This window comes from Pezoporus occidentalis, unplaced genomic scaffold, assembly GCF_034315485.1.
Source record: "Pezoporus occidentalis ecotype Australia unplaced genomic scaffold, CSIRO_AGI_Poc_V1 ctg135, whole genome shotgun sequence".
Taxonomy (NCBI): domain Eukaryota; kingdom Metazoa; phylum Chordata; class Aves; order Psittaciformes; family Psittacidae; genus Pezoporus; species Pezoporus occidentalis.
Genome location: NW_026913157.1, coordinates 2,929,566 through 3,042,514, shown reverse-complemented (window position 1 = coordinate 3,042,514; position 112,949 = coordinate 2,929,566). Strand labels below are relative to the sequence as shown.

The following is a 112,949-nucleotide window of genomic DNA, read 5'->3' as shown; positions in this document are numbered from 1 at the left end:
GAAAGAATGACAGAATAAGTTCTGTGCAGCTCTTGTACTTCAACTAGCATTGGTTCATATCATCTGTGCTAGCTGTAGAATAGCAGGTGAGTGAAGAATACAGACCTACTTAGAAGCATTTAACCTGAAACCTAGTAGGCCAGCAGCCATAGGGAATAAACATCACACAGAACAGCAGGCATGCTGCCCAGGCATCCATTCCAATTGAGGAGACTGGGGTCAGCTCACCGACAGAGTGCTTTCTTTCTGTTCTTTAAATATACTTGTTAAACCTCAGACTTGTAAAGCAAGATTCAAGACAGAGATGTCTCAGTCTCCCTTCACTGCGATTTTCTATAATCAGGAAGTTGCTTGCTCCAGCTTTGACTTAAGGGGATGTTTGCTGCTCACTTCATTAAGTATGGCAACACTCTGACTGCTGTTTTGGAGTAAAAGCTGAGTGACCCTGACAGTGTAACTGTCAAAGGGCAGTGTTTGCATGTCTAAATCAGGAATCTCCAAAATCTGGTGACTTCCCGGTGGATAAATAAAACCTTATGTGCAGGGCTTGTTCTCTATCCCATCTTCTTCCTCTTCTTATCCCCAGCCCAAGCACTAGAAACAAAGTTGTGCAGAACTTAGTCAAGAAACAAAATGTTGTATTCATTGCAATTCTACGTGTTTCTTAAACTACTTGTTCAAGAGAAACTAAAATGGAAGTGAAAACTTCTGCACAAATCTTTGACAGCATTGTATTCTCAGCCCAAATTATGAACTATTCCTTTCTACAAGCAATGGCACAATTCAACTGTTTTCCCAGATTTTGCATTGAGTTTGACCTGCAATACATGAAAGTACATGATTTTATCACTCATGCTTAGAGTGCAGTGACAGTTTTCTTCTGTTTACTCTTGAGCATAGCAGAGAACTTAATATAAATGCTTAAAATCTATAGTTAAAGATTCACAAATTAGGAGCTATACCTTCAAAAATTACTGAGAATATTACTCACCACTTGGAGCGAGTGACCAGAATTGCTCTTTTTAAGTTAGCAGGCCCTCTCTTGTACGAGGAAGCCATTCAGCAACCGCTTATTGCATTGTGTATTTAAATATATTCTTGGAAGGGTAGATTTTGGAGTATCATACTAACAATTTAAGGACATTTAGGGGGATAAGTTATATTTAATGCTAAGCATTGCTAGAATTCAAGCACTATACAATACATAAAATTATTCTTTCTCTTTTTAGAATTGTAGAAAATGCATGGGTCATGTCAACCACAATCCACAAACCACACGGTACAGAACATCATATTAGAAGAATTTTTTGGTAATACAGGGTACTTTGGTTCTTCTTCATAAATGTTTATGTCTTGTCACTCTCCCTTATATAGATAGCAGTAAAAAAGCACTAATCTCTGCTTTTCAATAGCATATCGATTTTTAACTGCAGCATTTTTGTACAGACTGTGTTTATAAGGATTTTTTTTAATCTTTAAAATAATAATAATAATAAAAAAAAATCCTTGGTGCATTGCTATGTAGTGGGATCATAACAGTGGCTCTTATGCTAAAAATATTTCCAGGTCAGTGGTTTTTGTGCAAGTCTTTTCAAAAAGTAGTCTCAAGTGTAACAGAAACATTTCCATGACTTCAGCAATTTACTACATAAGTTAAAATAAACATTTTCACTAAGAGATTGCAACTTGAGATTTACTGTGCTGAATGCATTATAACTGGACAGGGAAAGTTGTCATGGATCCTACATCAGGAAAATATTGATTGTTTATTGCTGGAGCTGACACGTAAGCAGTTAACATAAATGTTCTATTTGCAATAGCCTTTAGCATAAACAATGTCAGGGTAACAGGAGTGTCCTATTAAAAATAGTTTGGGAAGACCAGATTGCTGGCTCTATTAAAAGCATACCACACTAGCTTCATTTGCACAAAGCAGCTTTGTCTTTGTCCTAACTGACCAGGTGAAAATATGAATGTGGTAGCAGGCACTAAGCCCCAGTTTATGAATTATGGCAGTGCAGGGGTGTGGTCAGAGCTTAGCTTTTCTGGTATTTTAGTGGCTTCTCAAGGGCTTTTGCAGGCAGCAGCAACTGAAGATATACAACTGAAATGTTTACAGTGCCCTTCTGGTATTAAGCTTTTTCATTCCTACCCAAAAATGAGAACCTGTTTAAGGCTTAAGTGTCCTTTTAAATGAGATACAAACTGGTACTGTGAGAGATTCAGGCTGGGTTAGGCAGTGTATGCTATGGTTACCATCACTAAACAGAGCTAGATCAAAATGATTGACTTGTCACTCTATAGTAATTGTTCCCTGGGGAAAAGATTCAATAACATAGCTTAAATCACACATAGCTGATCACGTGCTCGAAGGCTTCTATGGTGCCGAGACTAAAAGGCAGAGAGGTAAGGAGGAGCTCTGTCAAGAAGTCTTTAATTCTACTGGCAGGGGGGGAAGCTTGCCTTGCATGCAGCCATGCACAAATTGATTTTAATTTTACAGTAATGTGCTATTAACTCAGTTCCTAAAAGGCTACTTTTGAGGGTCCAACGTTATGCCCGTGTGTCCAAGGTACCCATCGGAAGGAGAGTTTTTGGATGTGCAATGACTGTGGCATGGTACCCAACCTGTTCAACTTTTTTATTACAGTAAAGCACAAAAACTGTTAAACTGTAGCCTATATAAGATAAATGTAATATATGTTATCTTCATAATGAATTGCATACATAACTATTAAAATTATTAGATGGGAAAAAAAAAAAGTCTAATCAATGAAACATGAGCAATACTAAGCTTTTATCCAGACTGGAGAAGCTTTAATAACATGGGAACTGATTAACTTGCTTTTAAATACCTGCCTTACCTATTTCAGCAATTGCCTTCTGGCTCTCTTCCTGCTTTAATACATGATATAGCAATGTGAGGAGTGGGGGATGTCTTATACACAATGAAATTATTTCTTGATACAGGGCAAAAGTGTTACAACTCTGCTAAATTGACTGCATTTGGTTTTCTTAAGGAATTTTTTAATCTTAGTTTGTTTCTTCAGTTTCTTGTCAAAGAAATAATCCACATAGAAGCTCTGCAAGTTACTGGTCTGGCTGCAGGCAGTCTCCTAGGCTAAACTTTTCTATCTACACCCAAGAGGAGTGCTGAATTTGTTTTGCCAGCCTCCCACTTCCTATGCCACTCTGAGAAATTGTAAGTCAACCTGTATTACCAATAAAGAAAAAAAAAATATAGCTGCAGCCTACTCTAGGGTAAAGCATAGTCTTTTGACAGCTAAGAAATCTTTGACAACAGAAGCTACCACACATAGAAGCATTTAATAACACTTGCTGCTTGATTATGCATGTTTAATACGCTTGCTCAATTCCCTGTTCATCACCCAGCACTGAAGGGGAAGCCTGAAGCATCAGGTACAGCAGTGCAATTCTGGGCTGTAAATGAGTTCATGTAGGATAGAACTTGTAATTTGGCCTTAAACATAGTGGAATTTTGTCCTCTCTTCTGTGACACCTATTCACAGGAACACTATGCCTGCTAGTCTCTCTCTGCTGATTGTCTTGGCTCTTGGGGGTTGCAGGGTAGTAATCCATGCAAAAATAAGAAATTACTGCTGTGCAAATCTATACAAGCACTACAGCTAAGGAGGGTACTCGAGGAAACCATTTTGCAGTCTTGACTAGAGCACTCCCATACCTGTATGACAAACACTGCCTTATCTCTTCCACTGCTAAACCACGAGAATGGAACAATATTCCAAGACCAAATTAATATATTTAGATGTCCGGGTTTTTTTTCCTGTATATAACTAAGCACAGCTATTTGCAGTTAACCAGTCATCGTTCTATTCTCTTCCCTTCCCCATCCCCCGGAAATTAAAATAACGAAACTACTTAAAGAGCCTGTGCGCTGCACCGCTTTGTTCCTCGCGGTCCACCTCACAGTGCTCGCTCCCTGCCAGACAGCTCGCATCTCTATCAGTCTCCGGCTCTGGGTGCCAAAAATCCCCTCGAACCGAACCCCGCCGGCAGCTAGGGGCCGAGGTGCTGGCGGGGGTGCAATGCGGATGGGAGGGGAGAGGGAAGCTTTACCTTCCGTGTTCTCCCGCGGAGCCAGGGACGCCTGGATTTGCTGCATCCACGCCTGGGGGCGGCCGCTCAGAGCGCCTGGCGGAGGCGGCTGCTCGCCACGGCCATCGCCGCTCCGGGAAGCAGCGGGAAGGCAGCGCTGCCGGAGTCTCCGACAGCCGCGGGGAGACTCAGCACCTGGGCGCTGAACAGCTCCACAGAGCGCCACAGGCAGGGCTGGCGCCGCGCTCCCCGCCCCTGGGCGCGGTACGGCCGCGCCACCGCCCGCCTCCCAGCGCGGCTCTGCCGCCGCCCCGCCCCGCTCCAGCGGCAGGCGGGCACGCGGCCCGCAGGCGGCGGCCGCCGAGCAGAAAGGGCGGGAATGACCACAGTTCCCAGCCGGCCCCGCGGCGGGAGCAGCCGGCTGTGTTCCCGGGGCAGCCGGGAGCTGTAGTCCTGTCGCTTGTGCAAGTGGCGTCGGTGTCTTGGTTGGGCGGTACCGTGAGCGGGGCGAACTGCCGGCCCGGCCGGGAGCAGGTGGCCTGGATCTTCCGCCCCGGTGTGGGCCCTGGCGCGGACGAGCTAATTGTGTTCAGCTCTCTGACCGCAGCGGGGCTCCTGGCGCTTGGACCTGGCGCTCGGAGCCCGGCAGTGCCAAGGCTACCTCGCACGGGTACGTTGTCAGGAGATCGCTGCGCTCTTTTTGGAGACTTTCAACATGTTCACCTACAGTTCTTCCGCAGTGTTAAGGGAGAAAAACAAAGCGATATTACAGCTTCTGTGGTCCTTGAGAAAGTCCTGAAAGCTGTGCTCCCTCCCACCAAGATTTGCAAGCTAGAAGACACAAGCAGCTAAACAAAGTGAGGGTTCTGCCTTGCTAATCAAAAGAGCTACAAAAAAATGTAGCAAAAAATGCTGTAGCACAATTGCAGCTTGCTTTCAGAAAGGCATCTGTAATACCAATGTTTATACAGGGCTCTTCAGATAGTTACTAAGCATTTTACGAAGCAGGGTGTGTTACTTGTTAACTTACACATGAACTGATAACGTTCTTTCCAAACGTTTTCTATTTACTTGCTCATCAAATGAAAAAATCATTATTCAGTGTGGTTTGATTTAGAAGTTAATTTGCACTTTTGGTAAGAAGCACATAGAAGAACGTTTAAAGAGCTGTTTGAAGAAAAGAGAGAAAGTTAACGAGTCAATTTAGACGTCTGAGCACTAGCCTGTCTCTCACCCTGAACTAGGAGCTGTTGAAAGGCACTGAAAGCTTGCAGATACAATCCTGGATGTTAGGATTGCGTGCGTGGCCCTGTTAACTGCTCCTTGCAACCCTCATGTCCAACCCTCACCCTCATCTAGGAGAAGATTCTTAGCAACTGTTCTGCAAGCTCGCAAACACATGACAGAAAGCTAGTGCAACCACATTAAACTAAGCAGCATGTTTTATTTACACTAGGTTAGCAAAACCTTCCTTTGGGTTGTCTTGATCCCTGCGTGGTTTATGCTAAACTAGTGATGCAAGCAAACTTAGGTTTTAATTGTTCATTTTTTCAACGGGTAGATATTGTAATGATTTCACATCCCCTTTCTGGTGCTTTCTTGGATAATTTTTAAATATAACAGGTGCCCTTGAGAGCAACTGGATCATATAATTACACGCACTGCGCAAGTTCACTTATGCTGCTATCCTGAAGAGGTAAGAAGTTGGCACTGACCCTGATATTACACATTGTGTAGTGATTATCAGATGTGGTCAGATTTGTATTGTAACAGATACCTAGTCAGATACTGCATTATATGCCACCAGCATACTAACTTGATCACAGTGTAAGTAAAATCTGTGGAATACATAGAGCTGTTTCATAATTATTCTCATCTTTGCTGCATGATTACTGAATTACTTCCTAAAGTACCTTCCCCAGTGTTTTCACTGGGATCAGAATTTTGTATTCTCAGTTCCCTACCTGAACTTTTCAGCATTATGCAGTTGTAGTATAGTAGATAAGTTTAAAACAATATTGAATTTATTACAACTTTTATTTGACCAAAGCAAATTGTAGGCATGGAAAGTATCAATGGAACTATAAAGGCAAATGCTTCACTTTGAATAGTGACTCCTCAGATTATTAAAAGTGAGTTCTTGGTATAGTAAAGAACAAATAATGAAAAACAATTTCTTCCTTTTGTGATTTCCTCCACATTCAAGCTGGAGCTTTGGTGTGTTGTTTGAGCTCCCTCTCCAGGAGGCGTATGTTGTATCTGAGACCGTAGGAAACTTGCACTGATAAAGAGCCTCAGTTGAAGAAAACTTGCAATAGTGTATGTAGCTTTAGGGCACACCTAAATTACAAGACCACAGATAAGCAAACCTTTTGGTGCTATGTGGAGGAGAGTTACTACAATTCCCTGCTTTTGTTGCTCCCCACCCCATTTATCTTAATGAAGGTATTTTTTTTCTTTGTTAGCTGAAGGGGTCCTACTAAAGCAGTAACCATTTTCTGCTTTGCAAAGCAGAAAAAATGAAATAGAGACACAAATAATTTCAAAATAGTTGTGAATAGTCTAAATATATTCATTCAAACAGTAGCACACTTCAGATTATCTTCAACTAAAGGATTTAGTGATTAATGCAATTTTGTACGAGTTGCAGGTATATTGGTTAATCCAAACCTCAGATCTCACATATTTCCTACCGTCTTCTCTTTTGTACCTTCAGCTCTGAACTATAACTTTTTGGGGCACCAAAATAGAAAAAAAAAAAAAACAACAAAACCTATCCTTTTGCTTCCAAACTCATAGAAATTCCTGAGACGTACCTTTGAAACTGGAGTTAGGTCTGCCTAGGTTAAGTTTGTTACCTTTACATATGTTTACAACAGAAGGAAAAGTGGAATATCTCTTTCAAATCACATACAAAAGGTTTGCTAAGATTTTACACAAGCAGTTGTCAGCCATTCAAGTGCAGCTAAATAACTGGATTCATGGATATTGGTTACTGTTAACTGCAGCTGTAGTGTGCTGTTGTCAGCAACAGCTAGCCTGCTTACCCTGCAGACACTGACTCCCATTTTCCTGCACACATAAAACAGATCCAGGGAAACTCAGATAGAAGATTAAATTTCTTCCCAATTTCAGTGGAATTCCTGCAATTTTCTCGGTAGCTTATCTATCTTGTGAAAGAAAGCAAGAAAAGATTACTAATGCTATTTTCTATAGATATCTCAAGTGTTGCTTCTTTTCAGTTTGTTGGACATCCAAGTTCTTATTGATGGGCTTAGTAAACATTTAATTAGACGTACTGAAGGATCACTGATCATTCTGTCTAAGGATTGCCCAATTATGCTTCTAAAGGTTTTCTCTTATTAAATGAAATTACAGCAGATGTCATGATTCATCCTCACTACTTCCATTTTCTCATCCTCTGTAAATTATAACCCTAAAGGGGTGAGCATTTGTTTTTGCCTTGCAAAGAAATAAACTGACAAATTAATACAAAGGGACAAGAATTTCTGTCTAGTTGATACCAGAATAGAAAACCAGATTATTATGCCAAAAGGTGTAGCTAAAATAAATGAGAGAGACATATACTGTGAGAGCCTCATACCATTGAAAGGATATATGGAAGAATAAATTCAAAGTATGTACTAAAAAAAATGCAGAAGCATTATAAAAAATCCTTCCTAGAGACAACCTCGATCTGACCTTAAGTTGTCACTATCTAAATATGGTTTTTTTAATTATTTTTAGGGTTTCCACTTTGCAGAGAGAGTACTGAAAACTGATTTGAGATGTCCTGCATAACTCTTTAATGATTCTGCTATTTGAAGCTAAATGTTTTATCAGTAAGAGATGCCATGTTACAGTATTCTGCACAGGTAATGGTTTGTTTATTACTGTTCAAGTGTGGTACCAAATACACAGAAAAAAGCACTTGGTTTTAGAGTATCAGTTAACAAACCAGGGGCAAAAAAAACGTTAAATAATAGTAGGTGTGCAAGATTTCAGTTATGAAAGGTCAAATGCCAGACAGTAATGCTAAAAGGTGTTAATTAGAAAGACCAGCCTTTTCTGGTAATTCTCAAAGATTTGGGAAATCCAAGGAGGTGGTCAGGTTGGCTTTACAGAAGGTGACTACAGCTGTTGTTGTGTTAGCAGAAATGAAATGGAGCATTATGCAGTACATCTAATTGTGCTGTGTTGTTGAAATGCAGTCAGGTCAGGGAATTAGAGAGTGTAAGAAGCCAAGAGAGAAAGGTATAGTGAAGACTAAGGCAATGGGATAGGTTTTGGAATTATTGCCTGCAAGTTCTGTTCTGTTGCTGCTATGGAAATACTTTTTTTAGTTATTGTATGATTTTTCTGTATACTTTCATTTATTAGTATCCACAGTGGGAAATAATTTTTTTTAGTCTAACTTTATGCTGTGGTTTCTCACACCTTCTTTGTAGAGCCTACGTGAGGACTGAAAAGCTTGAGTCAGTAATTTTTTATAAGTGAGAAAAATCTCTGCCTTGCTCATCATAAGGTGGCTGTCCTTTAAGTAAAGAGAGTTCATTAGTCTAACTGTCCTACTGTCAGCAAGGAAGGACAAAGAGTCTCCTAATGACTGAACTATATCTGAAGCTAGTAGGAGGTAAAAGTTGAATAAAGAGAATAAAGTTGGATTGGTTTTCCATTAATAGCATCGTGTTGATAAAGAAAAGTCTTTTACTGGCAAAGTAAAAAGCAAGTTTGCTTAATCTTCTGCTACACATGTAGTTTAACTTCTTTAGTGGAGTGGCATTTCAAGTCTCTGAAAGAGAGGCAAACATGGCGTGGCCCCATAATTAAGTTTATTAAAAGGTTATGTGTTAATTAAACACCAAATCATTAAAAATATTATTTAATTCATCTTCCTAAATACACAGTCAAAACAATGCCTGTAAACTCTGGATTTCAATATTGCTTGGATTTGCGTAACAAGAGAGTAGCAATTGCTTCTAAATTCAGCTTACCACCAAGAACTGAAAGCCTGTAGTGTTCAAAACCACTATTGCAGCCTTATAAAATTGATTTTAGATCACTTATTGGACCATACAACTGGAAGGCAAGTTACCATAGATTAAGACATGAAGACATCTAGTACTTGACAGTTAATATTCTCATTTGCTATGAAGTCCATGAAGTTATCTTGAGACTGCCCCTAATTTATTTTTTATTGGTATGGATGAGAATTAGCTTTCTTTAGCAGGGAAAAGGAAAAAAGCAATACTTATAATATGAGGACATTTTTGATTGTGACAGGTTGTTTCTATTGCAGGGGAAAAAAGATAAACCTCACTGTTGTTATTGGGTGCAGCTCAACAAAGCTTTCTTGAGGCCATAACCAGAAACTCCATTTTAATCACTTTTATGCTCTTAGTTATTTATGTTTTTTTTAATCAAAAAGCAGTAAGGAAGAAGTTCTTTACTGTAAGGGTGGTGAGGCCCTGGAATGGGTTGCCAAGGGAAGTTGTGAATGCTCCGTCCCTGGCAGTGTTCAAGGCCAAGTTGGACAGAGCTTGGGTGAGATGGTTTAGTGTGAGGTGTCCCTGCCCATGGCAGGGGGGTTGGAACTTGATGATCTTAAGGTCCTTTCCAACCCTAACTATTCTATGATTCTATGTTGTTGAAATGATTCATTAATACAAATTGCAGTTAAATTAGCTGTATAGAGCAGATTGTATTTAGAAAATTTTGAAAATTAAAATTAGCATCATTAAAGCAACTTATACTTTTTTCTTTTGATATTTCAACACTCAGAGTAGATATTCAAGACAGCACTACCACACTTAATTTAGTTAGCTGTGAGCAAATACCTAGTGCTAAAAGTTTTACTAAGTTCAAAATCATAAGAGGTTTTATTACCTCTTAAGAGGTGACTGGGGTGGGTGGAGTGATTTATCCATTATGCAGATGGTATCTTTAGGGAACAAGATGTTTTGAGGTTTATAGGTAAGCTGGTTTTTACCTCATCAGTGCTGGAAAGCAGTCTGATTTTTTTTTTTCTTTTTCTTTCTCTCTTAAACTTTGTCTTATGTGTTCATTAGAAACCTAAGCAATCTCGTTTTAAAGCCCAACCAGCAAATGTCATAGAACTTTCTAGATTGTAGTGAAAAAAAAAGTAAAAATGAAGGATTAAAATTAGAGAGTAACAATAGGAAAACACATAAGCATAGGTTGAGGATGCACAGTCCATTCTTGTGTTCCATGTTAAAGTGTACAAAAGACAGTGAAGCCGAAGTCAAATGTTTATTTTCAGCTTCAGATATTTTTACTGCTCAGCAAGTAATTGAAAAAAATATGGTTGAATCTGTCAATTTTCAAGCAGTGTACTTATCCAGACTAGTAGACTATGCTTCAGATTACTGAAAGAATGGGTATCCTTTTTCAGGTTCTATTGGGCTGGATAATTGCTGGATCCAAGTGAGCAAAAGGAGATGAAGACAGCTATTAGCCTTATCCCAATAATCAGAAACAGAAGGGCACCTCATGTTCTTGTCCTGTGAACAGTTTTAATGAAGTGTAATAGGTATTAACCTGGTTTCACTGGATAAATAAAAATGGCTCCAATTTTTGATCTTCCTGTTCAGAGCTGTACACCTGTATTCCTTTCTGTTCACTGTCCGTCCGTAAAAGTGCAGACAGATTCCTTCATTATTGGATTTATATAACATATACATGTCCCCAGTAAAGGGGACCATTCCCCTTTGTTTAAGGAAAAAAAAAAAAAAAGGAAGAAAAAAGAAAAATCCAAGCAAACCAGAATTAATGTAGTGTATGAAACTCTTACATCTCAGTAACTAAATTTAAGGATTTTTCTGATTAGCCCTTTGTACTTTTGAGTGATTACTAGTTTATGCAGAAGTTTTTTAAAATTCTTGTCAATTCTTGATTTTTGGTCTTGCAATTTAATAAAAATTTGAATTAGTAATAAAGTAGTAGATGTAGCCTCCTAACTTGATTTTTGGCAGTCCTCTCCTCTTGTAAGTATTGCTGAGTTTTGAGGATTATATCTGTTTCAAGATAATGGGCTACCTGCTTCTTGGCTCAAATTTTATTATTTCCCTCACTTTTAGTATATGAGTTTCCTTTGCAGAGAGAATGGCAAAAATTACTACATTCAATCAATAATTTGTCAGTAAATCTAAGAATTTTTCCATGTGTTTGGATTTAAAGCTCTCCAAATCATGCTTAACATTTTTTTTCTGGATAGCCCAGTAGTGAGGGAATGTACGTGTGTCTACAGATCTATCACTTGGCAGTTAGGATATATACTTTGATAATTTGGAAATTTAAGTGACTGAAAGTGGAAAATTCAGGTATAAAACAAAGATGTGATGATTTTTATTTTTTTTTTTAATAAATGTAAGTGTATTGACAGGTCAGGAACTTTAATGTGAGGTAGGAGCTCTGTGGCTTTTTAAACCTGCTGAGAAATTGTTCTGAATTCTTTGAACATGGTGGATTTCTGAGTTGGATTGTTACTTTCAATGTTTTGAAAAAGTTTATTTTTATAGATGTTGAAATAGGAATCAAGGTACACAATTTACTGACAGCTATTAGTAAAAAGCTTCTTGTTTTGGAACGCATTACCAGCTCTGTCTGTGAGATGTTTAAAATACTCTTCTGATTAATCATATAAATGCTTGTTTGCCGCAGAAATAGTGAGTGTTGTTTCTGAGACTGTTTTCTCAAGTGGTTCAGCAAAATCTCCATTAAAAACCTTCATGAAAGGTTACTCACTTCCAAGAAGCTAGAGATTTAATTCAGAAAATCATAAGAAAAATTTTTATGTCTGGCCAAATGTTTTACTTAAGAAGACATCGTAGAGGTAACATGTTTTAAACGTCCCAATGTTCAATATAGTTGATGTGCCGTAACATGAGTAACTGGATGGGAAGTTTTCCAGTTAAATTGGATTAATGACTAATTTTATAAAGAGGTTTTGATAGTGCCAGTATCCAAAAACATTATGAAAGACATTTGGACTCCAAAAGAGAATTTTGACTTTTCCTCAGAGAAATTAAAAATGATAAGATTTAGTTTGTGACTTGTCACTGAAACCATTCCAAGTGAGTAGGCCTTCCCTGTAAACTGAGGTTATAAGCAGATACGTGTTGCAGCAGTACTGCTTTTGAGAGAAAGAGAAAAGGAGGTCACATAGGCAGGTAGGAGATGAAAGACAAACTATTCTGTATTTGATACACAGTTCTGTCCACGCTGGATAGAACGTAATTCATGATTTGGGACACAGAGGAGGAAAAAAATTATTGCAACAATTTAGCATAAATTAGGCAAAAGGGCCATGAATGCGGAAATACTTTAAAGGGAAAAAATGGTTCCTAAATAAAACCTTAATGATAGTATCAAAGTGATTTGTCTGTCAGAGAACAAACAGTCTGAACATGCTATGCAAATACTACGTAAGTAAACATGAGATCCAAAGAGAATATCCTAAGGTTTAAATGCAACTTTTAAAAGTACCAAGGAGAAGGTTTAATCTGTCACTAGCCTTTAGAAGGGCAAATATCTAATACCGTTGAACTAAAGTAATCCATAGAAAAACAGGGAAGTAATTATCACTGAAACGCAGCTTTTCCATCAGATGTCAACAGTGCTTAATGCTAACAGGCTGAAAATTCAGTGTGAATACTTATTTTCAGGTTTTGCCTATTTTCACCTCTGAAAACTGCTTTTATTTGAATGCCTAGATCAGTTTTATTAGTGTACCTAAAAATGGAACTAGAACTAAATTCCCAGTTGTAGTTTCAAGGTTTTGCATGTTTCCATTCTTGGGGGTGCCTGATGCAACTTTTTTATGGTCTTAAATGTTATCTTTTTAATGAGTCCAGCTCAATCACTTCTAGAAGAGTGGCTTTCTGGGCTTGACTTCAAAAACACAGACTGGAAAATATTAGATGAACTCTATAGCATTTCAGAGGAGCAGTTAAATTGCTTTACACGGTTGGGTGTTTCTCATATTGTCAAAGAACATCGCTTGTTACATGTGCAGCGTCTTGTATATTTGGATCTTCTTGTTCCTGATTCTTGCTGTTTCTGGGAAAAACGCATGTACCTTTTATCAGATGTGATCTTTTATGGGAATTCTGCTTTCTAACACAACCAGGTATTTTTTTCCCTGCGGACAGAATTACTCAGCCTTCTTCTGGGCCCAAGACATGTTTGATAGCAGTAAATACTGATAAGGTGAACTTGCCCTCTGTGTTATAACAAACATTTCACAGAAATCATAAGCTCCAAAAGGTTTTGCTGCTTTTTCTCTAATTTTAAGTAGTGTTAAGACGATCCAGCCAGTCAAACAAAGCTTTAGAGGATTTGAGCATCATCCTTCACAAGGTTGAGGGTTGCTGGGAAATGTTTATATTGCTTCTCCTTAAAACAAACAGGCAAACAAACAAACCAGCTTCCAAAAACCCAAATGAATTTAATTTCTGGTGGAGTACATTTGCCAATGACTTCTATGTCTCACACTAAGCTTGTAGGAGGATTATTGATTGTGTATGGTAGCAGCTTCCAGTTTCCACATTAACCCTAGGAGGAAATCGGATCACAGAATCACAGAATCCTAAGGGTTGGAAGGGACCTCAAAAGATCATCTAGTCCAACCCTCCTGCAAGAGCTGGGTAACCTAGGGTACATCACACAGGAACTTGTCCAGGCAGGCCTTGAATATCTCCAACGTAGGAGACTCCACAGCCCCCCTGGGCAACCTGTTCCAGTGATCTGTCACTATCACAGTAAATAAATTTTTCCTGATGTTCACATGGAACCTCCTATGCTCCAGTTTACACCCATTGCCCCTTGTCCTATCACTGGACATCACTGAAAAAAACCTAGCTCCATCATCCTGACACTCACCCTTTACATATTTGTAAACATTGATGAGGTCACCCCTCAGTCTCCTCTTCTCCAAGCTAAAGAGTCCCAGCTCTCTCAGCCTCTCCTCATAAGAGAGATGTTCCATTCCCTTAATCATCTTTGTGGCTCTGTGCTGGACTCTCTCCAGCAGGTCCCTGTCCTTCTTGAACTGTGGGGCCCAGAACTGGACACAATATTCCAGATGCGGCCTCACCAAGGCAGAGTAGAGGGGGAGGAGAACCTCTCTTGACCTACTAACCACACCCTTTCTAATGCACCCTAGGATGCCATTGGCCTTCTTGGCCACAAGGGCACATTGCTGGCTCATGGTCATCCTCCTATCCACCAGGACCCCCAGGTCCCTTTCCCCTTCACCGCTGTCCAGCAGGTCAGCCCCCAACCTGTACTGGTAGATGGGGTTATTCTTCCCCAGATGCAAGACTCTATACTTGCCCTTGTTGAATTTCATCAAGTTCCTCTCCGCCCAACTCTCCAGCCTGTCCAGGTCTCGCTGAATGGCAACACAGCCCTCTGGTGTGTCAGCCACTCCTCCCAGTTTAGTATCATCAGCAAACTTGCTGAGGGTACATTCAGTTTCCTCATCCAGGTCGTTGATGAAAATATTAAACAGCACTGGTCCCAGCACCGACCCCTGAAGGACTCCACTAGTCACAGACCTCCAGCTAGATTCTGCCCCATTGACCACAACTCTCTGCCTTCTTCCTTCCAACCAGTTCTTGATCCACCTCACTACCTGATCACCAAGCCCACACTTCCTTAGCTTATCTATGAGGATGCTGTGGGAGACAGTATCAAGTGCCTTACTGAAATCAACAAAAAACACATCTACCGCTCTACCATCATCCATCCACCTAGTTACTTCCTCATAGGAGGCTATAAGGTTGGTCAAACATGACTTCCCCTTGGTAAAGCCATGTTGGCTGCTCTTAATGACCCCCTCATCCTTGATATGTCTAGAGATGGTGTCAAGAATAAGTTGTTCCATCACCTTTCCAGGGATGGAGGTAAGGCTGACCGGTCTATAATTACCCGGGTCCTCCTTCTTGCCCTTCTTATAGACCTGCGTGACATTTGCCATCCTCCAATCCTCAGGCACCTCACCTGTTTCCCACGACTTACCAAAGATGATGGGAAGTGGCCCAGCAATGACCTCTGCCAGCTCCCTCAGCACCTGCGGGTGTATTCCATCCAGACCCATTGATTTATAGATGTCCAGATTACTTAACTGATCCCTAACCCAATCCTCATCTACCAGAGCAAACTCCTCCTTTATCCTGATTCCTTCCGGGGCTGTAGGAATCTGGGTCCCCCAGAGAGAGTCTGCAGGAGTAAAGACGGAGGCAAAGAAAGCATTCAACACCTCTGCCTTCTTTACGTCCTCTGTCTCCAGGGCACCCACCTCATTCAGCAGTGGGCCTATACTGCTTCTTGTGTTAGTTATATTTGCTATGTATTTGAAGAAGACCTTTCTATTGTCCTTGACCCAACTTGCCAGATTAAGTTCCAAGGAGGCCTTAGCTGTCCTAATTGCTTCCCTACATCCTCTAACAGCTGTCCTATATTCCTCCCAAGTGGCCAGCCCCTCCTTCCATAATCCATAGATTCTCTTTTTCCATATGAGTTTGCCTAGCAGTTCCTTGTTTAACCATGCTAGTCTCCTGGCTCCCCTACTTGACTTCCTACTCATTGGGACACTCTGATCCTGAGCTTTGAAGAAGTGGTCCTTGAATGCTGACCAACTATCTTGAGCCCCTTTACCACCTAGTACCCTTTGCCATGATACTTCCCTTAGCAATTGATTGAAGAGGCCAAAGTTTGCCCTTCGGAAATCCAGAAATGTGGCCTTGCTAGGTATTCTATTCCTCCCACACAAGATCCTGAACTCCACCATCTCATGGTCACTGCAGCCCAGGCTGCCATTGACCGTCACTACTTCAACCAGATTCTCCTTGTTGGTGCGTACCAGATCCAGCAGCGCTCCTCTCCTAGTTGGTTCGTCCACCATTTGCATTAGGAAGTTATCATCAATGCACTGGAGGAACCTCCTAGACTGTGAATGACTGGCTGTGTAAGTCTTCCAGCAAATATCGGGGTAGTCAAAATCCCCCATAAGGACCACGGCATGTGGTCGTGAGGCTGCTTTCAATTGCCTGTAGAAAGCCTCAACTCCCTCGTCCTGATGAGGAGGTCTATAATAGACCCCCACAGCTGTGCCACCCGTACCAGCCTGTCCCTTAATTCACACCCACAGACTTTCCACTTGGTCCTCATCTCCCCCTGGACAGTCTAGTCGCTCTTTCACATAAAGAGCAGCTCCACCACCTTGCTTTGCTGATCTACCTTTCCTAAAAAGGACATAGCCATCCATAACCACATTCCAGTCATGTGAGCTGTCCCACCATGTCTCTGTAATTGCCACCAGATCATAACCTTTAGACCGCACACGGACTTCTAACTTGTCCTGTTTATTCTCCATGCTGCATGCATTGGTGTACAGGCATTTCAGGGAGAGAGCTGAGCACGCTAGTGGCACCCTTGGAAGGCGGGAGGCCTTCTGGTCTTCATTCATACTAGAACATTGCCCCACTAGTTCAAATCCAGCTACAACCCCCTTGCACATCAAATCTAACCTAATGCTCTGTGAGTGAGCTCTACTAACTCTTGCCCAGGCACCCTTTTTCCCCTGCAGGACAGGGTTTAAACAACTACCCTTTCCCTCAAATGAAACAATAGATCGAGAGTTCTGCCATTCTTCAAGCCCTAGCATGTTGATCTATGAATAAATATTGTAAGCATAAAAACTATGCTGAAGCCTTCCATTATTCATTTAAATTTGATGTTTTGGTTTTTAAAAGACAAATTCATTGATATTATGGGTGGTTTTACTGTTTTGTTTAATTTTTTATTTATGTTGGCCAATAACTCACTTCCGTTACTTTTTAGTACAAGAACATTAAAATATAATTCTATTGTAAGCTATTTGGGAAATTAAACCAAATATTTTCCACTTTCATAACCCTTCAAAAATATTAAGTTTGTGCAAGATTTAATTAATTAAGCATGATTAAGCGGTAAAATAATTTTACTTGGCATATTTGAAAAGCCAGGCCATTAATTTAGGTACCTAAGCATGGATCAAGCTGCCTATATTTGGGTATCCAAGTTGGAAAATCTCAGAATCCTTTGTAATTCAGATCAGTTTAATATTGAACCATTGCCATAAGCGATTTGCCTTATTAGGTTCTAGTAGAAAATTAACTGTGATTCTCAGATTAATTTTGAATATCAGATTATGTTAAGAAAATATGATCTGAGCATAGATTGCTAACTAGTACAGGGAGGGGGGGAAATTTAAACCAGGATTCATTAAGTATTAACCATACTGAAGCTGTATGCTGCCTATCTAGTTTAAAATATGCTGTAATCAAAAGTTAGAAAAAAGTTTAACTAGATTCACAAAACAGGCTTCATTATCTGCAAAACTGGAAACCTGTGAAAAAAATAATATTAGATAGATGAGATGCAGTTAACACATTGCATGAGCAAATGAAAAGATGAGACCAAAATCTAGAATTGAGCAGCTTCTCTCTTTCCTTCCAATTTTCTTGAACCACCCCCCCCCCCCCAAAAAAAAAACAACCACACAAAAAAAACCAAACACCCAGACAATTTGAAGATACTTGAGGTTACTTTTCTTTATTTTGGCTGGTCTTGCTGGTTGGGTTTCTTGGCAGATTTGTTTGTTTATTGAAGATCAAAAAAAGTTTAGTTAAAACTACACACTGTCCTCTACCACCCAAATGCTCTCTGTTATATGATTCTTCCCTTTTTGGAAGAAAGATTTCAGCCTTTAAATCTGTATGTTCTATAAGTTTTTTATTTAAGATGTTCCCATGATGTGATTATTTAAATACTAATTTCTCGGGACATAATTCAAGAAGATAATCAAGGAGGAACAGTGAATGTGAACGTCTACATTTGGTTGAAATCTCAGGGACTTGCTGACACAGAATTTCAGAGAAACTATTTTTATTTTCTGATATGACATAATATTATCTTCCAGTGAAGCATTTTTCATTTGTACTCTCCAAGAGAGATTTGGTTTTCAAATGATAAACTGCCAAGCTCCTGCAGACACTTGCAGACCTTTTTTTGAAGCTGTTAGCTGTGATAGTTGCAAAACTACCTCCAGCTGTACAGTAGGTGCAAGATCATCTCAACTGCGGAATATTGTTCAAGTTAAATTCTAATTGAAGACTAAAAACTTGTACCAGACTGGACTTCCATGCTAAATGCTTCCTTTTACCAGTGATATGAAAATTATATTGAATGCCCTAAATTTTTTTTTTTTTTTCAGAATTATTCTTCTGTGTGACATCCTCCTTGAATTTCCAGTTTGGGTATTTTAGCAGTATCACACCCTGTGACATCAGAAATGGATTGTATCAACAAAACAGTGTAATTTGTTTCTTGTGATTTTATGATGCTTTCCAAAATGTATCTTCAGTTAACCAAAATATAAAATGGATTTGAACAGCAGGCAAATTGCTGTTAAAAGGATTATGAACTTTTATCTATGCTGAGCATTTGACACAAGCCATTTAGTTGTGAAATTGAGAATGAACAGAAATGTGTTTTCGTTTACAGCTGTGTAGATAACTCCTTATTTCTTCGAAACACCACTTCCTATTTTAAAATTGTATCTTTACTGAATCGCGAATCAAAAATTGCACTGGGAAGGGGGCAGGTTATTACCGCAAGGAAAATTTTCCCCACTATATCGCTAATGGCTTTCATAAAGGCATACACTCTAGAAAAGTAACAAGTCAGCAGTTCAAAGCAATATGACAGCGGAAGTGCCAGAAATTGAATTCTATTTAATCAGCATTGTTATCGGAATACTTCTTGCTAAAACCAAGCTTTCCAATACTCAAGTTGTCTATTTAAAATCCAGAAGTTCTTTTGATACAGATCTACAATCTTAGAAGAAATGGTTACTTACCCTCTGCTTTAACAGGCAGAGAAGCTTGTCAACCTTTAATGATTACTTTAGTAAGAACTGAGCCCTTTACTAATTGCTTTCAGAAATGTGCCTATGTCAACCAAATACAAACATGTGATGTTTATATGTATACACTCGAAGTGTTTTAACAGATGTTTTAAAAGTTTATGTTCTGCACTAATTTTTCAGTTACATTTTAGGTAGGCTACTGTTTAATTGGGTGACTGTTTCCTAGATATAACAGTAGTCTTGAAGCTGTAGAGTTTTCTAGCATGAAGACCCATGATTTTAATCCCCAAAGAACTACAGTATTAAGTTGCTTATTCATGACCAGCTTTGTACATTCTACTTTTTTCCAACTTAAACTTTGAAGGCTTAGTAGGTTGTTACCGTTTAGTCTGGAAAAGAGACAACTAGAGGAAGTGGAATTAAGGTCTAAGGCATTATATTAATTTGGAAAGAGTGGCAATTTTCTCATTGAGTACAAAGTAGGGGTAGTCACTCAAGCAGCAAGAAGTATATTTAAGAAATTGGAATTGGGCCTGCCTAATTTATATTATGTACTTCCCTAGATCATTGATGTCAAAAGTTCTGTCACCTATTTGGGCAGGTGGGTGAATCTTTCATTTTCAATGCTTAAGTGATTGAGGGAATTATGCATCTTGTGCAGAACTAAAATAGAGTCTTTTGATCATCTTTATGTGGATTTATTGAACACAATATGAAGTTAATTTATCCAGATTTTTATAAAGGATAGTGAGTGAGAACTGGAAAAAAAAATCAGTTCATCTAAGATAACTTTAAAATTTTTAGTGTAGAGTTTGCTTTAAAGGTTTGTTCTTTACTGGAGCAGGCCAAAAACGATGGACTGACTGTTGGGATTTTTCATTATCTACTTTTGTACATTGTGTCTAGAAGATACTGTCAAGATACATGTATGATTTCCTCATTAAGTTTATTTACTGCTTACTATGTGCTTTGCATCATAAAAAACTTACTTCCCATATCTTGCAAGTTCACTTTTTTCCAGGTCACTTTCTCAGGGTTGAACAAAGCATAGGGTTTGAGCAAAGCAAGACAGCACAAAACCTTCCCATTCTACAAGCGCCTCTTTGTACAAACACCGGACACACTCAAAGACTTTGGTCTAGAAGGTCACTTCACATTCATGCACAGTACTTAACCCAGGAAGAGAAGAGTCTGGGCCCTCAAGAGCTAGTCTAAACAAAAGGTTACAGTGGGATACTCCAACTGGATTAAGTCATACTCTCTTAAGAGCTGGTTTCAGTCTCCTCTGCATCCCAGCAAAGTTCAGCAAACAGAAGACATAATATGGTCTTACGTTTTATGAGTTCACAGCTGGGTTTTAAAGCAGAAGTTGCTCATCTGTTCACTATGAAATTCTTGCAAGCAGGCACTTTCCAGTCTTGCAATCAAGATGGGGAAATGCAATTTCTAATTACAGAAATCATAACATAGAATTACCTGACTTTCATTTCACACCTAAACTAGCTTAACTTTATGTTAATTCTGCTTTATATATCTACTTCCTCAGCTAACAAAAATTTTCTTTGTACCTGATTCTGTCTTCTTTCTGATATGAAAGGTGCTCTTCTGACATAAGTTACCCTACAACAGGGTGACAGTGGTTCTGCTAAGCTGGATGGGAAACTGAACATAGTATCTAAACCATTACCTTATTTTCTGAGCCTAGTGAGGTGGATATGGGTATTTTTTGTATTCTTTTTTTTACTGTGCTTGTGTATTATGCAATAATAATTGCCATTACCAACAGCTGTATGCTGTGGCACTGGTAAACTGCATAGTAGGTTAAGACTTGCTGGAATTATTTATGCATCATCCAGCTGTCACGTGTTATTAAAACTTAAGAGGAAATATATTTTCTTACTATTTAGTCTAAATATTTCCTAACTGTTTAATCTATTCTGAAATACAGAAGAGGTGTAGAACTAATCACAGGTTATGATATGAAGTAAGACAGCTGTTCTTTATGTTATTAAATGTCAGGGGTTTTATGTTTGCTTAGCATCAGAATGTTGTCATTAGGCATCATCTGCCAAGGCAGATATCACAGGGCCAAGAGAAATGAAATTTTCAGGCAGGAGACTGAAATAAAAAGTGATAGAAAATACTTGTAATCTTCTTTAAATGCTTTTTGGACATAGATGCTGAACAGCATGAAGTTTGGTGGGGTTTCTTTTCTTTCTTTTGACTCTACATTCCATGCCTAGTTACCTTAAAATATTTAAGAATGAGCTAGCAAGTACAAAGACTTGATATTCTGTACATTTTCTCAGACAGAAAATTTGAAATACAGGTGTGTTCTCATATGCCCTCTACTCACTGGAAGGCAACCCTGCACAGCTGTCAAGTCTCTTTGTGTTTATTAAGAGAATGTGAAGTGAACACATAATTTCTCCTGCAACTGAGAGAGATACTTTCTGCCAAATGTATTTCTTTTCATTCCTTCTTAGTCTGTGTATCTTGCCAACAGTGTATTTTGCATGACTTCTCATTGCAAAGCCGTGGTGGGACACGGCACAATTCTTATTTCCTGAAAACTACTGTCTGTGAGCCAAAAAATAGAGTCGCACATTGAGAAATATGATCTCTTTTCTGAACTTTGCCATTTTACATTTGAGCTCTGATCTGTAAGTGATTTGGTTTCAGGGTGAATCTTCTAGTATTCATTGCTTCATGAGTATTTGGTTGTTAATGCATGAAATCGTATCAGCAAGGAAGTACTGAGGCTGGCATGCAGTCTGGATTGCCAGTAGTTTAGATGTTAGGAGCTAGGTTTGAATTAACTAAACTGAGGATTTGCATCTGAATTGGTGTCTGAATACCTTGGCTTTGGACCATGGGTTTCTGGGACAAGAGTTCCCTCTTCCTTACACTTCTGTGAGTACCTCTAGAGTGCTTGATTTCATTGTGATCTGCAGTGAATTCGGGTTTTATGTCAGAACATTGAAGAATATGAAAAACATTTCTCTGTCAGCTTTACTTTTAACAGTAACTCCTACTGACTAATATAGCATTCCTTCTTTCAGTAGGTTTTTGAGATTGTTTTTTGGTGAAGCATATGCTTCATCAAATAACAGTTAATTTGATATTTGAAATATGCTAGTTGTCTTGCTCATTTCAGAAATTCTCACTTGCAGGTACAGTTTCTATTAAAAGGCATAACATTGAAACTAATCTTCCAGTAAAATAATTAAATTCATTAATGCCATGAGCACTACTGAAGTTTTAATCAAAACCCCCATAATCTCTGTGCAAAATGTTCCCATCTCCTTTTACTAGGACAAGCTATGCCTGGTTTTATTTACTTTTTGTACCATTTTGCGTGACCTGCAGCAGGGCGTTTCCTGGCTGCCACAAGGACTTTTGAGAAACGCCTTACTTTAAATGTGTAGGTGGTTACATTATTATGGTGAATTAGCATCTTTTTCAAATAATTAATACATTCGCCTTTGTTAAGTTTTGCCTTAACATCCTTTTTTCTCATGTGCACTCTGAATTCACCTGGTAGATCAAACCAATACATTTTTTCCAGTTGTTGTGGTTTAAACCCAGTCAGGTAACTCGTTCACTCACTCCCCCCCTTCTTTCCCTCCCCCTACTCCCGGAGGGATGGAGAGGAGAATCGAAAAGAATGCAACTCCCACAGGTTGAGATAAGAACAGTTTAGTAACTAAGGTATAACACACATCACTACTGCTACCACAATAATAACAATGATAAAGGAAATAACAAGGGAAGAGAATACAACACCTCACCACCAGCCGCCTGACAACTTGCCCCCCAGCCCAACCAAGCACCGACCCATACCTCCTCCAACCCTGCAGACTCCCAGCCCTTCTAGCTAACCCCCGTTACATCCTGGGCATGATGTGCTGTGGTATGGAATACCTCTTTGGTCAGTTTGGGTCAGGTGTCCTGTCTCTGCTTCCTCCCGGCTTCCCCTCCTCCCTGGCAGAGCATGAGGCTCACAAAGTCCTTGGCCAAACCAAAACATCCTTGTTATCAGCTCTGTTCCTGAGCCGAAAGTCAAAACACTGCACTACACCAGCTACCAAGAAGGAGAAAAATGACTGCTACTGCTGAACCCAGGACACCAATTCTATGGTATTCTGTCTGTTTTGTCAAGCTGAAATCCTGAGTTACACAGCATGGTAAGTATATCCAGATACAGTATGATACAATGTCTCATGAAATCAAGTGTAGCTCATAACTATACCACAGTTGGTCTGGTGTCTTAAAAAGGGGCTATACCTTTGCAGGCAATTCATGTGTAGGAGCAACCTACACATGGGGAACAGCCTACATGTGGGAGCAACCTACAAGCCCCATGGAAAAGGAGGACTAAAGTCTTCACAGTACAGTGGCTTTTACAGAAAGTAGCACTTAAAGCACTTTCGGAAAAAGTTCATTATTTGAGCTCCTAGTGTTGACTTCACCAAGACAATAATGTAGGTATCTTTCTCTTAACTTGGGTCTGAGAGCTTGTTAGTTGTGTGTAACTGTGGTTATAGCCTACAGGATGCTCCAAAATATGCACAAGACTGTCATACAGCTCCACATTATAGTTTAGAAAGGACTGCTTTTTCTAACACACATAATTCCTACGAACAGTCTTCTCTGGAGCCTTCCTCAGTTCTTTTAAGCCTTCTTGTTGGCAGACTGGGTGTCTCTCCTCTTCTACCATTTTACTTTCTCTCTTCAGTAGGCTCCTACTTCATCTTCTCATCTGTAAAATATAGCTCCTAGTACCTGATATCTAATATCTAAATTCTTTTATTTCTAGGTTCTTTCTCAATATAGTAAAAATATCATCAGAAAGGCATGATTTTGAGGTCTTTGCTCAAGTAGACAACTTAATCCTCTGTGCATAAAATATCAGTTGAACAACATTTAAGTCCTAAGAAATGTAAATTAAAATTAAAGTTGCGAAAACATCAGTCACCCTGAATAAAGCAAGATAGCATAAGGAGAGAGAACAGGCAAGTAGTCTTTAAAAGCTACTATGCATCATCCTCTTTCTCTTTTCAGTTCTGAAGTGTATATGCAAATGTATTAGACATAAGTGATATGTATTTGTATGACATTGAAATAACTTTCTTTGCATCACTTGGCCTAATTCTGATCTCTGCAATCATATAATGGAAATGAGAAAACAACATAGAAGATAATAATTTGATTTCTTCAGTTTTACCACCTAGAGCTCACAAATGTTCACATGTGAGAATGCAAAATTGTTCCAGTTCTTAAGTTTGATTAATTTATGGGTGAAAGACAAATGTATATTCCATACAGTATCTGACAACAGATTAAATATAGTAGTAAAGCTACAGACCTAAGGATGAAGTCTTCCTTGATAAGCAGCCAAAAAGCTTTGACAGGAGGCTGAAAATAAGGCAGAAATGAAATTCTTACTTTTTTCATTCATATGAATGCTTTTAATCTTTATATGCTGGCTTTTTTGAGAGGACGCTAAACAATTCAGAATCGAGTTTTGGCTTTTGTTTGCTTTTTGTCAGCCAGAGTAATTTCCAGAAGAAGTTTTATAGTGGCTACATATAGTAGTATGGGATTTCTTGAATGTGTAGACAAGCAGCTGTAGTAGGCAAGAATTCTGCCTGAGAGAACTGCAGTGACTGTTTTCTTGAAGTTAATGTTGAAGGATTTTTGTAAACTGTTTTAAGCATTCACTAGCCAGAGAAAGCTTAGTTAGGTTTTGTAGTAACAATTTGTGTTGTATGTCCACTTAGCAAATTAGGAACTTTTCACATGTACTAAACATGACCTATTAAAAATATTTAGTGATCTTTGACCAGAGAATCTGTGGGATTCACTAATGCATTTTAAAACCATGGAGAACACTACACAGAAATGGATTTTAGTTTTACTGAAGTACAAGTAGACTATAAAACACACAAACCAGTAAGAATGCAAGCTACACTTCGTACGAAGCTGAAGGCAAAACCCAGGTATCTGTGATCAGAAGTTTCCAACCTGCTGCTGGTCTGACACAGATGAATATGTAGTACTATGATTGTGCTTTTCAGAAAACTGGGTTCATTTGGTGAAGTTTTCCACTCTTAAATTACTTGACTACGTGCCTGTGGTGATGGAAGGGGCTGAAATAAATCTCCATTACAAAAGAGAGAGAGCAAGAATGCAGAAGCCCATACTTAGCTCACTTTGAGGGTGCATTTCCATGTTACTTTAGGGATTATGCATTTGTATTCTGTTTGACTTGTCATAAGTGGGTGCCTTCCTTGGGTACAAGTGCCTGGGCTGTTCCAACTGGCTTGGATACTGACAGCTGTTGATCTGCATTAGCATGGCATTTTCCTTCAGCTAATACATCCCTAACTTGAAGTAACTGAGGTAGATGAGATATTTTGGTATGATATTGCATTGATTTATGTAGATATAATGTTCTTTAAATCCTAGAGAATATCAGAAATCAGTCAAGTGGCATGGATGAGAGTTACACTTTCTTGCTGAGCTACTCTGTTCAGCTCAAATAGATTTCTTACTCTAGATCTTGCAAAGATGCCAAGTGTTTCTTTCTGGAAGAGGTTTATTATGTTCTTGTTTGCTGTGGCAGTATCTCAGGGCTGGCTGCTACAGGTTGCCAACCTTGCTCATTCACAGGATATTGCTAACTGTTCTGGTAACAGCTGTAATATGACAATGTCTTCTCGCTGTATGTGGTCCAGTAATGATTAAAAGTAGAAGGGCCAAAGTTCTGCTTAGGTTACGACATTGAGTATTTCCAGCTTTTAAAATCATATTTACATTGAAATTAAATGGAGTTTGAGCAGCAAGTGCAGTGGCTATGTTGCACTCAAGGCACCAAAATCTAGTTTGAAATAAACTAGTAATTAACCTGTGGTTAACTACTGCTGAGGACAACACTTCTACACCTCTGTGAAATTTTACTTTAGTATGCAAAAGTGGTTTTACTGCTCTGCTTTCTTGTGCTCATGGTAATCGTCACCATCTTTGCGATTATGTTGAGTGTTGTCACATAGAAGCAAGTTTAAAAGTTTTCCCAAGCCATGGAAATTAAAGGCGAGTGACCATGATGTACTAGCTTAAGCCAGTGATATTTTTTGGGTTGTGACATCTGTGCAGCCAGCAGCTAGCAAGACTGTTTTAAATCCGTAGTTTCTTGCAATTGCTTAAACTTTATTTTTCAAACTCTGCATTTACTGCCTGTTTGTGTAATAACAGCTGGTGCTTCTCATAATAAAACACTAGAATTACTGTGATTTTTTTATTTATGTATTTTTTAAGCAAAAATGTTTACTCTTAATTTATCAAATTAAGGGAGTAATTTCAGAGATGAATGTTGTTCAAAACATCTTTGCTAACTCATAGATTTTGATCTTCTAATTTAAGCAATAAAGAGTGAAATTGAGACCGCTGAGGAGTCTACCATTAGTTTAAGGAGAAACAAGCCTTGCAGTTCAAGCCTTCTGCTATAGATAGACCTGTCATTCAGATCCATTATGAGATCTTTAATTTGGACTCTGCAGTGACTTTTATATAATTATGTTCTCTTTGAACTGCACTGATGCGGGTCACTAGCAAGCACTGAAAAAAAATATCTGAAATCTGAGATGCCCTGGTCACAAAGAAAACATTGAGAGCTGTGGTCATGACAGTGTAATTTCTGTCTTCCTACATCTCCTGGGAAATCATAACAAATAAACAGAGAACTTTTGGCTTGTGAAACAAGAAGAAAGACGAGTCATCATCCTGTGGTGAGCAATGAGAAATGAGGAAACTGCACTCTGTTTTACACCATTAAGCTTTCAGTTAATACTCCATCAACTTCTAGGTTTATGTGTTTTGAAACAGTTACAGCAGAAGACTGTCAATATTGAGACAAGCAGATGAAAGCTTACTAATATATCTCTTATGCTAATGTTGCAGAAACAATGTCCTTCTCAGATTTATGTGCTGTTTGTTTTGTCTTTCCAATGGTATTCATTTATCGGTGAGCTTCTAATTGCTGTCTTTCTCAGAAGAAAGTCTCAAGAAGGTGCTTATTTATAGATAGTAATTCCAATTAACTTCGAAGAAAATACAACTGTTTAATATACTGTTAACTCTCAGATCAGTTCCTTTGATGTGATAATTTTAGATTTGGTTCCACGTGAATTAATTGTTTCTTTTTTAGCCAGTTTCAACATTGGTGACGACACCAATGTCAGTATGTTTAAGGTTCTATGCTTTGCTTTTCTAACAACCAAAAGATTCATTATCAAAACTCAAGGCTTTTTCTGCTGGGACTGCTTCAGCAGTGTAAGAAAATGGAGGTACTCTAATGGCACGTAGGACGAGTTTCTGGAAAGTTACTATATAACACTGAAATGCCTGCATTCTGTCTGTCTCCCTAAGCAACACAGAAAGTTCATCTGGGATGTGATGCTCTAACGTTCCCTGGAAAAAAAAACATGGCTCCTTTAGTTTTCTGTATTCAGTGTCCAGGTTTGTGCCAGTAAGCACTCCTAGGATGTCAGGAAGCACTCCTAGAAATCCCTTTTGCCTACAGTAAAGGATGTAGCTCATCTAGGATTTAGCATTTGCATATTTTTGTCTCTGTCTAAATGATGCATAGCCAACTTAGGTGTCTTATGGTTCTTCTATTCTCTAAGATACACCCAGGCCAATGGCAGGGAGATGATGATCTTTGTGCAGATACTGAAAAAATGAAAATGGAGGAGTTCTTGTGACAGAGCAGGTATCTGAAACAGATTCTAAAATACCTTAAGGAATTTAAACCATCTCTAACTCTGAATAAAGTATCTGAGCATAGGTCACAGCAAAGGATTGTGCTCTTTATTCTTTTCTTGCAATAAAGGATGGAGGAGATAGAGATTATTTACCTGCCACCACAGGTTAGCAAAAATCGTTCTTGAGTACACAGGAGACTGGAGTCGAGGTTGTCATTTTAGAGACATTGCACACACACTTTTGCAAGGGTTTTTTTTTAAACTGTTTTAAAGCATATGAGGATTAGTTCAGCAATTTGGTAAGTGTTGAGGAGATGAATCATTTGAGATGCAGAGATTTCTATGCAGTGGGAAGTGCCTTAATTGGTAAGAATGAGAAATTACATGGTTTTCCAGTATGAAATGACAGCTTATATTAAGGAAATAATTTTCTAATACTTGTTCACTTGTTCTAAGGACAGTATTTTTATAAAACTTAAACCTTTCCAGCTTCAATTCTTTTCTCACCTAGCTGAAAACAAAGTCCTGATGAGTAAGGAACAACTTACATTCCTTTGTCATGGTCCTTTTTTAGTGTTGGAGTTATATATATTAAAATTATTTGTGGTATTATTACTGATCTCTAGGGTGAACCGTTCCTTACCACAGAGACTGACCAACTCCCTTATCACAGATCCTCTAGCAGAAACCAACTGTAGTCTGAAGATAAAGTACAGTGAGTCTTTCTTCAGATAAAAAACCCACTTCACAAAAATGCTACAGGTTTAGGAACTACGCAAGTTACAACTTAAGTGATGATTTTCATACTAAAAGAAAATTCTCATAATTCCAGGTGTTGCACTGCTAAAAACTTAGGTGGGATTTTAAAGGTTTAGGCTTTTGCCTCAGAATACAGCAGAATAATGGAGACATTTTCTAGCTCATGCTGGTCACAGTAAAGTTATTTTTCCACAGCAATTTTATGCTTTATCAGCTCTTTAATTGGTGTGGAATTTCTGCTATACCTTTTAAATATTGCTGGGCTCTGGAAGACTGGTCAAGTACCCAAAGGAATGGAATGAGTAGCATGTGTTGTATTCATGGATTAAAGGACACATTTTCTTTAAGACAGATGTATGCAGTGGTGGAATAAAATTACAAAAATATGTTTACAAACACTTCAGTCACCTAAATTGGAGCAAATTGTAAGTTCTGATTAGGTAAAATGGAATTATCTTGGAGCAACATTTGGCTCACTGATAACAAGCCTGCTTCTAAGCTAGGGCGGAATTTTTATTTCTTCCTGTTACTATTTACCTGATCCTCATTTTCTGTGATGGGTACTTGAGATAGAAAAAAGGTTGTCCTCAATATTAGCTTGTATCTCCTTCTCCTCCCTGCCACTCCCAAGCTTGTAAAGACCTGCAGTTTTATGGTATATCTTAAATAGCACTTTTAGTGCTTTCTCTTCATTATACTTCCATGAAGTATGAGTGATTCAGGTAGAATTCAGGGAAACAAGTAATAAAATGATCATTCCAGTGTTCCGAAACTTTGCTGTGGAATATCATATTTTCAAAAATGGATTACTAGACTATTAAGATTTGAATGTTCTGATTAAGTTTCGGGATGCAGCAGCAAAAGCATGTCTGTCTTTGTATTAAGTAGTAACCTATCTAATAAATTTACCAAATAGTAAATGAAGTTGCTACCAAACCCTCAATTTGGATTCTAAACCATATACAGATTCAACATAATAACTTTTCTATGCTATACTTAGGGGGGTTATTTTGTTATGAGAAATACCACCTTACTCTATGACTGGTCTCACTGCCTTGAATAGAGCTACTCATAATGCCAAATGTTAGATTATTTATATACACTCTTGAGGAAAGATTTCAGTCTTCTCTGTGGGAAAAAAAAAAAAAATTGTTGAAGGTTATGATAGTGAATACCTGTCAGTTGTAAAAAATCACTTGAGAAAACCCAAGGAAGGCATGCTAACTTCCCAAAAGATGTTAGCATTTTTTTTTCAGTGGCTGACTTGATCTCACATTCAGTAGATGGCATTTAAAGGCAGCAGTGATCATGAAGAGAAGTACATTTTTTTGAAACTGTGCTGAGTAATGTGTGTCATCTGAGTAACAAAGCCTTTCTGGTACATGACTTGTACCTGGCTTAAAAGCCTGTGTTTTGTAATACCCTTGGGGCCTGTGTTTTCTCCAGGAATATTTTCATTTTACTGTGGTAATGGAAATGACACCTAGGAGGTCAGCAGCATGAATCCTCCAGGGCTGCTGATAGATAAAACTCAGAAATTTTGCTAGACTATAAATTCCATAAGCATTCTTAGTTTACATTTGGTTTCTTTGTGAACAGGTGATAGTTCATATCAGATATGTATGAATACACATTAAGAGTTCTTTCAAAAAACTTAAATCACTTTCCTGCATTGAATAACACCCCTACCAACCCCAACTCATGTTGTTGATAAAATAATACTTTGTATATAAAATAATACTTTGTATATTTAACTATGACCTTTTCCTCCCTATTTCTGTATGTGATCAAAATCTGTTAAAAATTGTATGGCTTGTTTCACATCTATTTATGATATCAAAATAATCAGGTGTCTGTATATCACCTTTAGACAGATGTTTTCTTCATCACCTATTTTTTGTGTGTTTCTACTTACTCCTTTGTCTCTTCTTAATCTTCCAAAATTGTCATTAGCTGCTTTGTAGTTCAGAAAGATAAATCTGTAAACATTTTTCATTAATGGCACATTTAAAATGTGTTGAGTTTTAAGAGGAGTATTTTGTATTTACAAAAATACTTACAAAATAATAAAATACTACCAAAACTTCAAAAGTATTCCAAAACCAATTTAGGGTTGGCTTAATAGGTGGTTCTTTTTTCTTTTTCTTTTTTTTTTTTGGTTGTTTCTTTTTTTAATTTAACAGACATTTAATACTTTATAAATGAAAATAATTTCTACTAGTTATAAAACAATCTTTCAAAATAAAATTCCTGGTACAGGGTGCTTATGAATAACTCTTTAGGATCAGGTTAATGAAGACTTTGTAAAATCTTGCTTTATTGCAGTGCATACAGGCTTTAGAATCTGGTTTGTTCTTGAGAGATTTGAGGGAAGAAGGGGGAGAATAAAAAAAAATAAAAAAATCTGTAGTTATTCTAGAACCTGTAAAAGCAGGTAATGATAAACTTGCCTACAGTGCACTGATGAGCATATAGCATTGCATCACTGTGCTAATTGTCCATCTTGTTAAATAATACTGAATTTAATGTTAGCATAAATAGCTTTTGTAATCTAATTAATATTCTTTTTTAACAGATTGGAATTTACAAATTTTTTTCATATCTGCATAGTGGTTATGGGTAAAGCAGACATGTAATCCCAGGAGTACTCTGTTGCTGTAGGTTCTGACAGCTGTGCTCACTAGATCAAGGTTGGGGGAAGGCAGGGAATGTCTAAGTGTATCTCTCTATGCCTTCCAATGCGTTGATTACTTGTGTTTGGAATATTGAGAACATTAGGTTATTAGAAGTCCCTATGTCAGTAACATGTTGTACAAGTAATCAATTTCCTGTGTAGGAAAAAAAAAACACATTTAGTGCCTAAAACAAAACAAAAATAAAAAAAAAAGTTGTGGGTTGTTTTGTTTTGTTGTCATTTTTGTTGTTGTTGTTGGTTTGTTGGGTTTGTTTTTTTTTTTTAATGTTTTTGCATCCTACCCTAAAGCGTTTGCAATGAAAAGCTGTGGATTCAGCTTCAGTACTTGAAAGCTTTATTCTAGCTGAAAACTGAGCTGGATGCTCAGAATTAATTTATGCTGGAATCTCACTGCTTCCCAAGTAAAATTATTCAGAAGTGGAGATTTCATTACTTTGCTGTTTTCTTCACAGACTGCTGCTGATTAACGCGAGCTTTAAGATTTTCTTTCTGTATCTGATGAAGCTATTTTTACTTCTTCAAAGTAAAACCTGCTGAGATGGAGTGCCAAAGGCACTGATGATATAAATGGCACAATGTGTCAGCTCTTACCTCAATGAGCTTTAAATAAACATTTGTTGCAAATGGTGAAACAATTAATGTAAACACAAAGTACCAAATTCAGTTCTGGAATGAGCCAGTGCCTGTTTACTAACTCCAGCTGATTTATACCAGTGTTGAATATGGACACAATTACGTCTCTCACAACTGGTAGGGTTTTAAAATGAACCTCCCTTCAGGCAGACATTGGTAGCAGATGATCTAACAATATGAGAAGGGATAAAATAGCAGTATTTGGAAAACAAATGAAGAGGTCAGAGTTAGGCAGGGACCATTGGATACAAATAATTTTGCTACGCTGAGACCTGTTTGTTAGGAAGAGTGGTGAATCAAGGATGATTCTTCCAACATGCTTCTTTAGCTCATATGAAGTCTTAATAGAAGACATTTTGAGGGAGGAATTCTGCAAAGGCAGCTAAGTATAAGAGGTGAAGGACTATGCTTATATTCTGTATACTATATTGAAAGTTTCCACAAGTTTAAAGAGTTTTTTTTAGGGGAATGCATAGCACTTGATCAAACACAGGCCATTCTGACCCTCTGTAATCAAATGGGCTTTATATGTTTATCTTCAAAATTTAGCCATCTCTCATCTACATAGACAGTTATTTAAAGGCTGGCTTCAGTTTCCTCTTTCAGCTATGAACAATCTCAAAATTTCAAGCAGGAAAAAGAAGTATCCAGAAATAGAACTGAGTTAAAAGTGTTTTGAACACTGTGGTGCTAGTGACTTCAGTAATAGATGCTTCAGTACTGCTTAACAATCTTTACTTTACAGAAATGAATATTCCACTTTAATACAGTTTCAACCTCAATAGCCCTTTTTCATCTGTTTTCCATTTCTGTGCAACAGACAGAGCCAGAGTTCTGTGTTGATTTTGGAGCAGAGCCCTTAAATTCAGTCATTGCTAAGTGTTAGTGTTTATTCTGCAGAACACTCTGGCCAGAGCTCTGTCCACTAAGAACTTTTCCAGTCTCCCTGTTGAGCTGAGTTTCAGATGTCTGCCGTGTCATTTGGGAAAAGAGCTTTTTCTGTGAAAAAAAAACCACAAAATAAGATTCTTTTGAAAGAAATCAAAGAATGCTTTGTTTTAAAAAAAAAAAAAGTGGTACTTTTACCATCCCACTGACTGTCTAGTTAAGTACCTTGTTATTAGTGTGGCGTTGGAAGTAAAAGCAATAGTTCTTCTTTCCTGTAACAGATGACTGATATATGTAGACCAGATCAGAAGAATGTGGGCAAGGGGTTGGGACTTGATTTGTGGTTTTTCTTTTTCTTTGTCTCTGCCCTTGGGTTTTAATATATGTCATTAAGATATACCAAAAAAAAAGTTTTAGGTTTATCAATGAAAGAAAGCTTCCAGATTAGCTCAGTAAATTTGGACTCTGGACTAGTCAAAGAAGCATTTTCACAAGAAAGGCTTGATACTTGTGTTGAAAGTAACATGAATCTTGTGAACCATTTTTTGGAACACGTTCATTTTCCTCAGTCCATCCTGTGTACAGTCTGCTCCAGGCAGAAATATTTGGCTAAATGAATCTTGGAATAAATGGGATGAATCAGAGGTAATATTTTAAAATGCAGGATTTAATGTTTTGAGTTTATTTTTTTTCTCTTTGTCTGTTGCTGAAGTATTTAGTGTGTAGTTGAACAATTTTCACAGTAGTTCTTCCCAGCAATCACTTGTTCACTACAACTGAACACTTCATTTTCACTTAACTCACAGCATATGACTGACCAACTATGCCACAGTGAAGACTGAATTGTTTGCATCTAGCAAACAATCTAGTATGTAGTCCCATACTAAACGTAAGTGCGCTTCAAGAAAATATAAATCTTATCAATAACAAAGGAAGGTATCCTGATGCCTCAATACAAAGCCAAATAAACTTATTTGAAAGTGTGACAGGAAGATTCTAATTTGCTGACTGTGCTAGTACAGTGGAAACCTGATTGGAAGATCAGCTTGTCATACTATTTATAATAATAAGCTGTATTTTGAATCCCCTACCAAAATAGTACTGTTTCATGTTGCAGGGTTAGCCAACGAAACTGAAGTATTGCATAGTCAGTACAAACATCACTGAGTTTTTAAAATGTTTTTAAATGCAAAAGTGTTCCATATTCTCTATATCCCAAAACATACCTATAAAAATGGGGGTTGCAGGTTTCAAATCTCACTTTGTATAGAGGACTTTTACAAAGTCCTTGTGTAAATTCAAGGATGGTTCAATTACAGAATTAGAGTAAGCATGTATTTATAGATTAATAATATTGTTATGTATACCAGAAATACTGTCTTAATACTTAACACTGTTCTGCTTTATATGATGAATTTACAATTAGCTTTATATTATCTGTAGTACATGATATACCTTCATTGCCACACTTCTTTCTTATTCAGTGACATTTTTTCTTCTTTCATTCAGTTTTATCTCTAGTCATAAAATGTTATCTATTTTTAATATGGCTGTATCCAGCCAGGGGATTAAAAAATCTAAAAATATTTTTACTCCAGCATGTGCCTGCAGGCTTGTATTTCATTGCATTCACTGTCAGAGCAGAGAAGGATGCGGTCAGAAGGAAATTGGCTGGTCTTCTGATCAGACAGAATATTACCTGAATTATTTTAAGAGCTGATGGGGAAGGGTTTCTTTCCAAATGAAATCTGCTTTGCTGAACAAGGCAGCCTACATTAAAATGTTGTTAATAAGTAATATCCTGTCTCTCAAACCCCTCTCTAATAGCTGTATGTATACCCTAAGGGAGAGTGGCTTGGAAGTATTCCATGTTAGTGTCTAAAAAGTTCTATTAAGTGTACTGTGAGCTCTAGAAATTTACTTACAGAATAGAAATGAGTGAAGGATGTATAGACTATTTATCTCCCATTGAAATGTGTGTTGAGAAATTAATGATTACAGAGTGCCTATACTCAGCACTAGTGAGGCCGTGCCAGGTGTACTGTGTCCAGTTCTGGGCTGCCCACTGCAAATAAGAGAGTAAGCTACTGGAGGGAGTCCAACAAACAGCCCCAAAGATGGTTAAGAGACTGGGGCATCTCTCCTCTGAGGAAAGACTCTTAACTGTGCAAGTAACTGAGCACTGGAACAAGTTGGCCAGAGGTGGAGTCTCTATTTATGGAGATGCTCAAAAGCTATCTAAACATGATCCTGAGCAGCAAGCTATAGGTTGACCCTGTATGAGAAGGAGGGTCGAACAAGATGATCTCCAGAGGTCTCTTCCAACCTCCGCCATTCACTAATTCTGTGAGCAAAAGATTTCTCTCTACAGCCTCTGTAAGGATTGTGGCAGATAATATTGCATGCTCAGGCTGATTGATACACTGTCAGCTCCAGTCCATCAGGCATCCTTGTTTCATTATTTGGTAACTTCTGCATGTTGTCTGTCCTAGTGGCAACATGTCTCACTGGGCTTTAGGAAGCACACAGGGCAGAAATTTGGGGTAGGAACTCTACAAACATGCCTAATGCAGGAATACTGTAATTCTGTGCTGTAATTAAGTTCTTTGTGAATTCTGATAGTAAAGGTTTTATTGTAAAAATAATAATTTTTTTTTTTCAATTACAGGTGTACTTGAGGCTGAAATTCTACATCTCTTTGGCCATATTCCACGTAGCAGGAAGGAGCCAACAGCCTATGTCAGGATGATCACTCCGAGGTTGCATATTTAGTTAACCCTCTGTAAGGGGAAGGTTCTCTCACCTACTTTCCCTGCAATTAATGAGCTGTAACCCCATATAAGTAGTTAAAAAATGGGAAGTGTTTTGTAGTGCATTGTTTTCCAAATGATCTGTCTTGGAGTTTATTCAGCCTGGTATGGTTTATAGTTCACAAAAAAAAAAAAAACAAACAAAAAAAACAAACCAAACCAAACAACCCTGTAATTGCATAGATTATTTGTCTTGAAATGTTACAGATGGTTTTTACATGTTTCAGTTTTGCTCCTTTTTGGAGGAAGGGCACTTTACCTGCTGTTCTTACATTGATAGTTGTAAATCATATGTGCTTGCCTGGTTACTGATGCAGCTACAGTCCTAGTGAAGCACAAGGTACTGATCTCACTACTTGATATTTGCAATGAAAAAGAATGGCATTTCTGATGTACTGTTGCTGTCCAAACTCTTAATTGTACTGTTGTACTTTGATTGCTGTGTGTTATCTGTTCCTGCTTAGTTTTCATGTCTTTTTGCCACACAGTGCATTCTGATTAAGCTCAGCTTCTAAAACAGTATAGTGTGATATGCTGCAGAATTAATAAAGAAGGTGAAGTATTTAACATTTATCCATAGATAAGTATTATGGGAGTCAAGTTGATTGCTGAAATATGCCTAAATTACTCTTTTCCTATTATGGTCTATTTATTTTAGCTATGCATGTCCAAAAGCAAACACTTACTAAAAAAACAAACCAAAAAACAAACAAAAAAAAGATCACCAGCCAATGCACTTCACTGATCATACCTTGTCTCTGTTCCAAGTGACAGCTCAGTGCCTGGACTGAGCAAATGAGCCAGGTTGTAAGCAAATGTGCCAGGGCCTGAAGAACAGGAATTGTAGTCACGACCTTTCCAACTGTATGCAGCAAGCCACATGTGCAGAGAACACTGTTGGTTTTCTTTCCACTGGGTTCTTTTCAAATGGGTGAGAATTAGAACCTTGTTTTTCCTCTCACATAGTGTTAAATGTACTTGCCTGGGAGCAAGTTACTACTAAATATGGTTTATAGGGCTGCAGCAGAATCTTTCCAGTCTCCCCCCTCAAAAAAAAAAAAAAAAAGAAAATGTTTCAGAAAATATAGGGCTGTCATATTTTCCTGAGATTTACTAGGAAGTTGTATGTGTGTGTGTGCACTGTGGAGCACACATAAGCCTTATATTTCCCCAAAAGACTGTGCTTATCGTGTTGCTAATATCTTGTTAAAATTTTAACTGTAATTTCTGTATTTCTGAACAAATGTAAATGCTTATTGTAGTACAAATACATTTCAGAATGTACATGTATGACAAAAGTGGAATTTTTTGACATATGGTGACCTGTTTGGTGCTGCTGTGTGTGCATAACTGATGCGACCTAAATACAAAATTAAGTAGGGTGCATATGTACATATATATAAATAACAGAGTGAGGAATCCCAGAGGAGTTGGGAAAACCTTCGTAGTCAGAGAGATGTAGGGATATGCTATGTACATCCTCTTGACTAAGAATCTGTATGTTACAGCTCTTGGGATCTGAGGAGAAGTAATTAATGAACTGTACAGGAGTTATGTGAGTCAGTGACTATGTATTATCTATCCAGAAACAGCTAATGCCATAACTGGTATTCAGAAATTATACCGCCATCAACATTTTTTTCGGTTATAATTTGCTGTGCTCACAGATGGGACCTCTAAACAAGCATTTTCAAGTGTAATTCTAGTCACATTTCATTTTTCATAGTACTTTGCATAAATGTCTATTACTGATGATACACTGATCTATTTCATTACAGCATTTTTGTCAGTTCTAGATTGGGCAAACTGGCAAGAAAAGCCAGTTGCTTTTCATATAATATTATTAATTTCTGGGAGATTTTTGGAACCAAATTGCACAGACGTATCTTAGAGGGAAATGTGATCCCTTGTACACTTTATGTACGTGGTGTTAAGCCAGGAAGGCTAAATACAGAAAATAGTGCTTTATTTAACCTGTAAACCTATTGATGTGAAGCAGTTTAATTTTAAGAAAAACAACTGTCTGTTTGGCTTATCTACATTAAGCATTGCAGTAATCCTTGTAAAGAATAAACTCATTAATATTTAAACTACACATTAGCTGCATCTCTTACAAGGAGATAATATTCCCCATAACTTCCATAATTAATAACTAAATTAATATCAACTGAGAATAACTGATTGGGAGTAGATCTTTCATGGCTCAAGACAAATCTTAGTGAAAGTATAACAATACTTTTAATATAAGCAACAGTTATGATAGTTATTCATTATTAAACGTACACTACAAAAAACCACTCCACTCATGTTGCGCAGCTCAGCAAATTGTAGAACATATCTGAAGTAAAAGTAAATCAGTACAATGCCAACACCTGTATAATACCCACTCACATGTGATTTGCTGTTCTTCAAATAATCCTGAAAAGAACCATTTTAGAGAATTAACAGGAAGTTATTAAGAAAACAACATTCTGTCATCCTGTCAGAGAGCAGATTACAGTAGATTTTGGTTTGCTGTTGTTTCACATGATACTTAGAACTTTTGGGGGCAAAACATCAGTGTCTTACGTGAGACTTAGTGTTCAAGCGTCCTCTGTTAGAAAAGTTAAACATGCATAGTTATACATAGTTAAAGCTTTCTTAGGCTGTATTTGTTCTGGCAAATCCTTACTGGGTCAATCTGAATTTATGGTACACCTGTCAATCCAAAATTGTACAGATTGTCAGAGAATCATAGGATGGTTTAGATTGGAAGAGATTGCTGGAAATCATCTTGTGCAAACCCTCTAGATCATATCCAGAAGACTCCTAATTATCTCCACAGGTGAACATTGCACAGCTTTACTGGGCAACTGTTCCAGTATTCTGTCACGTTCTCAGGAAAAAAAAAAAAAAATTGTTCTATTTTTTTGCACCCTTTAGCGAAAAAAAAAAAAATGTATTTTGATCTGGCTGAAACTTTTCATGTTCCAAGCTGAGTCTGTTGCCCCTTGTCCTCCAAGAAAAGTCTGGCTGCTTTTTCTTCATTCCTTGCCACTGAGTATCTGAAGCATCCCCTTAGCCTTCTCTTCTCAATGGTGGCTAAATTACATACTCCCAGCTTCTCCTTCTATGTCATGTTCTTCAGTCCCTTGATCATCCTGGTAGTCCCCATTGAGCTTCCTAAAGCCTGTCATGTCTTTCAATACGGAGTAGCCAAAACCAGGACACAGTGCTCCAGCAATGATCTCAAAAGTGACGATCAAAGTGAAGTAATCACTTTCCTCAACCTGCTTTTGCATAGCACACAATCGTCATTCTTCACTGCAAGAACACACTGCTAACTCTTGTTCAGCTTACTGTCCTCTCTTTACTGCAAAGCATCTTCTAGTGCAATCATTCCACACTCTCTACCATTGTACTTGCATTTGTTAAACTTCATGAGGTCCTTGGAAGCCCATTTCCTCAGCCTGATGAGGTATGTCTGTATAGTGGCCGTTACCTCCAGCCTATCAGCCATTCACCCTGGTTATATATTGTCCAAGTTACATTCTGTCTTACTTATCCAGATCACTAATAAAGACCTTAAACAGTATTGGCCCTGGTATTTGTTTGAAGGACTTTTGTAGCTGACCACTAGTTGAACTTAGTACTGTTGATCGCAACCTTTTAAGCCAAATGGTCAAGCTGGTTTTCTGCTTTTCAGCTTTCCTCATAGTTTACTAGTCCGTATCTTGCTATTTTGTCTCTAAGGCTTTAGTGAGATATTACGCCAAAGGTCCTAATCAAGAATTTGCATTTACTTAGTACTTGTTGATCTGTTTATAATATCAAGGTTAAAATATGCAGTTGTACAGAGACAGATGTTAATTGTAAACTGTATATCTAGCTGTACTTTCCAGTTGATTCTATGATTCTATGGATAGGATGTCAGCTGAACCTTTTCTTAATACAATGCAAATTTTGTAAACTGCCAGGTAGAAACCAATTTTTCTGCAATGACCTGACCTGATAAGCTGAAGAAGCACTCTGTACTGTGCCTTATTTATTTGTATTTCATATGAAAATATAATTCCTACAGGGAATTGTATTTCAGCCACAGAATGAAGGCTGGTGAACAGTTCTTCTTTCTGCCTGAATGTTCCCATTTGTATTGCTGATGGTCAGGAAAGCTCACAGTGATAGAACAGGAGACAGCAGCTTTGTTCTGAGATGACAATAGTCTGTCTGTGCCAACAGCAGCTGGCACCGTTAACTACCTGTGCCTAGAATGAAAGAAAAACAATGCTGCATGCATTAGAATGATAAAATCCACTCTGTTTCTATAGTAACAGGAATGTCAATTTAAATGATGACCTTAAGAAAGTAGAATGTGACCATTTCTTTTTTTTTTTATTTTTTGAAGTTTTATGAGGGGTGGCAATTTGCCAAGAAAATTGTTTAAGATGATGCACATAATTGAAAATAATAAAGGCAATATATCCTTTAGCAGTAACAAAAAGATGCACAACATACATTCAAGTGGAAATCTTGATTTTGACTTTTAAGTATTCTGTTATGTAGAAACATACCCAATTCACTGCTGGTTGAAGAAGGTTCTTCTTCTGTTTATTATAGGTAATCTTAGGTGGAATCTTTACAAAAAATCATGAGTAAGAAAGTGAGGGCTTTAGTATGTCAAGATTTTCAAGCTGTTTTACCATCTGGTCTGACTCTAAGTATCATATGAAAAAAACAGGTTTACATTCTGAGCTTTTGTCTTCAAAAGTACATTGAGGTATCAAAACTCTATAAGAGAATACTTTATGGTTTATTATGTGGCTGTATTTTTAAGCTTCTCCAAGCTAACATGAATCTAGTTAGTTTGTTTATTAGTAGCAGGAAAGCTGTGGTGAAATGTTGAACAATCCTTGCTAAGATTTGGAGGATGTATCTTTATTAATACTAGTGAAGTAGAATACTGTAGTGTGGACCTATCAACAGAGTACAGCTCATAAGCTCTTTAGACTGATTTCAGCATTCTGTTTGAATATTGCTTTGTTTCAGAATCACCTCCCTTTACAAAAGGTATAGCAAGTTTAACTGTGCAGTCATTTAGTAGCAGGCATAATGCTTGAAGCTTTCAAGAATTTACAATTTTCCACCTCCTTACTTACTTGTCTTGTCCAAAACTTCTTTCCTTATTTTGTACAGAGTGCTTCTGTGAGCAACTCCGGAGTTAGGATGATCTCTGCTATTGATACAGGGTTAACCAATGTACAGGGGGGGTTGTACAGGGGGGTTGTACAGGGGGGTTAGAGGAACTTGCTTGCTTAAACAAAAGTATTGCCTGTACCTATCATGCCTACTAAGCAGAACAAAGGCACTATCCATTGATAAGGAAAAGCAGACACCTGGTTCTATTGACTAGGAAAAGCAGAGGCCTGATTCTACTGATAAGCAGCTATTGATAAGGAAAAGCAGATGCCTGAAGGGGGAGAAGCAGATGGTTTATGGCTGGGACGCCCGACCAAACCCTAAGGCCATACGTGAAGACTAAAAGGTGAAAAGTTCAAGAAGAGGAAGACTCATTTACTTCATCTTGAAGACCCCTACCTACAGGAGGAAGACTCAGCTACTTCATCTTGAGACCCCTGCCCATGACCAGAGGGGGCACTGCGCAGGCGCAAAGGACCTTCTAACTCATTATAATACGAAGCGGGGATAGGACATGAATATGTATAGGCGTGTTGTGCAACCTTATGAATATATATAACTTTAGAGAATAAATGTAGAGGGAAACAGCACTGAGGTACGCATGACTTTGAGGAATTATCCCCGTGTGTCTCAGCGCTGAATAAAAAGCATACCTACTTTACAACTTTAATGAGTTGTGGAGTCTATCTGCGTATCACTATGAGTAAAGGATTATGGAATATCTCTTCAAGCTACCTAAAGCTTCAGGAGCATGACAGTAATCCACATCTGTTGGTCTTTCCTTGCACATAGCAGATATGATCAGATAGAGAAAGAACTTAACTCTAATTTTGTGCTAAAATATCCTGTCCAATCACTTGGTATTCTTCCTTTAGATGTAGTATTTAATCATTACCTTGAATTTATAGGATTTATTTTAATGAAGTTTAATGATTATTGTTAATTGTAATTCTAGAGGCCTCTATAACCTTGTGTTTTAGAGAAGTTTTTAACCTCCATCCTAGTTTTTAAATTCATTTCACTTCTGTAGAGCATAATATGTGACATCATGCTGTATCTTAACAAGCCTTTCTAAGCCCAGGCTTAGAGTACTGATTCAGCTGCATTTTTAAAGTGTATGGGTGTTTAAATTTGTTTATGTTATGCATCGTAAACTTAAAAATAGGTTTTTCTGTACCTGCAGTTATAGTAATAAACACATTCTTCTTCAAAAACTGCAAATAATTTAAAGGAAATATTTTTTCAAAATGTGAAATATTCAAGTAATATTATCTCAATTTCTAAGAAGATTCAACTGATGTTATCAGAAAAGTTAAGTGTAAAAATGCTGAATATTTTTAGCATCTAGATTTACATATTAAATATAGTCAGTTATATGAAAATAAATCTTGTCGTTCATGAGCCAGATCATACATCAGATGTGAGCTAGGAGATTATGTTATTGTTGTCAGAGCAAGAAAGGTAACTACTTAAATAGAACAGGAAGAATGAAGAAGACTGCTTTTGTTCATATAAAAAGAGCAACACTTTAAATCAACCCAACACATCTGAAATACAAATGGAATAAAGAACTCTGTTTCAGGCAGATAATAGCACTTTAGTTTCTAACTTGGTGAGATCAAGTGTGGTCTGAAAAATGGAGAAGTCTTGTTACTCTGAACTTCTTCATTCTGATTTTGATGAATCTGACATTTGTATGTTCTGTATTCCTGTGACAGTTCATGTGTAGATGGAAATATCATGGAAGATTAGCAAGAGAATTTGTGTGGAATGGAGAAAAAAATAATGTATGTTCCTTATGCTGTTTTTGGAATTCCAGTGATAGGATTAAGTTTGCATAGTTACATAGTTATTTCTTTTTTTTTTAGGCTGTTTGTTTATAGAAAATGTGTAGAAATGTTCATTTGTACTTTCCTGCATTACACACTTTCCTGTGTAATCACAAAAACGGGTATATGCTACTCAAACCATGTTATATTTCCCACTTACTTTGGTGTTTAACTTCCTGAGCTGACTGCCTAAAAAAAGCATTTTGGGGCAAAAGGTCATTTTGTGAATGAAGAGTTCAGGTTACAATTAGCATGCAAGGGCTATATTAATCTTCCAAATTCCAATTAAATTTAGAACTTAGAAAATCAAAGTCCAGTTATAGTAAGATCTTCAGAAGAATATATGAAATTAAATAGTTAAGCTGTGAACACTTGTGAGTACACATTGCTTTTTAAGCCAAATATTTCCTACCATAAAAAGCTGAAAGATCATGATGGTGGTGTTCCCACACGCAGCTATGCATCAATAAAATATTATTGTAGAGTGATTTATTACTTTACATTTACATTACTTTATGAACCGTGTATTGTAATAAGCAGTAAAAGGAAGATCTACAGTAAGGATAGGTAATCACTCCATTTTATCAAGGCAAAACTAATAGCAAGATGTCTGAGTTAGGTAGCGCTTTAGTTAGCATGTACCAGATTGACTTGGTATTTTAGTGACAGTTTTCCATTTGCTGACCATCTTCTTGTTCATTCAGTTTTTAGTCTGTAAAATCATTCTGTCTTAATCCCTACGTCATCACAGCTATAATACCATCATTAATAAATATTTCAGGTTTCTTCCCCATGTTGCTGGATATGCAAATACATGTCATTGTTTACTCACTGATGCTTCAAAAACAAGCACCACTGAAAAAAAATTAAACTACACTTCTCCTTATGAAAACACCTCAGAGAAGACTTCTAGGATTAAAAAATCATAGAGAGGATCAGGAAAGAAGATCCTCTTCAAACTAGGTGTCTGTTTGGAAATTAAAAAAACAAAAACAAAAACAAAACAGAAAGGAATGAATCGCGGCTCATTTTATTCTGCTGGGTATGATCATCTAGGATTAACATATACAATATTTGCAGTTCATTCGCAGATCCTGACTGTTAACATACGCTTTGAATTCCTGTTAGTATCCCTGTTTAATCTCCGCTGCTACAAAGGTTTATAAATAGTTCTGCCTTTTGGCATGCAACCATGAGGAGGGAGAGCCTATAATGATAGCCTTCAATGATGAATAAGTACAGAGAAAATTCAGTAAATAAAGTGCAAGACTGTGGTTCCAGTTTCCAAAATTGTAGGAGAGACAGGCTATATCCACAACAGCTGTGCCAGCTTCTGAAAAGTACATGGAAGAGCAGAAATTTACAGTCTCCTTTCAGTACCAGTAGCCATTGGATTGCCTGGCTTTCAATGTGTCTGGAATTTTCCAGTCTGTGGTTTTAAACATAGGAATTTCAAATGAAGTCTAAGGTGGCTTTGATCTGGTAGGATTTTATTAACATATTTCTAAATATTTCTGATACATTTGTCTTCTATTTATAAGGATTATATTATACAGACCTATAAAAAAGGAAAATATTTTTAGATTTAAGTAATAAGAATGCCAAATGCTAGTTAATTAGTAATATGATTTTTACCCTTGTTCCATCATTTCTGCAACATCCTTTCAAATATTAATTTGATATAAAAACAAAATGTCACTCTACTTGCATATGCATATTAATGCAAGTCATGTCTACATGACATATGGTGTTCAGTTAAGCCTGGCATAGTTGACATATGTCTAAGTAAATCTCTTTTTGGTATTCAATATGTATATTTATTCATTTGCATTTTTCTGTGGATAAGGTAGCATTGAGCATTTTTGGCCCTTACAAAGATATAAACCTTATGAGAGAGTTACTTGAAAATTTTTGCTATGCAGAATAAAGACCCCAGATCTCCACTGCTGCTAATAAATTCAACTTGTAATAAACTGGTGGTCAATCTGACTTACTCTGCTGATCTTCACTGGTCTTGTAGTTTTGTAGGTTCTGGTCCATAAATTTGTGGCATCTAAAGAACAACAGACTTTACAGTGTCTCCTTCTTCTCCTGACATTACATGCTGTTCTGTACTGGGGGAGTTCACTGACATTCTTTTGAAAAAAGATATTAGTAATCTGCTCATTCTAGTCTTAAATGGTTTACCTTTGATTTTGAGTTTCTTTGTAGCCAGTATTCAATGTGTGAACATCTGCAGTGTCCAGCAGAGTGCCTCACGTAGTTCTTTTAATCCCTCATTCTTGATTGTGTTAAGCAACACTGGGACCCAGAATTGAATTGCTAACTTGTCATACTGCAAAAAGTCTGGATAACAAAGCTTTCCAAAAATTCAACTCCCTTCTCTAATGTTGCCATAGCAATATCTTTCTGCAAATTCCTATGCGAAAGTTTTTAATTTAACTTGAATAACTTAATTAAGGAAAGAGTACTTAAAAGTTCTAGTTCTATGTGCTCTAATTTCCTAGACATCCATAGTAATGAATCTATTTTAGGAAAAGGAATGAGAACAAATAATTCTTTAGTGGGGGAGTATAATGTGTTTTAAATATATAGTCTGCAATGTATGCAAAAAATGGAGAACACCTTTTGTGAAGTGAAATTGAAATACACTGGAAGTATTTGGTAATTTCATAACTACATGAACTGCACTCTTGAGTGATAGCAGGCTTAGCTTTATTTCCTCAGAAGAGTAAGATAAATTCAGACAGGGTAGAGGAGATCTGTTCAAATTAAAACTGCATTGTTTAGCATAGGATTAGTAAGAAGTTTGAACTAACACTACGAGTTTGAGACGTTTTCATCTAGGCAAAATCTCTGGGACCTCAGCATCCCTAGAATGTGATATAGCAAAAGGCTTTTCAGGTATTCATTTTGTGAAGCTTCAGGTTGTACTTCAAGTGGTTTTATTCTTTGGTAAGTCCTATCTTTTGGGGGTTAATTTGTTTGCAGTATATATAGTGCTTTATAACTGAGTAGGGGGAAGATCGTTTTCCTCTAAAAGGTAAAGAATTTATACAATTTATCAAAATACTTATTATTCATCTGATGGTCATGCATATACCTTCTGAAAATATATTCACCTAAGATCTGCTTTTTGGCTCCACTGCATTTTGCAATGAAGGTTCATTTGAGTTTCTTTTGCAAAGAATGGGTGATGTATAAGAAGCAGTTTTGGGTGTGAGGCTTATTCATTGAACAATATTCTTTCTACTACTGTGAACAGATTTCTAATCCAAGCATGGACATTTTCATTTTCCTCCTTAACCACACTTTTATTTCCTCCTTAACCAGTGTTGTGCCATGGTCAATATTCCAGCTGTTGCTTTTTGCTGAGTTATACACTTGGGATGTTAAAAAGAAATATTCCCTTTACAATGAAAGACAGAAATCAGTATTGTCAGGATAAATCCACCTGCTCTTTAACTACCTAGTGCTTATTAAGGATGCAAAGCTAATGACTGCACCTAACTGGCATGCCACAAATCTCTACTTTTACGCTGGCAAATCTGTAGGGCTTTTGTTACTGCAAACAAGATAGTACTGCAGTACAGCCATTGCAATATGGTTGTAGTAAAAGACTAGATGACAGCTTGCTCCGAGGGGTTCTAGGTTCTAGGGTTTTTTTACAAATATATATTAGAGGAAAATTTTTTTCAAGTAGCTATTCTCCATACCGCCCCAAGGATCAGATTTTATAAGAGCTTAATTCATATTAAAACCTGAAATTAAACAGTGATATTTAAAAAATATATAAACTGATTGGAACCTGCTGGTTGATTATTGTAGCTACTTCCTTTTCTATCCTGAATGGGAACTGCTGACTTCTTTAAAAATCTCTGTGTATAATATTATACTTTGATTGCTAACAGAAGGCTGAAAATCTCATCTTGAAATTGTAAAATACAAAGCACACAGTTCCAGTGAATTTTTAAAGAGTGGCTTTCTAATCTGTTTGTTGGGTTTCATGTTCTTTGTTCTTCTCACTATTTAAAGTTTGCACGTATGGTTGTGCTACTGTATGATACTACAGTGACCCTAGAATAGTTACTAGTAGTTATGCTCAAAGCCTGCTTGTCCTTATAATCCAGGAGTATATCATTAGTCCAGGGCTATGTTATTATCTTTTGACTCTTTCCATCTTTAGATTTTCTGCTTTTAATGCAATCACTAACTAGAATAACACAAGTAAAATGAAGTCTTCCCACACCAACTGGTAATTATCGCCATATGTAGCCAAATGTATCTGGATGCTGACTAAGATTAGAGATATATCTCCCTAATGCTTATTATTTGATTTGTCCAATCCTAGGGCATAATGCTGCAATTAAAGCATAATTTCTACAGGAAATTTATTAAAAGCACACTAACATTGTGACAACACAACAGTGGACGTGGCTCTTTCGTTAATAGGTGTTAGCATCCATTACTTGTAAAGAAGCTGACCATTTTTACAACTTCCATTTTGCTCCTTAGGTTACAGGGAAGCAATGACATACACTAAACTGTCTGAATAAAAGTTTAATTCTGTTGGAAACTGAATCCCATTGATGTGTAGTACAGCCCAGCACCTTTCTTTAAAAATAGTGGAGCTCAAGAGATTATGCTGGTTACAGCCACAGCACTGTGATGAGAGAGGTCATCATTAGACAACATGATCCCAGCTAGTTTTGTCATTTCAGACTCCTAACACATTTTACTTAAGGATTGCTTTATTTTAAAGATGGAGGAAACTTACTTTCTTCTACCAAAAGGACGATATAAATTTGCATGTGTGTATTGGGAAGGGGGAAAAAAAGCCTGCAATTTTGGTTTACCACAAAGTTATTTGCAATGCAAAACTGCCTGTAATTTCAACATACAAATAAAAGCCTGATTACTTTGTTTGAAGGAAAGCTATTTTTGACAATTTGACCTCCTTGAGTGATACAGTTTGAACCACGCTATCTTTGTGGAGCCCACATCTTTGTAAGATGATGTAATCAAAATAACTATGGTTAGTATGTTGGTTGCTTAACTGTACTTAGAGCACCGTGGGCTTTTTTTCTTACATTAGTGGAGAAAATAATGTTGCACAGCTAGAGAGTCTTATTCTAGGTGGGGTATCTACCCAGAAAGAAGAAAAATCATGTTAAGAAAATCTGTAAGTCTGTAACTGTTTAACCACAGTTATTTTTGCATAGTGAAGTAACTAGATGTTGAAGTACTTTTTCCCAGTCTTGTTTTTAACATGTAAAATGTTGAATTGAAATGTTCAACAGTGAGATATTTTTATCCCAAGGTTGCCTGGCTTTACCAGTTTAAGAGATTAAGCAGAAGATTAGACTATTTTAAGAAAAACACCTGATATGGCAGTAACGAGGTGAAGAAAGGGAAGCATATCGAGGTATTTGAAGGCAGCCATGGCAACCATGCAACTTCTCCATCTTGAAATTAGCTTGCCATTTAAAATATTTTAGGTTTTGGTCTCAGTTAAGATGAAATTGAGTTGTAAAATTATTTCTTTTCCAGAAAAAATTATGTTTTGTCTTGTGTCCTAACTCGTATTTTCTTGCCTTTACATGGAGGCATCCTTTACATGAAGGAAAAGAATAATAATTCTTTTCCACTGACTGAATTATTTCTCTGCAAGATCTTGATTTATCTCCCACTTTGAAAGGAGAGCCTCTCTTTTTTTATTCTTAGGGGTAGAGTTTAAAATAAGTGTGTGCTTATTCTTATTCAAAGATTGTTTTATGTTTTATTACAGGATTCATACCTCAGAAATCAGTGTATCTTAAAATTATTCTGCCAGCTAGATTCCTACTTAAATGCTTTCAAGCTGTTACAAGGCATATGAAATGCAGGTCTAATTTGAAGTTTTTGTGCAGACTTTCATCACAAATATACACCTAGATGAATCATAGATATTTATTTACAGATCTAAAAACACACTTAGTAATTGCCTTGTGAATAAAAATTACTGGTTGCCTAGAAAGCTCCAAACCTTGAGCAGTAAAGTTTTCACTAAGGTTACTGTTAAAAATCATGCTTGCAGTGTCCAGTCGTGACATGGGTTGTACAGCTGCACAAATCAGTTTGCATTTTTGGGAGTAGAATCTTGGCTCTTCAATGAAGAAGGTAAAAGAGAGATTATGTAAATATACAGTAAATTATGCAATTGACGTTACTTATTAACTGCACAGAAGGACTTACTGTATGTTTATTACTGTCCATGTCTGGCGCATTTAAGTGATATGACTGATCATAGCATTTGCTTATGCAGATAAATATTTAAATATCTGAATTTTGTCCCTCACTGCAGATTGGGAAGTACAGTCTACAGAAGTATGAACTCTGTGAGGGACAAAATGCGTGTAAAGCGTCTCAGTGTTCAAGGTAGATGTTAGTGGGCTCCATGATTGTCCATGATTGGTCCATGATTGCTGAGCTTTCAAAGGATATCGCTCTCATGTTTGTTGGGCCAGTGTTACCATTCTGTATAATACTAGTTCAGCAGTACCCTTGTGTCTCTTCCTTATCTGCATTGTTCAATCACAGTAGTTGTGTCTGGAGAACGAGATAAGCTTGAAAATGATAAAGGACTACTCATGCAAAAGTAAAACCAATTATTAACACATCCTTAATCCCAAATTTCCCCTTTATAGTCATTTTTTTTGCCATAATCATGAAATCTAACTGTGCTACAAAGGACTGTGAGGAAGCTGGGAAGTGAAAACTGCATGAGAGGGTGAAGGTTTAGTTTTACTTTTGTGTAAATTCTTCCTTTGACAACTGGATATCTCACACAAAAATATATAGGAATTCTACCAGCAGTTGGATTTAAAAGAAAATAAAATCTTTTAGAATCATAAAATTAAGATCAGGACATGATGTAAATAGCTCCAGTGTAATAAAATCTCTCTTAGATAAGAAACACATCTTTAGAAATAGCTTTCTGTATTTCTGTTATTTGATTGAAGCATGAGTTGAAAATAATGCTTGCTTAGCTTCCAAGCTATGTGGTTTATTTTTTTAGTAAGTGATCTGATATTACTTATAAAAAAAAAATGAGGTCTGGATAACTGCAGCTCAACTTTATAGTCTTCCTAATATTTTATGTGAAAAATCACTGTATTGCTATCACTTACAAGTTCCAAATCTGGTAATTCCATTTGATGCTATGAATGATGAAGTAAAATAATTTTTTATACAGGGATGCCTCAGTAATGAAACTAAAACAAGGTGGTATTATTTTGCAAAAATTTGTGAAAGAAAAGCGTAACTTAATCTTATGACTCTCCTGTGGATATTGAACTATATTTTAGCATCAACTAATGTTGTAGATTAATTCAGTAATAATTTAAAGAGAAACTAATATGAATACTGTATGAAATCTATTCTTCAAGGGCCCTTTTCAGAAGATGACTTAGTACATTAAATGCTGTTGCAGCACCTCTGTGTCCTTCAGCCACCTATGAAAAACAGATATGAAGCATATCTTACAAAAATAAGAGAAGGAGCTGATATGGAAGTGTTGATTTATTGATTTGAGGAGCTTTTTAAATGACTAGGGTGGTCTAGTGCCAGCAGTGCTTGCCTATGCTTCAGAACAAGTTTCAGGTGTAATATGCCATCTAGTGTTTAATTCCCAAAAGGAGCAGAACACTGCAAAATCCTGATTCTGGCTTTGTCAGCAGTTCACCTTGGGAGTTCGTGTATTTCCTGAAATGTTAGGTTTTCAGGAATATACTGTGTGTAAACAGTAGATTGAAGAAACAGTATTTACTCTGCTTTTACTGATTTTATTTTACTGTTTACTATCTAGTACTCTCTTGAATAACCTTTGTTGCCTGTGGATGTGTATCTGTTGAAAAACTCTCTTCCCATCTATAGCCATGCAGTTTGATGTTTATGCCTGAGGTAATGTTGATACCTGCAGTGTCCTTTGTAAGAGTGCTTGCTTTATGTTATATTTACAAAGAAGTTATATCACAAAGAGAAACAGTTTTCTGAGGGCTTCTAAATGCATCTAGCTGGGTATGGAAAAAATTGAATATCCCTAGAGGTTTTGTAAGGAATACTCACAGAATACGTTTTGTAATGTAATGGAATATCCTTATAAGCTGAATATGACAACATTGACTTACTCTGCTTCTATCATACAAACAGAGGTAGGATTCCATTCACTCAAGTAAAAGTGTGTTTTTATAAGGAAAAAAAGGCTTCCGTATCTGAGGAGGGGAAGAGGGGGTAAAAAACATTTGAAAACCTAAAGCTAACAGTGCCACAGTGGGCAATTTTCTTTCCTTCCCTTAGTTGAAATGTTCAAAACTCATGAGCAAATGGTGCAGATGGGTTAATATTCTCTCAATAAAGCAACAAAAACTGGGGGGCATGGTTCTGTCTCTGAGTTGAGATTTGAGCAAAAATAAAATTCAAAAATATTTCTGAAGTCCTAATTCAGTAAGGGTTTTAAACATGTTTATTTGCTTTGCTGAATCAGAGCCATAAAGTGTCTTTTTCTCTTGAAGCTATGTTATGTATCCTTAAAGTGTTAAATGAATAGAGCACTGTAAGTTTATTTTAAATGTACAGATTTTGTCACCAGTCCACATAATAGATTCAACTAAAAAATTGTAATTTTGTGAGCACCCATTTCAAATTACGTAAGAATTACAGTTTTTACAAACAAGGATAATGTGTTGAAGAGACTAAATGTTGATATAGTCAAGAGAGATGGATTGAAATAGAGCCCCATAGTGATATTCTGACTGAAACTGGAAAAGAACTCACTTAACATCCACCTTAAAATCATTCTTGCTTTGAAAAAAACTGACCCTTCCTTCTAAAAGCCAACATTTTTGTCTAAGAGCAGCGCCAGTGTGTAAGCAATGGTAAACTAGAACTTTTAGGTTGAAAACTTCTGAACTCATATGAGCTTCTGAAATAATACTGTTAAAATGCATGAAAGTACTCAAAAAACAGTATTTTTAGAAAATGTAATAGGGCCTTGATATTTTAAAAGTACCATCTTTTTGCTTAGTAAGCCTGATCTTCAAAACAACAACAGGAAATTAATTTTAACACTTCTCAAGAAGTGTTACAGGAATGGACATTGATAGGTAGTTGGGTATGTTAGGCTGTTGTTGGCATCTCAAAACACACTTCAGAGCTATTTTGGTGTTCAAGTCCTTTTACAAAGTTGGTTTAATTAATACCTGGTACTTTTTTTTCCATCATCGCACAGTAATTCAAATAAAGATATGTCTTTTTTTTTAAGTCAGAGCAAGAAAGAGCAATGAAGGAACTCACCATATCCAAGCTCTTTGTGCTTCCAATTTTTATTTTCTGTGTTGTGTAGATTTTCTAAATTAGCCTCATTTTTTAACAGGTTCAGGCAGAGCAGTGTAGAAGCAGCTTGTTTTATGGCCTGGCAGGCAGCTAAGCTGAAACGGGAACTATTTAAAACACTTGTCAGACAAATATAACTTTCCCTTGATTCTAGTTGAAGAGTAATGCTTTTGTAGTGAGTAATCTTACTATGACGGCAAACTTTAGAACCACTGTATTTACAACTAGCAGCAGTTGAAGTAATAGGGTGTAAATAGAAAAGATTAAGTGGTATCTCATAGAAAAATGCAATACATTATTTTATTTGAAAATTAATGTCAGTTGAAATGCTGTGGAAAACTGCAGATCTTGTTTTTTTAGTTAATTGGTTGCATTAAATGTAAACAGAATAATTCAGAAATATTTTCTGTTTGTGTATAAGCCAATTGTAACATTATTCTTGTTGCATGTTAAATTTTGTAAAAACTTGAGCTGTGAGTACTCTGTGTTTCTCTAAACTATGCTATACCCCTAGTAGACCTTGGCCCACAGCAGGATGTGAATCAGTGGGCATCAGTTTTCATCAATCCAGCTTAGGCCTTTTACAATTACAGGCGAAAGGCAGACCTGACCAACCTCACTGGAAGTTGTAAACTTAACTTCCTCACAAAAAAAAAAGAGTATGACTCTTCCCTTAAGAGGAAGGTAGTGTTCAACTTGTACAGCACACCAGCCCAGATAGGCACTGAGAACTGAGTGCCTGTAAGTCTTGGGAAAGTGAATTTTACTATCACATAAAAAGCTATGATTTGCTTCTTAGAGCAAAGTTGGAAAGTGATCAATACAATTCACTATCACTCAACCAGATGGATGCTATACACCTGTTCAGTGGATACTCATATATACATGCCATTCATACTCACAGTTTTTAAATACTAAGTATGCACATGAATTTACAGTTATCTGACTAAAATTCTGATTCATGGGAGTTTAAAAATGTTACCTTACAAAATTAGTTTTTATAGGAATTTTAATTAGAGTGTGAAAGAGCAAATTAGGAAAATCTGTCTGCAGAATTCTAATTTCACAATACTGGTAGTGACGGTGTAAGTATTGTGTGTAGCAGAAGGAGCTCAGCTTGCCTGTTCAGATCCCAGATGGAACTTGAGCTGCTGGAAGTTTAAAAATTCTATACTTAACTTACAAGTTCCTGCAACTGTTGATGCAGAGAAAAAATAATGAAACAAGAAGAAATTAGATAACTGGAAAAGTAGAACTGATGTGAATATATTACCTTCCATTTCAGATAATATTTTCTTGATGTTGCCAATGTCTAACAGTCTGAAATGGCAGATAGAGTACAATATGGCTTCTATACCTAAAGACAGAATGCTATTCATGCAAGTTCTGAGTTTATAGAGTTCTTCAATGTGTAGGAAGTCTTATTAAGACATGAAATACCATTTTTGTGTTAAGAACTACAAAAATCTTTAACAAAATTTTCAAGGGCATATAAAAAGAAGGAATTGACAATACAGGTTTCATCTGTAGTAGTCTTTTTTTGCTGCTACACTGGCACCGTCCTTAGCTATTCTTAACCTGGCTGCTTGTGTACCTTTTGGTTTCAAAGCTGTCAGGGGTGTAAGCTTTCGAAACACTGTACTAGGATGTAGAGGTTATATTGTAACAGTTTACAGAAAACATCCTGTCTGCTACTATGCACAGTAGGAAAAAAATGTGAAAAAAATGGATGTGTTGAGGGATTTTGAAAGAAACATAGTTCTCTGAGTCCACTTGACATGCACATTAAACCGACAAAACTAGCTTACAAGTCTTATAAATGTTTCCCAACCAAACTTGGATTAGGTTATCATCTTTGAATACGTAATTTTACTTTCTCTGTAGATCACCTCAAATTATTTTGGTATAGTTTTATGTGCTACCTGCATTATTGATAAACGTAATGTGGTCTCCTGGGCAGTAACCATCCCCTGTCAGCCATGCAGAAGCTGAACCAGGAAGAGAAGAATTGACTCTTAAGGGCGCATTTTGCTTGAGGATTCCCAAAGGCCTCTTTTCATGAGAGAAGTGACTTCATTCTCATATACTGCCTTTTGAGGAAATGGAAGAAATACGCATTCAGCTTTGTTGAATGTTAAATTGAAAATACCACTCCACGTATTGTTACAGTGGCTCTGTATGTATGTAGGTCTCCCTGCTGGAGGAAATGTGTATAGCGCTCACAGGGTAAAGAGAAGGCAAAATGCAAAATACATTGAAGAGTATTGTGAAAAGTCCTGAAAAAATTTTACACAGTAAGGGAGAAGTATCCAATAGACAGGAAGAATATTCGAATGTGCATTATGGATATACATTTAGGGGGAAAAAAAACAAAAGGGAAAGATGTGATAACAGCATAGAAAATTACAAGTGAAAGCTAAAGAACATAAAAGTGAGGGGAAAGAGTTCTTGTGCACCTGGAAGGAAGTAGTGCTTTGCAGATTTTCCTTCTTTTTTTTTTTTTTTTTTTTTTAAGTGTCATGCAAAATTATCAATGAAACCTCATTATAGCTTAGGAAACAAAAGACTTTAGGTTAGCCTTGCTTTGGCATGTTTGCTATCCACCCTGACATAACATGTACAAAACCCACCCAGAACTGTGCTGCCTGTTATGTGTGATCTCCTACTTCCTACTTTTGTTGAGAATATGTTCCCATGGCAACATACTATTGCATTATAGCTTAGGTATGTAACTATAGCAAATTAAATTCACATTTGCATGTATGCAGATACCTTTTTTTTTCCTGAATAAACACACACATATAATGCAGATATCCAGATGGCATACTGTATGTATCTTTTGGAGCCCAGGATGCTTGGTTAGGAAATAAAGGTGTACTTCATGAAGAGATGCATTTAAATAATACCACAGACCCCAGAGCTGGAAGGCCTAAAACCATAGATTAATTTCATAATTAGCTATATATTTTGGAAGGTTTAAAAATGTATTTTTGAAAAGGAGGAATATTCTATGCAAGTCAGTTATGTATTGCAAACCTGAAATTCTGTCTGTTTTAAAGATTGACATTTAACTTGTGTGTGTGTTACATCCTGAGTTACAAATGTGATAACCCAGTTTCAGCTTCATGCAGTTCTACATATTGGATTCCTTTAATGGAGGACTCCAGTGTTCCGTAACCACACCTTGTAAACATCGATATTGTGCTTTTTTTCTGAATAATCAGGGTTCCTTCTAGGGAAGGTATAGAAACCATTGTCATTTAACTTAGCTGAGAGAGTTAAATTGGGTATTTTAAAAGGTAATTACAGTGACTGGGTTGTGGAGCTAGAATTCTAATGAGAGGTTTTCTTGTTACTGAGAATGCAAAGTATGTTTAACAATTCCTGGTCCAAATACCAGCATGCAAAACCAGAAAGTGAGAAAATAATGAAGTAAAACCACACTAAGCTTAGAAGGAAGAATAAATTTTACACCAGCTTGCTTTCTTCATGTATTAGTGGGAAATATAACGGTAGCATGCAGTAGTAGGAAAGAAGATGTTGCAGTCATCTTATACTTGAATCCAGTTGAACACACTGCAGCTGAAGTTCCACATCTTTTTCCAGCTCCTCCAAAAAGCTACCAAGTGTTTTCATGTAAGTATAGCAGTCGCCCAGGTACTAAGTCTCAGTTGTACCAGGCAGCTGTTTTTCAGCAGCTGCAGCAAAACGAGTGCTTTATTTTCTCACAGGTGAATTGAGTGGAGTAATAAACTAATCATTAATGTGCCTTTATGTGATCTTACATAACAGCTTTGGACACTTTACATGTTCCATACTTCATACAGTACTTCGAAGTTTACTGTTGTGTTATATTTGTAGAAGAATATGATAATATTATAAAATCACAGTACATATGTGTGAATTTATTAGATCTTAAGCCTTTCTGCATCTGATCGGTGCTGACTGTTATGACTGATAGCAGTCGTGCTAATATACATTTAGCAGATTAAGAGGCTCCCTGACTGGTAATCCTCTGACTCTTTTTCCCCATCACCACTATCCTTTAAGGAATTACACTGTCATAAAGAAAACTATCAATAATAGGGAATAATTGTCCTTGGCTTTAGAAGACGTGCTCACATTGTTTTGGTATGTGCAAGGCAATAGTAATAGGTTGGGTTTATGTATCTGCTGAAGAGTAGGCAACTTCTGTATCTTTTTGTAGTGGTATGGGTGGTTATAAGGTATAAACATTCTAACAGACTCTTAAAAGAACTGGAACCTTTATTGATAGAGACTTGTAAAAACCAAATTAGGTAAATAGCTGCTGCAGGTAGTTGGAGTGTATGTGATGGAGTTTCATAGCCAGTGGAATATAGATGAGCATTTCCTGTCATTTTCCTGTTTTTTCATTATTCTAACATGTTTCCTGAAATGCACTTTTAGATTGTATCCAAACACTATGTTTTAGTACCATCCACAATAGCTGCTGATGTAATATTACTCTGTAGTGAAGTGCTTTTCTTTGAAGGGAGGGAGATGATAACATTTTAATGAATTTCCTTTTTCTAGAAAGAATTATTACTTGATCCAAGAGATACATGTGGTGGAGGAAGGGGTTTTTTTAACTGTATATATATATTTTTTTTTGTTAGCCATTTACAGAGAAAGAGGAAACACATCAGAAAAAGGAATAAAGGAAAAGGAACAGGTGTTGAAAAACCTGTTCAAGGTAATTTATCAACATTTCTAAAACATATGTAATTGTAAACTATGGTATGAGACTCCTTTGACAGCTTATTTCCAATTTTAAGGAGTACAGAATTCCAACACATTTTTAGATATGACAGTTGGGTCATAAATTGAAATACATTTTGAACTAGTGTTCTAAATATTAGCCTAGATTTTTAAAAACTTAGATTAAAAAGGATGGCTAGTTTAAATTCTGCTTCTGTCTAGTTCATTATTTAAAAGAAAAAAGATATGGCTGGCAAACCTAATTGAAGTGTGATATAGGAAACAGTGGGTGTGGGTATTACTCTGATCTTACTAGAATCTTTTCTGATATAACATTGCCCTGAGCTACCTATACTTAGGATACTCTTGTAAACCACCTGGTATGAATAAACATTGGCAATTTTTTAAAGTCATTCTATGTTCAAGTGCACCATGAGTTTTACAATAATAATTAAAATACACATAAAGCAAATTGTGCTACTTAATATATAGTTAAAAGAACCTATCAGACACTGAGTTTATTACATTAATTATTAGAAGTAAATTATCCAGTCCTTTTAATAATTTGCCATATGAATACACAACAATGTATAAGTTGATTATATCAGTTCTTTAAGAGATAGTTGTAAGTCTGATGCAACATTTCTATAGAAATCTCTTCACTTGCCCTGCACTAGTGGAGTCCATCCAATTGTGGTAGAAAAAAGTAAAACCAAAAAGCATGAATAATGCAGTATTAAGTATAACTTGTGGTTATACTTCAGCATTTTCCAATCCTTAGTTTCTAGGGACATTAACATTTCAATCTGCATATATTTTTTAATTTATCAACACTTGATTGATTTAAAATATACCACAGTTCTAAACCACAACCCAGCACAGTAAAAATCAAGTTGGTATTTTGTACGATGAATTCTCAGAGCCAGGTAAGGCATGAAGCATCAACTGAGAGATTTCTTATATTGGGTTTTTTTTTGCTTTTAATCAGGTAATGATGAAAATACAAATGGTAGCATATGTAACAATAATAATGTAGTAATAACTGATCCAAAGCTTCAAAACAGTCTTTCTCATGCCAACTTTTTACGTAAACTTGCACAGATTTCTTAACTCTCCCTTTAATCCAGCTGTGTGTGATGTGACAATGCTCCTTGAGTGCTGTATGACTGACTATAGGTCAAAACTGAACAAAGTGTTACGTCTGATGAAAACAGGGGAGAGTGTCTCTGTTGACGCCAAAGGAAACAGAATGACACCCAGTGCTTGTGTACTATTATATAAATGCTAAATAGACATCCAAGTCTGATTATTTTCATTTATAATTTCCTAAATGAAAAAAAACTGTGGCCTGCTTCATTACTTCTGTGTCTAGCTGCATTAAATACTCAAAACTCTGGCTTAGTAAAGAGCAGGTTGCATACATTCAGATCAGGTAAGTTATATTGAGATGTAAACTCGTATTGTATAATTACCTTTCTAAAAGAAATCACATGAAAATCCCACTGAATTTTAGAGATGCATATTTAAGCATTAGCAGATTGTTCTTGCAGGGAGATGCCTCCGTCAAATCAGCCCTGCTCTGACAAGCATGCGTTGCTGTGGCGACAGAGACTATTGAATGTTAACACGTTGCTTCAGTTCTGTTACAGATATGAAGTCTAAGATCCATGATACACATTTTCATTTTTAAAACGTGTCTGCTGTACTTTTTCCTTAAAAATTTGATAGCTATGAACCATTTTTTTCCTTCTAATATTTTCTGTTGTTGGAAATTCTCTTTGGCAAGCTTCAAACTTGCCTATGGTTTGTTTACAAATTAAGCTGCTAAAAAAATAAACTCAAACTCCTAAATACTGAAAGCTGATATACTATTTCATGAACAGTTTAATACAATTCTTTGTATGGCTGATGTTCAAAGGCAGCAAAGTTGGTTTTACAATAATGATGCTCTACGTTAAAATAAAAAAAAAACCATGCATAACTGTCTATAACAAAGCTTATATACAATTAACTGTCTATTTCAAGTTAACTTATTTGTCTTTCATCCTTTGCATGTCATAAATAATTCCCTGCTAAATGTCAAAATATGACTTGGGGGTTTGTAGAGAAAAAAATTAATTTTTCACCTGCCAGTGTTGCTGAATATGTCAAAAGGCAGGAAGTTTAGGACACTAGTCCTAATGAACATCTGTTCCCTGAAAATTGATGCTCTGTGAGCAATTGAGTGTATTCTTCCTTAAAGACTCTCCTTTCAGAATAAATTGTTTTTTATCTTAAAATGAAGGGGAAAATTTGATCATCAGTCAGCTTTAGGAATCCTGTGTTAAATTATAGAGCAAATTAGAACATAAGTAAGAATTTTATACCTTTGCTTTCTATTCTGCAGCAAAAGCAGTAACATTGTAAGCTTGGTGAGCATGTTTGCTGTAACAGAAAAAATATATAGCTCTACTATTTTAGTTTCCAACTGCAGAAGGTAAGGGTAGCACTTAGATATAGAAAACACTTTGTAAAGCAGAGTAGAAAACATCAATCTTTGTGAATGCATTCTTGTCTGTATATCCAACCTGTCTTAATCAATGCATTAGATATGCCAGATCATCTTCTAGCTGGCAGTTAGAGGAAAATGAAGAAAAATTAGGCAGTCTGAAAAGGAAAACCTTAGTTTCCATGGAGCTACTCCAGTCTTTATGGACATATTTCTAAGTTAGAACTGTACTGTAGGTAGGAAAAGCAGCACGGAAATAAATGAGCAGGAGAAAGGCTGTGTAAAAACATTTTAAAGAAGAAAGAAATTAAACAATAAAGAATATTTAGCAGTAGGCACTTCAGAGGTAAATAATTTCACAAGAATCAAGGTATTGTCAGATCACCTTGTCAAGTAGATAAATATTTCTGTCACCTTAACATCTCTGGATTTTATTTGTGAAGAGTCAAGGACATGGCATATTATCAGCAACATATAGAAACAAAACAACAGGAATTCCTCAGTCATTCTTTTCTATTTTGTAGTTTTGTGTTTAGCTGGTCCTGTATTCTGCCCCATTATTTCTGAGCTAGCCATCACTGGTAGGGTAAGAAAGTTTCTATCACCTCATGGGCTCATATACCTGGTTCTAACAATTCTGAATGAAAGAATAGGAGTAGAAGAGCATCACTTCATTTTCTTCTTGGGCTAAGTACCTCAATGAGTGATTTTCCTGGTTAAGACACCAACTTCCCCCCAAAATCCCAGCTAATCAAAAATACTGTTGAACTTGGCAGCAACACAGTTGAGGTTCAGCTTGATTTTAAGAGAAAGCAAACGAACAACCCACCCCCTTCCACCCAAACAACAAAACAAACAAACCACAAATTTTGCTCTAGCAGAGAATCACCATTTTTATAGTGGAAGAGGAAAAGCAGCAATATTCCCATTTAGCTTTGCAGATTTCAAGATGCTAGTCCTTAGCGGTCAATGGTCTTTGTCAAAAGGCAATTGCACCTGACTATACATTCAAAACAATTGACTGCTTCAGCCAGCACACTTGCACCCAGCTGTATTTGAACTGAGTCTCCCCTGTACATCTAATTATGAACAATATCATCAAGGGCTCATTAAAGGTGTAATTACTACTTTTGGAAACTTCTGTAATGAAACCCTGGCATTCTAGAACTACAGTTTAAAGACAAAAGCCAATTTTAATGCATCATCTAATAAATCTCTGGAATAAATGCAGTACTTTCAGGCAGAAGTTTTGCAGATTACTAGAAACAGAGGACATCTTTTAATTTGTTACTGAATTCTTTCTTCTCTACTTGGCCTGTTGTTTCAGTACAAGTCCAACTCAGAGAGCAGCATTGGCAGTAAAGCCTAATGAGACTTTTAAAAGCAGTAAGCTTAGGTCCAAATTTTGTGTTAAAGGAGAAAAGATAAACACAGAGAGTTGGAGTCAATTGTGACTACTTAAAAATACGGTGATTGGTCAAGGGTACAAATAAAATCTGTCCAAACAGCTAGCTTTGATGTTGATGTGTCTAGCATCAGGTAGACACAGAGCTACCTTCACTTTAATAGCTGTGCAGTGTTAGGATTCAAACACTGCTATTTGCTAGGATAGCTTTTTAACCAATTAACAATTCCTTTGCCAACTCAATGAGCTAAGAAGAAAAGTTTCATTTCTTGCCTCATCCACTGAAAGCTTATATTACAACATGTACTATATATGTGACTCATAAATTATGTTATAAATTAGCATGAATAGCAATTAGTTGGGAAAAGTAGGCAAAAGTGGCTGTAATAATGCTGCTTGTATGAAGCAACCTTTTTTATACGTTAGTGAAGATGATAATTTGTTACTGCTTTTCTAAGAGAAACATGGGATTTTTAAAGCTCTACACTGTGCTCCAGCCCTCATACATAGGAAAATCTCACTGATAAGATCTAAAGTATTGTTATGACCTCAAGACTCACCTTTGTTATAGTGCTCTTGTTTCAACCCTCTTCATCACAACTAGAGATTTCCCACTCCAGTTGTTACAGCTTGTTTTAAGACAAAAAAAGCCACATCCATTTTTCTACATATAATTACATTTTTCTGCATTGACCTTTATCTTCTCATTTTCAGTTGTTTTTCAAATATATAAGCACTTCATGCTCTTGATTATCAATCCTGTTTCCTGCGATCTGTAACACAGCAGTACTTGTTGGTCTACCATAAAATAGGAATGTCTTTTAAATTTGACTGTAACACAATTGTATAACTTTGTGAACCCTGGATACCAATTGACAACTGCAAACTAGGTTTGAAACTTGCTTTGGAAGTTGGTTCATCATCTTTCAGTAAAATTCTGCTTGTTAAATTTAAAGAGAAGAGGAAGTGGGAGTAAAGACAGGTTTGCCTCAAGAATGTAGCACTTCTATTCATCCTTGAAATAACCCTGTGAGGTAAGCATGCTTAGGAGGTAAAAACTGGAACAAGTAATTGAATACATAAATAAAGAGCAAGGAGAATTTTTCAAGTGATTCTGTACCTTTGCCTGTTCTGAATTTTGCCCACCCACTCCTACATACGACCTCCTGTGGTACAGGACATTTTAATGCAACGTGGGAGGTTAGCATACAGATTCCTACTGACTGCATTTGTGCATAGCTTCCTACACGCCTTTTGAAATAGGGTCCCTTATTTAGAAAAGTTAATGAGGACTATAGCTGTGTCCCAAACTATAAATGCAGTGGGTTGAAAATTACCTGTTACATCCATTTTTAATTACTTGGCATTTCATAATTTTGAAGTTTATTACTAAGTTAAGATTGTGTGTCAACTATGAGCCGTCAGTAACATGGAGAAAGGTGGTATTGGTCCAAGGACTGGAAAGCTAGATGCTATATCATGAATCGAGTACCTTGCAGAGGATGCTGTCTGGTGGAGTAAATATGCTCAAATATTGATTCACTGCTTGCATTGATGACACGCACGGAGCTTAGAGAAAAAGGATTTCTCTACAACTACTTCGTAACAGTAGTATGGTAAAGATGACGTAAGTCAACATCAAAGAAGTAATTGCCAGTTTATCAGTAAAACTCAGTTACAAGTCTCATCAGCTTTCAGTGACATGCATGCTTTGATCTGCTTCAGTCATTTTTCTGCCTTATAGAAAGCTAACATCCTCTCTTGCTATTTGCTGAAGGCATCCAGAGCTTTCCAGTCCATTTTGGTATTAGAAGTTCCTGGTTCCCAACTAGAGCTCAGAGCTACTACAACAGAACAGACAGAATGTAGAGGTTGGGGCTCAGCCCTACAGCTTTTATTATTTATCACTATTTGACTAATTTCAGCAGATAAAAGATAGTATTTTCTGTTTTCAACCTGCCCCTTCTCTACAAAAAAAAAAAAGTTTTATGGATCATGTGTTTGTATATTTTTTACAAGTCAGTCGCAGACAGCACATACCTTCTACTGATTAGTGAAACCAGACATATCAGTTTAATTTCTTAATTTACTAATTGGAGTACAGGAAATAGAAACAAACAGCAAACAGTGACAAATGAAATTGTTTCTTCTTTTGATCCAAAGCACTTAGAAAAAAACACTGATTAAATATATACTGAGCATTTACAAAAACCTTTCTGAAAGGAAGGAGTGCATATTATCACACTTTATTCCATTAGCATGCTTTGCTTCTTAAGGGCCCGATGCTAAATAGTTATTACCATGACCAACCCCACATTAAGTCTAAGAAGACTCTTTCAAGAAGATCAAGTTTTTGATCCCAAATTCTGTCTGCTTCATTGTGCAGGAATATGGTTATGTTAAACCTTAACTATTACAAAAACTGTATCTAGCTGGAAAACTAGATCCTTTTGTAATCTACCCAACAAGGACTGGGGTTGGAGAATTACAGCAGCAGTGTTTCTATTTGTGCACCTCATTGGTTTGTGCTTTTTGAAAAAAACACACATTGCTATTACTTTGTCATACTTGGATGTGCTTCTGACTGGTGTCATTATTTCCTTGAAAAAAATTGAATCATTTTATGGATTAACAAAACCTGTGTTGGGTTTTCTTTTGGTTATTGGTTGTTGTTTTTTAGAAATGGATTGTCTAAAACTATCTCTAACTTCTGTGGATCAAACTTTTTCCTCACCTGAATTATGAGATGTAATACTGAAAGAAATAAATTTTATTTTACAAATTGAATCCTTCTAGACTGATATTAAACATATGAAGTACAGATGATAGGTCTTGCTTTTATTGCTTTTATTCTAATGGTCAGCTGCAACAGAGAGAAATTTGTATGTAAATTAGGAGATACTCCTTTTTTAGACATGTATACTACTGTCATGTATGTACTCAGTGGTAGTATATCAGTGATCATCCTCAAAAAGTTAATAACAGCTGAATAAGATGATGGGTTTGAATTTATTGCACAGGCTGGTCTGAACAGGGAGATGAAATAAACTGTGGTCTGTGCTCTTGTAATGGAAGACATGAAAAGATTGTCAAAGTACACTGAGGCATGTGGCCCTTAAGTGAGTCTCACTCCTTAGCTGGGAATCTGAGATATCTTCAGAGCTGAAGCCTAGAGACTAGAGCTAGGCAAGTTAGCACCTATGAATACCAGAGGTCTCTGAAATATGGAGGTCATGCACAGTTCAGGGCCTTCTATTAAAATTACTTTTAGCTAGGTGGAGAGAGCAAACATTATGTCTCATTAAGTTTATCTTTCTCCATATGCAAATCCAGATTCTTTGCTGCTTCTCACAGGAAACATGCTATTATGACACATTATCTATGCAAGTATCTTGTGCAAATACTTGATAACTTCAAGATTCCCAGACAGCTGCAGTCTTTACTGTTCAGCAATCCAACATCAATTTCTGCTGGCCAGACCTCTCTAGTTGAGAGCCCAGGGAACTTTAAATTTGCATTTGCTAAGCAGATTTTGATGCAGGATAGTCCAGCAAGCTGTTTGGGTTTATCTCATCTCCCCAGAGTCAGAATTTTCCTTCTGCTTTGAAGTAGATTTACTAGAAAAACAAATACAAATACAAGATAGCCTGACAGACATTATTCTAACAGCCCAGCCTCCCACTTCCTCCTGCTGCCTTTTTGACATTTCAGTTCTTTGTTCTCCAATTTCCTGACACTCTTAAGCTCTGAGCTAAATTCTTTCTTTACATAGGCATCCCTGCTAAGAAACATAGGTTTCTTCAACTTCACTTGCCATCATTGAAGCATTTGGCCTCTTTCCAAAAAGAAACTGTGAATAACATTTGATTGTTATCAATTTGCTTCTGTGTGTGTGGAAGATTTTTATGCAGTGTTTGGCTTTGGAAGGTTTATTAGAACTTAAGGTATTCAGCTAAAATCCTGAAATTTTGCTAATCATTTAAGCGGGGGAAAAAAAGCTTGGGCTCAGTGATAGGAACAAGCTTTGAAAGACTCAAATCAAAGGCAAGGAGGAGAGTTTGAGTCATTGGGTTAGAAATCAAAACTAGACTGATGGATTTTTAATTGAAAGCTTTTTGCTTGTTTTATCTTTTATGTTGTGTATTATATTTTAATTATGGTTTTCTTCATTGTATCATAGTCTAGCATAAAAGTACAAACGGACATAATAGAAACATAGAAAATGTGAAGTGGCATACACTACGATACTTACCAGTAGATGAGAAATCAAGGATGTGCTGTTTTCACACACAAAGATGAAGCAGGGGATGAACTGTTTGGAACTCAGAGTTCATTCAGAATGTGAAATTACTAACAAGGAATGTGTTATGTGGAAAATGCATTCATTCACACATAACACTTTCCTCAAGTATTCTTTCCTCTCTCAAAGAGTAGCATGCCAGCTTTGCCCTTACTCACTAGAAAATAATTTCTACTGTAGACTGAAGATGGTTTAGTGCTCTTCTCATTAAGTCTGGAGTTAAAGATACACAATTAGGTTCTGCCTAAAGGAATTTGAACAAGTTATCTGCGTCTTTATGTCAAATAGGGGAAGAGTAATTGCCTTCATTTAGAATACTGCAAGAGCTCAAGACTGATGTAGGTACCAAAAAAAAGAAAGGATTTCACACACATACCACAGATTATTACATTCTTTGCTTTATAACTTTATCCTCAACCTTCTTAAAACTCTCCACCACACAATTTCAACTTGCAAAGATCCTTCCAAACACCTCAACTGTATAAAGCAGTGGTGACCAGTCCATGTTTTGAAACCTACAGGTACATGCTTTGGTCTGGTCAGTTAAAGTATGCCCTTGCCATGTAGATAGGCAGGACCCCCTTATTACTGCCCCTTGCCAGCCTTTTTTCTCAGATCTGTTTTCAGATTCTACTGAAATTCATATATAACAGTATGAGTTATATGTATGAAGTCACCTATGACAAGTTACAGAAACTGTTGAAGGAGAAGGCAAGTCAAGTCAGTTTGCAGAGGTGAAAGCCATCCAGCTGGCCTTAGACATCGCTGAATGAGAGAAATGACCAGTACTTTATACTGATTCATGGGTGGTGGCAAATGCCCTGTGGGGGTGGTTGCAGCAACAGAAGCAGAGCAACTGGCAGTGCAGAGCCCATCTATCTGGGCTGCTGCATTGTGGCAAGCTATTGCAGCCCGGGTGCAGAACCTGGTGGTGAAGGTACGTCATGTAGATGCCCATGTACCCAGGAGCTGGACCACTGAGGAACATCAGAACAACCAAAAGGTGGATCAAGCTGCTAAGCTTGAAGTGGGTCAGGTGGACTTAGATTGGCAACATAAAGGTGAATTATTTTTAGCCTGTTGGGTCCGTAACACCTCAGGCCATCAGGGCAGAGATGCAACATATAGATGGGCTCGTGATCGAGGGGTGGACTTAACAATGGACACTATTGCCCAGGTTATTCATGAATGTGAAACGTGCTGCAGTTAAACAAGCCAAGCGGTAAAGCCTCTTTGGTATGGAGGACGATGGTTGAAGTATAAATACGGGGAGGCCTGCCAGATTGATTATATCACACTCCCACTAACCCATCAAGGCAAGCACCATGTGCTTTCCATGGTGGAAGCAACCAGTGGAGGGCTGGAAACATATGCTGTGCCCAATGCCACTGCCCAGAACGCTACCATGGGCCTTGAGAAACAAGTCATATGGTGACATGGCACCCCAGACACTCTGACCTGCATCACTGGCAGAGCATGAGAGACTGAGAAGTCCTTTTTCAGGGTAAGAATCACTTTGCAATAACTAAAACATTGGTGTGTTATCAGCATTGTTCTCAGACTAAAGCTGAAGCACAGCACTGCACCAGCTACTAGGAAGGAGGAAAATAGCTGTTACAGCTGAACCCAGGACACACTGTCCTCTTTAATCTGCTCTGGTCATGATAGTTTAAGTATCTAGTGAGATTTCCTGTACTCTCATCTTGCCTTTTTTTATACAGGTACAAAGAATCTGTTGGTACAGCTGAAATAACTGCAGTATCCTGGCTCATCTTAATCAAACTGCTTAGACTTGTGCTAGCATCTCTTTGACTACCTCAGACACAGCAGAATTTCAATAATAATAGTACTGATGAAAATACTTAGCCTGTAGGCACAGTATTTTCATGCAGCTGAATTTATCATCTGGCTTGATTACTGTGGATATTTACACTTTACTCACATAGGGTGACCTTTGCAGTTTTACATGCAATTGAAGCATGATCAATAATTCTGTCTTCCCAGAAAGGTTACTAGATCTAAGTCAGTGGATGTAGCAAAGTGAAAACTTTGAGGGTCAATATTTGTCCATTGTTCAGCAGTGCAGTTAAAACCACAGACGCAGCAGCATTTGCAGTACTTTTATAAAAATACATGATTTGTTTTGTACATCATAGTACTGTACACTGAGTATATTTATACATCGACCCTATGAAATTGTTAAATAACAAGTTTGAATTACATGTTACAGACCTGTAAAATTCAAGTGTAGATACATGCTTCATTGTTGGTACCCAGTCACTGCACTTAATGCTCAGACTTCAGACACTAACATCCAATATGTGCTTTAACTTGAGCATGAGGGGGGGAATGGATATATAATTCACGCTTCTGATTCTTTTACTCAGAGTTTGAATTAAGCTGATGTTTCTTGCTATTTATGTCAGATAGAACAATCTTTGCCTTACTATTTAAAGTTCCTCCAAAAGCAGAATCTGCATATGAACAATTGCTTCAGGACAGGAAACATTTTGTAGATATGAACATTAGGTCTTAATTTCTTTGCAATCTTCGATTTCTTGAGTGAAATTAACACAGACACCATTCAGTATTACAAGAAAACCCAACTCTAACTTACATACTATTTCCCCCTACTGCATTTCTAATATAGAATGTTAAAGTATGCACTATGTCAACTGAAACCTTGTTCTTGTCAGTTCTTGTCAGGTTTATGAGAGTCATTCGTGTTATTGTTTAACCAGCTCACTCACACAGCAGAGCTATAAACCAAAAACTATTCAGAGTTTTGGGGAAGAAAATCATAGCATATCTGAACAATGAGAACCAAAGACATGATAAGGGTTTGTATACTTAGATTCATTAAGCCTCCCATTTTTCATCTCCCAAGAATAATACAGCATCACAGTCATCGCAGAATTAAGAGGACCCTCCAGTCAGTTCTAGCTGCTGTTGAAAAAAAAAAACAACCATGAAACCAACAACCCAAAGACAAAACCTATAAGAGGTGTGAAACATGTAATATTAAGGCCTTCAAACTGTCTGAGGTTCACAAATCTCTCATGCTGTGGGCTGCTGAAGATCTCTGCTAGTATAAAAGACTACACAAACATATTTCTTGCCCAAAAAGTAGAGGGGTTTTTATTACTGAATTTGTTTCACATCCAGGATATGTCTGGGAATAAATGGCATCAGAACAAACTAGATGTTAATCCTCTTAATTTAGCTCCCCAGGAACTCATGTTTTGTTTCAGCAAAGAGATTTCTGCAGGACAGGAGGCACTTCAGACTTAGTCCCATTTACAAATCGTTCTGCATACTCTAAATCACCCCTTTCTAATGGAGATTGGGCAGACTGAAGTAGACAAACAGTGCAGCGTATCTGTCATTAAAATATATTGGATTAAGGTCCGGTAAATAAATTTCCTTGATGCCATCGTGCTAAGGTATGTTTTCCTTCCCCGTTGACTTTCACTGCCATGACCAAGCTCTGCCATTCATTGCCAGGGCACCGCACCTGAGCATTTGTTGAGATCTTCCTCCCTCTAGTGGATCTTTTGTTAGTTGTACCGGGAGCCAGAGCAAAAGTTTGCGTGAAACAGGGCTCCTCTTTACAAAAATGTTGTTACAGTCCTATGGTTGTTTCGCAGAAGTTAAATAAATACCGATTTCAATGGCAATAAGAGCCCTTGGCACACAAAATTCTAACCCAAACAGCAGCATGTCCCAGGAAGGAAGTATGATTTTAGCTATTGTTGCAGTGTTTGAATTCCAAACTTCCCTATATACCTATTTGTCTAGGTATTTCTAGACAAAGTTAAGGTATGCTTTCTAAAAACTTCCATAAGAAATTGATGGAGTTGCAGCCTCAAGATCATGATGCCACTGAATCTTCAGTAATTCCTCCCCATTAAAAGTCCATTACCTTCTAAGCCCTCACCTTTTGAGACAGGTTTAAATGAACAAACACAAAAAGCTCGGAAGTCACTGATCACTAAGAATGTAGCCCTGGAATTAACAGAAGGCAGGGAAAAGTAAAACTGATTATAAAGTTCTGCTCAAGGCAATGCAGCAAGTTACCAGAAAGACAGGATTACAAATACCATGAGACGTGCTAGAAGCAACATCTTGCACCCTTTGGCCCCGAGCTTTGATTACAGGCAAAAAAAATCAAGGATTGTTTTGATTTGGCTTTAATGTTCAAAATAGTTATTTTTTGTTTTGTCTTTGATAGCTACCAATCAGAGCCATACCCTCTGAAGGTCAGGTGAACATTAATATTTACATAGGTTCATAAAACCGGTTTGTCTTGAAAGTTTGTGCCTTTGGCCATCCATTGCATTAGTTACCTCCATATCCATGTTTGACATAGAGTAGCTTGCTGTCTGGGCAGGATGAGGAACAGAAATAACTGAGCACAAAGAAAAGATCTCCTAGGCACAGTCACACAGGCTCAGACATCGTTGCTGCACTGCAGGAGTGTGGGGCTCATAGTGGCTGTGAAGCCTGTGTAAGAAACAGCCACTGGCTTTAGCCCTTTTTCCACTGAGGCAGCTAGACTTTGGTGCATATGATAGAAAGAGTGTTGAAGTGCAACAGATAGGAAAATTATAAGTCATTTCTGATTCTCTTAACACGTATCAAAATACATTCAAAATGTGGTCAGATGTTGAGGAATGGGGCAGAGTCATGTTTTATGGTTTTCGGGTTTTTGCCAGTTTTGGTTGTCAGAGAGTAGCAGAACAATTGAGTGGTTTTCACTATTAAGGCTCAATAGTGCATGCACAAACACAAGCTACCTCTGTCAGATAGTCCTGCTTAGCAAAAGCCTAGATATTCAAGTTCTTCAAGAAACAGCAGGCAATCTCAGGCTGATACATAAAGTGTGTAGTATGTAAGTTCCTCAAATTCACTAAATCCATTGAAATTAATTAGTCACTGCATAAACTGGGCTGTTGAAGAATTGTCAGAGAGAGATTCTAGTTAGAGTCTTTGTCAAAGGCGTCAAATTATATTTTCTATTTGCATTTTTAATCTTCTAAAGTGATATTTTAAATTTCATTTAAAACTGCATGTTACGTCTGTTCATCTTATCTTACTGTACTTTTACATCTTTTCCAGCTTCTGAGCCTTTTTTTCATGTTTTTGATGCTAAACATTCTTTCTATGAAAAGAGACAGCTCATTTTCTTTTGCATCATGAAATTACTTTCCTTCACATAAAAGAAGTAATTTTGTAACTAGGCCAAGGATTTACGTATCCAGGTAACACAAGTACAGAGGTCCATTAGTTCACTAGCTAGTTTACAAGGCTACAGAAATATTTTATTTATACTTTGGCTGTCCAATACCTTAACATTTAAAATTATCTGCTTTCTAGATTTTCATCAGTAGCTCTGCCTGATAAAATGTTGTGCAGTTTTTGGTTAAAACCTGAATTTAAAAATTTGCTCCAGTCCACAGAGATGATTCTAGAAAGAACAGATTATTTTTTTATGATTGTTAGCTGAGAATTAAAATGATCCACATCAAGCACTTTTTAAGTGCATGCAGTACTGGTAAAAAATTGAAGATTCAAGATTACCAACTACTATTGCTTCTAAATCTACTGAGGTAGGGGTAATAACTCAAACTTCAACTATTTGCAAAATAGGCCCTAAAAACTGAAATGAAGGTACCTTGCTATTCACACAAAATCAGTTATCATTATGTTATGAGAAGGAAAAGGGTTCAGGATTAGGATATTGTGGTCAGATGCTGTTTAGAATAGAACAAGAAGTTGGAAAGCAACAACAATGCAGACAAACAGTTTAGACAATCTTAACATCAGTATTTTGAGGAAAACACTGTGTATTAATTTCCTTGATTTCCTGGGCTTGTATTACATTCTGCTTTTGCCTGAAGAATGCTGATTTGGGAACTAAACATTGCATTTAATTCTTGTTTGTTGGTCTGAATGACCACAAAGTAAATTAGTCTTCAAAGGAAACTATTAAGCTAGAAGTTTGGAGGAAAACTAATTCAAGCTAAAGAGAAAGTCAACATCATTTCTCAAAACTGTGATCCCATAATTAGGGAAAGGATTTAAGATGGCACAGAAAAATAGCATCAGACAATATGCAACTATAAGGTTGTTATTTGAAAGATGCACAACCCAAGCTAGCACCAGCATTACATCAGTATTCTAGGATTGCACAGAAGAGCAGTCTTTCACAAGGCTTGGCATCACTCTAGCCAGGCTTCATTATCATTCCGTCCCACCTTCCCTATGCTCTCAGCCTTCCCAGCTTCTTCCAAGAATTGGCACAGTGCAGGACTAATTTACTTTAGTGCAGCACTTCCCCCAGTATAGTAGGAGCTGGAAAAAGGCCACATTCCCTTTTCTTCTGCAATCATAAGGGGTCAATGAACCTTGAGGAAGGCATAAACAAGAACTGTACTGGGACAAGATGTCCAATTAATAGGGATCTAGGTCACAAAGAGGAGCAGCAGCCAACAACACTCATCTTGTATTACAGTCTTTACCACATGCAGGCCGGGGGAGGGAAACTCCCACAAGGCAAGTTTCAGCCTTGCTACTTTTTCTTCTCAAGAGTCGTAAGCAATCGATTGTTCTCTAAGTTAGTGAAGCACCCAGGCCAGCCACAAGAGGACTTACACTTGCCCAACAGGCCTTTAGATTGCTTTGATAAGGGAGATCACATCCAGGCTTCCCCCCCCCCACCCTACATAATAACTGTCTACAGTTAGAGTTTCTTCAGAGCCACAATGCACTATTTTTAATTGCAGAAAGATTGCTTAATACAATCATAAAACTATATGGTCTACATGCATGGGCTTGTGGATCAGTTTGGAAACCAACAGTATAAAGGCAACTGTAAGCTTCTGGGGCACTTCAGGATTGAGTGACTAATTTCAAAATGATTACCTTAACAGAAGTGTGAGGCATCTCAAGAACTTTTTTTTTCCTCCATAAGATGAGCAAGAAAGAAGCAAACAAAAGAAACAGAGTAATTGCAGTACCACATCCCCATAAATTCAAGAACAATTAACACAAAACTCCAAATTTATCACAAGACAGATGTATTTGGAAGATGAACCAAGAAGCAACTACTGTGAGAAAAGAGACACCAAAACTCTGGGAAGGAAGAATACCAGCAAGTTGACATTCCATCCAAGCAGAGAGACAACATGTTATACACAACAGGAGACAAACTATATCAGATCAACTTTATTATGTTATCAAAGTTTGACAATAAAATATTAAAAATCTATTGAACACATTCATGCACAAAAAGAGCATATAAAATGCTAGGTCTCAGAATACGTTCCATACAAAATACTGTTGAGTGTAGAGCAGCAAAGTCATTGCCAAACATTCCCTGAATTTAAGAGGGCCTTGAACACACTGTGCTCCAAGAACTACTTTAATACCAAACATTCCTTCCTTTGGTCTGCAAGTCCTTTGCAATTATTGCTAGTTATTGAAGCCTTCTGTTTTTAAACAGAATCACATAGTGACTCTGAACCTCCTCAGAAGTGTTACAACGAAAGCTTCCTCAGTATTTTCTATACATTTAGTCAAAAACACGAAACACATTTGGTCCTCAAGACTATTTTTGGCTTCTGAAAATATCCTGGAAGAATAAAACCAAGTAAAAACTATGGAAAGAGAGAGACACATCATCAATATAGATGTCTTACTGACAAAGAAATGTCAGTAAATTCAAACATTTCAGCTTTGTAGTGTGGCAAAGCACTTGAGTTACTCCTCTTAAGGAAGACATTCTCCTCTCATAAAGATTTACTTCTTTAGATCTCTTCCCCATAAGGATCTAGAGTGCTCAAGTGCAAATAGCTCTAGCAGGCCTGTAACAGTAATGCTGAAGACTCTTGCCTTGTAGAGGAACATGCCATAGTGAGCAAGCACTTCTCAACGTGCTGAGTGAAGTGGTTCATTTTCAATTATTAGAATTAGAGTTTACTTGCTGCAATCACTTTCCAATGAGAACTTCATCCTAATATGCAAGAAACTGAAAATTAAAAGGCTGAAGATGGTTTGGTAGAAAAATCACAACTTATGGACATAAAAATGCAAAACCTTCACTTACAAACCATACTTCACCAGAAGCACCGTGCTTGCTCTAACACAGTACATAGGTACACATACTCTTGCACAACAAGGTTACATAGTTACAAACAACATTAAAAACCAAACCAAAAACCACAAAAAACCTCCCATCCAAAAATCAAACCAAAAAACAAAATCAAAAACAAACCCAAAATCCACAAAACAAAAAACCCCACAAAAAAAAACAACAAAAAAAATACCCACCAAAAACACCCTGTAAAACTTTGAGCTTAATTTTACCAGGTTAACTAACATAAGTTTATTACAGAGACACACTTCAGGGCTTGTCTGCTAACGGAGTGCTGATTTACAAATCTTTAGGTTAAAAGATGTAGTCAACCGATCTCAGAAACACTGTAAGAGGCTGTCAGAATTGGTAAGAAGGAGATTTTTTTTTTTCCCCCACCTCTTTTGGGATGCAAAGTAATACTAAAAAGTAGTTAAAAAGAAAATTAGAAAGGAAAAGCATCTTTTAGAATCACATATTTTGGAACTTCAAATCACAAAAAAAACCCTGAAGCTAAACTCTCAGTATAAGATTGAAAATGATACTGATTAATGGAAGCTTAGAAAACCAGGTTAAGAACCAGTTAAGGTTAAGAACTATTTACATTTTGTTTTCGTTTTCTCAGCCCTTCATGTCCATGTTCGTATCCTGCTATACAGCCTCCAGCTCCACTCATTCCAGTGCTTATTAATGGGCATCCTACTTCAGCAAGAAATACAGATTGTGACGAGCTGTCTTCTGTAATTTCTTCCCATTGCAAACCAGTAACATAGCAATGTATTTAACAATTGAGTCAGACCACAGGAAGAAGTTTATGATCTTTGAGCAGTCTTAGAACACAAGCCTGACGCATATCCAGATGACAGCCCTACATAAAACAGAATACTTGGTTAAAAAACTTTTTTATGTGGGTTTTCTGTTGTTGTGCTTTTTAGTTTGGGGGTTTCAGGGGTTTGCTTTTGTTTTCAACAGTTACCAGTTACAAGCGGCTTACGGCAGCCAAGTTCTCAGTCTGGGAAAGTCTGGGTAAGATTGCTGCTGGGCAACTGATGACAAGATAAACAAAAGTTAATAAGGAAAATGCAGGGGGAAAATGAAGGAAGTTAAAAACCTAAGAAGACAATTAGCTCATCAATGATCCTAGTTCAAGTTGCTCTGGATTTACAAGTCATTTTTGAATCAAAACATAAAGCTTTAGTCCTACCTCCTGCACTAAAGCATTTGCAGTCTACAATAACAGAATTTCAAGCCTGTCATTTCAACATATCATGCATTTAATGGCAGCAAACATTTAATGCATGTTACTAAAAAAGTTAAAAACTTTACCATTTAGACAACTTCAGTTTCTTAAGTAAGAAACCCTCAATAGTTCTGATGAGTTCCTGAAACTCTTAGAACATCTTCCTTGGAGGACCTAGCATTTTGGAAGCATTCAGAATTGTGTTTTCAGAAAACTAAGCACAGTTGATCTGGGCAACTGGTTTTAAAGCAAGCAAAAGAGAATCTTTGAATGCAGCTATTTCTCCAACAGGACTTCTGTAATCACAGCTGTAAATATGATGGCCTTTAGGCTATCATTTCTGTGGAGTTCAGGGTTAGATTTTTAAATATTTAGTGAAATGGTACTGTAAGAATTAACAGAATTGCATGTTCAGCAATTTATAGAAACATTTGACAACGACACTAAGCTGTGTGGTTTGGTTGATATGCTGGAGGGAAGGGATGCCATCCAGAGGAGCCTTGAAACATTTGAGAGGTGGAACAATGCCAGTAACATGGGGTAATGGGTTTAAACTTAACCAGGAGAAGTTCAGGTTAGATACAAGGAACAAGTTCTTTACTATGAGGGTGGTGAGGCACTAGAACACGTTGCCTGAAGAAGTGGTGAATGCTCCATCCTTGGCCATGTTCAAGGCCAGGTTGGACAGAGCCTTGGGCAACACAGTCTAGCGTGAGGTGCTGGAAACAGATGATGCTGAGGTCCTTTTCAACCCTAACTATTCTGTGATTCTATGATTTAAGAAACAGTGTATCCCAACTTCTTGAAGCAGCAACAATGAAACTTTTAACCTACGGGAAATGAATTTCGGTCTTAAAATGTAAAGTTTATTTTCAGCTGAATGCAATGTTGGTCCAATTACTACTTGGTCAATAAGTGGCTCTCAGTATTTGACTGAGAGCAAGGTTTATACACATCATTCTTTATTATGCTGGCTTCCATTCCTCACCCCATTTCAGGAAGTTCACTTTTCTTTTTGAACTAACGCCCACCATCCATTATCATTTCCACTACAGGAGATGATCTTTCACCCAGAAATGCAATTCTGCACCACAAGGATTGTTCAACAGCATTCAATTAGCTTTAATTTATCTACTACTCCACACAGCTAAGGCTATTGCAAGCACCAACCACTGTTCAGCTTCTTTCCCTCAATGATAAATAAAGCACAAGATGAGAATTCCTCAGACTTCAGATTTTACATAATCAGGTTCTAGAAGTTCACGAGCAAACAATTTCTCCTTCTTAAAAAGGAAAAAAAAATTTTAAAAGTATTTAAGAAATTGAAGTCATTCAAACATCTCTCTCTCTTCCCAAAAGCTGTAATAAAAGCAAGTCTGGATTGTGACAAAGGTAACACAGTACCAGCCAGAGGTCTTCCCTATTTTACCCAGTAGATGTGCACACTTACAAACTAAAGTACTGGAAACTGTGAATGAAAATATGGAAGACCTTTTTAAAAGTTTACTGTGCTTCTCAATTGGTAGTATTATTATCTTGTTTTATGGGCATCTGAACCTGCAGCCTTTCCCAGCCCTCTCACTCCAAACCCTGCAAATACACAGTCACCCAAAGGAACTCAGGCATCTGATACTACGTAGTATGTGCACGGGCTGCACAATCTCCAAGTGAAAGGTTGTATAATACTAGACGCACACACCAGAGGCACCAAAACGCTTATTTGACCAAATCTGCAGAATGTGAAAATACCATGAAGCATCATAAGCACAAATCAGAGACAATCATTTAGGACACCAAACAACTTTTCAAACACAGCCTTAAAAAAAATCCCCACAAAATAAATAATTCAAATATCTAAATACCAAGAGATTAAAAGGCATTTTCCCCATATTTAAGGGAAGGCATCACAGGTGAGGAAAGTAACACAGGGTGTCACAAATCAAAAAGCAGCTTTTTCACATAGGAGATTGTAGTATCATTGGATAGCATCTGAATATGCTCATTTCCTGAAAGCTCAAATACCACCACTTTCTGTTTTTGCATGTTCACCCACTTTTGACATTGCAAGGCACTCTGTAAGTTTACTGTACCATCCCCATCGCTGTAAAAGATCTTGGGTTCTTTGTCTGGAAAACTTTCATAATGGAAGGAATCGGGTGTTTCCACGCCAGTACCATAAAGACAGTGTATGCGCACACCAGGTGGTGTCATCTGGTAGACCAAGGGTTCAGTGTCTTGTCTCATGAGCCAGCCATCTTCAAAATTGATGTCCCTGTAGAATTTCTGGTAATCTCTAAGAGTGTAATTAGCTGTAGGTGTTCTTACAAAGACCTTATCTGGAGGCCATGTGTAGTTGTACGGGAGCATCCAATTAGTGGAAACAGCTGATCTCTGCTGGTCTCTGATCTTGAGTGAACTGATAACAGGTATTCTGTTGTTGTCACCTTAAAAAAAAAAAGTGGAATTTCATTATACACAATGCAAAGTAGGAAACCGGCAGCAATTACTACCACTCACAGGGATAACATGAAAAAAAGATCATTCCTTTTGCTTAGTCACAGTTTTAAAAGTTTTTCTTCATTTATTTGATCTTGCTAATTAACTTCTGTAAACTACCTTATAACTTTAAAATGTAAATACAAATTGATGAATGACTGACAAATCAAGAACACTGCTGACTTTCCATCATGTTCCTTGTGAAAGAAGCAAGTATTTTCTACCTGAGTAAAGGAAGAAATCAGCTTTTATTAAGCATTATTTGTACCATTTGCAAGTTTTGTCTTCCATGCTGTTCTGGGAACCTGTTTTACAGTGATTTCAGTACCTAGATGAGGTTTTTGCTGAAAGAACAGGTAAATACTACTATACATACATATTTAAGAACTCATGAAGAGCCCTTATGGGCTTAACAAAATATTTAAAGTTTTGCATGTTCAAAACAAGCAGAGCAGCAGTATTTCATTCAGAATAGCCATAAAAATTACTATATGGTTTATTTACCATTTGACGTAATGTTTTACCAGTTTATGTGCTCCTTTTGTAATAAAACCTATCAGAACGTGCCTACCACTGAGAGAAAATGGCAGACTGTTCATAGGTACCTAAAAAAATTCACCATCATACAAGGCAACAAAAGCAAAGCAAGTGTAACTGTCTCTGCTTTATGTTATCAAATAACAATGCTGCACTCAGTAACCTATTCAGTCTCCAGGCATAGTACTTCACAGCAAAAGATATGTTGGAGCTTGTTGGCTTCTGGTAGAAACCATGCAAAATTGCCAGTACCATCATCTTCCCTTGCAGTAAGCGTTTCAACATGGCTGAAATAATTGTGTTGCTCAGAACAAATCTAGAGAACTAGAACAGGTCTTAAATTAGATACCCAAAACCCCACACTATTGTTACATTTTACCAAGTTTAGACTTACTGTTATTACAGAACTAGTGTTTGACCAAAATATTTCAAGATTTTTTTTTTTGAGATATCAAATCCATTGTTTTCTTAGCAATATGTTACAGATATTGCTCTAACACATGACTACGTTATAATTTATATGCACCTTTCTTCATATTTTAACTACTCTTCTTGCATCTCAACAAAACTAGAAGCTGCTTAATAAATGGCAGATATAGTCCTTACTAGAAACCAATACATATTATTGTAAAAAAATCAGAGTTTGTTTTCACAGCGACCATTTCATCCGATCTATTTTCCATAATCACAACAGCCAGCACACTTCAATTCTTTTGTCAGCTGAACTTTGAATTTGCCTTTATTGGTTCCAGTGGTTTCAACACACAGTGATCCAGGTCAGCCACACCATAAAAAGTGAAATACTGCAACCAAAACCGCTATTACTGTAACAGCCGTGAAGCAGATTTTTCAGTTCCATACGGTGGCACTGTTGCTTCAGCACAAGTCCTAAAGCACAGTCTTTAATGCCATCTTGAGGAAGACTGTATGGAAACATTGACTACCATTAACTCTGAACAGATAAAAAGAACACTCCAAAGAGCACAGCAAGAATCACAAAAGTCCTGTAACGTGTTTAAGATTACTGTGTGGTATAAAACTGAACTGTCCACACTCACCACTAAGCTACTGAATCAGACTTGGCAGTTTTCAGCAAAGAAAGCCTGAGTTTTGAATTGCACAGTGAAAGGGATGTTCACAAAATTTATTTCCAGTAGAACAACCAACCACAGGACCTGACTGTTCCAGCCTTCTTTCACAGAACTGTCATGAAGTGCTTACCAAATCCTTTACTTTTCTCTGAAGTGCAGAAATACTGTATGGCCAAGACCATGCTCAAGTCAGCAGGCACAACACTCACTGACATTACAGCGAACAAAATATTAGGTCTAAGGAAGACCCTGCTAGCAACCCAAGTTGACAAAAAACCAAATCAACCTCCACAGTAAACTTCGGGTCTCAGCTCACCACAGTGGCAACAACATTCTCACTTTATTGGCACTGCCTTTGTAATGATGATCTTCCAAAGTGCATGAGTAAGTAGCAGAAAGTATCGAATACGATCTAGAGAAAGTAATGCTTTGTGTACTGTTTACCACTTCAATAACACAACTGTGGATTTGGCATGAAGTTCCTAGCCATAATCATATTATAAATAGGAACAGGAGTAGAAAGAATGCATTCACAGCTTGCCTTGTCTTTCCTGCAGCAATGTAGTATTTTTCTTTAAAGCAACAGTTCTGCATATGAAGACCCTGATAAGGCCAGTTTTAAAACTCATGTAGTTTCTAACACATGTAATCCCAGTGTTAACGCCTGATGGTGGTGATTTACTACAGATATTTGAGACAGAACTAGCCTAAAAAATGTACATTCTGATGTATTCTGCTCATTTAACTTTCCTACATGATTCATTATGATTCTCATTTTGGTAGAAATTTGACTATTCATGATACAGTTGTATAACTAATCACTTTGGATGAGATACATTATAAAGGATAAAATATGTGATACAAGAAAGTTTAATCCAATAGAAATCTGGGCTGTGGAATTTTACATAATCATGGGATTTTATGAAGGTCATACTAGCATTGCTCACTTCCTGACTTTTCTGTAGCATGCAAACTTGTTAGATGAAGCCTGTGGGAAAAGGGAATTTTTACACTGCAATAGATTTAACAGTGTATAACTCAATACAAACACCCAGTTCAGGTTCTGATTATTAACTGAGCTGTGCACTACTATTTAGAATCAAACGCCTTCGCTAAGCAAAGCATTTTTTGATCTGTCCATGCATGGCTAGCACTTGCTGTGTGTTCTGCATTTTGATGAAGTCCAGTTTTGAAGTCAGTGTTGAAGAAGATAGTGATATCCAAAGCTAACAAGTTGAAAACAAACTAAAAAAAAACCAAGCCAGAAACATCATGTAGTATATGCCAAAACACGTGAAATAATCATAGTATCACATGATGGAGTAAAATGCTTTTTCTATCACTTATTTGCAGCTATTTAGTGAAATACATTATGCTTCTTTATTCAATTTCGTTTAGACTTGGGCCTATCCAGTATGCTACACACAAGATGTCAAAGATTCACTTTTCTTATCTGTAGAGTTATAATTTTGGATGCGCATTTGTGCAGCAGGGATCACTTCATCACCATGTCTGCAAATTTTCCTTAATGTTAACCTGAAGCAGCCATGTTATCTTTAATCAAAGGAAACTACTGAATGCTCTCGACTCCTTGTTAGCTTTGCAATACTAAACAGATAGCAATCAGGCTGGAGGCAGAAGTTACAGAAGTAGAAGACACCACACTAAACAGTGGATGACAATGATCTGCTGAAAAGGGGTTAGAAGAAGTCAAGAAGGGACACAGCTCCCTGTTAAGGGATGAAAAAAAATTCAGTCCACTTCCATAAACATAAGAGAATGACAATCTGGTCACAGGGATTGCAACATCAAGTTGCCATCATTTATGAAAAAAATTATTTTTAACTTCATATTATCTTAAACTTTCATCCTCCAGTCTTAAGAGATTAAGAGTCTAGTTAGTACCTTGTACTACTAACAACATATGTTGCAAACTCTCAATTACCTACCTGAAGCCAGCACACGGAGAGTTTTAGCCACTCCTCCCCATGGAGCACCTAATGACACATAATCCTTTATGTACTTGTCTTTCCAATCTTGAGTCTGATTGTTGAGGAAGTAGAGGGTGTACATGTTACCCATACTGTGGGCAATTAAGACAACCGGCCTTCCATACTGCTCATACATTAACTCTATCATCTTACGAAGAGCCACAAAATAGTCTCTGTTCTCATCTAAAATAAACATATATGGGTTACACAGGTATAATAATAAAGTGTGAATGCTTAACTAAAAAAAAAAAAAAAAAAGAACAAAAAAACCCAAAAAAAAAACCCAAACAACTTTTAAAGAATTGTGCTTTTAATGAAAAGATGTGCAAATTCCACTGTCTGTGGAATGCAGACCTTAGAAATCCCAGTGGGAGAGCTGGGTGTTTTTGTGGGGATGCATTTTGCTGGTGTGGGGTTTTTTGCTGTTGTTTTTTTAAGCAAGTCTTAAGTAGCAAGTTAGGCTAGTTGCTTAAAGCAAAAAAGAAACTACACCACAGAGCTTGCATCTCAGTCCAGGGATAGCCAGGCCACAAGAACTAGTCAAAATTAAGTGTAATTGTAAAGGTGGGAGAGGAGAAGAGACCCAGAACAGTATTTGCTGACTGGAGAGTCAAAGTTGTATTCAAGTAACAATGCTATTTACTTGGTGCCTTTCGCCAGTCATAAGGTGCTCCTCTTACATCTTCATCACGTTTATAGCCCCAGTCTACTAAACTCTGGACCAGCATATAAAAGTAACTGCCTGTAGACAGAAGACAGAAACACAACAGTGAAATGATTAGCATTAGAAGCAGCTGTCAGACACTATTCCACAAAAAAGTTCTGGAAGCATTATCTCTGATACCATATATACAGACTTTAAAGTATTAACATTAAAATGGTAGCCTTTGGCAATCTAGAAAGCTGTATATCAAACAAAATGAGTTATGCTCACTATCCCCCGAAAGTGACAGAATATAATTAAAACTTTTTACTAGTTGGCTGATCTATCAAATTTTGCAAAAAAATGTGGTATACACGAAATGGATACATTTTCTTTGGCAGAAATGTCTTACCCTTGAACTGTAAAGAATACATCATGGAAGTTACTCTGTTAAGAGTCCTAGCTTTTGTTGATTGCAGATTAACTTCAGGTAAAGTAGATAATACATTCATAAGATTGGCCAACATCTATTCTTGGAAGCAAATGCTTACAGCATACCCCTGAGGCAAAGTTATGGCAACTACAGCAAGAATGTTTTTCTACCTATCAGGCAGTGGGCTAAGACTTAAGTGACCGAACACAATGCTTTAATAGGAAAGAAGATAAACATCTGCAGACCGGCTCATGTTAGATACTGGAAGATGTTACATATTACAAGCTTTGGTGCATAGGATTTAAGTATTACCACAGTTAAATGCATCTAGTAACAGTTTAAAAAATTAAGAGTCAAAACACCCTGTCGAACACAGTCATAACTAAGTTTTGAGCAGAACCTCACTTGTTAGTCTTGAGTACTTATCATATAATCCCTGAAGTGAACAGAGACAATTTTAAATATGGGCCTATTCTAGCTATGAGTGTTATCTAGTGAAGATCAGTAAGCACATTACCACCCCTTTGGAGATTGCTTCCTAAAGAAAAAGAAATCCATGAAGTATGTACAGCTCATTGCATTACTGATTTAAATTACTCTTCAGCCACAGCTAACAACTCACAAAAGATAACCAGATTCAGCAATTTCCAAAAGACAATTTCTATAAAACATTATATAAAAATAAAAAAAAATAATCCCTGCAAACACATTACTGCGAAAACTTTCTGCAGCACAAACATAATTATGGAATTATTCTGACACTGACAAAAGACAGGGAACTACAGAGCATGGTACTAGATCTGCCAAGCCTATTAACTCATTCCTAAGGCCAAAAAGGATCTTACTCAGAACCCAGCTTAAATGAAGTGGCTGTATTTTGGTTTTGTTTGTTAAGCTTCAGTCACAGAATTTTCTACTCAACCCATCTCATTTTCCAAAACTGTCTATTTTCAAAGTGCCTATTTGAGTTTCATACAGAGAACTTAAATTTGGCACAAGAATAAATAACATGGAATCTTCTTGTCTCAATCTATTAGACCAAACAACAAACAAAATGATATAATCCAATGAAGACTCTTAAAAGCTCATGCTACCCTACCACCAAAAAACCCATCAGTTTTTCTACTTCTAAACAGAACTGTAATTTGAAATCACTTATCAGTAGCTTGTAGACACACTAGAAAATTCCTGAAAGTGACACAGCACTTCAGACACAGCTTGTACATACCAACGCTCCTTTTACTTGGGTCAAGGAACTCCAAAGAAAATGTCTGCCCAAAACCTGGGACTCTGATATCTACCCCATCTGGTGGCTCTGTAATCTTACTTGTTCGATTGTATACCAGCCTGGGGGGGAGAAACGAGAGAGAAAACACATGAAACATGTTGTATTACCACATGACAAGTCTCAACTACATTGGATCTTACATTCTGAGTGCAGTAACAAGAATTTTAAGAGCTATTACCAGGAAGAAAGAAAAAGAAAAACCACAAACAGGTAGACATGACAAGAGTACTCCAGCTCTAGATAAGAGGTTATACAATGTAAGCAGTTACTTTGATTAATTTAGTACTTTACATGCAGAATCTAAGACTTCTCTACAAAACTCTGTATGCAGAATTGTGGCTGACCTTCAGAATATAAGCTACTTTATGCAGTTCTATACTATTTCACTTTGCATCAGGCCACATAAAGCAGAAAACTTTTCAGAAACGGAAAAATATGACAGTAGAAGATAAAATACCTGTAAAATTAGATATCAGAAAATATCTCCCAGATAAAAATAATTCATTGCTGTTTAACTAGAACACCCACATCAGCATGAGAGTACTCTATTTCTTGACCCGTAACAGCTGGTACCTGATGGAATCTTAGAATCTGAACTCATACTCAAACCTGCACACATGAAAAATCTGTAGTCTATAAGGCTTATGGCAAGACTTAAAGCAGAGGTACAGCTACATAACAGCTCAGTACATTCACATAAAATATCATGGTTTTAAATTGCACAAGCTAAGCTTTTCTTGTTTTCATAGAGTATTTATATGATTTTTACAGGAATCTTAGAGAAGCAGACTGAATGATGAAATAGTCTGGAAGCCTTAAGTTAGCCAATTTTTTAAAACCAAAATGATTCTGGAGAGACTTCCAGACTGCCCTTAAAGAAACTCGTGTCTCAGCTGCCCATCCAGACTGCTGATGACATGCTGCCAGCACAAGTGCAAGCTCCCATTCCCCTTGTCTGTCCCTCTGAGCTGCTCAATGAACCTCCTTCCCCTTGCCCCATCAAAATGTAAGTACTTATCAAAACAGCAGAAACCTTTCTGCTTTAGATAAGCCTGTAGAGGCATCCGATAAGTGCTCAAACCAGTATCAGTTAACCAGCAGGAGAGAAAGCAGCAGAAACCACTCGTGGAGAACCTGTTTTTCATCAGTGAACAGCTACCTTAGATGCAACAGAGCCATATCTTCTAACGCATCCTGTCACTCCACCTAGCAGAATTCCAAACAACTTTTTTCACTGGTCTTGAATGAGAAAAGGAAGTTTTAGGCAGCCATTCTATACAAAGTATGTCAGTCTAAGGAAAGCAGATAACTGCAAAGAGCAACATTTCTGGTCTTACCTGATGTTATCAATCCAGCAGTCAATGATGACAGGAAGAAGCAATTCTAAATTCAGCCAGAGTGTAAAATAACTGTCTGTCTTCTTAGAGCAGAGATAGTGCACTACGGATGGTTTATCTAACTTTGCTTCCAGCTGATTGCCCAAGTCTCCTGGAACTGAAAGATATAAAAAGGAGGCATTTTAACTTTAAGTGTATAACATTTTACATTATAATATATATATCATAATATTGTAGCCCTCATGGTAACATTGCCTTCAGAAACACCATAAAGCTTCATAACTGGATGAAAAATAAAAAACATATTACATAAAAACAATATGCTGCATGAACATTTTCCATAAATTGAAAATACTTAGGTTTTCAAAAATCAGTAGCTGAAGAACTACCATGTAGAATAATTCTGGATCAACAGTTGTAACTTCAAAGAGCAGACCATGTAGTGTCAGGTCATATTAGGCCATAGGTACGAAAACAGGTGGTTTCAGATGTTTAAGTTATCTGTGTTTTAAAGTGCAAACTCAGTCTTTCTGAAAGACTTTTTTCTTCAGAGTTTTGCAACTGCACATGCAGCTCCTTCTGTTCTCTTTAAACAGCTGCCTACAAACTATCAATCTGATGGTAAAAAATAGTCAAAAGTGAGAAAGATCAGCTCCGTTTGTTTTTTATTTTTACTTCTTCAGCTTCAACCGTGCATGTGCTACACAAGATTTATTTTGCTAGCATTTAGCCCAAATACGTATCTTTTCCATTCAGGTTTGGATACAACACTAGTTTCAGTCTTCACTTTTTTTTTTTTAATACTTTACGTTAGTAATACTTGGAGAGAAGGATCTTGTTATCTGCACCTTCTCTGAAGTGTGCTGCTTGAACGATGCATTAAATGCCAGTATTCCTTTGATAAAGTTTTATTTTCCTTTACTTATTTAAAAAAATAGACTAAGATAGGAATATCATTTCTATAAAAATGCTCTTATTTCAGCAGCAAGTTTGCAGAGAAATATCCTACATTCTCTTATGGTTAATAATTTTTTCCCCTCAAGAACCAAAAAGACAAAGATACAGAGAACCTTTTCAGTTACTGAAGTAGTAGAAAAAAAAAAAAAAATCAGGAGTGAGGTACTTCTTAAGGGTTCCCCCCCACTCCCTTCAGCTCCACAACCCCCCACCTTTTTGGTGTGTGCATCACTTCATCCTATTCACTTGTCAATGCTTCATTTTGAAGTTTTTTAATGCAGGCCTACCCACAGAGTTGCTTTTTTTCCCCCCTACTTCAGTAAATTACTTAATCAAAAGAGCTGAAGTGCTATAGAACATTGATTCTCAGTAATGGTTTAAAGAAAGAGATAATTTTTAGTGGAACACTTAATTTCACTGGAAAGCCAGAGATACTTTCAGAGAAATACTGCAGACCTGAAAAAGGACAGGACTTCAGAATATAGACCTGGACAACCACACTCTTGCAACTTACCACTGCAGGTTATGCCCCACCACAAAAGATATACCTCAGGATTCCCTTATTAACTACCCCTTCTTCCTCATTAGGTTTGTAGTGCTTTTGTATCTGCAGTCTCAAGTGAAATGTTAAAAGACCCAGTAGCTGACCACAGTTTATTTTAGGTCATACTTCAAGGACTCTTGATACATTGGAAAGCATAGTAAGGGAGACTACAGTATTGCATCATACCCTAGAAAGAGTTTACTGCAGTTCAGTCTTGTACCTCACAAAATGATGTTTAGTTATTGCTTATTGAACTATATGCCAACAGCTTGCTTCACAGTCTCATGCCTGAGCTGTATCAGTGCTTTTAATTAGAAAAGGTACAGAATGTAATTCTATTTATATCAATCATTCATGACTAGCCAGTTTCAACAGCAAACCTGCCAAGGCCAGAACAGGTTAATTTTGTCTTTCGTTTCAATGCAAAACAAAGTAGGAGAGAGACATTCTGTTTCTGCAATCTCATTTCCTTGGGAAAAAATAAAGTTCTTCCAGCAAAGACATCTTTCAAAAGACTTACACAAACATCCAGAGTACCAGATGTTTTAAGAACTTGCTGAGGTTTCCAAACAGCACTCTAGTAAGCACTCCTACTTAGAGTAGAAAGACTTCACAACTGAAGAAGATTATCATCAAGATGTATTTATTGATAAGAGTAAGGAAAACAGAAAGCTATACAAAGTCTTACTTGAACTTAATGGAGTGATCTTAGTTAACTGCAAGTTTAATTTAGTTAAGATATCTTATTCTCAAGCTTCTGGAGGATAAAGGCTTCTGCCCCAATTCAGAGTAGAAGATGAGAAACATTACATACTAATTTTTACTCAAGGGCTGATCAGGAACAAATTGAAAAGTGATAATTTTATGTAAATCTAAACCAAAGATAAGGGGCAAGTTGTACCTGTGCCAAGACACAATACTGGAGTTAAAATATGAAGTCTCATGTACATGTGTGATGCCTTTGTTTATAAAGCATAAAGCAGGTCTAACAAACAGGGACTTTTTTTTTAGGTTTATATTTCCATACTAGCAGTGAAACTGCTAATCACTGTAACTCACAACTTCTTTCCAAAAGTATGTTCTGCAAGCTGAAAAGGGCTCAGGATGAAGCTACAGGGAACAAAATGCAAATCTTGATTTTTTAGATTATGGAAAGAAACATGCACGTTTCAGTTCCCATTCCACACAATTTAACAGTGTTAATGATTTACATTTTGGCTGGAGAACTACTTTGTGGCTTTTTAATAAGTGGCAGGTTAAAAAAAGATCATACTGAAGATTAATTCTGTAGGGTAAGGACATACCTTTCTGAATTTTCTGTGATGAATTTGAAAGCAGTAATAAAAACACATTTCCCTTTGCTTGCAGGCCATACACAGAAAGCATCTGTGGGCAAAGTAATCTGTAAGCAGTTTTTGTCCTCATCCTCTCACCTACCAATATCTGTAGTTTCTAAGCCTTTTTGCTGGAAACATTAGAGAAAGTTCTTACTTCCTAAAGCCTCCAGACTGACCCCATAAATGCACAAAATAAACGGGTAAGTGAAGCTCTGCAAAATACAACAGCACTAGTTAAAACTGGATGTCCAAGACAAGACCTCAAGCAGTACCCTTACTTCCCCAATACACAGTTGTGCAATACATGAATTGACTTCTGAACTGGAACATTTGGACATAAAATGAGATTTCATATTCAGCAGAAAAAAGTGCTTCCACCAGATTTGATGATCTCTTAGTTCTAGCATATTCTCTTTTTTCACAAAGGCAGTCATCTCAGAAGAACTCATTCTAATAAACTGGTGAGCCCAATTCACTTCAAATATTATAGCACCCTTTGCAGAGTTTTTTTCTGAACTACCTTGACAAAGCTAGATCTCCTTCTGGAATGTGTTTTTGTTTGATTAAACTTTATGGAAAGCACATTTACGAGTTTCATTTGAGAGCTTATTTCAAAGAGGTTACAGACTTTTCTGAGAACTACAATACCTAGCTTTAGGATACATTGATACTCCTGCTTATCACTATCCTCAAGCCTTAATGAGCGATGCACAGTTCTAAGCAGAAGACAAGAAGCAAACTGCACCCTGGAAAATGACTGGCCTTAATAACACCCAGGAAATAAATAGAAAAGAACAGTCAACAACAGCCCTGAATAGGGAGATCTTAAAATTTCATTTGGAAAAAAGAACTATTAAAAAAATACTCCCTATCCAATAACTAGGGAGACGAGAAACTATAATCTCTGCGGGGAAAAAGGCCATCAATTGCTTTTTTACCACTTTTATTTTAAATGCGAATGCCTTTGGCTATATATCAATGACCCTAACTTTTTCACTGGTATAGTTTCCTCAGATCCGACATCTTTTTGGTTCTATAAATTAGCCTTCCTGCAGAATGAACCAAGTTTTCTGGAAAATTAATTTTAAACTCTGACCACAGTTCTCTAAGGAGAATGTCTCAAAGTAGCTCACAGACTCAGTAACAGACTGCCATGGAAAAGGCTTGTGTTTAAAATTAGGAACAAGAAAGCAAACAACACCTCACATGATACTTCCAGATACCTCAGATCACATGAGGCATAAACATTTAAATCACTCTTGACATCTAGCCAGCTGACCATACAAACACACCTCAACTGGCAGTCAGCAGGAATTCACAGACAAACCTCTTTTGCATGGAAATCAATTATTAACAAACTTCACTTAGGTGTCTTTCTAGAAAACTTTAGCTAAGTACCTAACAAACTGTTTGCAAAAGATATCAGAACATTGATATAGTAAATGCATTGAGTCAGCTCTAAAAGGTTAAGAGTTCAGTGAATCCACTGCTGATCTTATAAAGACAGGTTATCAGCTCCCAAAATTGATAAGACATGAGATAGTACATAGTGATTACTGATGGACTATATGAGAAAATGAAGGAGGAAGATCAGGCACAAAATAAATTATGTGTGAATTAGAGGACAGGAGTGTTGAATATTCAATCAGTTGTAAGAGAAGAGCAAAAAATATTATGATTTGTGTAAACATGCAGATATCCAGAAGCACTTGTACCGAATATATAGAGCTCTATTTTTAATAGGTAGTCTCAGTAGAGCAGAGGTATTAAGTAGGTTATTGAGATTCTTAAAGGAGATTTTCCTGTATGAGTATACTGTTCTGGCTAAACAGGAAGTTTTGGGTTTGGGTTTTTGGGTTTCTTTTTTATGCCTTAAGTAGCTCCTTTTTCCCAAAAAACTCTTGAGAGAGGAACTCCAGGACAATCACCTTACATTTTAATGAGCATTACATCTTTGATATTAGGCCTTCAGGCAGGACTCTGGAAGTAAGGTTTTGACTTATACCTCATGTTTTTTCTTCTTCAGTACCACAATTACATGAATAACCTTTGATGCTTTCTCATTTAAAGCTCAAGGAGAACTGAGGAATTGCAGTGCAGTATTTTGCGGTCAGTTACTACCCACATTGGTTTGGTCCCTGGGTCTTGCTTCCTTGGTACATGCAGACACAATCTCTGGGAATAGTAGCTCCTGCTACTAAGGCACCATATGATGGTGCACACACCATCTTAGAACACAGTCTAATCCAAATGGACCAGTGCTTTTCCCCACATTCCTTATGTGAGCTCCTTTGTTAAGGTAGGTCAACCTCAAAATTAACTACTTCTTCCTCAGGTTGATTTTCTCATACTTTAGCAAGAACAAGACTCCACTAAGTGTTCAATAAGAAGTCACAGGGCAAGCTGGGGGAGCACTAATGATTGACTTAGCCATCTCACCAAACCAGTTAAGGGGCTCTCCAAGTCCCAGATCTGCTGCCACCACAACTACAGCCAAACATTGCAGCTCACCTGTTTTCAGATTTGATATTCCTAAAATCAGTATATTCAGTAGTACCTGGGGAACAGAACACAGTCACCCTTCTATAAGAAACTCCCCATATTTGCAAACTACTGCTCTACTTCCTCTGCCGTTACTTGGGTAAGCACAGGTTGCAACTGCCAGCGGGGTCATTAAAACAAAAATAATTTGAAGGAAGTTGCCCTGGGTCTTGTGACCACCACTGATCAAAAACATTTACGAAGTGATCATTATGTTGGCAACATTCCTTTAAACAGCATTCCTTCTTTCTTTATTCCTTAAGATCAGATGCCCAACCTGCCAGGTACACAGTAAGACCAAACTTATTAACTCTACTTAAGAGCTTTAACTTTGGAACAGACCAAGAGTGAATGCGTAGAACACGAGACCACATTTGCCACAAGATAAAAGGCATATCTGAAAACTGAACACATCTGAGGAATTAAGGGTATAGATGCCAGCCTGCTAAATCAGGAAAATCAACTGTATCCCTCTCTTATAGGGGCTTCAAACCTACCTTACGGCTGTAGAGGCCTGTATACTGCAGTCTCGCACCCCCCTCTCAACATCCTCTTGTATTTGGGAGCATTTCAGTGAGCTCTGTTTTTCTCCTCTCTCCCGAACACGTGTGATAAAACAGCACTTATAATGCCTCCCTAAATGAGTCTCCTAAACCCTTCTACCATCCTCATCACCATCACACTCATTCCTAAAAAGCTTATCTTAATGTGTCACATACGCAAGAAGGGTGAAGAAAAGGTCACGAAAAGTTAACTACAATCAAGATGAGAACTTTTCATACAGAACCAGCAAGTGGCCAACAGTCACTGCTTCCTCTCCTTTATTTGCTCAATCTTCACTGCCCATGTCATGTCTAACTAACTTAAGCTCTTAGCGCAGCTGATTTTAAGACAACAGATGTTTCCATACATCAAAAAACAATGGTATTTTACATTGGGAAGTTACAGCAAATCACTCCCTAAGGGCACCTACTTTTTCAAACAGCTATTTTTGGGGGGTAGTCTGTATATGTTCAGATGCATTCAATCCTCATTTTCTCTCAAGCTCATGGTGGGACAGCAGGAAACTTCAAGTTTTAAACCACAGACACTGACTAGAATGGGAAGAGATGCAAGTTCTGTAGCATTCAAAGAAGATTCATTGTAATGGCAAGGAAGTCTGTGTTTTAAAGCTTTCGCTGATGAGCATGCGCTCAGGCAGGCAGTGTTTACCAGAAATCTCTTAGGAAACCTAAATGTAGGTCAGCCTTGGTTTCTAAAAGCATCTTCAGAGATCATACATACTTGCAGTAAATCCAGGAGTAGTAACTCTACACTTCTATAATCAGTATCCCTTCATCCCTATTGCTTTTAAATCTTCTTTGAATCCTTCATCACTAGAGTTCAACTGCAGCTCAGCAGCTATAAAACGCTATCACCTTGTCATCAAGTAGCTTGCACTGGAATAAGCACCAAAGCTTACTACTAAGCCCCAGCACTAGAGTGGGAAGATGGAATGAAAGATTGCTTCTAACCACCACAGGCAGAATGCACAGAACTTCTGTGCGCACTTCAACTCCAGCCTGCCAGAACAGCCTTCTGCAGTTCTATCTCCACTTCTACATCCTCCCAGTTCAGCTGTCTGCTGAGGATAGTGAGTTTGCTCATGGTGGTCCCAAGGTACAGCATCTTACAGAAGTTCCCATTTAGCATTTACACTTTCAGGTCAGAAGTTTGTAACAGTAAAAGCCAATAACAGAGCCCAAATTATTACATATAAACTGAAGAACATGCCACTGATCAACCTTTTCCCACTGTTTTCCCCACGTTCCTACTTTTCTTCCCCCTTTATCAACAAAGTTAACTGCATAAAAACATAGGGAATATGCCCACAGGACTGACTGCTGACATTAATGTCACCAAATACACTTAATATTATTGGAACCCTTAAGATTCACAATTTAGGAAGATGTTACTAAAATATTTCAAATTTATTTACAATTTTTCTTATCAATTCATACAAACAGCATGTAATGAACAGTACACAGTAACCACTACAGAAATATATGCCTACATATTCATGACAAGTTATTTCGTCTTAACAGGTGAAACCACAGGCTAGTAATACATATCCATTTTGCATGCTGCGCAATGAAACAGGCCTGTGATGTTTATAAACGCTCGTGGCTTCGCTGCTAGAACACGCACTTGCTGCTCTTCCCACATCTCGTTCCAACCCCCTTGACAGCAGGGTCGTACACAGTAAAAACTTGAGAGTCGAGGGTCTGCTTGTAATTAATGAGCTAAACAAGTGTTTACGCGAGCCTTATTCTCCCCGTACTCGCTGACAACGTAAGAAAACCCAACATTTGCAGTGCATTTGCCCCCGGCCCCCCGACCCGGCCCGGGCCCGCGTTTCTCGCCGTTGCGGCCGGGCCAGGACAGTCACGGAGAAGACGCTCCGTGCCCACTGGAGGCGCCCCGCGGTACGCGCCGCGGCGCTAGGGCGCCCTACGCGGGCTCGCTCAGCGAAGCACTCCGGGCAGCTGCGGCTACAGCCGGACGGGCAGAGCACCCCACGGCAGTGCCCGCCACGCTCTGCAGGCGCCCGGGCCTCCTGCTGCCTCCCCACCCACGGCGCGACAGCGGGCACGGCGGGTCCGACCCGGTTCAGCGGCGCCAGTTGCACCGCCGCCCCCCGGCTCTTACCCAGCACCACGGGCGGCCCCGCGGGCCGGCGGCGAGGCAGGCACCCACCGCCGGGGCAGAGCAGCAGCAGCAAGAGGAGGAGGAGGCTGAGGAATGGGTTCCCTCCTGAGCGCGGGAGAAGCCTGGCGCCAGCCGGCAGGACCATCACCCTAGCACATAACCCCGGGGCCGGGAGCCGCACACCGCACCCCGTCGCAGATGCCGGAGTACGGCCCCACCGCCCGGCCCGGACAGAAAACGGCCCGGTCCGGTCCGCCCCGCCGGCAGCCGGCCCCGCCCCGCAGGCGTCGCCAGCCGATTGCGGAGAATCCGAGCAGCTGAGGTCGGGCGGGGTACGGCGTGGGAGTGCCTGCTTCCCTCAGCAGCCCCGCGGAAACCTCTATAAAGGAGCTGGACCCCAACTTCTCCCAGCTTCTGGAATCTCCCTTCTGTCGCGGCCTCGGCGCAGGCCGTGAGGTAGAGCGGACAGGTACGGCACCCCGCAGGGCGGCCCGGGGCCTCTGGTCCCCGCTGGCGTTCAGGGAGAGAGGCAGCGTGCTACGGGGGGAGTGCGTTCACCCCGCATCCCTGCACCTACAGCTGTGGGGCCGTGATGACTTATCAAAATGAAGTAAGGAGCGTTTGCTGCAAAACTCATGCATCAAAATCTGTAGCACATAAGGGCCGTGGTCAGAATGGCTTAAGGAACAGCAGTGATACTTAGGAGAGCTGGGAAATAGGGTATTACGCAGGCAAGGGCATCTGATATAAAAGCTTATGGGCATAGCTGTACTTCAGCAATATCTGACTAATGTGACAGCTAATTGGTACAGAGTATCATTGAGGTCAGGAATTTGTCAATACCAAGAAAAAGTCATTAGGCCTTCATACATGTTACAGGAACAGGTAGACTTGTAATTACAATAATTTAAAACCAGAAGGGATATAAGCCTTCATACTGGCTACTAGGAGTTACGTGCTCAGTTGAAATACATGTTGTTTGAGGTGTGCCTGGTTCTGAAAGGGAGGAAGAATCAGACTCTAAACAGAGAAGAAAATGGTACTTGGGACAAGAGTCATCACATCCTATGATCAGTCATGATTGTGCTGATGGGCAAAGACAAGGTTTCCTTGGTTCACTCTTGCAGTGGACACAGACTGCGCTGGGTGTTACCAGTCCCTGCTATTTCTGATAGGGCTACTCTGCAACAAGGGCACAGCTTCTGGCATCTCCTATCTACTAATTTTCAGAAATATTCCTACTTTGAATGGTTAATACACTAGAATGAACATGATCACAAATGAAGGCATGGGAGACAAGTAGAAGACTACTCATTGACTTAGGAACTCCTACCAGCTACACACAGTGTAAGGTATAATGTGGAAGCTGTTCTTGCCTCACTGAATAGAGTATTCAACATTTGTAATTCCTAGAGAAGGACATGTCAAAAAGATCTGTGCATGAGGGCAGAATCTGGTAGAGCAGATACGCAACCTATTGACAGGAGTTCAGAAACATGATGGGAGTGGTTTGGCATTGATATGGAAGCAGACGGAGGACACATCTTCCTCCTGAAATACTAGATAGGAAGAAGATGCAACAAATTACACCAGGCAGCTAAGGCTACACCTAGACTTGCCTTTTTCAAGGCAGCTGCCACACCTTGTATACTTACAATTAGTGGAAAGGTGTTGACATCCACTAGACCCAAAGGCCTGCCCCAAAGACAGGTGCTTAGTCACCACACAAGTGTTGACTTGAAATGACTTCCTACTGAAACAAACTACAGGCTGTGCAAGTATGACTGAATAAAAGTGATTGCAGCATTGACCCTGGTGTAGTAATTAAGTATTACAAAATGCAGCAAAAGACCTTACGAAAGGGTAGAACTATATTTAAAGAAAACTAATTTCAGTCACAGTCATTCTCTTATACTCCTGGACTCAAAATCCTCAAAATCCATGTGTCCAAAGGCCAGGATCACTTGTGCTGTGACACAAGAGTCAAGGAATGACAACTGTCAAGTCCTAACTACATCTCATGGGTTCCACTGCATAACGTCAAAACAGGTTTTGGACAGATTTTCTGTGCCTTTTAGGAATGAGTTATTATAACGCAACTTTTTTTTTTTTTTTTTTTTTTTCCTCAGTCCTTTATTTCACCTTCTGTAGATCTTGGGCAGGTTCACTGCCTGTTGTCTTTGTTCCTCCTTTCAAAGTAATCTATCTTTCTTTCAACTTAGCTAACAGAAAGAGGAATGGCCTCTGTAACTTTCATCTTCCTGTACCAGAAGGCAGGTTCTGCTTATAGGTATTTCTGCTGTAGGGCTCTTGGAGCACAGGCCTCTTTGTCTTGATGTAAGCCCTGCATTTTTCAGTGTTTACCAGTTTGATTGATCTTATTTGTATCCTTGATTATCACATCTTTTTTGTAAGCATTGCCTTATTGGTCCTACTCAAGGTACAACACAGAGACATTTCCATGCTCAATTCAAACTAATCTTAATATTTCTTCTACAAGTCTCTCTGCTGTTCTGGCATCTGGAAATATCTTCACACTTCAAGAGAAGCTTTTCCATCTTATGCTTCTCCAGGAAAAGCCTGCTAAGCGGATAATTGCTATTCCTTCTGCTCTGCAAGTCCAGGCAATTTGGGTAACTGTCATTCAGGTGATAAATCAAGTAGTGTAAGTTATTTCTTTTGTTGTCTTCATTTGAGATCAAGACTCACATTCAAAACTAAAGTAGATTGAGCTCTTTTCTTTCATAAGGTTGTTTAAATATGCACAGCAAATGTCTGTTTTCACGCTGAGTGCCTGTTACCATTTACACCAACAAACACCAGGAGCCTTGACACACTGAAGAGTTCCTTAGCATTGCTTTATAGTAGATATCCTGCTGTTAATACTGTCAATGTAACTTCTAAGTGCTGTTTTGTCAGAAAGGCAATCCAGCTCTTTCTCCACAAAGAATGACTTGACAGCAGGGCAGCAATTCAGGAACACGACCATGTGTAGCCACATGGACAGTTCTTTCTACTAGTCATCTTCCAACACAAATTCAGGAAATAACAGAAACAACTACAGGTCTGAACTACCAGTAGAATGCCAGCAAGCGTATTATTACCCAAAGTACATGCTATGTACTGCTTCCTTCACATGTTTTGTATCCAAAGCTGGCTAGAAATGAAAAAGGAAGTTACAAAAGTTGAAACTGCCGATGAAAGCAGTACTACTCCTTTTTCGCTTACATATGAAATGAAAAAAATCATTATCTGTACTCCTGAGGCCAGTTTGTTACCACTGTGGAGTGTACTTTAGTATGCATAAAGTCTTTTAAAATAATATTATTCTTTCAAAAAAGTGCACCAGAAATAAACTATTTCTAAACACCTGAAAATATCAGTAGTTTGATAGTTTCTGGATTTGAACTAACTGTTTAAGACTCTTGTTCAAGACTCCTTGGGTGCTTGCACTGCAGCCTTGACAAAACCCACAAATTGGGTATGAGTTTACACACTCGTTATTTAAAAGAAACAATGTTTTCCAGAAATCACTATTTGCTTAAACATATTTTATTTGGTTGAACAGAGTTCTCTGTTTGCTTCTGATCCTTGCCAGTTAAGTAGTGTTTGTATTGGCTCAAGTATCCCCCAACATGACTGTGCTGATCTGGACACACTAGTAGAAAACCAGCAAGTTTCAAAGAAAGATGAGAAGAGAACCCAAGCCTTGGCACAGATCTGCAGTGTTGGCAAAAGTCCATGTCAGCACTTTTCCCACTGTTACTGTGTTTCCTTCAGGAATTTACCAAGTTCAGAATATGTTAACACAATCATCACCAGTCATATCTTTCAGAAACGTGCTATCTTTTCTTCACCACCTCACAGGACTTTACCAGCCATCCCAGTTTTTGCATTTGAATTTGCACCAGTAAAATTATCCCTGAGACCCAGAATCCAACCTTAATGAAAATGAGAACAGTGAAATGCAGACACTTGCAGGAGCCTTTTAAACAAGAAAGAAGGTAAAAGATTTAGTTAGATGTTTGTTATTACGTATACAAAAATAATATTTGGGTCGATTTGCAGCAATTTGTTTTCATCATCTTTCTTGTTACTGAGTGTGTAGACAGCATCTGCTGCCCATTTCATTTTTTCCTGGACATGTCAATATGACATCTCCTCTTGAATTCCCCAGAATCCTCTTTGTCTTTGGAAAATTTTATAAACCAAACCTGTGACTTTTCTTCCAAACCCCAAACATCACAGGCAAGCCTATGTTCAGCTTTAAATAAGTTATGTTCATATGCACGATTTTGAACTCGTTCCGAAGGCCAGGAAGGAATCAATGGGTGAGAAGTCCAGCCTATCCAGGAATCTCCATAAACCTATGCATTGATAAAAAATAACATATACAGAGATGTAAAGAACTTAGGAAGACTGGAGTGATACATTTTTAGTTTGCCGTAAGTAGTCCAATTCCATAAAGTTCAAATTCAAAATAGTTCATTTGTTCAGTTTTAAGCTTCATTAGAGAATAGAGAATCTTTTGAAGAATCTGGGATTTCACCCCACCCCCAATAATTCTTCTACCTGTACCACAAGGGTTTCCAGTGCTGCTTGACAGAAGCTGTACCGTTCTAAGTTTTCCTACATCAGTAGGAATCCTGGCCATTGTTTAAGCATGAATTTCTGTTGAAAAAGCAGCACTAGAATCATGCAGCACCAATATGATCTTTCTTCACTGTCTACAGATCAAGATAATTGTTTAGGGTTTTTTTGAACAACAAATGCCAGCTCTTAAAACTCAACTCAGGAGGCAAAAAACAAGTTTAATACCTTCCTTCTGAAGAATTAAGGCCCAGTTGAAGTCAGTCATACTTGTACAATCTGCTTTAGTACAGTTGTGACTGACCTGTAATAACACACGTGGCAGCTGACCTGAAAGGAGGACAGTCATGAACGTATGTTTTTCTTAAGAGCTGAGTGTGCATTGGAAGGAGGCTTTTTTTTTCCTTTTTCTTTTTTTTCTCCTTTTAAATAGCAGCACAAGGTTATGTAATAGTATTTCTTCAGAGTAAAACTTTACATATAGAAGATTCCATAAATATACCAGAGATTCAGTTCAATTTATAGCCCAGTTTTGTTAAACTAGCCAGAGGAGGGGTCCACTGCTGGACTGCCTGAAGAAGGTATTGATTCTTACCTTTAACAAAGATGATGTTTTTTTTTTTTTTAAATCCACTGTTGGACAGGTTGGCAGATGTTCTAAAAAGTCACTGCACTTGCTAAACAGCACTTGTTAATTCTCCAGCTGTACTTGCATGTAAGCACAGCAGCACAGTCTCAAAACAGACTCTTAACAGGCTGAAGCAAGGCTATAAAAATACTTTCCCTTCCGTTCTCCCTGCTTCCTCAATACTTCATATTCACTTCCATATTGTTCCTCACACTGCTCAGGGTGAGGAAATGCTCAGTGGCATTCGGACATTAACCAAAACTCATTGTCTTTCAGGCTAAGTTTGATTACAGTGCAGAACAGGGCCAGAAGGAAGGGAAGAGGGGAGTTGTCTAGTGGGAGTATGGAAGTGCAGCCTTACATGAACATCAAACTAGAAGAGCAGAACCTAGCCATTTGCCAAGGTAGGATAGCCACAATTAACAAATCCTGGCATTGTCATCTCTCCTATCTTTAAAACTTTAATCTGTATAATAGAGATCATATGACTCCTTTGGCTTATGTTTTGCTAAAGCAAATCAATTCATCCTTGTAAACCATCCACATAATAGAGCTTTGTAGTAAATTATGAAGATCTAATAACTAACAAGCTGAATTGCTTAAAGAGAATTTTGTTCAGCTGTGGGAGTGTGAAATTCTTAGCAAGAATGCTGATACTTAAGGTACGGGGAGTTTTATTCAAGAGGGTTGGTGTTCTGGGTTGGACCACTGAAGAATTTTAAAATTGAATCTAGGTAAAATATGAAATTAGTAATAAAAGACCATTCAGGAAGATGGAAAGGGGAGATGCAATTTTGTGTAGGATGAATATATGAGGAAAAGAGTTGAAAATATAATCTGTGTTGTGATGAAAACTGAGTAGGTTGATCCCTCAGGGACAACTTTAGTCTTGCACAAGTTACCGTAAATTACAGCAATTTACCAGCACATTGTGTGAGTGGTAGAACCTGACATTTTTTTGCTGTGCAGAGCAGCTGTTTGCACCCTCTGAGGCAGAGAGCTAACAAGGGGGTTTTGACCTGCAGACAAGGTAGTATTCAGGTGGAGAGAAGTTTTGGAGAAAAAGGAGAATTCAGCATGCTGGTATTGTAAGGCTAACTTGTCTTACAAGACTGCCAGAGTGGTAAAGACACAGTGACATACTTGTCAAAAAAAGCAAAAGAAATTTTGTTTGTCATGTGGCATGAGTCAAACAGCAGCATTTCAGGATTCCAGCCCACATATAATGAAAAGGCAAGGAGACCACTAGTCTTCTGCTTAATAAGCAATTCCATTCAGGGTCACACCTGTTTGGTATCCCAGTGGGGCAGACTGTCAGGGAAGTTCCTGAGAAATACAGGGATTAAGAAATTTGCTAGCTCAAGGTCACTTGTGAGAAGACACAACATTGCTACTACTAGATCCAGCTGATCACTGGCAAGAGTGAATCCATTTACAGAAACACAAGTGTGTTCAGAAGAACTGAAACTCCTGCTAGATTGTTCCAACACAGAAGGATGGAAAAACATCTGACAGATCATAGTTGTTGGGAGACTTCAGTTGATACATAATCTGAGAGTTCCTCTTTACTGAGTGAATTTAAAAAAGAGCTGAGGACAGTTCAACTGAGTTTAAGGAATATGGAATATTTTTTTTTCGTCGTTTTATAATTATGGCTCTTTGGATATGAAACATTCAGTCCCACTGTAAAGCGAGTGGTCTTCTTGGATGTGGAGCTGTAATGTAAATAGACCCTCTATTTATTTTCTAATCTTTAAATTAAGATTGTCCCATTAAAAATTAGATGCGAGTAGGAAAACTGACTACAGCTAAGAACCAAATAAGAAAGATCCAGTCAGATCTCAGTTTTAACTGTGAGTGCATGTAAGAATAAAAGCCTCGTCTGCTGTTTGGCTGATACCACTTTCCAAAGAAAGACATAGATAGCCTACAAATGCATGTAAATTGTGTACAGACACTTACTATCCCATCCACTTGGCACGTTAAGTTAGAAAGTATTGTTTGATCATTCCTGTGAGGACATAGTTCCTTTCTAGGCTGAGGGACACAGGCAGTTGGGAATGGCTAATGGAACATAATGTCATGGGAAAATGCTTTAATCAGCAGCATCATGAGTAGCATTGTGTCAGGCTGTGTCAAACGTGTCAGTGCAAAAATATAATTACAGGAAAATTAAGGTTGGAAGGGACTTTTGAAGGCCATTATTCTAATCCCTTTGTTCAGATCATAGCTAGGATCAAATTTAAAGCAGTTATTCTGATAGTTCTGTTGGGCAAATAATGTAAGGAAAATATAAAATGACCATTCTACTAAAATTCCACCATTTCATCAAACCCATTTATGGGATTAACACTGAGTGAAGAGCATTTTGAACAGGGGGCAATGAACTAACCTGTCATATTTTAAACTAAAAAAAAACGGTAATTTAGAGTAATTTGTGGACATGTTAGAAAGGGGAAACTTGCCAGACACTGGCTGGACATAGTAATTTTGAGAAAATGGATTCAGTGGAACAATTTTTTCTTTTTTTTTTTTTTTTAAGTTTAGTATTCTACAAATACCTTGAGATTATGAAAATATTGCTGCCGTGCTACATTGCCAATATGTTACTAGACTAACACTGTTAAGAGTTTCTTCATGGTACGGTGAAAGTAATTTGGCAGCTGGAAGGGAAACTGCTCAGATTATATGCCGAAGAAGTGGTAGGGAAGGGGTACTGCTATCATGGCAAAAAACAGATTTCTGCTGAAAGCAAGAAATCTATGAGCTTTCATGTAGCATATGAATTGGTCTCATGATTTCCTGTTAAAGGATATACCATCATGAGGCAATTTTCAACTCTTCTACTTGGACCTCATCCTAAAATAACTTGTGAAAATAGTTTTGTTGTGTTTGTGGGCTACAAAGATGCCTTGATTAGCTGGAGAAAAGAATTCTCTCAAAGCTTCTATCTTTTTCAGTTTCCTCATTTTGGCAAGCTGATAGTGCTGATTTTTTTCTGTTGTGCTTACAGAAGATAACTCTTCTCAGATAACATAGAAAGGCTAATTTATAAAATTGAACTTCTGTTTAAATGTCTGTTTCAGTTCTGGTTTTATGTGATTTACAGTTGTCTTCTTGATATCTGTATAACCTTGTATAGAATATGGTATTACAGGATGATAAGCAATAACCTAGTAAACCTCCTTAACTAGAAATTCAGCCTAGCATTGTTCAAAACCTGATCCAGAGGACTAGAATTTAGGTAAGACTTGTGACTGGATCTGTGGTTAGTCATGGGGGAGGACTCCTAATAATATGATCAATTGATTCTCAGCAGCAATGCCTAGCAAGAGCCCTAGCCATGTTTTCTCTACAGTGTAGTGTGGTTTTCACCCAGTAACAGATCTCAAATTGTGCCCAAAGCCAGCACTCTATCAGGATATATTGCACAACGCAAACATTTTGTAATGCCAACATGAAATACATCCAGCTACTGCAGAGGGGAACCAAGACACTAAAGCTGTAGCAGTAGTTTTATTAACATTGTGGTCAGATACCACACAACTTGGCCAGTATGTAGCAACTCAAAAGGACAGGAAAACAGCAATCATGAAAAAAGCAGTCATAGAGTCGCTGTCTAGGGAAATAATAGATGTTAAAAGAGATACCATTCAACACCATTGGAGACTAAATGCTTCCCACACAGATGAGCATAACAAGACACAAAGATAGCAAGAAAAATATTAACATACACAGTTAAATCTGCCTTTCATACAATACCAAATAACAGCATATTTAAATGATACTTGACTTTTAATGGTTTATGCACAGAATAGGACACATAGCAGGCAGATACAAAGCTTTATCAGACAGAGGACAACCTGTGGTTTAAGGATTACAAGGTAATTGCATCACATGAGGATTTCCATGATTGTGGAGCATCTGGAGTAAATGAAGGGAGAATGACACAGTGACCTTTGAAACACCTTCTAAATTCTAAAGCACAGACTGGCACTGAGAAAAAAAAAAGACAACCCTAATTATTATTTTGGGGGCTTGAATGTAAACTAAATTATTCCAATTTTTTTTTTTTTAAATAAGGACTTTTTTTGACAGCAGCTTAAGGATAGACAACCAAGCTGTTCTCCTTTTTACACTGTAGCAGGGTGAAACAGACTTGAGACCTCCCTGTGACTTGATTTCTCTCATTCTCCCTGTGCAGCATGCTGCAATTTAATTGAGAACTTCAGAACCAGTCTGTTTTTCCATCTCAGAGAATATAAAAGAACTAAATGACAAGAGAAGGCAGCAGTGGTGATGAAAGATGTGGAATGGCTTCTATGAGGGATTGATCATGTATGCAAGAACTCTTCAGTCTGGAAATAAAAATGTCCGACCGATCAGGTAGGGTTTAATCAAATAAAGTCTAGGAATCAACTGTTCACTGTTTCTTCCAACATATAAATTGTGGGAAGCCAGATGAAATTGACAGGAGACTAGTGAGCAACAAGAGGAGGTGGTTCTTCACACAGCATGTATTAAAGCTGGAATGCTGTAAGTTTACACGAGTTCAAGGATAGACTTAGGAAGTCTACACAGTAAATATCCACAAAGCTTTATTAAGCGCACAGTGACCATACCTAGCTCAGGAAACTCCTCAGCTGTAATTGGCTGAATGTCAGAGAGTATGTGTGGCAGGTATAGTCACACATAGCTTGTTCACCCCTAGGCTTTCAGCAGAGACAAGACACTGGGCTACAAGGACTTTCTGCTCTGACTCAACCACATAAAAATTAAGAATGCGTAAACCCAGATCATGTTGTTCGGTGCAAGAGTCAAATGTAGGAATAATATGAGATCTCATTACTTTAGTGTTTATTAGCTTTATATTCTGTTAAAATCTGTAAATATTAAGATTTTTAACTGAGAAAATGGTGCTAGCACTTTTTGCCAGTGAAAACTCTTGCTTCATTTAATGAAGTTATCATTATTCACAGCCGTTTTTAATATTATGTATGAATTCTACAGAAGCAATAGCTCACTTTACATAATGATAGGAAGTTACCCATGCCTGAAGACTGCATGTCTCACAGTTTTCCCATACAATATATTATGTGTTAAGTAAATAGCTGTTACTATAGCTGTGTGTGACATCACAGAACCAATTCTAATTACTTTTTATTTCAGATTAAGAATGCTTAGACAAGATCATTCTGAAGACCAACGTGGTACAACGTGAAAGCTTCTCCAGTTGTGCAGAACGACATACCAAGTATGGTAATTACTGAGTGACAGGGTGGAAGCATTTGTCTACAAGTTTCTTTAGCTAACACACCTATGTGGCTGCTACAGAGCAGAAGAAAATCTCTATATTCCTCATGAAATTAGTACAGTCTTTCAGTTTTCAGCACGGTTAACCAGCCTTATGATTAAGGACACAAAACCAAGACTTTGTGTCACAATAGGGCCCAAGCGAGTGGCTTAATGCTCATGTATTAAAGGAATTAGATAAGACTCGGAAGCAGCTCCAATCTGCTGAGCAGGGTTGTTTCACAACATGAGTGTTTGCAACTTGATCTGCTTTTCAAAGAGACTACAAGAACACACTAATGGAAACTACAATGAAGGACCAATTGTTCATATCATTGCCAAACTTTCCAAATTTTGGTACTTCAAGGGTGTAGAAAATTAAATCAGATTCCAGGTTACTTTTGTTGCACAGGGAGCTGCCGTTACTGTATTAGTTGCAGCCAAACGTAGCATTGGAAATGTACATATATCAAAACAGTACTAAAAAAGCTACAAATATGAGTATGTAGAAAATAACATGATCTACAAGACAGAAAAGCCATTGTGATTTTTGTCTATGAAGTTAGCAATAAATCAGAAAAAATATTGAAATTTAAGTCACAAACTTTGAAATTTATTCAAAAGAAGGGCTCAGCCTTGACCACTGTGCACCATGTGCATAGAAAGGCTATGCCTCCATAGCCTACGACCTTGGCCAAAAAAACACAGATGGTCACCCAGTGCCGCCCTGTGTTGAAAAAACGTAACTACATGGACAAATCCTTTTACGTAAGGGTATGCCGTAGGAAATAGTGTACCCTTGGTTTACGTGCAAAATGACAGCTACCATCCATTGCTGCAGTTCATACACAGCAAAGTATGGGTTTGGGTTTTTTTAATCACAGGTTCTTCACAAAGAGATGCACTGCTAAAGACTTTCATTACACTGCTGGATAACAAAAAGAGATGTTGATCCTATAGTACTATGATATTTACATGCAATCCCAGCAAATGAGGTAGGAATGGCAGGAGATTTAGCTAAATAAGGAAAAAGCAAGTAACATTTGGCAGCAAATCATCCAAGCAGTGTTTATCATCAGTAATTATTACTCAAAAGGAAGAGTATGTAAACAATGTATTTGATTTACCTAGTAGCAATTGTGATGCTAGATATGCTTGTGTAGATAAAGGTATTGGCTAGCAACAGTTTGTATATATACAAATAATAACTTAGTGATAGCTAATTTAGAAAGACCAGAGTCTTTCCTTAAATTGTAACAAATCTGTGTGTTTACTGTTTGAACTATAAATAAAAGGAAATTTAAACTATATACATTCATAATAATGTTGAGAAGATATTTAAATTTTCCTATAATCTCTGCATCATTGTTGTTCATATTCCTTCCTATAGTCAGAATTGTAAATACATTTTTCCACTATCTTAATTAGCACCTCTCATGAACGTGGTATGTCTGTACAAGGAGAGTATTTCACCATATGCTTGACTAGTTTCACAGCTGCTGGAAACCTGTTCTGGTTGTCTGTAATAATTCTGTTAGGGTAAGAAAGGTACCATTATGTAATCATGTGCTGATGCACGTACCTCAGTTGCCTTGTAAGCACTCCTCGTATCACAAGTTTTAAAGCAGTTTTCCCTGAACATAACAAACAGGAGATCTTCTCTCTGGCCAGTCTACAAACTATAAAGGTATCAGTATTTGCTACTGAGCTGACTAAGGGGAATAATTTTGTAATATTAGATGACTGATTAACAGTAACACACATGGGACAGAATCTTCCAAACTTTCTATTTATAGTGCAAGGTACACATCTCTTATTACATCCTGGAGCTGATCCCAGGGTAGCTCTTCACTAAGTTATTTTCCCTGGTGATAAAGCAGCGCTGAGAGTGTTCTCATTTGTACTTGCTGCCTCATGGACTGGTGTCACAAGCAGTGTTTGCAAGACCTTAGAAATGTCTGGTACATGCCTTTTCCCACACTGCACTTTCCTTCTCAGTAGTCACAGAGCAAAGACATTATTAGCTGCTGCAAAACACCATGAGATCCCATGTATACAGGAGACCTTCCTATAGTCAAGAAAGCAACATTTACCTGGGCTATGTACTAGACCATAATTTTCTGATGAAAGTGTGCCACTTTCACACTGTCATTAATAGCACAATTGATTCGAGATCATTATAAGCCAGCTCTGCCAATTCTGCCGACACTACCTTGTTTCAATGGCTGAAGAGCAAAGGTGTTGAGACTAGTCACGTCCTCCCTTCAGCGTAGGTAGGCAAACATGGTTACTAACATTAGTTTCCAGCATCTCAGCAGATATGAGATACTTGGTGATCATTATCCTACATTCACAAACATCCAGGATATCCTTCTGAAGAAGACATTGGAGAGGATTTATAAAGTCTTTTTGGTACAGCTATTCACACAAGGTATGCAACACAGGTTTCCCATGCATCAGCTACTCTGTAAATTGTTACAGGTATGCTCTTACTGCAGGGAGGGATGATGCAATTTGAGCAGAGGCTGCTAGCCCAAAGATTCTTAGCATCTTGAAGTGAAATTCTGATTCTCAGAGTAAATATGCAAGAGCTGGAAATATCAGTTGTAATTTACATTTAGTGGTCCAAGCACAGCTGTCTGAATATGTTTAGTAGTAGTGTAAATTACAAACCCTCCACCAGGGGGAAACTCATGCTTGCATACAAAGAAAAATAAATCATTAAAAGGATGACTGAAACATGCCCCTAACATATAAAGATCAAATTCTGTTTTAAATGTTTTGTTAGCAGTAGCACAGACTTCTTGAGCTTGGAAAGTTTTCAGAAGTTATTCACCAATCTCAAGGTAACAAACTCAAAGTTTGGTATGTTAATGGCTGAATTGTTACAGTACACATATGTAAGCACAAAAAAAACTTCAGGTTTAGACCTTTTTGTTTATAAACACAGACATGCAGCCTAATTTCACTGCTGTTAGTAGAATTAGATCAGAGCTTATGTGGTCAAAAGTCCAACTGCGTGTTCATGCATTAAAAGCCCCACCCACATTTGCTCACTAGAATGAGGAAGATACTGAGTTGTTCAGCCACTAGCATGTTCAGCATGTTATTGAACATGCTACACTGCTCCCATTGTTAATGGAAATATTTGTTAAATTTGCCATAAAGTTCATGTACTACTAGTGTAAATTTGACAAGTAAAGGTTAGGCACTTCTGGAGAATATTAAGGACAGCTTACAAACAGTCCAAAGTTTTCACAGAGATCCAACAGGCAGAGCTCTTCAGAGACATGCTCTCTAGCTAATATTAACTCTAATACCTGTGATATTAGGTCTAATAGTGTGTCTTCAGTCTTACACAAGGAAGTCTTAGCATTTCAACACCTGTCTGGGATTTTTTTTTTTAAACAGACTCCCAGGCTGTTGCTGAAATTGTGCTATTCCTTTGTTTTCTTGTTTAAATGAAAGATACAGCCTGAAGCAGAGGTCATCTGGCAAGCAAACTTTGATGAAGTGGAGAAACACATTTATGAAAAATGGAAAGATAGATGCTTCAAAAGTTCAACCAGATCCATACACCACTGAATTAGAACTGTACTAATAGCGGCACCAACAGGTGTACAGACAAATGCTCTTTGCCACCAAAAAGAAAGTTTTCAAGAGGAAACTCTTAGAGTGTCACACGAAAGTACAAGTTTTATTAGGGATCCCTGGTAGCATGAGGCTTGTAGTTACAATTAAAGAGTTACTATGACATAAAAAAATTAATTACATAATAGCTGATTGTTATCTACAATTTCTAGCAGATAGCACAGCTTACTGCTACCCAGAATTTTTAGCAACTATGGCTTTAAGTTAAGCAGAATGTCTAATAATCGGCACAGCTTTCTTACAATCTAGAGTTACCAAGGCCCTCTGCAAACAAGGTCAAATTCTTAATAACAAGTGTGTGATACAATAATAATAATCTAGATTGAGAATTTACCTAAAAGAACCTGCCTGGCCTGTAGCACTGGGGCTACAGAGATACCGGGCATCTCTCCTTGGTTTTATTTTTTTCTAAAAAAATCTGTAACTTAGTTCAGTCTCTATTTGCCACTGCCAATAAATGAATACAGAGCTCTTCCAAAGTTACTTCTGGAGAAATAATGAAATGTATAAAGGTGATTTCCTTAGAAGAAAAGACATTGCCTATACTTCCCTTCATTAGTTGATTATCACAAGTGGTTTTCAGAAATCCCCTTTAGAGTACAAACTACTGGTTTGGGTTTTTTCCCCCACCCAATCTATATTAAATGGAACTGGAATCATGTAACAGATTAAATCCAAATTAAAATATTTGTTACACAAATAGCATTTTGAAGCGATAATACTTGACTTTAGTGGAGTTATTCTGGATTTGCTTTTGATCTCATTATGCTCTTATGAGATCAAAACCAGCTAAGCTGATTTGGGGGTGGTGGTGATGCAACCCTTTTGCCATGGTGAAAGATACTTTTCAACTTCGTATCATACTCTGCATTTGCCAGCTTTGTAAAATTCTACCTCAGCACTTAGGGAAATGATCTGTAATACAATCTTAAATTTAAGAGCACTACACATAACTTCTTCTGTGAATCTCTTTTATGGAAAATACCCATCCAGTTTCACTTCTGTGACTCTTGACCATTTCCGTGTGTGCTGCTGATCTAGTTCCTCCTTTAACTTTTTAGAAATGAACTTCAGAAGATGTTTTGACATCAGGATAACAAAATATTTTCATTTTCTCTGTCCAGACACTGAAGAACTTAGGATTCACACAGGACTTACCAAGTTACTTAGGAGATAAAGCCATAGCCCATTGCTGGTGCAGGAGGAGGACGACATAATAATGTGTTTTTTCTCAGACGTAGAGCATTTCCTCCTATAACCCTATATCCAGATTATTCTGATGGTTATTGTTTGGCTAAATGACTGCAGTTTCCCAGAGCATTAGAGATACAACTCCCACCCGCTTTATTGTACCAGCAGTGTCTCAGTATAAGAAAATGTTGATTTCCTTTATGCCAGCATATTTCTAAAGCATGTTCAACTGTTTCCTGCTGAATTATAAAAGATTACGTGGAGGCAGTAAGCACAGTTTTTCATGTGTTGGGATAGAATTTCATGTCAAACATAATGCACATTCGTGATTTATCTGCCACCCCTCTTTTCTGACTTTTATGAAGTGTTATTCATTCATATAAATGAGTAGAATAGCATAAAGAGGGTTGCTTTCTCCTCATAGGTGTTGCTTAGATCGTAAGTTGAACAAAGTAGCAAGCTTCTTTTGAAAGACCACTGGCATGGTGTAAAATCTGCTGAAGTATGTTTTACTATAACTAAAAACAAAGTCAGATGCTGCACTGTATCTTTATTTTCACTTTGTATGCAGAAGTGCACAGTTTTCCTGAACAACACGAACTGCCATATGCAGTCAGATGTTTGCATTGCAAGTGTGAACATTAAGACGTGAGCTCATGTGCTGTGTTAGTCTTCAGAAGACCAGTTAGAGAACTTTCAAGTTCAAGTTACAGAGTAAATGCAGGGCACAAAGTACCAAAGATATTAGCAACCAAGAAGAACTGAAGAATTTCCAGCATGAATCAAGCTGAGGAAAGCAGTATGCACTCAATATAGAATATTGTTAGGTCAGTAGTCTGCATAGTACTGAGCTTGTCATTTATTATTGGGACCCCTGGAAATTGTATCGTCATCTGGACTGTTTGTACCAAAATGAAGTAAGCATCTCCTTCAGTCCTTCTGATCTTGAACCTGGCCATTGCAGATGTCGTTGATTACTTTACCAATTTGGATTTACTCCTTCGCTGACTCATGGGTTTTTGGAGTCGTCCTCTGCAAAACACTGGTTTTCATTACTTACTGCAGCATGTATGCTAGTATATTTTTAATTACAGCACTGAGCTTGAAGCGGTTAATGGTTAATTAACAAAACAAAAGATTGTTTTAATCATATTCCTCATTTGGTTCCTATTACTTTTGGCATTTCTGTCATTCCATTTCAGGCGACAGAAGAAATGAACTGTCAACTACTATACACATGTCGCAACTACTCTTCTAATGGACAGAAAGTGTCATATCTTTTGCTGGAGACTCTTGCAGGTTTTGTAATCCCTTTTTTAATTATTTGCACTTGTTACATGTGTGTTGCAAGAAGAATAAGCAGAATGACTTACCAATCTAAGTGGCGATCAGAGCGACTCATTGCCAGCATTGTGGTGGCATTAACCCTCTACTTTACGCTTTTGCTGCACGAAGATTTCAGAATCACCTGAGGTTTGTCAAGATAGCAAAGCTGTTTGAACAGATGGGTCAGACTGTAACAGAGGAAGACAAGAGAAAAAGTGTGGTTTTAACCAGGCAAGAAGATGCTTTAGTAAGCACAGAAAATCTCTAACAAGGAACATAGAACCCTGATGAATAATGTGATTCTTTGTCCTTCCCTCAGCAGTCCTTTCTTCTCATACTCTGAGTTTCCTTTACTAAGCAGTCCAGGCAAAACTAGAGCTAGGTAAAAAATATTGGGGTTTATTTTGTGTGTTACAAAAGAATTGGCATTGACGGCCTAGTTCAGTTCTTAAGTTAATATCTGCATCCTGATATTAGCACTGGTGCTGAGAATCTCAGCAAGGTGGCTAGAAGCTCAGAGTGTAAGGAATACAGCATTTTTACTTTCCATTAAAATTATCTGTGATTTCTAGAAATCCTGTGTGCAGGAAACAGAAAAGGACTGTGTGTGGAAAACAGAAGCTTTGACAGTTTAAAATTAAGTTTTCTTTCTGAAAAAAAAAAACCTGTAAGATCATCAAAAATGCTTATATAATGTGAAGTTTTTAGAGACCATACTTAAATTCCTGTTACGGTTGAGAATGGTTTTAGAGTATATTAATGGCACACAAAACTTTTGGGCAGATGGAAAATAAAGTTATTTTTATGCGTTGCTTAATTTAGGTTTGAAAGTAGTGATGATTATTTACACAGTCAAGCTCATTTACTGAATTATGTTGTCTTAATAGGTTTTAACAGGTATAATGTGAATTGTGATGTGACTTTTCAGAAAAAAAAAAAACAACCCAAAACAAAACAGGTACAAGTATTCTGTGTTGTATGGCAAACAGATTTACAGACTTCATGATATTATTTTTTTTGGGTCACAAAATTATGGCAGCAGCACAAAGTGTCAAATATCATATGAACTTCACCTTGCCAATAAAAGCATTATTTTTTCTTCTCTTGTGAAATAGAGTGAATAAAAAAGCAATAAATTTAGCACTGGCGAGGACCTTGTTTTAGTTTTGTGAATGTGTGCAAACTCACCGTGGGAAAACATGGCATGAAGTGGTGGCTTTTGATGATTTTTTTTTTATTTCAGTTGTGCCTAGGATTCTTTATGCTTAGTCTTGCTTATTTTTAAGGCAGTAACTTATAGTTAGATAAAGATAACTAGTGATTACTAAGAAACATTGTAATTTCCTGTACATTGTCTGGACAGCTGCTAAGTACCTGTTACTAGTCTTTACAAAGAAATTCCAAATACTAACTAGAACTTAATTTTCAAAATCTGATTATGTAGCAGCCAAGGATATTTAAACTGTATTAATTTAACTCATAAATAAACATGGGGAAGTAAAATCCTTACCTGTTAATGGAAGAATATTTCTCTAAGCTTTGCATACATATTTGTTGTTCTTGCTTGTTATGAAAAAGTAATTTTTTTCTTCTGAATAGGAGGAAAGTCCACACCACAGAGGACTTCCCATCAACAGGATTCCTTCACTGAAATTCAAGTAAACAAAACTTTGGCAAGACTTTATTTGCAGCAGAGAGTTAGCAAATGAAATGCTGTAAGACTTTACCCCTCTACCTACTGTTCTTTTTCCACCCCACTAATGACTCTTTAATTGCTATTAGTATATCCAATATATATTACTATATCCAGTGTGGTGTTATCTCACAACTAAAGCAGCAACTTCGGTTACCCACTGCACTAAAAAGTGAAGCTGAGTTTCTCAATATGTTCTTGAGATAGGAGTCACTCACTGTTCAACAACAGCAGAGAACAGATGAGGAGATAATAAGCACATGAGCACTGCAACTGAAATGGAGTTCTAGGCCACAAGGAGCCAAGGATTTCACAATTTACAGGTTGATAAAAGACTATGATAAACTTTGGTACAAGCTACCTGACCAGAATTTCCCTTTTTATCAGTATGTGCCTATGCCTAGCTATAAGCAGACTTCTCATTAAAAATTGTGTTAACCTCCTAAGCATCTCCCTGTGTATATCATCCAACTCATGAATGAACCAATTGGTTTTGTTGTGCCATTTGCTATTCAACAAGCTTTTGGGAGCATTGAATGCATATTAAGTGCCATATGGCCATATGCAGTCCATCAAAAGAGCTAGAACCATCTTCTTATGTTCGTATTAATGGCCTTAGACAGCTGCGTCCAGTAGTCAGCCATCTTTAAGAGCTCTGTTTCTTTTGAAGGGTAATTTCACTTTTCTACATAGCAAATAGAGTTAGTTCTTGCTTACGTGGGTATGCACTGATTAAAAAATCACTGATTTAATATTTTAGGCAACACAGCCATGATGTAATCTATCCATAAGAGATAGTGTAGAAGTATAAGCCAGTTATATCACAGTATCACAGTATGCTAGAGATTGGAAGGGACCTCAAAAGATCATCTAGTCCAATCCCCCTGCCGGAGCAGGACCACCTAGATAATGTTACACAGGAATGTGTCCAGGTACAGTAGAGGGGACCTCTCTCGACCTACTAACCACCGCCCTTCTAATACACCCCAGGATGCCATTGGCCTTCTTGGCCACAAGGGCACAGTGTTGCCTCATGGTCATCCTGTCGTCCACTAGGACCCCCAGGTCCCTCTCCCCTACACTGCTCTCTAACAGGTCGTTTCCCAACCTATACTGGAACCTGGGGTTGTTCCTGCCCAGATGCAGGACTCTACACTTTCCCTTGTTATATTTCATCAAGTTATTCCCTGCCCAACTCTCCAGCCTGTCCAGGTCTCGCTGGGTGGCAGCACAGCCTTCTGGCGTGTCAGCCACTCCTCCAAGCTTAGTGTCATCAGCAAACTTGCTGATAGTACACTCAATTCCCTCATCTAAATCGTTGATGAAGATATTAAATAATACCGGTCCCAGTATTGACCCTTGAGGCACTCCACTAGTTACAGGCCTCCAACTAGACTCCACCCCATAGACTACAACTCTCTGGCTTCTCTCCTTCAGCCAGTTCGCAGTCCACCTCACTACCTGATCATCCAGACCACACTTCCTCAGTTTAGCTGTGAGGATGCTGTGGGAGACTGTGTCAATTGCTTTGCTGAAGTCAAGGTAGACCACATCCACGGCTCTGCCATCATCCATCCACCGTGTTATTTCCTCATAAAAGGCTATGAGATTGGTCAAGCCTGACTTCCCCTTGGTGAAGCCAAGTTGACTGCCCCTCATAACCCTCTTATCCTTGATATGCCTTAAGATAGCACCAAGGATAAGGTGTTCCATCACTTTCCCAGAGATGGAGGTGAGGCTGACCGGTCTATAGTTACCCGGGTCCTCCTTCTTGCCCTTTTTGAAGACTGGAGTGACATTTGCTTTCCTCCAGTCCTCAGGCAGCTCTCCTGTTTCCCAAGACTTGGTAAAGATGATGGAGAGTGGTCTAGCAATGACTTCCGCCAGTTCCCTCAGCACCCGCGAGTGCATCCCATCTGGACCCATGGATTTATGGATGTCCAGATTGCTCAACTGATCTCTAACCCATTCCTCATCGACTAAGGCAAACCGCTCTGTTGACCTGACTTCATCTGAGATCTCAGGCGTAAAGGACTCTTCAGGACTGCCTCTGGCAGAGTAGACAGACAAAAAAGGCATTCAGTAACTCTGCCATCTCTGTACCTTCTGTCACCAGGGCACCCATCCCGTTCATCAGTGGGCCTGCATTGCCTCTGGTGTTAGTTTTATCTGCCATGTATTTGAAAAAGCTCTTTCTGCTGCCCTTGACCCTTCTCGCTGGTTGACTCTTCTTCCTTTAACAGGTATGCCAGGCATCTCAATGTAGCAAGAATTACCACTTTATCTATGCTAACGTGCTCTATCATAAATTCACATGGATTCCAAAAGGCCCATTCAGCCAATGGACGGTGGCTGTTCTTGTCTCCTAAAGTACTGAATCCCAGCCAGACCTAAGACCTAGCATAGATTTGGTCCAAACTGCTGCATCTTATGACAGTGATAGTTCATGCTTCTTGTTAACTACCTGACGCATC

At 37.7% G+C, this 112,949-nt stretch overlaps 2 protein-coding genes and 1 long non-coding RNA gene across 4 annotated transcripts; 2 read left to right on the top strand and 1 right to left on the bottom strand.

Annotated features, from left to right (window-relative positions):
- Positions 1-45,327: 45,327 nt before the first annotated feature.
- On the top strand, positions 45,328-103,924 carry LOC134158846 (uncharacterized). 2 transcript variants are annotated; one of them, XR_009962933.1, is made up of 4 exons: positions 45,328-45,518; positions 56,573-56,649; positions 102,492-103,744; positions 103,847-103,924. It is a non-coding gene; the product is annotated as an uncharacterized LOC134158846 (long non-coding RNA). The 2 variants fall into 2 exon arrangements; XR_009962934.1 differs by lacking the exons at positions 45,328-45,518; positions 56,573-56,649 and adding an exon at positions 92,542-93,456.
- Positions 75,167-92,326, bottom strand: PLA2G15 (phospholipase A2 group XV). Its single transcript, XM_062609182.1, has 6 exons — positions 92,105-92,326; positions 84,038-84,194; positions 82,641-82,759; positions 80,980-81,078; positions 80,295-80,519; positions 75,167-76,665 (listed from the first exon to the last, which is right to left on the bottom strand). The coding sequence occupies exons 1-6, from the start codon at positions 92,247-92,249 to the stop codon at positions 76,154-76,156; spliced, it is 1,257 nt and encodes a 418-aa protein (XP_062465166.1). The 5' UTR covers positions 92,250-92,326; the 3' UTR covers positions 75,167-76,153.
- A 2,988-nt stretch (positions 103,925-106,912) lies between the features above and the next one.
- On the top strand, positions 106,913-110,285 carry LOC134158835 (leukotriene B4 receptor 1-like). The gene is given in 5 exon segments (XM_062609154.1): positions 106,913-108,424; positions 108,426-108,574; positions 108,577-108,621; positions 108,624-108,872; positions 108,875-110,285. Coding segments are annotated over 5 exon segments (810 nt in total). The 5' UTR covers positions 106,913-108,233; the 3' UTR covers positions 109,051-110,285.
- Positions 110,286-112,949: the final 2,664 nt, after the last annotated feature.

Excerpts from the sequence above, each read along its gene's own strand:
- PLA2G15 (XM_062609182.1), bottom strand. The coding sequence starts at position 92,249 with ATGGTCCTGCCGGCTGGCGCCAGGCTTCTCCCGCGCTCAGGAGGGAAC. Across the intron at positions 84,195-92,104 it reads GGGGCCGCCCGTGGTGCTGG|TTCCAGGAGACTTGGGCAAT; the intron begins GTAAGAGCCGGG and ends TATATCTTTCAG. Across the intron at positions 80,520-80,979 it reads TGACTGGCGAAAGGCACCAA|ATGAGAACAGAGACTATTTT; the intron begins GTAAATAGCATT and ends TGTTTATTTTAG.